The 139,875-nt window shown below is 43.2% G+C and overlaps 15 protein-coding genes, 2 long non-coding RNA genes and 3 pseudogenes across 19 annotated transcripts in view; 1 reads left to right on the top strand and 19 right to left on the bottom strand.

Moving 5' to 3' along the window:
• Positions 1 to 241, bottom strand: part of slc10a7 (solute carrier family 10 member 7) — a 7,648-nt gene extending 7,407 nt beyond the window's left edge. The window contains exon 1 of one of the 2 annotated variants that reach the window (XM_060894487.1): positions 1 to 241. This exon is cut by the window's left edge and continues 45 nt beyond it. In XM_060894487.1, the coding sequence (XP_060750470.1) occupies positions 1 to 55 (55 nt within the window). In that variant the 5' untranslated portion in view covers positions 56 to 241. The other variant, XM_060894486.1, reaches the window with a different exon arrangement.
• A 758-nt stretch (positions 242 to 999) lies between these two features.
• On the bottom strand, positions 1,000 to 2,666 carry LOC132862099 (epidermal differentiation-specific protein-like). Its single transcript, XM_060893955.1, has one exon. The coding sequence runs from the start codon at positions 2,289 to 2,291 to the stop codon at positions 1,287 to 1,289; it is 1,005 nt and encodes a 334-aa protein (XP_060749938.1). The 5' UTR covers positions 2,292 to 2,666; the 3' UTR covers positions 1,000 to 1,286.
• A 312-nt stretch (positions 2,667 to 2,978) lies between these two features.
• On the bottom strand, positions 2,979 to 4,574 carry LOC132862080 (epidermal differentiation-specific protein-like). Its single transcript, XM_060893926.1, has one exon. It carries the CDS (start codon positions 4,195 to 4,197, stop codon positions 3,193 to 3,195), a length of 1,005 nt encoding a protein of 334 aa, XP_060749909.1. The 5' UTR covers positions 4,198 to 4,574; the 3' UTR covers positions 2,979 to 3,192.
• A 2,779-nt stretch (positions 4,575 to 7,353) lies between these two features.
• On the bottom strand, positions 7,354 to 8,740 carry LOC132862726 (epidermal differentiation-specific protein-like). Its single transcript, XM_060894928.1, has one exon. It carries the CDS (start codon positions 8,658 to 8,660, stop codon positions 7,656 to 7,658), a length of 1,005 nt encoding a protein of 334 aa, XP_060750911.1. The 5' UTR covers positions 8,661 to 8,740; the 3' UTR covers positions 7,354 to 7,655.
• Positions 8,741 to 11,572: 2,832 nt separating this feature from the next.
• LOC132862238 (epidermal differentiation-specific protein-like) lies at positions 11,573 to 12,993 on the bottom strand (annotated as a pseudogene).
• An 11,243-nt stretch (positions 12,994 to 24,236) lies between these two features.
• Positions 24,237 to 25,592, bottom strand: LOC132862105 (epidermal differentiation-specific protein-like). Its single transcript, XM_060893962.1, has one exon. The coding sequence runs from the start codon at positions 25,505 to 25,507 to the stop codon at positions 24,503 to 24,505; it is 1,005 nt and encodes a 334-aa protein (XP_060749945.1). The 5' UTR covers positions 25,508 to 25,592; the 3' UTR covers positions 24,237 to 24,502.
• A 2,759-nt stretch (positions 25,593 to 28,351) lies between these two features.
• LOC132862398 (epidermal differentiation-specific protein-like) lies at positions 28,352 to 29,388 on the bottom strand. Its single transcript, XM_060894398.1, has 2 exons — positions 29,089 to 29,388; positions 28,352 to 28,989 (listed from the first exon to the last, which is right to left on the bottom strand). Exons 1-2 carry the CDS (start codon positions 29,221 to 29,223, stop codon positions 28,756 to 28,758), a joined length of 369 nt encoding a protein of 122 aa, XP_060750381.1. The 5' UTR covers positions 29,224 to 29,388; the 3' UTR covers positions 28,352 to 28,755.
• Positions 29,389 to 37,432: 8,044 nt separating this feature from the next.
• On the bottom strand, positions 37,433 to 38,696 carry LOC132862256 (erythroid membrane-associated protein-like). The gene is made up of 2 exons (XM_060894192.1): positions 38,644 to 38,696; positions 37,433 to 38,218 (listed from the first exon to the last, which is right to left on the bottom strand). Exons 1-2 carry the CDS (start codon positions 38,663 to 38,665, stop codon positions 37,677 to 37,679), a joined length of 564 nt encoding a protein of 187 aa, XP_060750175.1. The 5' UTR covers positions 38,666 to 38,696; the 3' UTR covers positions 37,433 to 37,676.
• A 907-nt stretch (positions 38,697 to 39,603) lies between these two features.
• LOC132862436 (epidermal differentiation-specific protein-like) lies at positions 39,604 to 40,848 on the bottom strand (annotated as a pseudogene).
• An 8,628-nt stretch (positions 40,849 to 49,476) lies between these two features.
• LOC132862550 (uncharacterized) lies at positions 49,477 to 51,562 on the bottom strand. The gene has a single exon (XM_060894610.1). The coding sequence runs from the start codon at positions 51,556 to 51,558 to the stop codon at positions 49,477 to 49,479; it is 2,082 nt and encodes a 693-aa protein (XP_060750593.1). The 5' UTR covers positions 51,559 to 51,562.
• A 2,297-nt stretch (positions 51,563 to 53,859) lies between these two features.
• LOC132862407 (uncharacterized) lies at positions 53,860 to 58,268 on the bottom strand. Its single transcript, XR_009650025.1, has 7 exons — positions 58,088 to 58,268; positions 57,533 to 57,611; positions 57,074 to 57,250; positions 56,571 to 56,848; positions 55,752 to 55,944; positions 55,563 to 55,653; positions 53,860 to 53,891 (listed from the first exon to the last, which is right to left on the bottom strand). It is a non-coding gene; the product is annotated as an uncharacterized LOC132862407 (long non-coding RNA).
• A 2,804-nt stretch (positions 58,269 to 61,072) lies between these two features.
• On the bottom strand, positions 61,073 to 62,415 carry LOC132862165 (epidermal differentiation-specific protein-like). The gene has a single exon (XM_060894053.1). The coding sequence runs from the start codon at positions 62,361 to 62,363 to the stop codon at positions 61,359 to 61,361; it is 1,005 nt and encodes a 334-aa protein (XP_060750036.1). The 5' UTR covers positions 62,364 to 62,415; the 3' UTR covers positions 61,073 to 61,358.
• Positions 62,416 to 67,756: 5,341 nt separating this feature from the next.
• On the bottom strand, positions 67,757 to 69,214 carry LOC132862247 (erythroid membrane-associated protein-like). Its single transcript, XM_060894182.1, has 2 exons — positions 69,161 to 69,214; positions 67,757 to 68,735 (listed from the first exon to the last, which is right to left on the bottom strand). The coding sequence occupies exons 1-2, from the start codon at positions 69,180 to 69,182 to the stop codon at positions 68,194 to 68,196; spliced, it is 564 nt and encodes a 187-aa protein (XP_060750165.1). The 5' UTR covers positions 69,183 to 69,214; the 3' UTR covers positions 67,757 to 68,193.
• Positions 69,215 to 70,120: 906 nt separating this feature from the next.
• LOC132862440 (epidermal differentiation-specific protein-like) lies at positions 70,121 to 71,365 on the bottom strand (annotated as a pseudogene).
• Positions 71,366 to 78,226: 6,861 nt separating this feature from the next.
• LOC132862559 (uncharacterized) lies at positions 78,227 to 82,906 on the bottom strand. Its single transcript, XR_009650035.1, has 7 exons — positions 82,812 to 82,906; positions 82,257 to 82,335; positions 81,792 to 81,968; positions 81,292 to 81,568; positions 80,485 to 80,677; positions 80,296 to 80,386; positions 78,227 to 78,633 (listed from the first exon to the last, which is right to left on the bottom strand). It is a non-coding gene; the product is annotated as an uncharacterized LOC132862559 (long non-coding RNA).
• A 16,800-nt stretch (positions 82,907 to 99,706) lies between these two features.
• LOC132862212 (epidermal differentiation-specific protein-like) lies at positions 99,707 to 101,129 on the bottom strand. Its single transcript, XM_060894130.1, has one exon. It carries the CDS (start codon positions 100,978 to 100,980, stop codon positions 99,976 to 99,978), a length of 1,005 nt encoding a protein of 334 aa, XP_060750113.1. The 5' UTR covers positions 100,981 to 101,129; the 3' UTR covers positions 99,707 to 99,975.
• Positions 101,130 to 112,486: 11,357 nt separating this feature from the next.
• On the bottom strand, positions 112,487 to 113,872 carry LOC132862025 (epidermal differentiation-specific protein-like). Its single transcript, XM_060893842.1, has one exon. The coding sequence runs from the start codon at positions 113,799 to 113,801 to the stop codon at positions 112,797 to 112,799; it is 1,005 nt and encodes a 334-aa protein (XP_060749825.1). The 5' UTR covers positions 113,802 to 113,872; the 3' UTR covers positions 112,487 to 112,796.
• Positions 113,873 to 118,349: 4,477 nt separating this feature from the next.
• Positions 118,350 to 124,357, bottom strand: LOC132862024 (zinc-binding protein A33-like). Its single transcript, XM_060893841.1, has 6 exons — positions 123,751 to 124,357; positions 123,171 to 123,266; positions 122,846 to 123,076; positions 121,735 to 121,757; positions 121,504 to 121,622; positions 118,350 to 119,275 (listed from the first exon to the last, which is right to left on the bottom strand). Exons 1-6 carry the CDS (start codon positions 124,147 to 124,149, stop codon positions 118,734 to 118,736), a joined length of 1,410 nt encoding a protein of 469 aa, XP_060749824.1. The 5' UTR covers positions 124,150 to 124,357; the 3' UTR covers positions 118,350 to 118,733.
• A 332-nt stretch (positions 124,358 to 124,689) lies between these two features.
• The window catches only part of LOC132862026 (phospholipase A2 inhibitor and Ly6/PLAUR domain-containing protein-like), a 30,684-nt gene continuing 15,498 nt past the window's right edge, over positions 124,690 to 139,875 (bottom strand). Inside the window, exon 7 of the mRNA XM_060893843.1 lies at positions 124,690 to 124,751. The gene's annotated coding sequence lies outside the window, so the exon portion shown is untranslated. The remainder of the gene's footprint in view (positions 124,752 to 139,875) is intronic.
• On the top strand, positions 126,271 to 132,279 carry LOC132862740 (urokinase plasminogen activator surface receptor-like). Of its 2 annotated transcripts, XM_060894943.1 has the most exons (6): positions 126,271 to 126,765; positions 126,993 to 127,090; positions 128,987 to 129,082; positions 129,213 to 129,356; positions 131,466 to 131,576; positions 131,845 to 132,279. In XM_060894943.1, the coding sequence occupies exons 2-6, from the start codon at positions 127,042 to 127,044 to the stop codon at positions 132,045 to 132,047; spliced, it is 603 nt and encodes a 200-aa protein (XP_060750926.1). In that variant the 5' UTR covers positions 126,271 to 126,765; positions 126,993 to 127,041; the 3' UTR covers positions 132,048 to 132,279. The 2 variants fall into 2 exon arrangements, with proteins under 2 accessions (XP_060750926.1, XP_060750925.1); XM_060894942.1 differs by having other exon boundaries at positions 126,271 to 127,090.

The following is a 139,875-nucleotide window of genomic DNA, read 5'->3' as shown; positions in this document are numbered from 1 at the left end:
CGAGCGCGATACCGACAATGAACCATTCCTTCCGCACGCGCGCTAACAGGCCCATACCGGAGGAAGTCCCGTTAAATCGCCGCCGGTTCTCACCGAACTCTCCACCAGTCCCCCCTGTAACCAACTGTGGCGCGTCACTTCTATAACGACTCGATCCGAATTCACTCCCTTTCCGACACCTAGAGCACTTCTGAACCTCAACACGTCATTCTCTCAAACACTACCTAGTGTCCCTAAGAAGGGGACAAGGGAGGGATTTGGGATTGGTCCGAGCTTTCGAACACACTTCCGGACACATAAGCGAAGCGCCATCATTACCGTAATGACTGGATTTACAGAGCAGTTACTCAAATCAAATCAACTCTACTTTTATATTTCTTATATTTGTTTTTATTTATATTTGACTGTTGTTTATTTGCTTATTTGATGTTTGGTGAGTCTTTAAGTAAATTATATTATTAATAAAAGTTCCACAAAATAAAAGTTCATTATTATAAAAATCTAACTTCAAGTATTAACGATGTGTTTGTTATTCTTGTGGTTTTACTTTCAGCCACTAGGTGTCGCTAGAATCTAACAAACTATCTTAGATGTGGCTTCATCGAAATGTAAAGGCTCAGTCTTAGTGTAGTTTAATTAAAGTGGGTATGTTTTATATATATATATATATATATATATATATATATATATATATATATATATATATATATATATATATATATATATATATTCGTATTTCTTCACTGTTTCAGATTTCAATTAAAAAAAAAAAAATTACCTTCTTGTTTTGTCATGCAGTACGATAGCTTGTTGCTAATTTACATTAATGGTTATCAAAAACACAGCAATGATAAAAATCACACTGATTCATTATCAGTCTGTAAAGTTCTGTCTATCCATCAATCTCAACTGCCTTGTATTAAGTGCTGGTGCAGTGGTTTTGCAGTCTTTCCCCATAAACACTGGACACAATGCAGCATTAAACACCTGATACATCACTGAGATGAAGAAATGTTTGAGTTTTATTTATTCATTAAGTTTTAATGTTAGAATAAAAATCATTGTGTTATTGGATGTTCAATAACCAGGGCAGTAACATCACATTATATACTAATAAACCAAAACATTAACTGAATCATAATACAGTGATACATACAGTATATTCATTACTTATACTAAATGAAAGATCACTTCTGCTTTGTGTAGTTCCGTGGTATAGAAAAAAAAACTCTAAACACAGTTTTAGGTTGATGGTATCCTAAGTCTGTAGTTCTAACACGGCTGTATTAGACCGTCTCCTCCTTGAATTCAGTGCTAATAGAGTTCCCCTGCTCGCACTGGTACTCTCCATACTCAACATTAGTGTGAAAGCCATTGGTGATGGTCAGCTTGACGGGGATCACAACAGTCATCTCCTTCCTCACCACGTTCACTGTTAGTTTGGTGCGAGGAGGAATGCTGGCTGGCATGGAGACTTTGATACTGTCAGATGTAGTTTTGGTGTTGCTGCTGCCCTTCTCCACTAAAAAGGTGTTACTGACATTTAAGGTGCGCTCACCTTTAAAACCAAACAGTGATAATTCAAATTTGGTTCCTAAACCAATCAGGGTGGAATTGCTGAACTTGAAGCTCTCAGTGACAGATCCTGAAAACCCTCGAGTCAGATCAGTGGTGAAGGTTTGTTTCTCAGATCCATAATTCACACCAGAGATGGAGTCGATAATGACTGTTTTTAAAGTTTCTTTCTTTTTGTCCCATTCCAATTCAGCTTTAATGGTGGTTTTGCCAGCTTTAAGAGGACGGACGTGACTCAGACGGTTATCAAACCAGTTGTACTTAGGAACATCATGACCAGCTCTGGCCACCAGGATATACCCACCTCTCTGTTTATGTTGATACAGAACCCAGGCTCCACTCTGCACCGTGTGAGATGATGTTTTGTCATTAAAATTGCCATAATGCAAGTTGGTCTCACAGTCGAGGACGAGGCTCCGGCCCTGATAGTTCTCCTCTTCATACAGTGTGATCTGAGGATTGTCCAGGTCTTCTGTCACCAGCTGTAGTGAAGAAATATCATCGTTGTAGTACACGCTGGCATATTCTCCTTCCTCATAGACAGTCGGTTCACCAGTGTAATTAGCACCTGTGTACCCCACCCATGGATTCCCGATGACTTTCAGAGAGGAGATGCAGTCATTAAAATTTAGTTGAATTAAATCCGGGATATCAGAAGTGAACTCTCTGCTGAGGCCCTCAAAGTTACAATGTTCATAAACGATGATCTTGTTCATGGCTGAAGGAGTTGACTCAGAGAAACACAGACAGAGCAGAAAGCGACTCACAATTCAGCAAAACTATAAGTCCGTCTGCCTCAACGGAGGCGTGTCACACATTTAAAATACCAAGGCGGTTTTCTGATGAAGTCAAGAGTAAAAATTGCCGAGATCTCTGAGGCGTGGGATTGTAACCTTTTAAAAGATCTATTTTGTTGTAGAACATGAAGAACCCACCCTGTCCACACAGTCTTCCGTCCTGGGAAGAGAAAAGTAGTCTGGTTTGTTACGCTTTTCATTTCACTGTAGTTCAAACAGAATCACAGGGAGAGGTGACAGGTTCTACTGCTCCTTTTTCACTGCTGTTTTCTTCAGTTAGAATGAAAGCACATTTAATGAGTTTACAGTCGTCTAACATGCCTGGTCATGCTCAAATACTTCAGATGGGTGTGTAAGTAAGTTGTGCATATAGCAAAAACCTACATGTTGTGGAACACAAAGAACCCACCCTGTTCAAATGGAGTTCATTTGTTCAGTGAACCATAGACTAGACTGTTTTTACAATCTCTCTGTTAAAACCAAGATCATACTTTGTTTTGTTTTATGTAGAGATTTTTCAGACACAACACAGCATCACACCCTGAAATGAAGTTCCTTACAAATGCAGACTTCATATAGATCGATGAGATGAACACACATTTGAGCTTTATTTATACATTTATTTTTAATGCACATTGTTCCATCATTAGGTACTAAAACTAGTACATGCATGGTACAAATAAAACAAAACATTAACTGAATCATAATACAGTGATACATACGGCATATTAATTACTTATACTAAATGGAAAAGAATTTCTGATTTGTGTTGGTCCATGTCAGAGCAAATCGAGGGTCTTTTCATCCTAACATGGCTGTATTAGAGCTTCTCCTCATTGAATTCAGTGGTAATAGAGTTCCCCCGCTCGCACTGGTACTCTCCATACTCAACCTTACTGTGAAAGCCGTTAGTGATGGTCAGTTTGACCGGGATCACAACAGTCATTTCCTTCCTCAACACGTTCACTGTGAGTTTGGTGCGAGGAGGAATGCTGGCTGGCAAGGAGACTTTGATACTTTCAGATGTAGTTTTGGTGTTGCTGCTGCCCTTCTCCACTGTAAACATGTTACTGACATTTAAGATGAACTCATTTCTGGAACCAAACAGTGATAATTCAAATTTGGTTCCTAAACCAATCTGGGTGGAATTGCTGAACCGGAAGCTCTCAGTGACAGACCCTGAAAACTCTCGAGTCAGATCAGTGGTGAAGGTTTGTCTCTCAGATCCATAATTCACACCAGTGATGGAGTCGATGACGACCGTTTTTAAACTTTCTTTCTTTTTGTCCCATTCCAATTCAGCTTTAATGGTGGTTTTGCCAGCTTTCAGAGGACGGACGTGACTCATACGGTTGTCAAACCATTCGTACTTAGGAACATCATGACCAGCTCTGGCCACCCGGATATACCCACCTCTCTGTTCATATTGATACAGAACCCAGGCTCCTCTCTGCACCTTGTGAGAAGATGCTTTGTCATTAAAATTGCCATAACGCAAATTGGTCTCACAGTCGAGGACGAGGCTCCGGCCCTGATAGTTCTCCTCTTCATACAGTGTGATCTGAGGATTGTCCAGGTTTTCTGTCACCAGCTGTAGTGAAGAAATGTCATTGTTGTAGTACACGCTGGCATATTCTCCTTCCTCATAGACAGCCGGTTCACCAGTGTAATTAGCACCTGTGTACGCCACCCATGGATTCCCGATGACTTTCAGAGAGGAGATGCAGTCATCAAAATTTAGTTGAATTAAATCCGGGACATCAGAAGTGAACTCTCTGCTGAGGCCCTTAAAGCCACTATTTTCATAGACGATGATCTTGTTCATGGCTGAAGGAGTTGACTCAGAGAAACACAGACAGTGCAGAAAGCGACTCACTATTCAGCACGGCTACAAGTCCGTCTGCCTCACTGGAGGCGAGTCACACATTTAAAATACCAAGATGGTATTCTGATTAAGTCAAGAGTAAAAAATGCCGAGATCTCCGAGGCTTGGGATTGTAAACGTACCTGTCTGTAACCTTTTAAAAGATCTATTTTGCTGTAGAACATGAAGAACCCACCCTGTCCATACAGTCTTCCGTCCTGGGAAGAGGAAAGTTGTCTGGTTTGTTACGCTGTTCATTTCACTGTAGTCCAAACCTAATCACAGGGAGAGGTGACAGGTTCTACTGCTGTCAGCTTCTGCTGCTTTTTTTAACTGCTGTGTTCATCAGTTAAAATGAAAGCACATTTACTGAGTTCACAGTCGTCTAACATGCCCCGCCATGCTCAAATACTTCAGATGGGTGTGTAAGTAAGAAAGTTGTACAATGTGCATAAAGCTGAAACCAAATGAGTTCCATGTTGAAGGAAAACAAACAGTTAATTGTGTTGCGCTCACACAACCGCATTCCATTCTGATAATTAAAGTTACCTCAAGACCATAATTTATATTTTGCTGTGAGATTGTTAGTGTCCTACTGATTTATTGACTGTTATATATGTGTTGTTTCTCTGAATTAGATTCTCTTCTTTTTCCAATTCTCCTGACTACACTAACACCTATTTTACTGAGACAGTAGCATCTGGATGAACTGGCTAAATTTTGTAGAAGTGGCTGTAACCACATCTACTGCCTACTTTGCTAACACAGTAGTTGCAACAATAACAAAAGACATTTTGTCATGCTTCCTCATCTGTGAATTTTGGCTTTTCATCAAATTAGCTTGCACCAGTTAACTTCATGTCCTCATTTAACACATCCATATACCTCCTCTTTGTCCTTCCTCTTGACCTCTTACCTGCAGCTCCATCTCCAACAACCTTCTACCAATATAACCATCTCCCTCCTCTGTACATGTCCAAACCATCATAATCTATCCTCTCTGTCCTTGTCCTCAAAACAGCCAACCTGAGCTGTCCCTCTGATGTGCTCGTTCCTAATCCTGTCCATCCTCGTCACTCCTAAAGAGAACCTCAACATCCTCATCTCTGCTACCTCCATCTCTGCCTCATGTCTTTTCCTCACTGCTACAGTCTCTAACCCATACAGCAGAGCTGCTCTCACTACTGTCTTGAATACTTTTCCTTTGATTCTTGCTGACACTCTTCTGTTACACAACACTCCTGACACTTTTCTCCGCCCACTCCGACCCACCTGCACTCACCTCTTTTCCATACTACCAGGCCCACTGGACGATTGACCCCAAATACTTACTTAAATGCCTGCAGCTTCTTGACCTCAGCCCCCTGTAACCTCACTGTTCTACTTCCCTCACTCTCATTCATACACAAGTATTCTGACTTACTACCTCTGACTTTTATTTCTCTTCTTTCCAGAGAAGACCTCCATTTCCAGGTGTTCCTCCACCTGCTCCACCTGCTCTCACTACAGATCACAATGTCATTCAAAAACATCATTGTCCACAGAGATTCCTGTCTGACTTCATCCTTCAATCTGTCCATCACCATAACAAACAAAAAGGAACTCAAAGCACACTCTTATATGTAACTCTATGTTCCTCTCTCTTCTGGAAATAAGTGTTAAATACAGCTATTTCCATCCACTTAGCAAAGTCCACCACTATCTGTCTTTCCAGGCTCCTTTCCTTAACACCAAACCTGCCCATCATCTCATCACCTCTGTTCCCCTTACCAACATACCAGTTGAAGTCTGCTCCAATCACTACTTGACACTCTTTAACCTCTAAAACATTCCTCTTAAACTCATCCTTCAGGATCACCCCTACCCCATTTCTCTTCCTATCCACACCATAATAAAACTAGAAGGAGACAGAGAGCAACCAGTGATGTTGCTGAAATGGATTCGACCACCAGAGGGCGCAAGAGCACAACATATGCCCGGATCTCTTTAAATAGAGCTTTGTTTAAGGCTCTGCTGGTTATGCTGGTTATATTCATTGCTATGCTAGTTTCTCAGGCAAAAATATGTAATCAAAATCAGGCTTTTAGTAAATGTTTGAGCCTTTAGTCAGTCTTTGTATATTACTGACTTTGTGAGATGAGCTCTCATCTCTGATTCAAAAATCATAGATTCCTAGTTCAAATTACACGAGATGAATTTGGCTCAGTGTTTTAAACTGTGAACAATCATTTGTATGCTTTTTTTTATTCAGTGCTTAAGTTTTAATTTGGATCTAAATAAGTAGATCATATACTGTATTTGGAATAAGAAGATATCGCATCTCTGAGACCCAGGAAACCTTTGAAAAGTGCAAGTAGGAGAAAAATGAATAACTTCCATGAAGTTTCCTCCAAATTGTGATGTTGTTATTATCTCACTGGTACTATTAGTTTATAGGCTGAGTGTATATTTATATATATGACTTAATGCTGCTGTTGTCCAATTCAAGACCATGACCAAATGGAGTCAAAATAAAAACATAAAAAAATAAAAAGTCTGTAAGCTATAAAATATAATATCTCCCTTTTTTAAAGCCTACAGAGTTCAACTAGTTTCCGATCATTTGTGCACTGAACCTGTATTAACAAGGTCGCTGTTAAAACCAAGATCATTCATTCATTCATTCATCTTCTACCGCTTATCCGAACTACCTCGGGTCACGGGGAGCCTGTGCCTATCTCAGGCGTCATCGGGCATCAAGACAGGATACACCCTGGACGGAGTGCCAACCCATCGCAGGGCACACACACACTCTCATTCACTCACGCAATCACACACTAGGGACAATTTTCCAGAGATGCCAATCAACCTACCATGCATGTCTTTGGACTGAGGGAGGAAACCGGAGTACCCGGAGGAAACCCCGGAGGCACGGGGAGAACATGCAAACTCCACACACACACAAGGTGGAGGCGGGAATCGAACCCCGACCCTGGAGGTGTGAGGCGAACGTGCTAACCACTAAGCCACCGTGCCCCCCTTAAACCAAGATCATACTTAATGTTATTTTGTGCAGTGGATTTACAGAAACTTCTTTATTTACAAATGCAGCCTTCATAAATATCACTGAGACAAACACACTTTTTTTTAGTTTTATTTCATTTTAATGTTAGAATAAAAATCATTGTATAATTGGATGTACAATAACCAGGCCAGTAAGATCACATTACATGGCTGCACATTGTTCCATCATTAGGTACTAAAACTAGTACATGCAAGGTACTAATAAACCAAAACATTAACTGAATCATAATACAGTGATACATACAGTATATTAATTACTTTACTTAATTACTTAATTACTAAATGAAAGAAAGATTCTGCTTTGTGTTGGTCCATGTCACAACACAGCATCAATGTTTTGTTCTAACATGGCTGTATTAGATCTTCTCCTCATTGAATTCAGTGGTAATACAGTTCCCCTGCTCGCACCGGTACTTTCCATGCTCAATCTTACTGTTAGAGCCGCTGGTGATGGTCAGCTTGACCGGGACCACAACAGTCATCTCCTTCCTCACCACGTTCACTGTGAGTTTGGTGCGAGGAGGAATGGTGACTGGCAAGGAGACTCTGATAGTTTCAGATGTAGATCTGGTGTTGCTGCTGCCCTTCTCCACTGTAAAGGTGTTACTGACATTTAAGGTGAACTCTTTTTTTAAACCAAACAGTGATAATTCAAATTTGGTTCCGAAATCAATCAGGGTGGAATTGCTGAACTTGAAGCTCTCAGTGACAGATCCTGAAAACACTCGAGTCAGATCAGTGGTGAAGGTTTGTTTCTCAGATCCATAATTCACACCAGAGATGGAGTCGATGATGACATTTTTTGAACTTTCTTCCTTTTTCTCCCATTCCACTTCAGCTTCAACGGTGGTTTTGCCAGCTTTAAGAGGACGGATGTGTGTTAGCTGTTTGTCAAACCATTCGTACTTAGGAACATCACGACCAGCTCTGGCCACCAGGATATATCCACCTCTCTGTACATATTGATACAGAACCCAGGCTCCTCTCTGCACCTTGTGAGAAGATGTTTTGTCATTAAAATTGCCATAACACAAGTTGGTCTCACAGTCGAGGACGAGGCTCTGGCCCTGATAGTTCTCCTCTTCATACAGTGTGATCTGAGGATTGTCCAGGTCTTCTGTCACCAGCTCTAGTGACGAAATGTCATTGTTGTAGTACACGTTATCATATTCTCCTTCCTCATAGACAGTCGGTTCACCAGTGTAATTAGCACCTGTGTACGCCACCCATGGATTCCCGATGACTTTCAGAGAGGAGATGCAGTCATCAAAACTCAGTTGAATTAAATCAGGGACATCAGAAGTGAACTCTCTGCTGAGGCCCTCAAAGTCACGAAGTTCATAGATGATGATCTTGTTCATGGCTGAAGCTTGCAGTTTGCCCAGAGACTTACAGACAGTGCAGAACACGATGAGAGCGAGAATCTGTGAAGATTATTCAAGCATGTATTTCTATATATACTGTAGCTGCTTGGTGGTTTAAAACGTACGAACACACATTTTACAGTAACTGTCATACTGTTACAGCTCCTCCCTAAAAACGTAACAACAAAACCAGATTAAACAAAACAAACGTGTCAGCCAAAAACAAACAAAAAAGTCTCAGCCAATCTTTTAAGACGATCTTCCCAGATCATTGAATAGATCATAGTGTCATCAAGGTATACTTCACTTTGCAATTCTGCGCCCCAACAAGACTCTCTGCCTCAATGGTGGACATGTCATGCATGACGGTATATATATATATATATATATATATATATATATATATATACATATACACACATATATATCAGGAGTAACAAATGCAGAGATCCCAGAGACATATGATGTAAATGTAATTGCATGTAAACTTTTAAAAGATCTATTTTGGTGTAGAACATGAAGAACCCACTCTGTCCACACAGTCTTCCATCCTGGGAAAAGGACAGGAGACCGGTTTGTTATGCTGTTACCGTGGTCCAAACAGAATCACAGGTATGTGTTAGGTTTTACTGCTGTCAGGTTCTACTGTCCTCACAGCAAACATTTTCTGTCCTTACCACCCTCTACACAGTAGGTGTGCATCATAGTGGCTGTACACATAATCATTAAATTGTACTGATGGTCAGACTTGGATTTAGGCAATGATCAGGGATTGGAATGAAATAAAGAGGAGTTTGTAGACCGATCAGATTGGACAGACTCTTTACATTATAACAAGCCTGTATATGTTTTTTGGTCCAGGATCCCTGGGCCAACCTGTTCAATGTCTGGTTGTTCAGCACAGCAGAGGCATCTTTTTCTATCACAGGACATTTCAAGCTGTATTGACTCTGCTCAGTGTTTATTCAATGCCTCTTATAGATTTTTCCTCTTTACTCAATTCCAAAATGGTTGGTTTTCTCCCATAGATCGCTCTCTGATCTTATCTCTCTGGTTTACCTTTTAACAGCAAACACAGTCTTCACACTTCTCACTTAACCAAAGGGTAAATATTAAAAGCTGTTATCCGTTTATCAGGATTACCAGAACCCATGCAGGTCGGGAAAATGGGTATTAACTTAGGAACATCATCTGCATCTTTGTCGCTCTGAATGAGGGTGTCTGCCAAATGCTGTAAATGTAAATGTCCTGTGGCAGCTTCGCCTTTACTGTGGCCAAGCCTGATGGTGCTGTGCATCCTGCCCAGAAAAATCTGGACAGAGTTCGGCCAAGGTGAGCTGCACCCTTTTAGGTTACAATTGCTGTGCAATTGCATTTCGCAAATGAGACCAGTCACATCTTTGCTCTAGTTGACTCCAGATCGGCCGTGAACTTAATCCATCAACAACTGGTGGAGGATCTTCATCTGCCCACAGTGCTGCATGTTGCCCCCTAAAAGTCACAGCCTTAGATAACCAGCCCATCAGGAACGGCTTCATAACTCATCAGACCGAACCAATGGTGCTTCAAATCAGCTTCTTTCATGTTGAGAAGCTCATCCTCTTCATCATGTCATCTCACGCTAACCCAGTAATACTGGGATTTCCATTGCTACAGATTCACAACCCCCAGATTTCCTGGATTGACAAGGAATTAACTCGCTGTTAATTCACTGTTTGAAAACCACTCTTAGCCTTCCATGCTGTACCACCACTGTCGAAAGTCTGAAACCCAGAGACATGATTACAATCCCTGAGGAACACCATGACATACTGGTGTGGACCCTGAGACCGTGCTCACTAACACCTCTGCACCCAAGGGCAGAGTTTACCCCCTCACTCTGATACCTAGGCTATAGACCAGTATATCAAGGCAGCAGTATCAGCAGGATATATTCGCCTCTCTACCTCAACAGAAGGTTGAGGGTCTGATGCCATGAATAATTTACCACGGATCAAATGCTATCAACATTCTCTTAAATTTTTAATAAAATCAATAATTCACATTCACCTCCAGCAGGTCATACAAAGACGGCAATTTGATTGTATGCGTTGTCTTTATATGACCCCCTGGAGGTGTCCCAGATACATCAGACCTTTCAAAGCCTTGAGACAAATAAATCCAGTCACACATCACTGTTGTTTTGATCTTGTTCTGTTTTCTGGAATCTTTGCTATTTGTATTGTGTTTTTGTACCTTATTGATATTTTGCCTCTTTATATTCACTGTGAGATTATTATTGTTCTACTGATTGTTATATAATTTGTTTCTCTGAATTAGATTCTCTTCTTTTTTCAGTAATCCTGACTACACTAACACCTATTACGCTGAGACAGTAGCATCTGGGTAAACTGCCTACATTTTGCAGAAGTGACTGTACTCACATGTACTGCCTTCTTTGCTGATACAGTAACATCCAAATTGACTAGTTGCACAATAACAAAATACATTTTTCTGAAACATTAAAACTACAGTATGTTTTTCTGTGTTCTGTTTTCTGAAACACGGATGACTTCCATGAAGTTTCCTGCAGATTGTAATTTTTCTGATGTTGTTATTATCTCACTGATACTATTAATTGTGTATATATATGACTTAATGCTGCTGTTGTCCAATTCAAGACCATGACCAAATGTAGTCGAAATAAAAACATAAAAAAATAAAAAGTCTGTAAGCTATGAAATATAAAATCTCCCTTTTTTAAAGCCTACTTAGTTCAACTAGTTGCCGATCATTTGTGCACTGAACCTGTATTAACAAGGTCGCTGTTAAAACCAAGATCATACTTAATGTTATTTTGTGCAGTGGATTTACAGAAACTTCTTTATTTACAAATGCAGCCTTCATAAATATCACTGAGACAAACACACTTTTTTTTTAGTTTTATTTCATTTTAATGTTAGAATAAAAATCATTGTATAATTGGATGTACAATAACCAGGCCAGTAAGATCACATTACATGGCTGCACATTGTTCCATCATTAGGTACTAAAACTAGTACATGCAGGGTACTAATAAACCAAAACATTAACTGAATCATAATACAGTGATACATACAGTATATTAATTACTTATACTAAATGAAAGATAATTTCTGCTTTGTGTTGGTCCATGTCACAACACAGCATCAATATTTTGTTCTAACATGGCTGTATTAGATCTTCTTCTCATTGAATTCAGTGGTAATAGAGTTCTCCTGCATGCACCGGTACTCTCCATACTAACCTCAGTGTGATAGCCGTTGGTGATGGTCAGCTTGACCGGGACCACAACAGTCATCTCCTTCCTCAACACGTTCACTGTGAATTTGGTGTGAGGAGGAATGCTGGCTGGCAAGGAGACTCTGATACTTTCAGATGTAGTTTTGGTGTTGCTGCTGCCCTTCTCCACTGTAAAGGTCTCACTGGCATTTAAGATGAACTCATTTCTGAAACCAAACAGTGATAATTCAAATTTGGTTCCTAAACCAATCTGGGTGGAATTGCTAGACCGGAAGCTCTCAGTGACAGATCCTGAAAACTCTCGAGTCAGATCAGTGGTGAAGGTTTGTTTCTCAGATCCATAATTCACACCAGTGATGGAGTCGATGATGACTGTTTTTAAACTTTATTTCTTTTTGTTCCATTCCAATTCAGCTTTAATGGTGGTTTTGCCAGCTTTAAGAGTCGTACTTAGGAACATCACGACCAGCGCTGGCCAACCGGTTACAACCACCTCTCTGTCCATGCATACAGAACCCAGGCTCCTCTCTGCACCTTGTGAGATGATGTTTTGTCATTAAAATCGCCATAACACAAGTTGGTCTCACAGTCGAGGACGAGGCTCCGGCGCTGATAGTTCTCCTCTTCATACAGTGTGATCTGAGGATTGTCCAGGTCTTCTGTCACCAGCTGTAGTGAAGAAATGTCATTGTTGTAGTACACGTTATCATATTCTCCTTCTTCATAGACAGTCGGTTCACCAGTGTAATTAGCATCTGTGTACGCCACCCATGGATTCCCGATGACTTTCAGAGAGGAGATGCAATTTAAATATAATTTAAATATTTAAACTAGAGACATCAGAAGTGAACTCTCTGCTGAGGCCCTTAACGTAACGTTGTTCATAAACGATGATCTTGTTCATGGCTGAAGCTTGCAGTTTGCCCAGAGACTTACAGACAGTGCAGAACACGATGAGAGCGAGAATCTGTGAAGATTATTCAAGCGTGTATTTCTATATATACTGTAGCTGTTGGTGGTGTGAAAAGTAGAAACACACATTTTACAGTAACTGGCATAATGTTACAGCTCCTCCCTAAAAAGTAACAACAACAACATATTAAACAAACAAACAAAAAAGTCTCAGCCAATCTTTTAAGACGATCTTCCCAGATCATTGAATAGATCATAGTGTCATCAAGGTATACTTCACTTTGCAATTCTGCGCCCCAACAAGACTCTCTGCCTCAATGGTGGACATGACATACATGACGGAATATATACTGTATATTTATATATATATATCAGGAGTAACAAATGCAGAGATCCCAGAGACATATGATGTAAATGTAATTGCATGTAAACTTTTAAAAGATCTATTTTGGTGTAGAACATGAAGAACCCACTCTGTCCACACAGTCTTCCATCCTGGGAAAAGGACAGGACACCGGTTTGTTATGCTGTTACCGTGGTCCAAACAGAATCACAGGTATGTGTTAGGTTTTACTGCTGTCAGGTTCTACTGTCCTCACAGCAAACATTTCCAGTCCTTACCACCCTCTACACAGTAGGTGTGCATCAGTGCCTTAGAGCTCCCTGTGACTGTATACTGGATGGAATGCACATGACACCTTCTGTTCCACATCCATAACTCCTTTACTATCTGCTCAAACAATTGAGAGATGAAATTTGACCCTTGGTTACTCTGACTGACCTTAGATAAACTGAAAGTTTAGCAGAACTTGATGAGCATTTTCACTGCTGTTTTGGATTTGATGTTTTGTTTTGGTTTTTGACTTCACTGTAATGGGTGGCTGTACACATAATAGCTAAATTGTACTGATGGTCAGACTTGGATTTAGGCAATGATCAGGGATTGGGATGGAATAAAGAGGAGTTTGTAGACCGATCAGCCACCGTGCCCCCCATTGGACAGACTCTTTACATTATAACAAGCCTGTATATGTTTTTTGGTCCAGGATCCCTGGGCCAACCTGTTCAATGTCTGGTTGTTCAGCACAGAAGAGGCATCTTTTTCTATCACAGGACATTTCTAGCTGTATTGACTATGCCCAGTGTTTATTCAATGCCTCTTATAGATTTTTCCTCTTTACTCAATTTCAAAACGGTTGGTTTTCTCCCATAGATCGCTCTCTGATCTTATCTCTCTGGTTTACCTTTTAACAGCAAATGCAGTCTTCACACTTCTCACTTAACCAAAGGGTAAATATTAAATGCTGTTATCTGTTTATCAGGATTACCAGAACCCATGCAGGTTGGGAAAATGGGTATTCATGGAGGAACATCGTCTGCATCTTTGTCGCTCTGAATGTCGCTCAGAGTTTACCCCTCACTCTGAAACTTAGTTTATGGACCAGTATATCAAAGCATCAGAAGCAGGATATATTCGCCTCTCTACCTCACCAGAATGTTGAGGGTCTGATGCCATGAATAATTTACCAGGGATTAAATGCTATCAACATTCTCTTAATTTTTTAATAAAATCAATGATTCACGTTCACCTCCAGCAGGTCATACAAAGGCGGCGATTCGCTTGTATGCGTTGTCTTTATATGACCTGCTGGAGGTGACAAGACAAATCAAATTAATCCAGTCACACATCACTGTTGTTTTGATCTTATGCTGCTTTCTGGAATCTTTGCTATTTGTATTGTGTTTTTGTACCTTATTGATATTTTGCCTCTTTATATTCACTGTGAGATTATTATTGTTCTACTGATTGTTATATAATTTGTTTCTCTGAATTAGATTCTCTTCTTTTTTCAGTAATCCTGACTACACTAACACCTATTACGCTGAGACAGTAGCATCTGGGTAAACTGCCTACATTTTGCAGAAGTGACTGTACTCACATGTACTGCCTTCTTTGCTGATACAGAAACATCCAAATTGACTTTAATGCTTTTACAGATGAGCTAAAAGTGAATTCTTGCCGTGGCCAGATTCTTTTTTATGGAGAAGAATATGGGGTCTGATGCATTTACATTTACATTTACATTTACAGCATTTGGCAGACGCCCTTATCCAGAGCGACGTACATAAGTGCTTAAATCTCTAACATTGAATACATTAATGCTGGCTCACTAAGTTACATACTTAAGATACCATGAGTTTAAAACATTTGTTCAAAGTTACAATGAAAGTGTCAAAGGTGTTTTTTTTTTTTTTTTAAATGCAAAAGATAATGAAGAAGTGCTAGTTGAAGTGTTTCCTGAATAAGTAGGTCTTCAACCGCCGCTTGAAAATAGCCAGTGACTCAGCTGTCCAGACCTCTAGGGGAAGTTCGTTCCACCACCTTGGTGCCAGTACAGAGAAGAGTCTTGTAGTATACTTGCCTCTTACCCTGAGAGATGGTGGAACCAGTCGAGCAGTGCTGGTAGATCGGAGGGTGCGGGGTGCAGTGCGAGGAGTTATGAGGGCTTTGAGGTAAGAGGGAGCTGGTCCATTTTTGGCTTTGTAGGCCAGCATCAGTGTTTTGAATCTGATGCGTGCAGCTACCGGAAGCCAGTGGAGGGATCGCAGCAGCGGGGTGGTATGCGAGAACTTTGGCAGGTTGAAAACAAGCCGGGCAGCTGCATTTTGGATCATTTGCAGAGGACGGATTGCGTTCATATGTAGACCTGCCAGCAGTGCATTGCAGTAATCCAGTCTAGAAATGACAAGAGACTGAACAAGTACCTGAGCAGCCTGTGTGGACAGAAATGGTCGAATCCTTCTAATGTTGTAGAGAAGAAACCGACATGAGCGAGTCACATTAGCAACATGGGAGGAAAAGGACAGTTGATTGTCCATGGTTACCCCAAGGTTGCGAGCTGTGGCTGAAGGGGAGATCAGATCGTTGTGCAAGGATACAGCAAGATCATGACCTGGGGATGAATCACCTGGGATGAAGAGCAGCTCAGTTTTGCTAGGATTAAGCTTTAACTGATGAGCAGTCATCCATGATGAAATTTCTGCCAGACATGCAGAGATCCGGTCAGAAGCTGTGGCATCTGCGGGTGGAAAAGAGAAGATAAGTTGTGTATCATCAGCATAGCAGTGGTAAGAGAACCCATGTGAGGAAATAACTTCACCAAGAGAGTGAGTATACAGGGAGAAAAGAAGAGGACCAAGTACTGAGCCTTGTGGGACGCCAGTGGAGAGTCTACGTGGAGCAGATGTCACTCCCCTCCATGTTACCTGATATGAGCGTCCTTCCAGGTAGGAAGCGAACCATTCCCAAGCTGATCCGCAAATCCCAAGACTCCTGAGGGTGGCTAAGAGAGTCTTATGGTTGACCGTATCAAACGCTGCTGATGCCATGTATAAGTTATCGGGGGTTAAAAGCTATCAATGTTCGTGACCCATATGTTCTGCCACCTTTTCCTTCTGTCCTACACCATATCCGGGAGACTTACGTCTTCTCAAAGCTAGACCTTCGGAGTACATACAACCTGATCCAAATCAGGGAGGGAGAATTGTGGTGAACGGATTTCCTCACTACAAAGTTATGTATTAAGTGTCTAGTCATGCCATATGGATTAACAAATGTACCCGCCGTATTCCAGTCCTTTGTGAATGAAGTCTTCTGAGACATAATATATCACTATGTTACTGAGTACATAGACAACAGTCTGGTATTCTCCGTGACCTCTGAGACTCATGTAACCCATGTACAAACTGTTCTCATCTGCTTACAGCAACAGCAGCTATCTATACATCAAAACAGTAAAATGTGAGTTCCACCACACCTCCAACTCATTCCTCAGTTAGGTCCTCAACCACCAGGGATAGAGATGGATGCAGCCAAAGTACGAGCTGTCATGGTATAGACGCACCAATCAACATCAAAGACTGTACAGATATATTCGAGACTATAGCGCAGGATCTGCTCCTCTGACGTCACAGATATAAGGACAGCCCAAAAAGCTCTGCTGGTCTGAATCCACACAACCTACCTTTAACCTGCTGAAATGCTGCTTCACCAGATCTCCTATCTTATGACACTCAGATCCCAGCATTTCCTTCATAGTAGAAGTGCACAGGTCCAGCTGTAAATGTCCTCCCACAAACCTGAAGGCCGTCACCTCCTTAAGCCAAAGAACAATTTGTTTTCTAATAAAATCAATGATTTACTTTCACCTCCATCAGGTCATAAAAAGACAACACATACAAGCCAATCGCCATAGAAACCCACATCCACTGTATCAACCTGGACAACTTGTCTGGTCATCGAACTTTATCTCAAAACATAATTACCATGCAGAATCTCAATCCCAGATACATCGGACCTTTCAAAACCTTGAGACAAATTAATCCAGTCACACATCACTGTTGTTTTGATCTTGTGCTCTGTTTTCTGGAATCTTTGCTATTTGTATTGTGTTTTTGTACCTTATTGATATTTTACCTCTTTATATTCACTGTGAGATTATTATTGTTCTACTGATTGTTATATAATTTGTTTCTCTGAATTAGATTCTCTTCTTTTTTCAGTAATCCTGACTACACTAACACCTATTACGCTGAGACAGTAGCATCTGGGTAAACACTGAGTACATTTTGCAGAAGTGACTGTACTCACATGTACTGCCTTCTTTGCTGATACAGTAACATCCAAATTGACTAGTTGCACAATAACAAAAGACAGACATCATTTTTCTGAAACATTAAAAACTACAGTATGTTTTTCTTTGTTTTGTTTTACTGATAGAGTTTGGGATTTGGGGCATTGGGACAGTTCCCTGATAAACGGAGAGTTAGTCATGAAAAGGGCCATTTTAACATGATGTCCTTATCAATGATGCTTTTTAGTCCTTATTATTATTATTGTCTAATTAAATCAGACGTGTGTCCCTAAAATGTCAAACAAACATTTTCTCAGAGAAAACTTCACCCTTTATTAATGATTACCAACTTTTGTTTAAAATCCATATTTGTGGAGCGTCTGCTGTCCCTCTTTGTGTTGTTACCATACAAATTAATCAACACTTTAATCAAGTCCTGACCAATCAGAATTAAGAGCTGAACAGTGTTGTGGTGTATTTGCTCAAACTCGATACTTAATGAGTGTCATGATACAGAACAACACACTTTAATGCTTTTATAGATGAGCTAAAGGTGGATCTTTGTTGTTCAGGTTTTCAGAGATGGTGATGATGTTTTTGTTCTGTGCTGTTAAAGGTAAGTGTTTAATGTCACTTCCTGTTCCCATTCGAGGGAACTCGATGCTGCGTCAGTGCTGATGCTATGGGAACACTTCTGTGAGGAAGTGTTGACGCTGCATCAGTGCTGACGCTATGGGAACACTTCTGTGAGGAAGTTGTGTCTGAAGCTCTGTGTGCACACACGCCATTTTAATGGCTCGGGAAGGACACGTTACGGAGTGATTACATGCCAGCAAGTACATATAAGGGCATCTACGTCACACTACTCCAGCTTCTATTTGTCTTCAGGAAGCACTCTGTGTACAGTATGTGTGTCAATTGTTTGTCCTGTCTGTCTAGTACAGGGAGAGAAAAATATATACAGTATTTTAGGGAAAGCTAGGCGAGGAAAATAATGTTGCAAACTAAGCATTTTAAGAGATGCGTGCATCCATGACCCCGCTTTATCACGGGGGACGACACGCACTCTCTTTGCATTGTTTGTTTGGGAGAGGAACATGCGCGGTCGGCTCTCGAGGGAGCCGGCTGCGTGCATTGTGAGGGTTTCCCTCGGCGTATTCTCCGATCCCGCCTAGCTGAGTTAGCCGGAATTGGAGCAAGAGACTGGTTCCCTTTCTCTTTCCCTCTCCCCTAACTCCCTTCGCTTGGTTTCGGTTTCGGGAGCTCGCGCTGCGATTTCTCCCAACCCAGAAGGCGTGGAGGAGCTTTCCCCCTCCGAACAGCCGACAAAATCAGCGGCGTTCGAGGAGCTCCCCGAGGCGGTGATGCACGCTGTGTCTAAATTAAAATTAGATTGGCCGGAAGAGGAAGTTAGTGTCATCCGTTCTAAGCTAGACGACCACTTTCTGAATTCAGGCCACAGGCCACCTTCACGCAGGCGGCTGCCATTTTTCACAGACCTCCATGCTGAGGTGTCGAGGTCGTGGAAAAGTCCATTTTCAGTGCGTGTTTTTTCCCCTGCCATGTCTGACTTTTCGGCCATTATAGGGCTTGAAAGCCATGGGTATGGGGCGATGCCTAGGATTGAAGAGACGCTTGCAGGCTATCTCTCACCTACATCAACCGCATGGAGGAAGCCTGCCCTTCCATCCAAGCCATGTAGAACCACTTCAGCCCTTGTGGGTAAGGCCTACGCGGCAGCAGGCCAAGCATGTGCGGCCCTGCACACCATGGCGGTTTTGCAGGCCTACCAAGCTGACCTGCTTACAGACCTCGACGGTGGCGAGGGATTGGAACCTCAGGTGGTGTCTGAGCTCCGCCGAGCCACTGACATTGCGCTCCGTGCCACAAAGCAGACGGCCCGCATCATAGGCCGTTCAATGGCTGTGCTGGTTGCCACGGAGAGGCACCTGTGGCTCACTTTAACTGACATCAAAGATGAGGATAAGTCCTCTCTCCTGGATGCCCCGGTTTCACCTCAGGGCTTGTTCGGCGACGCAGTGAGTACTTTCTTCGACAGGCATCAGGAGGACAAACGCCAGTCGGCAGCGTTCAGAGAGTTTCTCCCCCACCGCGGAGAGCATCCTGGGCCATCTTCCAGCCGCACCCAACCCCCTCCTAGCTCACTCAGGGCAGAAAAAAGGGTTAGTGTGGGTGCCCGTGCCCCCCCGTTTAAGACTAGGGAGGCCGGTCCGCATACCCGGGCCCAGTCCCGTCAGGTGAGAGGCGACCTTAGGTCCGTCATCTCTGCCAGTCGGGCTACAAAGGAGCCCTGATGCTCGAGGGCTGGGGTTCCTAGGAGCATCCGATTCAGGAAGGCCCCCTCTACTGCCTGCCTCGCTGCCTCTGGCGTTTCGGGGAGCAGTAGGGTCTGTGCCCGCTCCTCTTCCTTGCATGGAGCTCCCTGAGTTGGCACCTGCCAGTTTCAGGGCACTCGGGAGGTCTGCACGAGGTTGACACCACTATCAGACAGCCAGGCAGCGTGGAAACTTCTGCCAGGTGTGTCTCAGTGGGTTCTGGATACCGTAGGAAAAGGCTACAGCATCCGGTTCTCCTCCCGTCCTCTGTGCTTCCAAGGTGTGCTGCCCACGATTGTTGGCAGGCACCAGGCGGTGGTCCTCCAAGAGGAACGTCTCTCACTCCTGAGGAAAGGGGCCTTAGGGCTTTTTCCCCTCCCAGAGCGGGACTCCGGCTTCTGCAGCCGATATTTTGTTGTCCCCAAGAAGGACGGGGAGGCTGTGTCCAATTTTGGACCCCTGGGCTCTGAACTGTACTCTGAAGACATACAAGTTCGGGATGCTCACGCTCAAGGTTATCGTGTCCCAGATCAGGTCCAAGGACTGATTGGTGACGATCAACCTTGTGGACGCTTATTTTCACATAGGTGTCCTGCCAGAGCTCAGGAAGTTCCTCAGGTTCACTTTTGGGGGGCAAAGTGTGCCAGTATTGTGTTCTTCCTTTTGGCCTAGCCCTTTTCACCACGCACGTTAACAAGGTGCATGGACACTGCCCGGGCACTGTTTTGTCTCCGGGGCATCCATGTACTGAATTACCTGGACGACTGGCTCATTCTGGCCCAGTCGAAGGCTATGGCGGCCAGTCATCGAGATGCTGTGCTTGCCCATATGAGGTCTCTAGGCCTCAGGTTGGACCCAGATTACCTTTCTGGGGCTAGTTTGGGACTCCCCCACGATGCGGGCACATCTGTCTCCCGCTTGGGTGGCTTCCATCTTGCCAGCGGTGAAAGCTATTTGGCTAGGCCAAGGCCTCTCTGTCTCCAAGGCCTCATGTTGGAAGCAGCCAACGTTATCCCTTTGTGTCTGCTTCACATGAGGCCACTCCAGCTATGGCTCAGGGGTGTGGGCTTTCATCCTCGCAGACATCCCCTGGGGGTTATAAGGGTTACGCGCTGTGGGCTTCGTACCCTTCTTATGTGGTAAGACCCCGGTTTCTGGCCTTGGGACCCACTCTAGGGGCGTGTCACCATCGCAGGACTCTTTCGATGGATGCCTCGCTTTCGGGCTGGGGAGCGGCCTAGGATGGCCGTCCTGCCCAGAGTCTATGGGAGGGCCCTTATCTCTCGTGGCACATAAACTGTCTGGAGATGAGGGCTGTTTCTCTAACACTTCCTTCCACACTTCAGGGGCTGCCATGTCTTAGTACGGACAGACAGCACTGCGGTGGTTCCCCATGTCAATCATCAGGGCGGTCCGCTGTTACGTATGTAACCCGGTTCCCTGAGAAGGGAACGAGACGCTGCATCGCTGGCCACGCCCCGGGGATCCTCTCGCGCTTCCTTCAGACAAATAGAAGCTGGAGTAGTGTGACATAGATGCCCTTATATGGACTTGCTGGCACGTAATCACTCCGTCACGTGTCCTTCCCGAGTCATTAAAATGGCGTGTGTGCACACAGAGCTTCAGACACAACTTCCTCACAGAAGCGTTCCCATAGCGTCAACACTGACGCAGCGTCTCGTTCCCTTCTCAGGGAACCTGGTTACATATGTAAGCTGGTGTAGTTTTATTGGTAAAATCAGAGGACGAGATTGAGAGCCGTTATAGAAAAATGGGAAGAGCGTCTCAGTAAAAGTGTGTGATATAGTGTGTAAGTGTGAATTGGACAGAAGATCAGTAAATGTCACTTTCCCCTTTTTCCAGTCTAGATGCACTCTGATCTTCTGTGGTTTGTCTTTAGCTCTGAAAATGCCACCTGCCTGTCCTGGGCAGAGCGTGTGGTAACTTCCTTTACTGTAGCTCATGCTGCACACTGCATTACAAAAGGAGTTCCTCTTTCTCAGAGCAGACTCTCTGATCACTCCCAGCTCCCAGATTGTACTGTCCCCAACCTCGATGTCCCAGAAGTGCGAACCTCCATTAAAGCCCTCACAGCCCAGAACACATGTAACGCTGTCGAATCTCTCTGGATTATCAGGAAGCAGCACTTCCTGTTTTCTGTCTTCCACAACAGTGAGATCTTCGGACACACGGAGCTGAGCGTGTGCAGTGTTGGGGTCCAGAGTAACAGAAGCTAAGAGAAGATGAAAAGTCTTGAAAATTCAATCAAACACAAATGCGAGACTAATTACTAATGAATAAATAGCTCTAAAAGAGAAGAACAAATACACAGACATCAAGTTTACTGAGTAGAAAATCCTGGCAGGAAGTGAGAAATGCATTTCCAAACTCCAGTCATTATCCTACTGTAATGACTAACAGTTTTTTTTTTGGTGTTTTATATATTAGTGTGATCTGATTCACTAAATTACACATAAATCTAATCTAATTACACATAAACACATAAAGCCCTGCATGTTGCCCCCTAAAAGTCCAATGGTGCTGCAAAATGATTTTATACACCTGTGGCCATGCAGGTGATTGGAACGCTTGAATTCAATGATTTGGTGGATTGTCCCAAAACATGGCAATATAGTGCATCTAATATGGATCGTATCAATTAAAAGTAAATATGATTGTAATGACATAAAAAACACTTTTACTATTTTTTTTTACACCTTTGCAGATTTACTTATTGTTTCAACTTGACAAGAACTCGACATCCTAAAGAGGAAAGTATTACACATGATTATGATTTTTTTGTCAACGCTTTACTTATCGCAGATATGAGAAAAATCAGAACAAGTAGTAATAAACTAATATTTGGGAAAAACGTGAAGCAGCTCATCCTCGTCCCTCCACTAGAAGGAGAAATCACAGCAGCGTCTCTACTTCCTCCACAAACTGAGAAGAGCCAGAGCCACGCCCCCATCATGCACAGCTTCTACAGAGGCACCATCGAGAGCATTCTATCGAGCTGCATCACTGTGTGGTATGGTGCTTGCAACGCATCCTGCCGGAATACGCTACAGTGCATAGTGATAGCAGCTGAGAAGATTATTGGTGTCTCTCTCCCCTCCCTCCAGGACATTTACGAGATCCATCTCAACCGCAAAGCCCACCCATCACACAGCTTCTTCAGTCTGCTGCCATCAGGAAGGAGACTGCAGAGTCTCCGGGCCAGGAACAACAGTTCATTCATCAGGCTGTCAGGAAGCTGAACTCCCTCCTGAACTTGCCCCCCTTCCCTTTTCTGCCAAAGGCACCATAGATCTATGAACCCACCCCACCCCTCCAGATCCCACATCCACAGGTCCTTCCACTCCCCCCTCCCACTAACCTATGATGACATGCACCAGACACTTTCTATAACATTGGTCTGCTCATTTGTTTATCTGCCATATGCCTTGCGCTGCTTTATTTAACTTCTATTGTTAATATTATCTGTATGCACCTTGGGACTAAGAGTAACACAATTTCAGTTCTCTGTATGTACTGTACATGTAGAAGACTGATAATAAAGCAAAACTTGAACTTGAGACGGAGAGCAACCAGTGATGTTGCTGAAATAGATTCGACCACCAGAGGGCGCAAGAGCACAACATATGCCTGGATCTTTTTAAATAGAGCTTTGTTTAAGGCTCTGCTGGTTATTTTGGTTATATTCTATGCTATGCTAGTTTCTCAGGCAAAAATATATAATAACAAAACAGGGCTTTTAGTAAATGTTTGAGCCTTTAGTCAGTCTTTGTATATTACTGACTTTGTGAGATGAGCTCTCATCTCTGATTCAAAAATATCATAGATTCCTAGTTCAAATTACACGAGATGAATTTGGCTCAGTGTTTTAAATTGTGAACAATCATTTGTATGCTGTTATTTTTGAGTGCTTAAGTTTTAATTTGGATCTAAATAAGTAGGTCATATACTGTATTTGGAATAAGAAGATATCGCACCTCTGAGACCCAGGAAACCTTTGAAAAGTGCAAGTAGGAGAAAAACGAATAACTTCCATGAAGTTTCCTGCAAATTGTGATGTTGTTATTATCTCACTGATACTATTAGTTTATAGGCTGAGTGTATATTTATATATATGACTTAATGCTGCTGTTGTCCAATTCAAGACCATGACCAAATGGAGTCAAAATAAAAACATAAAAAAATAAAAAGTCTGTAAGCTATAAAATATAATACCTCCTTTTTTTTAAAGCCTACTTAGTTCAACTAGTTGCCGATCATTTGTGCACTGAACCTGTATTAACAAGGTCGCTGTTAAAACCAAGATCATACTTAATGTTATTTTGTGCAGTGGATTTACAGAAACTTCTTTATGTACAAATGCAGCCTTCATAAATATCACTGAGACAAACACACTTTTTTTAGTCTTATTTCATTTTAATGTTAGAATAAAAATCATTGTATAATTGGATGTACAATAACCAGGCCAGTAAGATCACATTACATGGCTGCACATTGTTCCATCATTAGGTAATAAAACTAGTACATGCAAGGTACTAATAAACCAAAACATTAACTGAATCATAATACAGTGATACATACAGTATATTAATTACTTATACTAAATGAAAGATAATTTCTGCTTTGTGTTGGTCCATGTCACAACACAGCATCAATATTTTGTTCTAACATGGCTGTATTAGATCTTCTCCTCATTGAATTCAGTGGTAATAGAGTTCCCCTGCTCGCACCAGTACTTTCCATACTCGACCTTATTGTAAAAGCCATTGGTGATGGTCAGCTTGACCGGGATCACAACAGTCATCTCCTTCCTCACCACGTTCACTGTGAGTTTGGTGTGAGGAGGAATGCTGGCAGGCAAGGAGACTCTGATACTGTCAAATGTAGTTTTGGTGTTGCTGCTGCCCTTCTCCACTGTAAAGGTGTTACTGACATTTAAGGTGCGCTCACCTTTAAAAGAAGACATTGTAAATTCAAATCTGGCTCCAAAACAAATCTGGGTGGAATTGCTGAACCGGAAGCTCTCAGTGACAGATCCTGAAAACTCTCGAGTCAGCTCAGTGGTGAAGGTTTGTCTCTCAGATCCATAATTCACACCAGAGATGGAGTCGATGATGACTGTTTTTAAAGTTTCTTTCTTTTTGTCCCATTCCACTTCAGCTTTAATGATGGTTTTGCCAGCTTTAAGAGGACGGACGTGACTCAGACGGTCGTCAAACCAGTCGTACTTAGGAACATCACGACCAGCTCTGGCCACTCGGATATACCCACCTCTCTGTTTATGTTGATACAGAACCCAGGCTCCTCTCTGCACCTTGTGAGAAGATGCTTTGTCATTAAAATCGCCATAAAGCAAATTGGTCTCACAGTCGAGGACGAGGCTCCGGCCCTGATAGTTCTCCTCTTCATACAGTGTGATCTGAGGATTGTCCAGGTCTTCTGTCACCAGCTGTAGTGAAGAAATGTCGTCGTTGTAGTACACGTTATCATATTCTCCTTCCTCATAGACAGTCGGTTCACCAGTGTAATTAGCATCTGTGTAGGCCACCCATGGATTCCCGATGACTTTCAGAGAGGAGATGCAGTCATCAAAATTTTTTTTAATTAAATCAGGTACATCAGAAGTGAACTCTCTGCTGAGGCCCTTAAAGTAACGATGTTCATAGACGATGATCTTGTTCATGGCTGAAGCTTGCAGTTTGCCCAGAGACCTACAGACAGTGCAGAACACGATGAAAGCGAGAATCTGTGAAGATTATTCAAGCGTGTATTTCTATATATACTGTAGCTGTTGGTGGTGTGAAAAGTAGAAACACACATTTTACAGTAACTGTCATAATGTTACAGCTCCTCCCTAAAAAGTAACAACAACAACATATTAAACAAACAAACAAAAAAGTCTCAGCCAATCTTTTAAGATGATCTTCCCAGATCATTGAATAGATCATAGTGTCATCAAGGTATACTTCACTTTGCAATTCTGTGCCCCAACAAGACTCTCTGCCTCAATGGTGGACATGTCATGCATGACGGAATATATATATATATATATATATATATATATATATATATATATATATATATATATATATATATATATACTGTATATAAGACAGGAGTAACAAATGCAGAGATCCCAGAGACATATGATGTAAATGTAATTGCATGTAACCTTTTAAAAGATCTATTTTGGTGTAGAACATGAAGAACCCACTCTGTCCACACAGTCTTCCATCCTGGGAAAAGGACAGGAGACCGGTTTGTTATGCTGTTACCGTGGATCAGAATCACAGGTATGTGTTAGGTTTTACTGCTGTCAGGTTCTACTGTCCTCACAGCAAACATTTCCAGTCCTTACCACCCTCTACACAGTAGGTGTGCATCAGTGCCTTAGAGCTCCCTGTGACTGTATACTGGATGGAATGCACATGACACCTTCTGTTCCACATCCATAACTCCTTTACTATCTGCTCAAACAATTGAGAGATGAAATTTGACCCTTGGTTACTCTGACTGACCTTAGATAAACCGAAAATTTAGCAGAACTTGATGAGCATTTTCACTGCTGTTTTGGATTTGATAGAATGGATTATTTTGACTTCACTGTAATGGGTGGCTGTACACATAATAGCTAAATTGTACTGATGGTCAGACTTGGATTTAAGCAATGATCAGGGATTGGAATGGACTAAAGAGGAGTTTGTAGACCGATCAGATTGGACAGACTCTTTACATTATAACAAGCCTATTTATGTTTTTTGGTCCAGGATCCCTGGGCCAACCTGTTCAATGTCTGGTTGTTCAGCACAGCAGAGGCATCTTTTTCTATCACAGGACATTTCTAGCTGTATTGACTCTGCTCAGTGTTTATTCAATGCCTCTTATAGATTTTTCCTCTTTACTCAATTCCAAAATGGTTGGTTTTCTCCCATAGATCGCTCTCTGATCTTATCTCTCTGGTTTACCTTTTAACAGCAAACACAGTCTTCACACTTCTCACTTAACCAAAGGGTAAATATTAAAAGCTGTTATCTGTTTATCAGGATTACCAGAACTCATGCAGGTCGGGAAAATGGGTATTAACTTAGGAACATCATCTGCATCTTTGTCGCTCTGAATGAGGGTGTCTGCCAAATGCTGTAAATGTAAATGTCCTGTGGCAGCTTCGCCTTTACTGTGGCCAAGCCTGAGGTGAGCTGCACCCTTTTAGGTTACAATTGTCGTGCAATTGCATTTCACAAATGAGACCAGTCACATCTTTGCTCTAGTTGACTCCAGATCGGCTGTGAACTTAATCCATCAACAACTTGTGGAAGATCTTCATCTGCCCACAGTGCTGCATGTTGCCCCCTAAAAGTCACAGCCTTAGATAACCAGCCCATCAGGAACGGCTTCATAACTCATCAGCCCGAACCAATGGTGCTGCAAATCAGCCTCTTTCATGTTGAGAAACTCATCCTCTTCATCATGTCATCTCACGCTAACCCAGTAATACCGGGATTTCCATTGCTACAGATTCACAACCCCCAGATTTCCTGGATTGACAAGGAATTAACTCGCTGTTAATTCACTGTTTGAAAACCACTCTTAGCCTTCCATGCTGTACCACCACTGTCGAAAGTCTGAAACCCAGAGACATGATTACAATCCCTGAGGAACACCATGACATACTGGTGGACCCTCAGACCGTGCTCACTAACACCTCTGCACCCAAGGGCAGAGTTTACCCCCTCGCCCTGAAACCTAGGCTATAGACCAGTATATCAAGGCAGCAGTATCAGCAGGATATATTCGCCTCTCTACCTCACCAGAAGGTTGAGGGTCTGATGCCATGAATAATTTACCACAGATTAAATGCTATCAACATTCTCTTAATTTTTTAATAAAATCAATGATTCACGTTCACCTCCAGCAGGTCATACAAAGACGGCGATTCGCTTGTATGCATTGGCTTTATATTTCCCGCTGGAGGTGTCCCAGATACATCAGACCTTTCAAAGCCTTGAGAGAAATTAATCCAGTCACACATCACTGTTGTTTTGATCTTGTGCTGTTTTCTGGAATCTTTGCTATTTGTATTGTGTTTTTGTACCTTATTGATATTTTGCCTCTTTATATTCACTGTGAGATTATTATTGTTCTACTGATTGTTATATAATTTGTTTCTCTGAATTAGATTCTCTTCTTTTTTCAGTAATCCTGACTACACTAACACCTATTACGCTGAGACAGTAGCATCTGGGTAAACTGCCTACATTTTGCAGAAGTGACTGTACTCACATGTACTGCCTTCTTTGCTGATACAGTAACATCCAAATTGACTAGTTGCACAATAACAAGAGACATAAAAGACATTTTTCTGAAACATTAAAAACTACAGTATGTTTTTCTGTGTTCTGTTTTCTGAAACACAGATGACTTCCATGAGGTTTCCTGCAGATTTTAATGGTTCTGATGTTGTTATTATCTCACTGATACTATTAATTGTGTATATAGATGACTACTTAGAATAAAAATCATTGTGTAATTGGATGTACAATAACCAGGCCAGTAAGATCACATTACATGGCTGCACATTGTTCCATCATTAGGTACTAAAACTAGTACATGCAGGGTACTAATAAACCAAAACATTAACTGAATCATAATACAGTGATACATACTGTATATTAATTACTTATACTAAATGAAAGATAATTTCTGCTTTGTGTTGGTCCATGTCACAACACAGCATCAATGTTTTGTACTAACATGGCTGTATTAGATCTTCTCCTCATTGAATTCAATGGGTCTCACTGGCATTTAAGATGAACTCATTTCTGGAACCAAACAGTGATAATTCAAAATTTGGTTCCGAAAAACCAATCTGGGTGGAATTGCTGGGTGGAATTGTTCCATTCCAATTCAGCTTTAATGGTGGTTTTGCCAGCTTTAAGAGTCGTACTTAGGAACATCACGACCAGCTCTGGCCACCAGGATATATCCACCTCTCTGTCCATGCTGATACAGAACCCAGGCTCCTCTCTGCACCTTATGAGAAGATGTTTTGTCATTAAAATCGCCATAACACAAGTTGGTCTCACAGTCGAGGACGAGGCTCCGGCCCTGATAGTTCTCCTCTTCATACAGTGTGATCTGAGGATTGTCCAGGTCTTCTGTCACCATCTGTAGTGAAGAAATGTCATTGTTGTAGTACACGTTATCATATTCTCCTTCCTCATAGACAGTCGGTTCACCAGTGTAATTAACACCATTGTACCTCACCCATGGATTCCCGATGACTTTCAGAGAGGAGATGCAGTAATTAAAATTTAGTTTAGTTAAATCAGGGACATCAGAAGTGAACTCTTTGCTGAGGCCCTTAAAGTCAGGATGTTCATAGACGATGATCTTGTTCATGGCTGAAGCTTGCAGTTTGCCCAGAGACTTACAGACAGTGCAGAACACGATGAGAGCGAGAATCTGTGAAGATTATTCAAGGGTGTATTTCTATATATACTGTAGCTGTTGGTGGTGTGAAAAGTAGAAACACACATTTTACAGTAACTGGCATAATGTTACAGCTCCTCCCTAAAAAAGTAACAACAACAACATATTAAACAAACAAACAAAAAAGTCTCAGCCAATCTTTTAAGATGATCTTCACAGATCATTGAATAGATCATAGTGTCATCAAGGTATACTTCACTTTGCAATTCTGCACCCCAACAAGACTCTCTGCCTCAATGGTGGACATGTCATGCATGACGGTATATATATATATATATATATATACATATATATATATACAGTTGAGGCCAAAATTATTAGCCCCCCAGGAATTTTGGAACATTTTCCTAAAGATCTTTCCAATGTTTGCAGCATTGATAAAACTTGATATAATCAAACATTCGCCAGTGCTATTTAGTAGCTTTTGGTACATTTTGGAATATAAAATACATTTTTAGGCTTGCTTTATAATCAAATATAGTGAAAATGGGGTGGTCAAAAATATTAGCCCCTTGTGAATATTTGCTTTCAAAACTCACCCAATTAATCAATCAGCTTTCAAAACACACCTAATTAATCAATCAGCTTTCAAACCACACCTGTGCAGTCAATTGGCTTCCTAACAACACCTGGGCATTCAATCAGCATTAAAGGACTCCAAGGAACAGGGCACTTGAACACATTATTGGGAGAGACTACTTTTACTCACCATGCCAAAGACAAAGGAAATCAGTCTTGAGCTCAGAAAGAAGATAGTGGAGGCTCATGATAAGGGGGAAGGCTATACTGCCATTTCCAAGCTTTTCACAGTGTCTAGAACCGCCGTACGTTGCATCATTGCCAAGTACAAGGAGACAAATTCTGTAAGAAACAAACCTGGGCGTGGTCGTAAGCGCAAGATTTCAAGAACCCTGGAGAGGAAAATAGTCAGAGATATCAGCAAGATGCCCCAGACATCTGCCAAGATGATTGTTGCTGACCTGGCCTCTTCTGGAGTTGATGTTTCAAGGAACACAGTTGTGAGGGCTCTTCATCGTGGTGGGCTTCAGGGCCATCGTCCCAGAAGAACCCCTTTACTCAAACAGCGGCACATCACAGCTAGACTGAGGTTTGCCCGTGAACATTTGAAAGGTAAAGATGAGTTTTGGGAGTCTGTGCTTTGGTCTGATGAGACTAAACTGGAACTGTTTGGGCACATGGATGTTGCTTATGTTTGGCGAAGAAAGGGTGAGGCCTTCAACCCTAAGAACACAGTTCCCACAGTTAAACATGGTGGTGGGAGCATCATGCTGTGGGGCTGTTTTGCAGCTTCAGGCACAGGGAGCCTTGTTCGGGTGCATGGCATCATGAAAAAAGAAAATTATGTTGACATTTTGAGGGATAATATGCAGAAATCTGCTCGTAGTCTAGCCTTAGGTCGTCGCTGGGTCTTCCAACAAGACAATGACCCAAAGCATACATCGAAATTGGTCCAACAGTTCCTGAAGGATACCAAAACAAAGGTCCTGGAGTGGCCCGCACAGAGCCCAGACCTCAATCCTATTGAGAATCTGTGGCGAGTGCTCAAAGTGTGAATGTCCATGCTCGGAAGCCATGTAATTTGGACCAGCTGGAGCAATTTGCAATGGAAGAATGGGCTAAAATCCCTCAGGAAACCTGTGCCAACCTAGTAAAGAACTACTCTAAGAGGTTGTTGTCAGTTGTGGCTCAGAAAGGGTTCACTATTGACTATTAATGACCGGGGGCTAATAATTTTGGACGTTTCATTTTTGCCCTTTCTTGTTTCAACTCACTATTTCAATTAAATATCCTAATCAAACTTAGTGGAGATTTTGTCTTTGTTATTTTGGAAACAAACACACTATAAAACACTTGTTGTTAATGGTCATTTCCATGGAGAAATCAAGAGTTTTGTCTAATTTCATAAGGGGGCTAATAATTTTGGCCTCAACTGTATATATACATATATATATATATATATATGTATATATATATATATATATATTGTGACGACGGAGCATGCACCGCCGTCCCACACAGCCAAGATACCGCTCCTCGCCCCCAAAAAGCGCTAAAAAAGGCGGCGATTAAGCACCGTGGACAGCACCGCTGAGAAAGCGCTAAAAAGGATTCAGCGTGCAAGGCGGGGCGGCAGAATTCCCGCCGAAAAGCTGAGAGCCAATCAGGAGCGCCGCTGTAGCACTCACCCTCTGGCTGGGCAACACACGGGAGAGCCAGGCTCAGCGGCTACAGGGAGGTAAGGGGGGCGTGCCTAATGGAACGAGTAGACGTTATCCCTTTGGCATTCTTTTCAGGGACTTCCCGCGGATCCAGAGCTTCAGATCGCTGATCCAGCCCATGTCACACTCCTGGAGAAGAACTGTTTCCTCTGGTCACAGCGCCCCCCCCTTCTGCTGTCTGGAATTGGAGCCGGGATCGCTTTCCAAGCGCCTCAAAGGAAGGAACTGATTATTATATTCTTTCTCATTGACCTTTTGCTGCATTAAAATTGCACCAACCTGGGAGGAATAATAAAATCACGACCTTGCTTGCCTTAATCCCGTCTCTATGCTTGTTCCTTTGTGTCCCAATCCCTCTAAGTGCGCTACACTGGTGGAGAATGCGGGCACAGGACACAGAGGAAGCTCCCAGACCTACAATGGAGCAGGTCTTACAATGTGTTTTGCAGACCAGACTCCATCAGCAGGAGGTGACCAAGATGGCCGCCACCCCAGAGCCCGCTCGCAAGATGGCCGCCGACCCAGAGCCCGCTCGCAAGATGGCCGCCGCCACAGAGGCCGCTCGCAAGATGGCCGCCGCCCCAGAGCCCGCTCGCAAGATGGCCGCCGCCCCAGAGCCCGCTCGCAAGATGGCCGCCGCCCCAGAGCCTGCTCGTAAGATGGCCGCCGCCCCAGAGTGGCAGAGATTTTCCCCACCCTCCCTCCCATTCTGGGTTTTGGATGCGCGGACCAGGCCGCGGTTTGTCGGGGGTTGCACTCGGCCCCTCTGCTCGGCCGTGGACGTCGCGTGGCCCTTCAGCTCGGCTCTGGACGCCGCGCGGCCCTTCTGCTCGGCCGTGGACGTCGCCCGGCCCTTCTGCTCGGCCGCAGACGTCGCTCGGCCCTCTCTGGCTGCGCCGCCGTGTGCCTTGCTCCCCCCCGCCGGCCTCGCCGTGTGCCTTGCTCCACCCCGTTGGCCTCGCCGTATGCCTTGCTCCCCCCCGCCGACCTCGCCGTGTGCCTTGCTCCCCCCCCCGCCGACCTCGCCGTGTGCCTTGCTTTCCTCCGCCGACCTTGCCGTGTGCCTTGCTCCTCCCGTCTGCCAGCCGGGGGCTCAGAGCTAAGGGGGGGGCATTGTAACGACGGAGCATGCACCGCCGTCCCACACAGCCAAGATACCGCTCCTCGCCCCCAAAAAGCGCTAAAAAAGGCGGCGATTAAGCACCGTGGACAGCACCGCTGAGAAAGCGCTAAAAAGGATTCAGCGTGCAAGGCGGGGCGGCAGAATTCCCGCCGAAAAGCTGAGAGCCAATCAGGAGCGCCGCTGTAGCACTCACCCTCTGGCTGGGCAACACACGGGAGAGCCAGGCTCAGCGGCTACAGGGAGGTAAGGGGGGCGTGCCTAATGGAACGAGTAGACGTTATCCCTTTGGCATTCTTTTCAGGGACTTCCCGTGGATCCAGAGCTTCAGATCGCCGATCCAGCCCATGTCACACTCCTGGAGAAGAACTGTTTCCTCTGGTCACAGCGCCCCCCCTTCTGCTGTCTGGAATTGGAGCCGGGATCGCTTTCCAAGCGCCTCAAAGGAAGGAACTGATTATTATATTCTTTCTCATTGACCTTTTGCTGCATTAAAATTGCACCAACCTAGGAGGAATAATAAAATCACGACCTTGCTTGCCTTAATCCCGTCTCTATGCTTGTTCCTTTGTGTCCCAATCCCTCTAAGTGCGCTACAATATACACATATACATCAGGAGTAACAAATGCAGAGATCCCAGAGACATATGATGTAAATGTAATTGCATGTAAACTTTTAAAAGATCTATTTTGGTGTAGAACATGAAGAACCCACTCTGTCCACACAGTCTTCCATCCTGGGAAAAGGACAGGAGACTGGTTTGTTATGCTGTTACCGTGGTCCAAACAGAATCACAGGTATGTGTTAGGTTTTACTGCTGTCAGGTTCTACTGTCCTCACAGCAAACATTTCCAGTCCTTACCACCCTCTACACAGTAGGTGTGCATCAGTGCCTTAGAGCTCCATGTGACTGTATACTGGATGGAATGCACATGACACCTTCTGTTCCACATCCATAACTCCTTTACTATCTGCTCAAACAATTGAGAGATGAAATTTGACCCTTGGTTACTCTGACTGACCTTAGATAAACCGAAGGTTTAGCAGAACTTGATGAGCATTTTCACTGCTGTTTTGGATTTGATAGAATGGATTATTTTGACTTCACTGTAATGGGTGGCTGTTCACCTGTTCAATGTCTGGTTGTTCAGCACAGCAGAGGCATCTTTTTCTATCACAGGACATTTCTAGCTGTATTGCCTCTGCTCAGTGTTTATTCAATGCCTCTTATAGATTTTTCCTCTTTACTCAATTCCAAAATGGTTGGTTTTCTCCCATAGATCGCTCTCTGATCTTATCTCTCTGGTTTACCTTTTAACAGCAAACACAGTCTTCACACTTCTCACATAACCAAAGGGTAAATATTAAAAGCTGTTATCTGTTTATCAGGATTACCAGAACTCATGCAGGTCGGGAAAATGGGTATTAACTTAGGAACATCATCTGCATCTTTGTCGCTCTGAATGAGGGTGTCTGCCAAATGCTGTAAATGTAAATGTCCTGTGGCAGCTTCGCCTTTACTGTGGCCAAGCCTGATGCTGCTGTGCATCTTGCCCAGAAAAATCTGAACAGAGTTCGGCCAAGGTGAGCTGCACCCTTTTAGGTTACAATTGCCGTGCAATTGCATTTCACAAATGAGACCAGTCACATCTTTGCTCTAGTTGACTCCAGATCGGCTGTGAACTTAATCCATCAACAACTTGTGGAAGATCTTCATCTGCCCACAGTGCTGCATGTTGCCCCCTAAAAGTCACAGCCTTAGATAACCAGCCCATCAGGAACGGCTTCATAACTCATCAGACCGAACCAATGGTGCTTCAAATCAGCTTCTTTCATGTTGAGAAGCTCATCCTCTTCATCATGTCATCTCACGCTAACCCAGTAATACCGGGATTTCCATTGCTACAGATTCACAACCCCCAGATTTCCTGGACTGACAAGGAATTAACTCGCTGTTAATTCACTGTTTGAAAACCACTCTTAGCCTTCCATGCTGTACCACCACTGTCGAAAGTCTGAAACCCAGAGACATGATTACAATCCCTGAGGAACACCATGACATACTGGTGGACCCTCAGACCGTGCTCACTAACACCTCTGCACCCAAGGGCAGAGTTTACCCCCTCGCTCTGAAACCTAGGCTATAGACCAGTATATCAAGGCAGCAGTATCAGCAGGATATATTCGCCTCTCTACCTCACCAGAAGGTTGAGGGTCTGATGCCATGAATAATTTACCACGGATCAAATGCTATCAAATTTCTCTTAAATTTTTAATAAAATCAATGATTCACGTTCACCTCCAGCAGGTCATACAAAGACGGCAATTTGATTGTATGCGTTGTCTTTATATGACCCCCTGGAGGTGTCCCAGATACATGAGACCTTTCAAAGCCTTGAGACAAATTAATCCAGTCACACATCACTGTTGTTTTGATCTTGTTCTGTTTTCTGGAATCTTTGCTATTTGTATTGTGTTTTTGTACCTTATTGATATTTTGCCTCTTTATATTCACTGTGAGATTATTATTGTTCTACTGATTGTTATATAATTTGTTTCTCTGGATTAGATTCTCTTCTTTTTTCAGTAATCCTGACTACACTAACACCTATTACGCTGAGACAGTAGCATCTGGGTAAACTGCCTACATTTTGCAGAAGTGACTGTACTCACATGTACTGCCTTCTTTGCTGATACAGTAACATCCAAATTGACTAGTTGCACAATAACAAAAGACATTTTTCTGAAACATTAAAACTACAGTATGTTTTTCTGTGTTCTGTTTTACTGATAGAGTTTGGGATTGGGAACGATCACATATCTGAACAATGCATTTATATAAATTTGAGATTCACAGCTGCACTACTGTCAGAACTGATTTCTGGAAAATTAATCAACACTTTAAACAAGCCCTGACAATCAGAATTAAAAACTGAACAGTGTTGTGGTGTATTTACACTTGCCTTGCTCAAACTCAATACTGAACGAGTGTCATGATACAGAACAACACACTTTAATGCTTTTACAGATGACCTAAAAGTGAATTCTTGCCGTGGCCAGATTCATTTTTATGGAGAAGAATATGGGGTCTGATGCCATGTATAAGTTATCGGGGGTTAAAAGCTATCAATGTTCGTGACCCATATGTTCTACCACCTTTTCCTTCTGTCCTACACCATACCCGGGAGACTTACGTCTTCTCAAAGCTAGACCTTCGGAGTACATACAACCTGATCCAAATCAGGGAGGGAGAATTGTGGTGAACGGATTTCCTCACTACAAAGTTATGCATTAAGTGTCTAGTTATGCCATATGGATTAACAAATGTACCCGCCGTATTCCAGTCCTTTGTGAATGAAGTCTTCTGAGACATAATATATCACTATGTTACTGAGTACATAGACAACAGTCTGGTATTCTCCTTGACCTCTGAGACTCATGTAACCCATGTACAAACTGTTCTCATCTGCTTACAGCAACAGCAGCTATCTATACATCAAAACAGTAAAATGTGAGTTCCACCACACCTCCAACTCATTCCTCAGTTAGGTCCTCAACCGCCAGGGATAGAGATGGATGCAGCCAAAGTACGAGCTGTCATGGTATAGACGCACCAGTCAACATCAAAGACTGTACAGATATATTCGAGACTATAGCGCAGGATCTGCTCCTCTGACGTCACAGATATAAGGACAGCCCAAAAAGCTCTGCTGGTCTGAATCCACACAACCTACCTTTAACCTGCTGAAACGCTGCTTCACCAGATCTCCTATCTTATGACACTCAGATCCCAGCATTTCCTTCATAGTAGAAGTGCACAGGTCCAGCTGTAAATGTCCTCCCACAAACCTGAAGGCTGTCACCTCCTTAAGACAAAGAACAATTTGTTTTCTAATAAAATCAATGATTTACTTTCACCTCCATCAGGTCATACAAAGACAACACATACAAGCCAATCGCCATAGAAACCCACATCCACTGTATCAACCTGGACAACTCGTCTGGTCATTGAACTTTATCTCAAAACATAATTACCATGCAGAAAACTCAATCCCAGATACATCGGACCTTTCAAAACCTTGAGACAAATTAATTGAGTCACACATCACTGTTGTTTTGATCTTGTGCTCTGTTTTCTGGAATCTTTGCTATTTGTATTGTGTTTTTGTACCTTATTGATATTTTGCCTCTTTATATTCACTGTGAGATTATTATTGTTCTACTGATTGTTATATAATTTGTTTCTCTGAATTAGATTCTCTTCTTTTTTCAGTAATCCTGACTACACAAACAACTATTATGCTGAGACAGTAGCATCTGAGTAAACGCCCTACATTTTGCAGAAGTGACTGTACTCACATGTACTGCCTTCTTTGCTGATACAGTAACATCCAAATTGACTAGTTGCACAATAACAAAATACATTTTTATGAAACATTAAAAACTACAGTATGTTTTTCTGTGTTCTGTTTTACTGATAGAGTTTGGGATTTGGGGCATTGGGACAGTTCTGTGATAAACGGAGAGTTAGTCATGAAGTCTTGATCAATGATGCTTTTTGGTCCTTATTAATATTGTCTAATTAAATCAGATGTGAGTGTGGCCATAAAATGTCAAACAAACATTTTCTTAGAGAAAAATTCACCCTTTATTAATGATTACCAACTTTCTTTAAAAGTCCATTTTTTTTTTCTGCTGTCCCTCTTTGTGTTGTTACCATAGAAACAATCACGTATCTGAACAATGCAGTTATATAAATTTGAGATTCGCAGCTGCACTACTGTCAGAACTGATGTTCTGGAAAATGAATCAACACTTTAATCAAGTCCTGACCAATCAGAATTAAGAGCTGAACAGTGTTGTGGTATATTTGCTCAAACTCGATACTGAATGAGTGTCATGATACAGAACAACACACTTTAATGCTTTTATAGATGAGCTAAAGGTGGATTTTTGTTGTTCAGGTTTTCAGAGATGGTGATGATGTTTTTGTTCTGTGGTGTTAAAGGTAAGTGTTTAATGTCACTGTCTGTTTTATTGGTAAGATCTTCAGAGGTCGAGATTGAGAGCCGTTATAGAAAAATGGAAAGAGTGTCTCAGTAAAAGTGTGTGTTATAGTGTGTAAGTGTGAATTGGTCAGAAGATCAGTAAATGTCACTTTCCCCTTCGTCCAGTCCAGATGCACTCTGATCTTCTGTGGTTTGTCTTTAGCTCTGAAGATGTCACCTGCCTGTCCTGGGCAGAGCGTGTGGTAACTTCCTTTACTGTAGCTCATGCTGCACACTGCATTACAAAAGGAGTTCCTCTTTCTCAGAGCAGACTCTCTGATGACTCCCAGCTCCCAGACTGCACTGTCCCCAACCTCGACGTCCCAGAAGTGCGAGCCTCCATTAAAGCCCTCACAGCCCAGGACACACGTAACGCTGTCGAATCTCTCTGGATTATCAGGAAGCAGCACTTCCTGTTTTCTGTGTTCCACAACAGTGAGATCTTCGGACACACGGAGCTGAGCGTGTGCAGTGTTGGGGTCCAGAGTAACAGAAGCTAAGAGAAGATGAAAAGTCTTGAAAATTCAATCAAACACAAATGTGAGACTAATTACTAATGAATAAATAGCTCCAAAAGGGAAGAACAAATACACAGACATCAAGATTACTGAGTAGAAAATCCTGGCAGGAAGTGAGAAAACTTACTACTGTAATGACTAGCAGTTTTTTTTTTATTGTTTTATATATTAGTGTGATCTGATTCACTAAATTACACATAAATCTGGAGGAATGTCTTGTAATGCTATTTATCATTTAAATATAATCCATGTATTGTTGTAGAATAACTTTTTAATTACATGAAGCTTTAAAGCAGTTTTTTTCTATAATATATCTTTTATAATTTCCAGATTATGCTCTGATTTTTATGATGACTGAAGTCTGTAACTGTATTTGAGTAAAAACAACAATAATAACACTCACTGTACTGGATGATGTCCTGCATTTTCACCCAGACTCTAAACTTCAGGTTAGAAATGTGTTACTATTTTTTATTTTTTTTTACAACTTTACAGATTTACTTTTTGTTTCACCAAGAACTGGACATCCTAAAGAGGAAAGTATTATACATGATTATGATTTTTTTTTTGTCAACGCTTTACTTATCGCAGAAATGAGAAAAATCAGAACAAGTAATAATAAACTAATATTTGGGAAAAATGTGAAGCAGCTCAGCCTTGTCCCTCCACTAGAAAGAGATGGAGAGCAACCAGCGATGTTGCTGAAATAGATCCGACCACCAGAGGGCGGAAGAGCACAACATATGCCTGGATCTCTTTAAATAGAGCTTTGTTTAAGGCTCTGCTGGTTCTTCTGGTTATATTCATTGCTATGCTAGTTTCTCAGGCAAAAATATATAATAACAAAACAGGGCTTTTAGTAAATGTTTGAGCCTTTAGTCAGTCTTTGTATATTACTGACTTTGTGAGATGAGCTCTCATCTCTGATTCAAAAATATCATAGATTCCTAGTTCAAATTACACGAGATGAATTTGGCTCAGTGTTTTAAATTGTGAACAATCATTTGAATGCTTTTATTTTTGAGTGCTTAAGTTTTATTTTGGATCTAAATAAGTAGGTCATATACTGTATTTGGAATAAGAAGATATCGCACCTCTGAGACCCAGGAAACCTTTGAAAAGTGCAAGTAGGAGAAAAACGAATGACTTCCATGAAGTTTCCCGCAGATTGTGAAGTTGTTATTATCTCACTGATACTATTAGTTTATAGGCTGAGTGTATATTTATATATTTGTGCACTGAAGCTGTTTTTACAAGCTCGCTGTTAAAACCAAGATCATACTTAATGTTATTTTGTGCAGTGGATTTACAGAAACTTCTTTATTTACAAATGCAGCCTTCATAAATATCACTGAGACAAACACACTTTTTTTAGTTTTATTTCATTTTAATGTTAGAATAAAAATCATTGTATAATTGGATGTACAATAACCAGGCCAGTAAGATCACATTACATGGCTGCACATTGTTCCATCATTAGGTACTAAAACTAGTACATGCAAGGTACTAATAAACCAAAACATTAACTGAATCATAATACAGTGATACATGCAGTATATTAATTACTTATACTAAATTAAAGACAATTTCTGCTTTGTGTTGGTCCATGTCACAACACAGCATCAATGTTTTGTTCTAACATGGCTGTATTAGATCTTCTCCTCATTGAATTCAGTGGTAATAGAGTTCCCCTGCTCGCACCGGTACTCTCCATACTCAACCTTACTGTTAGAGCCGTTGGTGATGGTCAGCTTGACCGGGACCACAACAGTCATCTCCTTCATGGAGACTCTGATACTTTCAGGTGTAGATCTGGTGTTGCTGCTGCCCTTCTCCACTGTAAAGGTGTTACTGACATTTAAGGTGCTCTCAGTATTGGAACCAAACAGTGATAATTCAAATTTGGTTCCGAAACCAATCTGGGTGGAATCGCTGAACCGGAAGCTCTCAGTGACAGATCCTGAAAACTCTCGAGTCAGATCAGTGGTGAAGATTTGTGTCTCAAATCCATAATTCACACCAGCGATGGAGTCGATGATGACTGTTTTTAAACTTTCTTCCTTATTGTCCCATTCCACCTCAGCTTTAATGGTGGTTTTGCCAGCTTTAAGAGGACGGAAGTGACTCAGACGGTTGTTAAACTAGCCGTACGTAGGAACATCACGACCAGCTCTGGCCACCCGGATACGCCCAGCTCTCTGTATATGTTGATACAGAACCCAGGCTCCTCTCTGCACCTTGTGAGAAGATGGTCTGTCATCAAAATCGCCAGAAAGCAAGCTGGTCTCACAGTCGAGGACGAGGCTCCGGCCCTGATAGTTCTCCTCTTCATACACTGTGATCTGTGGATTGTCCAGGTCTTCTGTCACCAGCTGTAGTGAAGAAATGTTATGCACATTGTAGTGCATGTTAGCATATTCTCCTTCCTCATAGACAGTCGGTTTACCAGTGTAATTAACATCTGTGTACGCCACCCATGGATTCCCGATGACTTTCAGAGAGGAGATGCAGTTATTAAAATTTAGTTGAATTAAATCAGGGACATCAGAAGTAACTCTCTGCTGAGGCCCTCAAAGCCACAAAGTTTATAGACGATGATCTTGTTCATGGCTGAAGCTTGCAGTTTTCTCAGAGACTTGCAGAACACGATGAGCGCGAGAATCTGTGAAGATTATTCAAGCTTCTCTTTCTATATGTGACTGTGTGTGTTGGATGTAATAATTTCACTCAGAGATCAGGTGGATGGTTTTCCTGTATATTTTGGCAGCAATCGGCATAGCAAACTGTAGCACACGCTGTTTACCAACACGCGATGGGTTAGTCGCAAAGCACAATGTTCCTTCTGTTTAAAAGTATGAGGCTCCAGATGTAAGAGGCCAGGCAACAGTTACAAAATTTCAAAGTTAAAGTTCATGCAAACATATATTAATAGACAGGTTTCAGTCAAATATTTATGGTTTATTTAGCAAAATTCAGTGTTATAATCATGCATCCTCTTATATGTTAAATATTCTCATCAAAGTGAGCATCGTGAATTTAGGAATCAAAATAATAAAAGATTGGCTACTACACCAAGTTGTCAGAGGAAATGTAACTTAACCAAGTTTTGAAGAAAAAACAGAAAACAATTAACCATTAGTTTTTATTTATTTATTTATTTATTTTATTTATCCTTTATTTAACCAGGTAGAACTCACTGAGATTAAAATTCACAGGAGTGACCTGGCCAAGATGAGAAGCAGTACAAGTAATTCAATAACAGACTTACACAATACAAACAAAGTTTTTATGTTATATAGTTATTACGAGATCTATCCTTGAAAGGTTATCCTATGCTTCTCAGTCTTTAATTGTGAATCAATTAAAAAACTAACTATTTGGAACATAGTACATACTAATCCAGTTAATTATTAAGAATTCAACAAATAGGACAGTGGCAACAACCCCACCAAAGCATAGCCTCCATTTTGTAATAAAATTATATATTATTTTATGTAATAAAAGTCCATTAATGTGGATTTTAACCTAGTTGTGTCAGGGAGCTACCTGACTCTTCTCCCATGCGTGCCCCGCCCGCACGGAGCGGCTCGCCGGCGTACTAATGACACACACCTGACTCTCGTTTCTACCTCATCACCAACCCTATAAGATCCCCTCTCTCACGCTAACCAGCGTCCGTTATTACCAATGGTTCGGCGTGCTTCCAACACGCCGTTAGCATTCTCTTTCGGACTTCGTGGGCCGCGCTCTCTAGCGCACCACCGGATATTTATCTCTGCTAACCAGTTGTTTGTGGAATTAAAACAGTTTGCCTTCACTTCGGCTTTCATGTGGCGTAACAGAATAACGGACCTAACAAAAAAAAAAAAAAAAAAAAAAAAAAGGAAAAGGGAAATTATTTTTTCCTACCGGAATATGGAGAACCTGCCCAGCACACTCCCCGATCCGGTTCGGGATCTGGTCGCCGCGCTTCGAGCCGCCTTTCCCCCCACCGCTGCTCGTCCGGAAACCCCCACTGTCACCGGCAGTCCCATGGCACTCCCGGGAACTTTTTCGGGAGAAGCGTCAGCGTGCCGCGGCTTCCTACTCCAGGTAAATCTCTACATGGAGATGCAGCCTCAGCGCTTCCCTTCCGAGCGCTCCAAGGTGGCGTTCCTCATTTCGCTCCTGTCCGGAAGAGCGCTAGCTTGGGCTCAGGCCTTGTGGGACTCTGACAGCCCCATGATGGAGGTATACGATCATTTCGCGGCACACCTTCGCGAGGTTTTCAGTGCCGCTTCTGGGTCCTATCCACAGCGGACCAGCTGCTTAGCTTGCGCCAGGGGAAGGATGACATCACGGCATACAGCTTGCGTTTCCGCACCTTGGCGGCATCTAGTGGCTGGAACGAGGCGGCGCTACTGGGAGTATATCGGCGGGGTCTCTCTCCCGAGATTAAACAGGCCATGGCGGTGTTTGATGACGCTACGGGCCTGGAGGACTTCATTAGGAGATCCTTAGGACTTTCCCAGCGACTGTCCGCATGCCTCCCCAGGTCGCCCACCTCGGGGGAACAGCCTGGATTGTCAGCCACAGCTGACGCCGAACCCATGCAGCTGGGTTCTCAGAGGCTTCCCCGGTGGGGGGGAAATAGCCGCCGGGCTTTGGGCAAGGACCGGTATGGTGGGAGCCCGGGCTACTCCAGCGGCTGTTGCTCCGTGTCATGCTCCGGCAGCGGTGAGTACGGTAGAGTTTCCGTCGGACATTTCTACTCTGTCCACACTCCCGGTGACGCTTCTAACTCCCTCTCTCTCTCTCTCTCTGTGGATGCGCTGGTGGACTCAGGTTCGGCAGGGAACTTCATATCCCAAGCCTGCCTCAACAGCTTGCAGCTCCCCCGGGAGAGAGGTTCCCAGGACTTAGCCGTCCAGACCATCCAGGGACGCCCACTAGGTCGGGGCTGGGTGAAGTACTGTGCACCCATAGTGACTCTATGCGTGGGGCTGTTCCATAGAGAGGAGATAAGGTTCATGGTGCTTGACGAGTCCACTGTCAGCGTGATCCTGGGTAGGCCCTGGCTGAAACAACACGCCCCTGCATGCTCCTGGGACCCCTGCGATATCCTGCAATGGAGTAGCCACTGCCGGGAACACTGCCTCTCTCCGCTTCCATCCAGGGTCCCCAAAGCCCTGGTAGGCGCCACCAGGGTGGAGGAAGCCACGACATCCCAGCAGGCAGAGATCCCCACGGAGTACCAGGCCTTCAAGGACGTGTTCAGTGCCCAGGCAGCTACTCGTCTCCCCCCTCACCGGCGCGGGGACTGCTGCATCGACCTGCTTCCCGGGGCTAAGCTGCCGAAGGGCCGAGTCTATCCCCTTTCTGCTCCAGAACATCAGGCCATGGAGGAGTACATCCAGCAGGCACTCCGGCAGGGGTTTATCACGAACTCATCCTCCCCGGCTGCGTCGAGCTTCTTCTTTGTGGGAAAGAAGGACGGGGGGCTACGTCCCTGCATCGATTACCGACAGCTCAACGCCCAGATCTCCCCTCTCCCTTACCCTCTCCCGCTGGTCCCAGCAGCTCTGGTGGCCCTGCGAGAGGCACGGGTGTTTTCTAAACCGGATCTCCGGAGCGCGTATAACCTGGTTCGTATCAGGAAGGGGGACGAGTGGAATGGACGAATACCGGGTCATGCCGTACGGCCTATCTATCACCCCAGCTGTGTTCCAGGGGTTCATGAACGAGGTGCTCCGACCCTTCTTACAAAGGTTCGTCATGGTTTACATCGATGACATTCTGATATATTCAAGGAACCTAGAGGAACACCATCACCACGTCCGTGAGGTCCTAGGGGCACTTCGTTCCCAACAGCTCTACCTCAACCTCTCCAAGTGCGAGTTTCACTGTAAGGAGGTACAGTTTCTGGGCTACGTCATCAGCGCACGGGGTATACAGATGAACGACAGGAAAGTTAAAGCAGTGAAGAGCTGGCCCGTTCCGGAGACTATTAAGGAACTCCAACGCTTCTTGGGCTTCGCTAACTTTTACCGTCGGTTCATTCAGGGGTACAGCCTGATCACCGCTCCCCTCACTTCTCTCCTCAGGGGTAAGACGCGGACCCTGAGGTGGACCAAGGAGGCCCAGGGGGCGTTTGAGGAGCTCCGCCAGCGCTTTTGCTCTGCTCCCGTGTTGCGTCATCCAGACCCCCGGAAGCCCTTTGTCGTGGAGGTGGACGCCTCCTCGACGGGGGTGGGGGCTGCTCTCTCTCAGCAATCAGGCACCCCACCACAGCTCCACCCGTGCGCTTTCTTCTCCCACAAGCTCTCGGCCGCAGAGCAGAACTACGACATCGGCAACCGGGAGCTTCTGGCTATCAAGCTCGCCCTGGACGAGTGGAGGCACTGGTTGGAGGGAGCAGAGCACCCATTCACTGTGATCACAGACCACAAGAATCTTCAGTACCTGCGGGAGGCCCGGAGACTCAATGCCCGGCAGGCTCGTTGGGCCCTCTTCTTCACTCGGTTCCAGTTTCAAGTCACCTACCGAGCTTGTGCGCTCAACGGAAAGGCCGACGCCCTGTCCCGGATATTCGGGCCTGAGGAACCCAGACATCCGGACCCCATTCTCCCTCCTTCGATCGTCGTGGGGCCTATTGTCTGGGACATGGACAGCGAGATCCGTGCGGCCTCCGTCAGGGAGCACGCCCCCAGAGGGTGCCCTGAGGGAAGGGTTTTTGTTCCCACATCCTGCCGCGGGGAGCTAATCCAGTCGGTCCATGAGGGACCGGGCACGGGTCACCCAGGAGAGAGGAGGACGGTCCAGCTCCTTCAGGCTCGCTACTGGTGGCCAAGGATGGCAGAAGAGGTTACCCGCTACGTCCAGGAGTATTCCACCTGCGCCATGGCCAAGGTACCTCGCCACCTGCCCGTCGGCAAGTTGGTGCCGCTCCCCGTCCCTCAGCGCCCCTGGTCACACCTAGGCATCGACTTTGTGACCGACTTGCCACGGTCGGGGGGAAACACGTGTATCCTGGTAGCGGTGGATCGCTTCTCTAAGGCCTGCCGACTTGTGCCTCTAAAGGGGTTGCCCACGGCCCTCGAGACGGCCGAGGCCTTGTTTCATCACGTATTCAGGAACTTTGATCTCCCGGAGGAGATAGTTTCGGACCGTGGGCCCCAATTCTCCTCTCGGGTTTGGCGTGCCTTCTTCCGGCTCCTGGGGGTGTCAGTAAATCTGACGTCGGGTTACCACCCTCAGTCCAACGGCCAGGCGGAACGCAAGATACAGGAGCTGAACAGGTACTTGAGGACTTACTGCAGCCAAGATCAGGGAGATTGGGCACGGTTCTTACCCTGGGCGGAGTATGCTCAGAACTCGCTTCGCCAGGACTCCACGGGCCTCACCCCTTTCCAATGCTTGCTGGGGTTCCAACCGCCCTTGTTCCCCTGGTCGGATCAGCCCAGCGACGTGCCTTCGGTGGATGCCTGGTTCCGGGAGAGCAACCGGGTCTGGGAATCGGCGCACACCCAGTTGTGTCGGGCCCTCCGCACCACCCGCCGGCACGCCGACGCGAGACGTCTGGAGTCTCCAGGTTACCGCCCCGGGGATCGAGTGTGGCTCTCTACGAAGGACCTGAAGATGAAACTGCCGTGCCGCAAGCTCAGCCCCCGGTTCATTGGGCCGTTCAGGATCGCCAGGAGGATTAGTGACGTGTCCTACCGGCTGGAGCTGCCACCGGGGTACCGCATACACCCAACCTTTCACGTGTCCCTGCTGAAGCCGTGTGTCTCGCCCATTTCTCGCCCTCCAGGTGGCCCCGTGGAGCCTGTCCAGCCGGAGGTCGTAGCTCAGCCGGGCGTCTATGCAGTGCGGGAGGTCCTTGACTCCAGGAGGCGTGGGGGTCGCCTCGAATACCTGGTGGACTGGGAGGGGTACGGCGCGGAGGATCAATCTTGGGTAGCACGACAGGACGTGCTGGACCCGGGCCTGCTGGCAGATTTCCATACTGCCCACCCGCACCGCCCGGCGCCCAGGGCTAGGGGTCGTCCTTGTCGTAGGGTCAGGGCGTCCGGTGCCGCCCCTGGAGGGGGGGGTGGTGTCAGGGAGCTACCTGACTCTTCTCCCATGCGTGCCCCGCCCGCACGGAGCGGCCCGCCGGCGTACTAATGACACACACCTGACTCTCGTTTCTACCTCATCACCAACCCTATAAGATCCCCTCTCTCACGCTAACCAGCGTCCGTTATTACCAATGGTTCGGCGTGCTTCCAACACGCCGTTAGCATTCTCTTCCGGACTTCGTGGGCCGCGCTCTCTAGCGCACCACCGGATATTTATCTCTGCTAACCAGTTGTTTGTGGAATTAAAACAGTTTGCCTTCACTTCGGCTTTCACCTCTGTGTTTGGCGTAACAAGTTGTTCCCAAACGGATAGTCATCATGCCTCCTGCGGAGTTGCCAGATGGCACAGAGGGCAAGCCACACTTTTGACATTTTATGAGCTATGCCTATAGAAGTTATAGAATGTAATCATCAGAGAAAAAAGACTACCAACAAACATAACTTATCAAATCATTGCATAAAGCATTCTTTTGTATTATTTCATATGTATGGTTTGTAAGTTTGAAATTGTTTAGTGTCATTCATTTTCTGTGGAAGGGGACACAAACTAGGACGCACATTGCATACTGCCAGGGGGTCTCATGCTGACATAGCTTTAGAACCACCTACTGTAATGTCTACCACATTCTGAAATAGTGATGGTGACCACTGATGTGGACATTCAGACTGCAATTAAAATCATCTACAGCTTAATCTTTTTTCTTACTGTACATTAGAGATGCTGGAACCATAAACGTCACCCGAATCAGCAGCTTCGATAGCATTTAATCCTTTTTTAACGAATGCTGTTTTAAATGAACTCTCATTTATAAAGAAAGAAAAGTGAATTATCATATCTATCATATCCGCCTCCGACCCACCCGTGATTTATTAAAATGCACGTTATTTCTTATTATGCTACCCATCCCGTGAGTTACCCGCAGCGCACGCGATAGGCTTTAACCGCGATCCAAATGAAATGTGTAATGGTGTAACTTTTATTTTGCATTATTGTCAAATCTGTAATTGTTTTCTGCAACAAAATATGAATAGATAAATATTGTGCAATGATGATAATATTGTTTTTATTTTATTATGATTGTGTGTGAAAATTAGGGCAGAGACAGAGTTTAATGAACTGTATTTTGACCTTGATAATGTACTGAACAACACTGTAAATGAGTATTACAGACCATACCAAGACTGTCTGTCTGAACTAATTAACATCACCAGAAGATGTGCATAGAGATGCTTTATATCGCACCACTGACAGACAAAACTTATCTGATGGTGTTTTTTTTTATTTTTTATTGTAAACTGTAGCATGCGATGTGTAAAAGAACTAGAAGAAATTATAAAAGAACAATACAGTTTTATTAAGTTTTCTTCTGGACGTAAATGAACATTTGAACATTCATTATAGCATATAACAATACTGCATATACTACAGCTCTTCTGTGGGCCTAATTAGATTTAAAACTTTAGAGTGGCCAACTACAGCCACCAAAAAATAAATAACAGGACTATTTAAACTTGTCTTATTGTGCATGAACTTTTTTAACATTTGAAACATGCATCTTTTACATGCATATACACTTTTATACAGAAGTGTACTGCTCTTCTATGGCCCTAATTACATTCAAAACTTCAGAGAGGCCAGCTACAGCCACCAGGGATTCCTCTGTAATTGGAGACCGACACTTAACACATCCTTGACCCTCCTGGAGTATAGCGTTGACACACTCTCGACAACCAACCAAACGTTGGGTTACTTAACGTAATCCCCGGTTCTTTGATAACAGAGTGAGGTGTTTCACTATGGGAATCGCTTTGGGCGTGACCAACTACGGAAGCTCTTATGACACCACGTCTGTCTTTGACAGACAGGTCGACCTGCGACCAGACTCCGCCTTGCCTATATCAGCCAGGTCGACCCCTGTCTTCGTCATTAACGAGATTTCTTCCCGTCCAAGTGCAAGGAGGGAAGTGCTGGTGAAACACCTCACTCTGTTATCAAAGAACCGGGGATTACGTTAAGTAACCCAACGTTCTTTTTCTAACTTCGCTCGGTGTTTCACTATGGGAGATATAGACAGCTCCCGGATTGCACCCATATTACTGTTTCCAAACGGGTACAGCAGTACCGGCCCCCAGCACCGCGTGTGCTAAGGACGGTCCCGAAACGTCCAGCCTATAGAATCGTACAAACGTATGCGGCGTTGCCCAACTCGCCGCCGAGCAAATGTCCAGAACGGAAACTCCCCTGAGTAAAGCCCACGACGTGGCCATACCCCTAGTGGAGTGGGCTCTCAAGCCCGCAGGGGGCTGAAGACCTCTGCAACCATACGCCACAGATATCGCCTCCACAATCCAGTGGGACAGCCGCTGCCGAGATAACGGCTTCCCTGTGTGGGGAGTAGCCCAAGACACAAACAGCTGGTCACAAGTTCTGAAACCAGCTGTCCTGCCCACATACGCCCGAAGAGCCCGCACCGGGCATAATGCATTGAGTTTCCGCTCCTCCGGAGAAGAAAACGGTGGAGGATGAAAAGCCGCCAGTTCAGTAGACGGGCACCTATATGTCGACTCCAAAACCTTGGGCACAAACGCAGGGTTAGGACGGAAAGAAACTTTAGTGAGCCCCGGAGCGAACTGTAAGCAAGACGGGCTAACCGACAAAGCATGTAAATCACTCACACGCTTGGCTGTCACCAAAGCCAGGAGCAGTGCCGTCTTAAGAGAGAGATACTTAAGACTCACCGCCTCTATCGGCTCAAAAGGATGTTGGGACAGGGCTTCTAAGACGATGGGCAGATCCCATAAAGGAACCATCTGCCTAGACACCGGCCGTATGCGGCGCGCCCCCTTCATAAAACGACTTATTAAAGGGTGCTGGCCTGCCGACCTGTCACCAAAACCTACATGGCAGGCTGAAATAGCCGCCAGGTACACCTTAATGGTGGAGAAAGCCTTCCTTTTATCAAGCAGATCCTGGAGGAAGCATAATATATCCCTAACAGAGCACTGAAAAGGGATAATCACTCTCCGCCCACACCATTCCTCAAAAACACGCCATTTATTGCTATAAAGAGCGCGGGTAGAAGAGGCCCTCGCACTCTGAATAGTCTGTATAACTGACGAGGGCAAGCCAGCCGCATTCAGATTCCACCTCTCACGGGCCAGGCCCAGAGGGCTAACATGTCCGGATGAGGATGGTAAATCTCCCCCCCCGCCTGAGACAGGAGGTCCCTCCGTGGGGGGAGGGGCCACGGCTGCCCCGACAATAGCTGGACAATCTCCGCCACCCAATGTCGGGATGGCCAGCGCGGGGCTACCAGAATCAATGACAGACACCGCTCCCTCACTCTGGCTAAAGTGGGGGAGATTAAGCTCAGAGGGGGAAACGCATACAGAAGCACGTCCGGCCATCGATGGGCCAAAGCATCCACACCCAACGGTGCATTTGCGTCCACCAGGGAGAAATACAGAGGGCAATGAGCGTTTTCTCGCGAGGCGAAGAGATCGACGGCAGCCTGACCGTACCTCTGCCATATCTGGCTGACCACCTGAGGATGGAGTTTCCACTCTCCGTACAGGGGATTTCCCCTGGACAGTAAATCCGCCCCTCTGTTCAAGATCCCCGGAACGTGAGTCGCCCGGAGGGACAGAAGCCGTGTGTCGCACCACACGATCAGCTTCGTCGCCAACCGATGCAGCTGAAGGGAGCGTGTGCCCCCCTGACGGTTGATGTAAGCAACCACCGTGGTGTTGTCCGTTTTCACTAAAACATGCCGACCTCTGAGGAAACTCAGAAAATGTTTCAGTGCCAGCCACACCGCCAACAGCTCCAAATAGTTTATATGTTCGTGCACCAACTGTGGTGGCCACGCGCCGTTCACAGTCCTGCCCATTAGGGTTGCACCCCAACCCTTCAATGACGCGTCCGTTGTCAAAGTTATTCTCGATGACACCGCCCCTAAGGGAATCCCCGATCTGAACGTCACAGGGCCTTTCCAGTGTCTGAGCGCTTCGACGCACGCATGAGTGACTCTCACCGGTCGGTTGAGATGCCGGCGAGAGCACAGACGCAAGCGCGCGATCCAGCGCTGAAAATCCCTCATTTTGAGTAGCCCCAAACGCACTACCGCGATCACCGAAGCCATCAGCCCCAGCATTCGCAAGCACAGCCTGTACGGGACTACTCGTCCCCTCTGAAAACGAGCGAGACATTGTGTGAAAGACGCTATTCTCTCTTCCGTCAACGTGACTCGATACGAAAGGGAGTCCAAGCCGAGCCCTAAATACTCCGTATGTTGAGAGGGCACCAGCCGGCTCTTCATCATGTTTATCCTGAAACCCAGGTCTCTGAGGTGATACAGGACAATCTCTGCGTCTCTTATGGCTCGCTCCCTTGACGACGAGCATATCAGATAATCGTCTATGTAAGACAATATCCTTATGCCCTTGTCCCTCAACGGGAACAGGGCTGCCTCCACACACTTGGTAAAAACCCTCGGAGCTAATGATAGCCCGAACGGTATAGTTTGAAATTCGTATGCTGTGCCCCGGTATGCAAACCTGAGGAATTTCCTGTGAGAGGGATAAATATCTATGTGGAAGTACGCGTCCGCCAGATCTATCGTAACAAACCAATCGCCTGGACGAATCGATCGACACAGCACCTTGTGTGTCAGCATTTTGAATGAATACTTTCTGAGGTGCTTGTTCAATACTCGTAGATCCAAAATGGGACGGAGGGCTGAACCGCCTTTCTTTGGAACTACGAAATAACGGGAATAGAAGCCCTGACAGCTTTCCTCCCCGTGTACCACTCTGATTGCCTGCTTGTGCAGGAGGGTTTCGATTTCGGCCGTCAACACACGAGCCGATTCTCCCTCGGCCACTGACATGATCAGCCCGTTGAAACGAGGCGGTTTCATGGCAAATTGGAGCCTGTATCCCCGTGACACTGTTGCTAAAACCCACGGATGAGCCACGCATGCGCGCCAGCTGGCTATGCGGGTCGAGAGAAGGCCCCCGTACACTTCCGCCCCGCCATCGTCGCGCAGTGATGACGTCATCACACGCGCCGTGCGGGCCCCCGCTGACGGGGAAGCGAGCACTGCCCCCAGCGGAGGGACTGGGGGAGCGCATTCCATGCCTTTGCATTTTTCGGGATTTTTTAGACATATCGCCCTCGGCTGTTTGCCTGGCTGCGATAGTGCAACATTTATTCCCATGTGTCTCGAACCCGGGGAGCATATCGCCCTCAGCCCGTGGCTTGGCTGCGATAATGCATGCTTTATTATGAATTCCCCTGTGTGTGTGAGTGCTTGGTGACACCGCACATGGCTCTGACCTCCCTCTCTTCGTTGAACTGGAGGAGAGCGAACATAATGAGCCCCTAACAAACTCAGAACAGAAGGGCTGAACTCCCGCCTTCTTCTCTTCGCCGGCGGAGAGAGAAGGACCGGGGAAAACCTGTGCGTCAGGTCGCACGCTTTTTCTTCCTTTCCTCGGGGTGGGGCGGACGGTTCCTAGCCGCCGCGGCCGCAAAAGAATGCTTACCCCAAGGTCCGGAGCCATCTGGACGCGGTCGCTGACCGACCTGTCCGCTGTGAGCTGGTCTCACAGCTCTCGCGGCCATCGGCCTCCCCCTCGATGCTGCGGCTGCTGCGAAGCCCTGCCGCGTCGGCTGAGGGGGTGGTCGCGCCGCCTGCTTGCGCGGCAAACAGAGGTGAAAAGCCTCATCCTCCTGTTTTCTGAGGGTGCTGGTTTCTCTCATTTTCTCGAGAGCGGGCCCGAATAAGCCCTTAGCCGGGTCGTAAGGGGCATCCATCACCTCCGCTTTCTGAGCGTCGCCCAGGCCTGACAGGTTTAACCACAGCGCTCTCTCACCTGACACGGCCAAGCCCATTATGTGGCCACAGCCCTGAACCGCGCCGCGTGAGGAGCGCAAAATCAGGTCGTTCACCACACAGATCTCGTCCCAGAGCGCCGGGTTCGGTACACCCGAGTCCAACTGGCGCCCCATCTCCTCCAAAATCTCCGCTTGATATGCTGACAGCAAAGTCACAGCATTCAGCGAACATACGGACTGCCCCGCGTATTTGTACATCCTCTGAAAGGTCGCGGCGGTCAAGCGGTCCGTCTTACTTGGCAGTGAAAACTGCGATGAGGAGGAAACAGATTGCCGATTCGGATGGAGGTGGAACGCCACCGAAGGCTCCACCGCTGGGGGTCCGGCCAACCCCAGCTCCTCCATCCCCTGAATCTCCAACATCGAGTGTCCCTTGGTGGGGAGCTTACTCTTAAAGGGGCTAGACCAATACCGAGACATCTCCGTCATGCACGCAGGCACGGCAGGCAAGAGCTGTCTCGCTGCCGAGTGGGTCGGCGGCAGCCTTTTCCCATCGTAAAGGTCTCTCACGGCACCTTCGGCAGCTTTGGCGGCTGGCCAGGCTAGGCCCAACTTCGCCGCGGCTCGTTTGCACACTTCGTGCAGGCTGCTGTCAGCCGGGGGAGCCGAATCGGTCGTGCTAGGTGGTCTAGACTGTTGGACTGGGAAGGGGGAATTGTCCTCCTCCTCTTCGTCGTCCATACCCAGATCGAGGAGGTCAGAGTTAGCATCGCCATCTGCGTCCTCGTCCCCCAGTTCATCATCCACCTGCATGAGCAGGCCATCGAACCGCGGAGGCATGTCCGGGGACTCGGCTTCCATCATGTCCGCCCAGCTCTTGCTAGCTCGCGGCAGATGGGCCATATCTGTCGAGGCAGCTTCAGACAGGCAAGGGTCCTGCTGGTTAGCCACCGACACTTTCAGCCTCCTTTCCAAGATTTTCACCGGCAATGACGCACAGTGAGCGCATGTCTGCGGGTCCGCTAGCGACGTCTGAGCGTGCTTCGGGCCCATACACACTATGCACATAGGATGAGGGTCCCTGCCCGAGATGGTAGCTCCACATGATGATGGACAAGGGCGGGATACAGCCTCCTTAGTCTTCGACTCATGCCCTTTGGCGGGGGTAATTGCCGTCGACATAGCGTAGTCTAAAGACTCGTCACAACACGTTAGCCTGTTAGACTGTGGATTAAACCTCCGGTAGGTCCGCCTTGACGCGTAGACCGAAGCAAATTAGATGCTATCTACCGCTGTAACTAAACACGCAGCAGGAGGTAAGAATAGCTCGCCACGACGCGGACGCTACTCCAAGTGTAGGGTTGTCACTCACCACAATCCCTCTACTGATGTCGCGTTCGGCGACGGAGTCCAATAACGGTCCGTCTATTGAACAGTTAAGCAAGATCAGCAGGTCGGGATGCGCTGAGAGAGCTTGCTGCAGTCTCCCACGGGAAGAAAGCGCGAATGACGAAGACAGGGGTCGACCTGGCTGATATAGGCAAGGCGGAGTCTGGTCGCAGGTCGACCTGTCTGTCAAAGACAGACGTGGTGTCATAAGAGCTTCCGTAGTTGGTCACGCCCAAAGCGATTCCCATAGTGAAACACCGAGCGAAGTTAGAAAAAGAACTGCGACAGCAGTGCGCCAGCATACTGTAGGTCTGTTCATCACTCCTGGAAAAAACATTACAGAAATGTGCTAATAATAATACTATATGTGATAACACTAAGGGTCAGTTTCCCATACAGTGTTTAAAGGAGTAGTCCACCCTTAAAATGGGGCCCATTGACTTTTCATAGTAGGAAAAAAATTACTATGGTCAAGTCAATGTGGACCATTTTTGGGTGAACTACACCTTTAAGTAGTCCTAGACTAAAATATCTGTCTCAACTGTAAACAATTTGCACTTGAAATTTAAAATATATCAGTGTCATGTGTCTTAAGATATACAACCAGTAATGGTTTTTGTAAGGTATGTTTGTAAAAACACTTTAAAATCCTAATATAACAACTAGTCCTGGCTTAAACACTTTCAGGAAAATAATCCCTAAGTGTCAGACTAATGATCCAGGTAATGAAAGGACAAAGTTGTCCTAAGAAAACAACAGGTACACATTTTATTACACAAACTTTCATAAAATGTTTTTGATACACTTCAAATTTTTAACAATTAACAGATGTAAGAATCCATAACCATATTTAGACATTGTTTTCTAAGCAATATTCGAGTTGCAATTCTTATCACCTGAGATCAGTGATTTTGCATTAGTGAGTTTTACAAAAAGTATTTGAGATTAAAATTAGAAAGTATGTCTGTAAAACTAATTTCTATAACTACCTTCAGAAAAACTAGTCGCATACATAGTAATTTCTAACAGTTTTGTGTCAAACTTTATTGTCCTCTGAGAAATCCAATCTAATCTGAAAGTTAATGTCTGTCACTGCAGATAACAAACACTTTTTCTTAAAGGTTTTGGTCAATGTGAACCACTATAGATCTTCTTAACTAGCACATATTCTGCTGGCTATCTGTTTTTTCCATCTGACAACAAAATCAACAGCAAAATCCTGTAACTGTGAAAAACTGGCCACTGTAATATCTGAAACGTGGTTTCTCCATGTTTACATGGGCTTATACAGTATGTAGAACATGGCAACAGGACAGATCATATAGTTCACAATAGGACTGTCTCTGTGCATCAAAGTAGTTTTTACTTTGTAAATAGGTTTTAAGAGAAAACTTGTAGCTAAAAACTTTTACTGCGATTTAGGAGAACTCTTAGTGGCAAGAAAAATGTTTCACGAACACAGGCCCTGAAACTAGATGTCCACATGTGGAGATTTTCAAAGTTAATCTATAGCTTAACAAATCAGAATAATCAGAATAAATAATAAACTTGAAGTAATGGTGTAACCTACTGAACTCTGTTCAAGTACAATTATTGCTGTATTGAGTGTAGGATCAGAGCAGCCTAGGAATTCCTTGCAGATCGTTGAAGTTGACTTCTACTGAGTGAACTGCAAAGAAATCTCTTCAGTAACAATTCATTTATATTAAACTGCATCTCTGACTTCTGATTGTGTTTCATTATCATCAATCTATGGACCTTAACTTGAAAGAGACACTCCCACCTCTGTAAAATACACAAAGTGGGAGTGTTTGGTTTGTACATCTAGTCCCATCCGAACTTGTACATAAAATCACAGATGTCGAGTGATAAGAATTGACAGCCTACTGTATGGACTAGGCTAATCGCTAAAGCACTTAAGATTTTTGTTTGCAGGAATATATGAAATGTTCAAAGATGAATACATGTTTCTGGTGAAAGCAATTTTGATTGTACCCTAGTTTTCTTCTTTTTCTTCTTCCCATTTCTGCAAAAACATCTTTGATGGCAAAAAGGTGCCTGGACCTCTGCTTCCAATAAGCAGAACCTGTGACAGACAGGATAAATAGAATAGTGAAATTCAGAATGGTACTGTCATGGTAATACACTAAGTAGTAACTTGCATGTTGATGAGCTGCGGTGAACCTTTTGTGCCAGGGGCATCAAGGAGCAGGTTTCCTTGACTATCAGTTAAAATGATGTTTTCATCAGCACCCACAGCAAGGGCTTCTTTAACTTTGTGATGGTAGACAAACAGGCCTCAGACTCTTCAAAAGGGATTACCAAGGCCTTGTCCTGTACTATTTTGTCACCCTCAAGTTGACCAAGGAAAATGGTTCTGTGGAAGAACACACACAAGCACATTGTGTCTAACAGATGTTTTGAATATTCTAAACACAGACATTTGGAGTGCATTAAAATTGCAACAGGAATGAACGATATCAGCTAACTTCATTTCTGCAACCTAGAAACCAGACTCGTACATTCTTGTAATGTGTTTTTTTTTACAAACACAACACGTTATTGAAAAATTGTGTGTGTGTGTGTGTGTGTGTGTGTGTGTGTGTGTCATACCTACCAGTTTTGTTGAACTTATTTTAAAGTTGGGTTCCTGTTTCTCAACACCTCATAGTTCTCATCTGCGTCTTATTTTAATTAGTCCATTAATGTGCATTTGTCTTATATATTGTCTTATATAAATATTTTTGTCAGTTTTTACCATCTTAGGTTAATTGTTTGTTTCTGGCTTTGTAGCTTCTGTCATTTTCTATTATTTTGTATTAATAAATATGTATGGTATACTATTACCGGTTATAGAAGATTCAGAGCCATCATCTTGTCAAACAGAGGTTCCACAAAGTATTAAATGAAGAATGTCAGTAAAAAGAGATTGGATTTTTGTGAAAACATTAAATGAAAAAAATAAAACTAGAGAAACAGACTCAAAAACGCAACTTACTGTACCTTTGGTAGATTTTTTGATTAGTTGCAGGATGGGGTGTGCGAGCAGCAGCAGTAGTAGCAGTGGATGATCTTGAAAAACTAAAACGAGGTCGACTCTGACCAGGGTTTGGGTGAAATGGCTTTGTGACTGGGCTTGGTAATGCCCCGCACATTTCATCCCCATCACCTGGAAGGTTCCTCCACCAGTCATGAGATCCAAACAACTAAAGAATCTAGATGTGGATGGAAAAAACTGAAACTCCCTGGTCACTGGTCAAGTAAACACTTGATTGTGTTACCTAAAGAGAAATCAAGAGAACAAATCAATCACAATACAATTTTTTTTCACAGTCACAAACATGTAAATAGATTTATGGCTGAGAATATATGTAATTTATTTAATGAATTTGTATAAATCAATTTGCATAAGTGAAATTTATGCTGATTGCTACACATTTCATTAGCAACAGGGAGGGGGACGTTTATAGGTTATCGATGATTAAAACAGTTTAACTAAAACAAACCTTAAAAATCCTCGGCAAGTTGTCCACTGTTATATCATCCTCTCGAAGTACAGCTGACAACGTGCCCCTCCTCAATGTGTAAGTTGTTCCCAAAGACATCTTGTACAAGTTGCGAGACCGCGCCAAGAAACCGCCAATTTAAGTGCTAGCATACGCCATACGTCACATCCGTTTGACCTGTGATAGGGCCAGTAACGTTACGCCTCATAGAGGTCATTTCATGTAAAAATACTTTGATAAAGCATTTCACTGAAATAATATTCATTCATTCATTCATTCATCTTCTACCGCTTATCCGAACTACCTCGGGTCACGGGGAGCCTGTGCCATCTCAGGCGTCATCAGGCATCAAGGCAGGATACACCCTGGACGGAGTGCCAACCCATCGCAGGGCACACACTCATTCACTCACGCAATCACACACTACGGACAATTTTCCAGAGATGCCAAAAAACCTACCATGCATGTCTTTGGACCAGGGGAGGAAACCGGAGTACCCGGAGGAAACCCCCGAGGCACGGGGAGAACATGCAAACTCCTGAAATAATATATGTTTGTTTATTATTACCATCCAGCCCATGTACTGGATTATTTATCAAATAATGGTATTGACAGACACATTTACAATAATTATGTTTGCAAATGTATTTTTCCCAATTTTCCCATTTACAGAAGTTTTAAAATGTCCTTTAACATGTACTGTATAAAAGGTTTGACCTACAAATGAAATGAGCAGAAATTCTGCACCACCTGTATTTATATATTTATAAGAAAATAAAATATAAAACACTAATAAAGACAATTCACATTAATACAGTGAAGATATAAACTCAAGTAACCATCATTTTACATATTTTGTATAAATGAAATGAGGAGAGAAGAACGCAGCTCTAAAATGGCGCAGTTACACATGAGAGCACGTGTGAGATTAGAGCACACATGTGCTAATTGCTAACACTCAGCTGGGGCTAATATTTTAACACAGAACATGAAAAAACTCAATAAAACACATACCTGGGAAAAACAGCACCAAAAGGCTTATCAGCATACAGTGCATCAATGTCGCAGTGGAAGTCAGCAGGTGTGAGACTCTGATTATATAGCGCCGCCCCGCAATATCATGTCCACAACAGCCAATGGCGAGTTTCCCAATTTTTGCTGAATTTAACAAAAATATTTTTAAACTCTGTTACATATATATATATGTTCACCCAGATGAGGATGAGGTTCCCCTTTGAGTCTGGTTCCTCTCAAAGTTTCTTCCTTTACCGTCTAAGGGGGTTTTTCCTCACCACTGCTGCCTGAGTCACCTCAGACTTGCTCTTTGGGGATAAATACATACACATTGTGAACTAAATATATCTAATATTAATCTTGAATTTTGTATTATATTAATCTTTATATTATTCTTTATATTAACCTTTTGTTCTATGTTTATGTTCTGTAAAGCTGCTTTGAGACAATGTCAATTGTAAAAAGCGCTATACAAATAAACTTGAATTGAATTGAATATAATGTAGCTGCTTGTTGGTGTAAAATGTAGCTCCTCCCTAAAAAATAACAACACCAGATTAAACAAACAAACAAAAAAGTCTCAGTCAAACTTAAGACGATCTTCCCAGATCACTGAGTAGACCATAGTGTCATCGAGGTATACTTCACTTTGCAATTCTGCGCTGCTAACAAGACTCTCAATGGTGGATGTGTCATGCACGACGGAATATATATATATATATATATATATATATATATATATATATATATATATATATATATCTGTAAATGTAAATGTAAATGTTCTGTGGCAGCTTCGCCTTTACTTTGGCCAAGCCTGATGCTGCTGCGAATCCTGCCCAAAAAATCAGAGTTCGGCCAAGGTGAGCTGCACCCTTTTAGGTTACAATTGCAGTACAATTGCATTTCGCAAATGAGACCAGTCACATCTTTGTTCTAGTTGACTCCAGATCGGCTGTGAACTTAATACATCAACAACTTTTTTATAGGATCTTCATCTGCCCACAGTGCTGCATGTTGCCCCCTAAAAGTCACAGCCTTAGATAACCAGCCCATCAGGAACGGCTTCATAACTCATCAGACTGAACTAATGGTGCTGCAAAATGATTTTATACACCTGTGGCCATGTAAGTGATTGGAACACTTGAATTCAATGATTTGGTGGATTGTCCCAAAACATGGCAATATAGTGCATCTATTATGGATTGTACCAATTAAAAGTAAATATGATTGTAATGACATAAAAAACACTTTTACTTTTTTTTTTTTTTACACCTTTACAGATTTATTTATTGTTTCACCAAGAACTGGACATCCTAAAGAGGAAGGTATTACACATGATTATGATTTTTTTGTCAATGCTTTACTTATCGCAGATATGAGAAAAATCAGAACAGTAATAATAAACTAATATTTGGGAAAAACGTGAAGCAGCTCATCCTCGTCCCTCCACTAGAAGGAGAAATCATAGCAGCGTCTCTACTTCCTCCACAAACTGAGAAGAGCCAGAGCCACGCCCCCATCATGCACAGCTTCTACAGAGGCATCATCGAGAGCATTCTATCGAGCTGCATCACTGTGTGGTATGGTGCTTGCAACGCATCCTGCCGGAATATGCATAGTAAGAGCAGCAGAGAAAATTATTGGTGTCTCTCTCCCCTCCCTCCAGGACATTTATGAGATCCGTCTCAACCGCAAAGCCCTCTGCATTGCAGGTGAACCCACCCACCCATCACACAGCTTCTTCAGTCTGCTGCCATCAGGGAGGAGACTGCAGAGTCTCCGGGCCAGGAACAACAATTCATTCATCAGGCTGTCAGGAAGCTGAACTCGCTCCCGAACTTGCCCACCCTTCCCTTTTCTGCCCCAGGCACCATAGATCTATGAACCCACCCCACCCCTCCAGATCCCACATCCACGGGTCCTTCCACTCCCCCCTCCCACTAACTTATGATGACATGCACCAGGCACTTTGTATAACATTGGTCTGCTCATTTGCACTTGCACTTTATCTGCCATATGCCTTGCGCTGCTTTATGTAACTTCTATTGTTAATATTATCGGTATGCACCTTGGGACTAAGAGTAACACAATTTCAGTTCTCTGTATGTACTGTACATGTAGAAGATTGATAATAAAGCAAAACTTGAACTTGAGACAGGAGAGCAACCAGTGATGTTGCTGAAATAGATTCGACCACCAGAGGGCGCAAGAGCACAACATATGCCTGGATCTTTTTAAATAGAGCTTTGTTTAAGGCTCTGCTGGTTATTCTGGTTATATTCATTGCTATGCTAGTTTCTCAGGCAAAAATATATAATAACAAATCAGGCTTTTAGTAAATGTTTGAGCCTTTAGTCAGTCTTTGTATATTACTGACTTTGTGAGATGAGCTCTCATCTCTGATTCAAAAATCATAGATTCCTAGTTCAAATTACACGAGATGAATTTGGCTCAGTGTTTTAAACTGTGAACAATCATTTGTATGCTTTTTTTTATTCAGTGCTTAAGTTTTAATTTGGATCTAAATAAGTAGATCATATACTGTATTTGGAATAAGAAGATATCGCACCTCTGAGACCCAGGAAACCTTTGAAAAGTGCAAGTAGGAGAAAAATGAATAACTTCCATGAAGTTTCCTGCAGATTGTGATGTTGTTATTATCTCACTGGTACTATTAGTTTATAGGCTGAGTGTATATTTATATATATGGCTTAATTCTGCTGTTGTCCAATTCAAGACCATGACCAAATGGAGTCAAAATAAAAACATAAAAAAATAAAAAGTCTGTAAGCTATAAAATATAATATCTCCTTTTTTAAAGCCTACAGAGTTCAACTAGTTGCCGATCATTTGTGCACTGAACCTGTATTAACAAGGTCGCTGTTAAAACCAAGATCATACTTAATGTTATTTTGTGCAGTGGATTTACAGAAACTATTTTATTTACAAATGCAGCCTTCATAAATATCACTGAGACAAACACACTTTTTTTAGTTTTATTTCATTTTAATGTAAGAATAAAAATCATTGTATAATTGGATGTACAATAACCAGGCCAGTAAGATCACATTACATGGCTGCACATTGTTCCATCATTAGGTACTAAAACTAGTACATGCAGGGTACTAATAAACCAAAACATTAACTGAATCATAATACAGTGATACATACAGTATATTAATTACTTATACTAAATGAAAGAAAGATTCTGCTTTGTGTTGGTCCATGTCACAACACAGCATCAATGTTTTGTTCTAACTTGGCTGTATTAGATCTTCTCCTCCTTGAATTCAGTGGTAATAGAGTTCCCCTGCTCGCACCAGTACTCTCCATACTCGACCTTACTGTTAGAGCCGCTGGTGATGGTCAGCTTGACCGGGATCACAACAGTCATTTCCTTCCTCACCACGTTCACTGTGAGTTTGGTGTGAGGAGGAATGTTGACTGGCAAGGAGACTTTGATACTTTGAGGTGTAGATCTGGTGTTGCTGCTGCCCTTCTCCACTGTAAAGGTGTTACTGACATTTAAGGTGCTCTCAGTATTGGAACCAAACAGTGATAATTCAAATTTGGTTCCGAAACCAATCTGGGTGGAATCGCTGAACCGGAAGCTCTCAGTGACAGATCCTGAATAAACTTGAGTCGGATCAGTGGTGAAGGTTTGTTTCTCAGATCCATAATTAACACCAGTGATGGAGTCGATGATGACTTTTTTTAAACTTTCTTTCTTTTTGTCCCATTCCAATTCAGCTTTAATGGTGGTTTTGCCAGCTTTAAGAGGACGGATGTGACTCAGACGGTTGTCAAACCATTCGTACTTAGGAACATCACGACCAGCTCTGGCCACCCGGATATATCCACCTCTCTGTCCATGCTGATACAGAACCCAGGCTCCTCTCTGCACCTTGTGAGAAGATGCTTTGTCATTAAAATCGCCATAATGCAAGTTGGTCTCACAGTCGAGGACGAGGCTCTGGCCCTTATAGTTCTCGTGTTCATACAGTGTGATCTGAGGATTGTCCAGGTCTTCTGTCACCATCTGTAGTGAAGAAATGTCGTTGTAGTAGTACACATTAGCATATTCTCCTTCCTCACAGACAGTCAGTTCACCAGTGTAATTAACACCATTGTACCCCACCCATGGATTCCCGATGACTTTCAGAGAGGAGATGCAGTCATTAAAATTTAGTTTAGTTAAATCAGGGACATCAGAAGTGAACTCTTTGCTGAGGCCCTTAAAGTCAGGATGTTCATAGACGATGATCTTGTTCATGGCTGAAGCTTGCAGTTTGCCCAGAGACCTACAGACAGTGCAGAACACGATGAGAGCGAGAATCTGTGAAGATTATTCAAGCGTGTATTTCTATATATACTGTAGCTGTTGGTGGTGTGAAAAGTAGAAACACACATTTTACAGTAACTGGTATAATGTTACAGCTCCTCCCTAAAAAGTAACAACAACAACATATTAAACAAACAAACAAAAAAGTCTCAGCCAATCTTTTAAGACGATCTTCCCAGATCATTGAATAGATCATAGTGTCATCAAGGTATACTTCACTTTGCAATTCTGTTAGGTTTTACTGCTGTCAGGTTCTACTGTCCTCACAGCAAACATTTCCAGTCCTTACCACCCTCTACACAGTAGGTGTGCATCATAGTGGCTGTACACATAATCATTAAATTGTACTGATGGTCAGACTTGGATTTAGGCAATGATCAGGGATTGGAATGGACTAAAGAGGAGTTTGTAGACCGATCAGATTGGACAGACTCTTTACATTATAACAAGCCTGTATATGTTTTTTGGTCCAGGATCCCTGGGCCAACCTGTTCAATGTCTGGTTGTTCAGCACAGCAGAGGCATCTTTTTCTATCACAGGACATTTCTAGCTGTATTGACTCTGCTCAGTGTTTATTCAATGCCTCTTATAGATTTTTCCTCTTTACTCAATTCTAAAATGGTTGGTTTTCTCCCATAGATCGCTCTCTGATCTTATCTCTCTGGTTTACCTTTTAACAGCAAATGCAGTCTTCACACTTCTCACTTAACCAAAGGGTAAATATTACAAGCTGTTATCTGTTTATCAGGATTACCAGAACCCATTGCTACAGATTCACAACCCCCAGATTTCCTGTATTGACAAGGAATTAACTCGCTGTTAATTCACTGTTTGAAAACCACTCTTAGCCTTCCATGCTTTACCACCACTGTCGAAAGTCTGAAACCCAGAGACATGATTACAATCCCTGAGGAACACCATGACATACTGGTGGACCCTGAGACTGTGCTTACTAACACCTCTGCACCGAAGGGCAGAGTTTACCCCCTCGCTCTGAAACCTAGGCTATAGACCAGTATATCAAGGCAGCAGTATCAGGAGGATATATTCGCCTCTATACCTCAACAGAAGGTTGAGGGTCTGATGCCATGAATAATTTACCACGGATTAAATGCTATCAACATTCTTTTAACTTTTTTAATAAAATCAATGATTCACGTTCACCTCCAGCAGGTCATACAAAGACGGCAATTTGATTGTATGCGTTGTCTTTATATGACCCCCTGGAGACAGATACATCAGACCTTTCAAAGTCTTGAGACAAATTAATCCAGTCACACATCACTGTTGTTTTGATCTTGTTCTGTTTTCTGGAATCTTTGCTATTTGTATTGTGTTTTTGTACCTTATTGATATTTTGCCTCTTTATATTCACTGTGAGATTAATATTGTTCTACTGATTGTTATAGAATTTGTTTCTCTGAATTAGATTCTCTTCTTTTTTCAGTAATCCTGACTACACTAACACCTATTACGCTGAGACAGTAGCATCTGGGTAAACTGCCTACATTTTGCAGAAGTGACTGTACTCACATGTACTGCCTTCTTTGCTGATACAGTAACATCCAAATTGACTAGTTGCACAATAACAAAATACATTTTTCTGAAACATTAAAACTACAGTATGTTTTTCTGTGTTCTGTTTTCTGAAACACAGATGACTTCCATGAGGTTTCCTGCAGATTGTAATGGTTCTGATGTTGTTATTATCTCACTGATACTATTAATTGTGTATATATATGACTTAATGCTGGATGTATAATTGAAATGCTGGATGTATATACTAAATGAAAGATAATTTCTGCTTTGTGTTGGTCCATGTCACAACACAGCATCAATGTTTTGTACTAACATGGCTGTATTAGATCTTCTCCTCATTGAATTCAATGGGTCTCACTGGCATTTAAGATGTACTCATTTCTGGAACCAAACAGTGATAATTCAAAATTTGGTTCCGAAACCAATCTGGGTGGAATTGCTGAACCGAAAGCTCTCAGTGACAGATCCTGAAAACTCTCAAGTCAGATCAGTGGTGAAGGTTTGTTCATAGACAATGATCTTGTTCATGGCTGAAGCTTGCAGTTTGCCCAGAGACCTACAGACAGTGCAGAACACGATGAAAGCGAGAATCTGTTAAGATTATTCAAGCGTGTATTTCTATATATACTGTAGCTGTTGGTGGTGTGAGGATTACCAGAACCCATGCAGGTCGGGAAAATGGGTATTCATGGAGGAGCATCGTCTGCATCTTTGTCGCTCTGAATGAGGGTGTCTGCCAAATGCTGTAAATGTAAATGTCCTGTGGCAGCTTCGCCTTTACTGTGGCCAAGCCTGAGGTGAGCTGCACCCTTTTAGGTTACAATTGCCGTGCAATTGCATTTCACAAATGAGACCAGTCACATCTTTGTTCTAGTTTACTCCAGATCGGCCGTGAGCTTAATCCATCAACAACTTGTGGAAGATCTTCATCTGCCCACAGTGCTGCATGTTGCCCCCTAAAAGTCACAGCCTTAGATAACCAGCCCATCAGGAACGGCTTCATAACTCATCAGACCGAACCAATGGTGCTGCAAATCAGCCTCTTTCATGTTGAGAAGCTCATCCTCTTCATCATGTCATCTCACACTAACCCAGTAATACTGGGATTTCCATTGCTACAGATTCACAACCCCCAGATTTCCTGGATTGACAAGGAATTAACTCGCTGTTAATTCACTGTTTGAAAACCACTCTTAGCCTTCCATGCTGTACCACCACTGTCGAAAGTCTGAAACCCAGAGACATGATTACAATCCCTGAGGAACACCATGACATACTGGTGGACCCTCAGACCGTGCTCACTAACACCTCTGCACCCAAGGGCAGAGTTTACCCCCTCACTCTGAAACCTAGGCTATAGACCAGTATATCAAGGCAGCAGTATCAGCAGGATATATTCGCCTCTCTACCTCACCAGAAGGTTGAGGGTCTGATGCCATGAATAATTTACCACGGATCAAATGCTATCAACATTCTCTTAAATTTTTTAATAAAATCAATAATTCACGTTCACCTCCAGCAGGTCATACAAAGATGCCAATTTGATTGTATGTGTTGTCTTTATATGACCCCCTGGAGGTGTCCCAGATACATCAGACCTTTCAAAGTCTTGAGACAAATTAATCCAGTCACACATCACTGTTGTTTTGATCTTGTGCTGTTTTCTGGAATCTTTGCTATTTGTATTGTGTTTTTGTACCTTATTGATATTTTGCCTCTTTATATTCACTGTGAGATTATTATTGTTCTACTGATTGTTATATAATTTGTTTCTCTGAATTAGATTCTCTTCTTTTTTCAGTAATCCTGACTACACTAACACCTATTACGCTGAGACAGTAGCATCTGAGTAAACGCCCTACATTTTGCAGAATTGACTGTACTCACATGTACTGCCTTCTTTGCTGATACAGTAACATCCAAATTGACTAGTTGCACAATAACAAAAGACATTTTTCTGAAACATTAAAACTACAGTATGTTTTTCTGTGTTCTGTTTTACTGATAGAGTTTGGGATTGGGAACGATCACATATCTGAACAATGCATTTATATAAATTTGAGATTCACAGCTGCACTACTGTCAGAACTGATTTCTGGAAAATTAATCAACACTTTAAACAAGCCCTGACAATCAGAATTAAAAACTGAACAGTGTTGTGGTGTATTTACACTTGCCTTGCTCAAACTCAATACTGAACGAGTGTCATGATACAGAACAACACACTTTAATGCTTTTACAGATGACCTAAAAGTGAATTCTTGCCGTGGCCAGATTAATTTTTATGGAGAAGAATATGGGGTCTGATGCCATGTATAAGTTATCGGGGGTTAAAAGCTATCAATGTTCGTGACCCATATGTTCTACCACCTTTTCCTTCTGTCCTACACCATACCCGGGAGACTTACGTCTTCTCAAAGCTAGACCTTCGGAGTACATACAACCTGATCCAAATCAGGGAGGGAGAATTGTGGTGAACGGATTTCCTCACTACAAAGTTATGCATTAAGTGTCTAGTCATGCCATATGGATTAACAAATGTACCCGCCGTATTCCAGTCCTTTGTGAATGAAGTCTTCTGAGACATAATATATCACTATGTTACTGAGTACATAGACAACAGTCTGGTATTCTCCTTGACCTCTGAGACTCATGTAACCCATGTACAAACTGTTCTCATCTGCTTACAGCAACAGCAGCTATCTATACATCAAAACAGTAAAATGTGAGTTCCACCACACCTCCAACTCATTCCTCAGTTAGGTCCTCAACCGCCAGGGATAGAGATGGATGCAGCCAAAGTACGAGCTGTCATGGTATAGACGCACCAGTCAACATCAAAGACTGTACAGATATATTCGAGACTATAGCGCAGGATCTGCTCCTCTGACGTCACAGATATAAGGACAGCCCAAAAAGCTCTGCTGGTCTGAATCCACACAACCTACCTTTAACCTGCTGAAACGCTGCTTCACCAGATCTCCTATCTTATGACACTCAGATCCCAGCATTTCCTTCATAGTAGAAGTGCACAGGTCCAGCTGTAAATGTCCTCCCACAAACCTGAAGGCCGTCACCTCCTTAAGACAAAGAACAATTTGTTTTCTAATAAAATCAATGATTTACTTTCACCTCCATCAGGTCATACAAAGACAACACATACAAGCCAATCGCCATAGAAACCCACATCCACTGTATCAACCTGGACAACTCGTCTGGTCATTGAACTTTATCTCAAAACATAATTACCATGCAGAAAACTCAATCCCAGATACATCGGACCTTTCAAAACCTTGAGACAAATTAATTGAGTCACACATCACTGTTGTTTTGATCTTGTGCTCTGTTTTCTGGAATCTTTGCTATTTGTATTGTGTTTTTGTACCTTATTGATATTTTGCCTCTTTATATTCACTGTGAGATTAATATTGTTCTACTGATTGTTATATAATTTGTTTCTCTGAATTAGATTCTCTTCTTTTTTCAGTAATCCTGACTACACAAACAACTATTATGCTGAGACAGTAGCATCTGAGTAAACGCCCTACATTTTGCAGAAGTGACTGTACTCACATGTACTGCCTTCTTTGCTGATACAGTAACATCCAAATTGACTAGTTGCACAATAACAAAATACATTTTTATGAAACATTAAAAACTACAGTATGTTTTTCTGTGTTCTGTTTTACTGATAGAGTTTGGGATTTGGGGCATTGGGACAGTTCTGTGATAAACGGAGAGTTAGTCATGAAGTCTTGATCAATGATGCTTTTTGGTCCTTATTAATATTGTCTAATTAAATCAGATGTGAGTGTGGCCATAAAATGTCAAACAAACATTTTCTTAGAGAAAAATTCACCCTTTATTAATGATTACCAACTTTCTTTAAAAGTCCATTTTTTTTGGAGCATCTGCTGTCCCTCTTTGTGTTGTTACCATAGAAACAATCACGTATCTGAACAATGCAGTTATATAAATTTGAGATTCGCAGCTGCACTACTGTCAGAACTGATGTTCTGGAAAATGAATCAACACTTTAATCAAGTCCTGACCAATCAGAATTAAGAGCTGAACAGTGTTGTGGTATATTTGCTCAAACTCGATACTGAATGAGTGTCATGATACAGAACAACACACTTTAATGCTTTTATAGATGAGCTAAAGGTGGATTTTTGTTGTTCAGGTTTTCAGAGATGGTGATGATGTTTTTGTTCTGTGGTGTTAAAGGTAAGTGTTTAATGTCACTGTCTGTTTTATTGGTAAGATCTTCAGAGGTCGAGATTGAGAGCCGTTATAGAAAAATGGAAAGAGTGTCTCAGTAAAAGTGTGTGTTATAGTGTGTAAGTGTGAATTGGTCAGAAGATCAGTAAATGTCACTTTCCCCTTCGTCCAGTCCAGATGCACTCTGATCTTCTGTGGTTTGTCTTTAGCTCTGAAGATGTCACCTGCCTGTCCTGGGCAGAGCGTGTGGTAACTTCCTTTACTGTAGCTCATGCTGCACACTGCATTACAGAAGGAGTTCCTCTTTCTCAGAGCAGACTCTCTGATGACTCCCAGCTCCCAGACTGCACTGTCCCCAACCTCGACGTCCCAGAAGTGCGAGCCTCCATTAAAGCCCTCACAGCCCAGGACACATGTAACGCTGTCAAATCTCTCTGGATTATCAGGAAGCAGCACTTCCTGTTTTCTGTGTTCCACAACAGTGAGATCTTCGGACACACGGAGCTGAGCGTGTGCAGTGTTGGGGTCCAGAGTAACAGAAGCTAAGAGAAGATGAAAAGTCTTGAAAATTCAATCAAACACAAATGTGAGACTAATTACTAATGAATAAATAGCTCCAAAAGGGAAGAACAAATACACAGACATCAAGATTACTGAGTAGAAAATCCTGGCAGGAAGTGAGAAAACTTACTACTGTAATGACTAGCAGTTTTTTTTTTATTGTTTTATATATTAGTGTGATCTGATTCACTAAATTACACATAAATCTGGAGGAATGTCTTGTAATGCTATTTATCATTTAAATATAATCCATGTATTGTTGTAGAATAACTTTTTAATTACATGAAGCTTTAAAGCAGTTTTTTTCTATAATATATCTTTTATAATTTCCAGATTATGCTCTGATTTTTATGATGACTGAAGTCTGTAACTGTATTTGAGTAAAAACAACAATAATAACACTCACTGTACTGGATGATGTCCTGCATTTTCACCCAGACTCTAAACTTCAGGTTAGAAATGTGTTACTATTTTTTATTTTTTTTTACAACTTTACAGATTTACTTTTTGTTTCACCAAGAACTGGACATCCTAAAGAGGAAAGTATTATACATGATTATGATTTTTTTTTTGTCAACGCTTTACTTATCGCAGAAATGAGAAAAATCAGAACAAGTAATAATAAACTAATATTTGGGAAAAATGTGAAGCAGCTCAGCCTTGTCCCTCCACTAGAAAGAGATGGAGAGCAACCAGCGATGTTGCTGAAATAGATCCGACCACCAGAGGGCGGAAGAGCACAACATATGCCTGGATCTCTTTAAATAGAGCTTTGTTTAAGGCTCTGCTGGTTCTTCTGGTTATATTCATTGCTATGCTAGTTTCTCAGGCAAAAATATATAATAACAAAACAGGGCTTTTAGTAAATGTTTGAGCCTTTAGTCAGTCTTTGTATATTACTGACTTTGTGAGATGAGCTCTCATCTCTGATTCAAAAATATCATAGATTCCTAGTTCAAATTACACGAGATGAATTTGGCTCAGTGTTTTAAATTGTGAACAATCATTTGAATGCTTTTATTTTTGAGTGCTTAAGTTTTATTTTGGATCTAAATAAGTAGGTCATATACTGTATTTGGAATAAGAAGATATCGCACCTCTGAGACCCAGGAAACCTTTGAAAAGTGCAAGTAGGAGAAAAACGAATGACTTCCATGAAGTTTCCCGCAGATTGTGAAGTTGTTATTATCTCACTGATACTATTAGTTTATAGGCTGAGTGTATATTTATATATTTGTGCACTGAAGCTGTTTTTACAAGCTCGCTGTTAAAACCAAGATCATACTTAATGTTATTTTGTGCAGTGGATTTACAGAAACTTCTTTATTTACAAATGCAGCCTTCATAAATATCACTGAGACAAACACACTTTTTTTAGTTTTATTTCATTTTAATGTTAGAATAAAAATCATTGTATAATTGGATGTACAATAACCAGGCCAGTAAGATCACATTACATGGCTGCACATTGTTCCATCATTAGGTACTAAAACTAGTACATGCAAGGTACTAATAAACCAAAACATTAACTGAATCATAATACAGTGATACATGCAGTATATTAATTACTTATACTAAATTAAAGACAATTTCTGCTTTGTGTTGGTCCATGTCACAACACAGCATCAATGTTTTGTTCTAACATGGCTGTATTAGATCTTCTCCTCATTGAATTCAGTGGTAATAGAGTTCCCCTGCTCGCACCGGTACTCTCCATACTCAACCTTACTGTTAGAGCCGTTGGTGATGGTCAGCTTGACCGGGACCACAACAGTCATCTCCTTCATGGAGACTCTGATACTTTCAGGTGTAGATCTGGTGTTGCTGCTGCCCTTCTCCACTGTAAAGGTGTTACTGACATTTAAGGTGCTCTCAGTATTAGAACCAAACAGTGATAATTCAAATTTGGTTCCGAAACCAATCTGGGTGGAATCGCTGAACCGGAAGCTCTCAGTGACAGATCCTGAAAACTCTCGAGTCAGATCAGTGGTGAAGATTTGTGTCTCAAATCCATAATTCACACCAGCGATGGAGTCGATGATGACTGTTTTTAAACTTTCTTCCTTATTGTCCCATTCCACCTCAGCTTTAATGGTGGTTTTGCCAGCTTTAAGAGGACGGAAGTGACTCAGACGGTTGTTAAACCAGCCGTACGTAGGAACATCACGACCAGCTCTGGCCACCCGGATACGCCCAGCTCTCTGTATATGTTGATACAGAACCCAGGCTCCTCTCTGCACCTTGTGAGAAGATGGTCTGTCATCAAAATCGCCAGAAAGCAAGCTGGTCTCACAGTCGAGGACGAGGCTCCGGCCCTGATAGTTCTCCTCTTCATACACTGTGATCTGTGGATTGTCCAGGTCTTCTGTCACCAGCTGTAGTGAAGAAATGTTATGCACATTGTAGTGCATGTTAGCATATTCTCCTTCCTCATAGACAGTCGGTTTACCAGTGTAATTAACATCTGTGTACGCCACCCATGGATTCCCGATGACTTTCAGAGAGGAGATGCAGTTATTAAAATTTAGTTGAATTAAATCAGGGACATCAGAAGTAACTCTCTGCTGAGGCCCTCAAAGCCACAAAGTTTATAGACGATGATCTTGTTCATGGCTGAAGCTTGCAGTTTTCTCAGAGACTTGCAGAACACGATGAGCGCGAGAATCTGTGAAGATTATTCAAGCTTCTCTTTCTATATGTGACTGTGTGTGTTGGATGTAATAATTTCACTCAGAGATCAGGTGGATGGTTTTCCTGTATATTTTGGCAGCAATCGGCATAGCAAACTGTAGCACACGCTGTTTACCAACACGCGATGGGTTAGTCGCAAAGCACAATGTTCCTTCTGTTTAAAAGTATGAGGCTCCAGATGTAAGAGGCCAGGCAACAGTTACAAAATTTCAAAGTTAAAGTTCATGCAAACATATATTAATAGACAGGTTTCAGTCAAATATTTATGGTTTATTTAGCAAAATTCAGTGTTATAATCATGCATCCTCTTATATGTTAAATATTCTCATCAAAGTGAGCATCGTGAATTTAGGAATCAAAATAATAAAAGATTGGCTACTACACCAAGTTGTCAGAGGAAATGTAACTTAACCAAGTTTTGAAGAAAAAACAGAAAACAATTAACCATTAGTTTTTATTTATTTATTTATTTTATTTAACCTTTATTTAACCAGGTAGAACTCACTGAGATTAAAATTCACAGGAGTGACCTGGCCAAGATGAGAAGCAGTACAAGTAATTCAATAACAGACTTACACAATACAAAGTTTTTATGTTATATAGTTATTACGAGATCTATCCTTGAAAGGTTATCCTATGCTTCTCAGTCTTTAATTGTGAATCAATTAAAAAACTAACTATTTGGAACATAGTACATACTAATCCAGTTAATTATTAAGAATTCAACAAATAGGACAGTGGCAACAACCCCACCAAAGCATAGCCTCCATTTTGTAATAAAATTATATATTATTTTATGTAATAAAAGTCCATTAATGTTGATTTTAACCTAGTTGTGTCAGGGAGCTACCTGACTCTTCTCCCATGCGTGCCCCGCCCGCACGGAGCGGCTCGCCGGCGTACTAATGACACACACCTGACTCTCGTTTCTACCTCATCACCAACCCTATAAGATCCCCTCTCTCACGCTAACCAGCGTCCGTTATTACCAATGGTTCGGCGTGCTTCCAACACGCCGTTAGCATTCTCTTTCGGACTTCGTGGGCCGCGCTCTCTAGCGCACCACCGGATATTTATCTCTGCTAACCAGTTGTTTGTGGAATTAAAACAGTTTGCCTTCACTTCGGCTTTCACGTGGCGTAACAGAATAACGGACCTAACAAAAAAAAAAAAAAAAAAAAAAAAAAAGGAAAAGGGAAATTATTTTTTCCTACCGGAATATGGAGAACCTGCCCAGCACACTCCCCGATCCGGTTCGGGATCTGGTCGCCGCGCTTCGAGCCGCCTTTCCCCCCACCGCTGCTCGTCCGGAAACCCCCACTGTCACCGGCAGTCCCATGGCACTCCCGGGAACTTTTTCGGGAGAAGCGTCAGCGTGCCGCGGCTTCCTACTCCAGGTAAATCTCTACATGGAGATGCAGCCTCAGCGCTTCCCTTCCGAGCGCTCCAAGGTGGCGTTCCTCATTTCGCTCCTGTCCGGAAGAGCGCTAGCTTGGGCTCAGGCCTTGTGGGACTCTGACAGCCCCATGATGGAGGTATACGATCATTTCGCGGCACACCTTCGCGAGGTTTTCAGTGCCGCTTCTGGGTCCTATCCACAGCGGACCAGCTGCTTAGCTTGCGCCAGGGGAAGGATGACATCACGGCGTACAGCTTGCGTTTCCGCACCTTGGCGGCATCTAGTGGCTGGAACGAGGCGGCGCTACTGGGAGTATATCGGCGGGGTCTCTCTCCCGAGATTAAACAGGCCATGGCGGTGTTTGATGACGCTACGGGCCTGGAGGACTTCATTAGGAGATCCTTAGGACTTTCCCAGCGACTGTCCGCATGCCTCCCCAGGTCGCCCACCTCGGGGGAACAGCCTGGACTGTCAGCCACAGCTGACGCCGAACCCATGCAGCTGGGTTCTCAGAGGCTTCCCCGGTGGGGGGGAAATAGCCGCCGGGCTTTGGGCAAGGACCGGTATGGTGGGAGCCCGGGCTACTCCAGCGGCTGTTGCTCCGTGTCATGCTCCGGCAGCGGTGAGTACGGTAGAGTTTCCGTCGGACATTTCTACTCTGTCCACACTCCCGGTGACGCTTCTAACTCCCTCTCTCTCTCTCTCTCTGTGGATGCGCTGGTGGACTCAGGTTCGGCAGGGAACTTCATATCCCAAGCCTGCCTCAACAGCTTGCAGCTCCCCCGGGATAGAGGTTCCCAGGACTTAGCCGTCCAGACCATCCAGGGACGCCCACTAGGTCGGGGCTGGGTGAAGTACTGTGCACCCATAGTGACTCTATGCGTGGGGCTGTTCCATAGAGAGGAGCTAAGGTTCATGGTGCTTGACGAGTCCACTGTCAGCGTGATCCTGGGTAGGCCCTGGCTGAAACAACACGCCCCTGCATGCTCCTGGGACCCCTGCGATATCCTGCAATGGAGTAGCCACTGCCGGGAACACTGCCTCTCTCCGCTTCCATCCAGGGTCCCCAAAGCCCTGGTAGGCGCCACCAGGGTGGAGGAAGCCACGACATCCCAGCAGGCAGAGATCCCCACGGAGTACCAGGCCTTCAAGGACGTGTTCAGTGCCCAGGCAGCTACTCGTCTCCCCCCTCACCGGCGCGGGGACTGCTGCATCGACCTGCTTCCCGGGGCTAAGCTGCCGAAGGGCCGAGTCTATCCCCTTTCTGCTCCAGAACATCAGGCCATGGAGGAGTACATCCAGCAGGCACTCCGGCAGGGGTTTATCACGAACTCATCCTCCCCGGCTGCGTCGAGCTTCTTCTTTGTGGGAAAGAAGGACGGGGGGCTACGTCCCTGCATCGATTACCGACAGCTCAACGCCCAGATCTCCCCTCTCCCTTACCCTCTCCCGCTGGTCCCAGCAGCTCTGGTGGCCCTGCGAGAGGCACGGGTGTTTTTCTAAACCGGATCTCCGGAGCGCGTATAACCTGGTTCGTATCAGGAAGGGGGACGAGTGGAATGGACGAATACCGGGTCATGCCGTACGGCCTATCTATCACCCCAGCTGTGTTCCAGGGGTTCATGAACGAGGTGCTCCGACCCTTCTTACAAAGGTTCGTCATGGTTTACATCGATGACATTCTGATATATTCAAGGAACCTAGAGGAACACCATCACCACGTCCGTGAGGTCCTAGGGGCACTTCGTTCCCAACAGCTCTACCTCAACCTCTCCAAGTGCGAGTTTCACTGTAAGGAGGTACAGTTTCTGGGCTACGTCATCAGCGCACGGGGTATACAGATGAACGACAGGAAAGTTAAAGCAGTGAAGAGCTGGCCCGTTCCGGAGACTATTAAGAAACTCCAACGCTTCTTGGGCTTCGCTAACTTTTACCGTCGGTTCATTCAGGGGTACAGCCTGATCACCGCTCCCCTCACTTCTCTCCTCAGGGGTAAGACGCGGACCCTGAGGTGGACCAAGGAGGCCCAGGGGGCGTTTGAGGAGCTCCGCCAGCGCTTTTGCTCTGCTCCCGTGTTGCGTCATCCAGACCCCCGGAAGCCCTTTGTCGTGGAGGTGGACGCCTCCTCGACGGGGGTGGGGGCTGCTCTCTCTCAGCAATCAGGCACCCCACCACAGCTCCACCCGTGCGCTTTCTTCTCCCACAAGCTCTCGGCCGCAGAGCAGAACTAAGACATCGGCAACCGGGAGCTTCTGGCTATCAAGCTCGCCCTGGACGAGTGGAGGCACTGGTTGGAGGGAGCAGAGCACCCATTCACTGTGATCACAGACCACAAGAATCTTCAGTACCTGCGGGAGGCCCGGAGACTCAATGCCCGGCAGGCTCGTTGGGCCCTCTTCTTCACTCGGTTCCAGTTTCAAGTCACCTACCGAGCTTGTGCGCTCAACGGAAAGGCCGACGCCCTGTCCCGGATATTCGGGCCTGAGGAACCCAGACATCCGGACCCCATTCTCCCTCCTTCGATCGTCGTGGGGCCTATTGTCTGGGACATGGACAGCGAGATCCGTGCGGCCTCCGTCAGGGAGCCCGCCCCCAGAGGGTGCCCTGAGGGAAGGGTTTTTGTTCCCACATCCTGCCGCGGGGAGCTAATCCAGTCGGTCCATGAGGGACCGGGCACGGGTCACCCAGGAGAGAGGAGGACGGTCCAGCTCCTTCAGGCTCGCTACTGGTGGCCAAGGATGGCAGAAGAGGTTACCCGCTACGTCCAGGAGTATTCCACCTGCGCCATGGCCAAGGTACCTCGCCACCTGCCCGTCGGCAAGTTGGTGCCGCTCCCCGTCCCTCAGCGCCCCTGGTCACACCTAGGCATCGACTTTGTGACCGACTTGCCACGGTCGGGGGGAAACACGTGTATCCTGGTAGCGGTGGATCGCTTCTCTAAGGCCTGCCGACTTGTGCCTCTAAAGGGGTTGCCCACGGCCCTCGAGACGGCCGAGGCCTTGTTTCATCACGTATTCAGGAACTTTGGTCTCCCGGAGGAGATAGTTTCGGACCGTGGGCCCCAATTCTCCTCTCGGGTTTGGCGTGCCTTCTTCCGGCTCCTGGGGGTGTCAGTAAATCTGACGTCGGGTTACCACCCTCAGTCCAACGGCCAGGCGGAACGCAAGATACAGGAGCTGAACAGGTACTTGAGGACTTACTGCAGCCAAGATCAGGGAGATTGGGCACGGTTCTTACCCTGGGCGGAGTATGCTCAGAACTCGCTTCGCCAGGACTCCACGGGCCTCACCCCTTTCCAATGCGTGCTGGGGTTCCAACCGCCCTTGTTCCCCTGGTCGGATCAGCCCAGCGACGTGCCTTCGGTGGACGCCTGGTTCCGGGAGAGCAACCGGGTCTGGGAATCGGCGCACACCCAGTTGTGTCGGGCCCTACGCACCACCCGCCGGCACGCCGACGCGAGACGTCTGGAGTCTCCAGGTTACCGCCCCGGGGATCGAGTGTGGCTCTCTACGAAGGACCTGAAGATGAAACTGCCGTGCCGCAAGCTCAGCCCCCGGTTCATTGGGCCGTTCAGGATCGCCAGGAGGATTAGTGACGTGTCCTACCGGCTGGAGCTGCCACCGGGGTACCGCATACACCCAACCTTTCACGTGTCCCTGCTGAAGCCGTGTGTCTCGCCCATTTCTCGCCCTCCAGGTGGCCCCGTGGAGCCCGTCCAGCCGGAGGTCGTAGCTCAGCCGGGCATCTATGCAGTGCGGGAGGTCCTTGACTCCAGGAGACGTGGGGGTCGCCTCGAATACCTGGTGGACTGGGAGGGGTACGGTGCGGAGGATCAATCTTGGGTAGCACGACAGGACGTGCTGGACCCGGGCCTGCTGGCAGATTTCCATACTGCCCACCCGCACCGCCCGGCGCCCAGGGCTAGGGGTCGTCCTCGTCGTAGGGTCAGGGCGTCCGGTGCCGCCCCTGGAGGGGGGGGTGGTGTCAGGGAGCTACCTGACTCTTCTCCCATGCGTGCCCCGCCCGCACGGAGCGGCTCGCCGGCGTACTAATGACACACACCTGACTCTCGTTTCTACCTCATCACCAACCCTATAAGATCCCCTCTCTCACGCTAACCAGCGTCCGTTATTACCAATGGTTCGACGTGCTTCCAACACGCCGTTAGCATTCTCTTCCGGACTTCGTGGGCCGCGCTCTCTAGCGCACCACCGGATATTTATCTCTGCTAACCAATTGTTTGTGGAATTAAACCAGTTTGCCTTCACTTCGGCTTTCACCTCTGAGTTTGGCGTAACAAGTTGTTCCCAAACGGATAGTCATCATGCCTCCTGCGGAGTTGCCAGATGGCACAGAGGGCAAGCCACACTTTGACATTTTATGAGCTATGCCTATAGAAGTTATAGAATGTAATCATCAGAGAAAAAAGACTACCAACAAACATAACTTATCAAATCATTGCATAAAGCATTCTTTTGTATTATTTCATATGTATGGTTTGTAAGTTTGAAATTGTTTAGTGTCATTCATTTTCTGTGGAAGGGGACACAAACTAGGACGCACATTGCATACTGCCAGGGGGTCTCATGCTGACATAGCTTTAGAACCACCTACTGTAATGTCTACCACATTCTGAAATAGTGATGGTGACCACTGATGTGGACATTCAGACTGCAATTAAAATCATCTACAGCTTAATCTTTTTTCTTACTGTACATTAGAGATGCTGGAACCATAAACGTCACCCGAATCAGCAGCTTCGATAGCATTTAATCCTTTTTTAACGAATGCTGTTTTAAATGAACTTTCATTTATAAAGAAAGAAAAGTGAATTATCATATCTCTCATATCCGCCTCCGACCCACCCGTGATTTATTAAAATGCACGTTATTTCTTATTATGCTACCCATCCCGTGAGTTACCCACAGCGCACGCGATAGTCTTTAACCGCGATCCAAATGAAATGTGTAATGGTGTAACTTTTATTTTGCATTATTGTCAAATCTGTAATTGTTTTCTGCAACAAAATATGAATAGATAAATATTGTGCAATGATGATAATATTGTTTTTATTTTATTATGATTGTGTGTGAAAATTAGGGCAGAGACAGAGTTTAATGAACTGTATTTTGACCTTGATAATGTACTGAACAACACTGTAAATGAGTATTACAGACCATACCAAGACTGTCTGTCTGAACTAATTAACATCACCAGAAGATGTGCATAGAGATGCTTTATATCGCACCACTGACAGACAAAACTTATCTGATGGTGTTTTTTTTATTTTTTATTGTAAACTGTAGCATGCAATGTGTAAAAGAACTAGAAGAAATTATAAAAGAACAATACAGTTTTATTAAGTTTTCTTCTGGACGTAAATGAACATTTGAACATTCATTATAGCATATAACAATACTGCATATACTACAGCTCTTCTGTGGGCCTAATTAGATTTAAAACTTTAGAGTGGCCAACTACAGCCACCAAAAAATAAATAACAGGACTATTTAAACTTGTCTTATTGTGCATGAACTTTTTTAACATTTGAAACATGCATCTTTTACATGCATATACACTTTTATACAGAAGTGTACTGCTCTTCTATGGCCCTAATTACATTCAAAACTTCAGAGAGGCCAGCTACAGCCACCAGGGATTCCTCTGTAATTGGAGACCGACACTTAACACATCCTTGACCCTCCTGGAGTATAGCGTTGACACACTCTCGACAACCAACCAAACTGCGACAGCAGTGCGCCAGCATACTGTAGGTCTGTTCATCACTCCTGGAAAAAACATTACAGAAATGTGCTAATAATAATACTATATGTGATAACACTAAGGGTCAGTTTCCCATACAGTGTTTAAAGTAGTAGTCCACCCTTAAAATGGGGCCCATTGACTTTTCATAGTAGGAAAAAAATTACTATGGTCAAGTCAATGTGGACCATTTTTGGGTGAACTACACCTTTAAGTAGTCCTAGACTAAAATATCTGTCTCAACTGTAAACAATTTGCACTTGAAATTTAAAATATATCAGTGTCATGTGTCTTAAGATATACAACTAGTAATGGTTTTTGTAATGTATGTTTGTAAAAACACTTTAAAATCCTAATATAACAACTAGTCCTGGCTTAAACACTTTCAGGAAAATAATCCCTAAGTGTCAGACTAATGATCCAGGTAATGAAAGGACAAAGTTGTCCTAAGAAAACAACAGGTACACATTTTATTACACAAACTTTCATAAAATGTTTTTGATACACTTCAAATTTTTAACAATTAACAGATGTAAGAATCCATAACCATATTTAGACATTGTTTTCTAAGCAATATTCGAGTTGCAACCTGAGATCAGTGATTTTGCATTAGTGAGTTTTACAAAAAGTATTTGAGATTAAAATTAGAAAGTATGTCTGTAAAACTAATTTCTATAACTACCTTCAGAAAAACTAGTCGCATACATAGTAATTTCTAACAGTTTTGTGTCAAACTTTATTGTCCTCTGAGAAATCCAATCTAATCTGAAAGTTAATGTCTGTCACTACAGATAACAAACACTTTTTCTTAAAGGTTTTGGTCAATGTGAACCACTATAGATCTTCTTAACTAGCACATATTCTGCTGGCTATCTGTTTTTTCCATCTGACAACAAAATCAACAGCAAAATCCTGTAACTGTGAAAAACTGGCCACTGTAATATCTGAAACGTGGTTTCTCCATGTTTACATGGGCTTATACAGTATGTAGAACATGGCAACAGGACAGATCATATAGTTCACAATAGGACTGTCTCTGTGCATCAAAGTAGTTTTTACTTTGTAAATAGGTTTTAAGAGAAAACTTGTAGCTAAAAACTTTTACTGCGATTTAGGAGAACTCTTAGTGGCAAGAAAAATGTTTCACGAACACAGGCCCTGAAACTAGATGTCCACATGTGGAGATTTTCAAAGTTAATCTATAGCTTAACAAATCAGAATAATCAGAATAAATAATAAACTTGAAGTAATGATGTAACCTACTGAACTCTGTTCAAGTACAATTATTGCTGTATTGAGTGTAGGATCAGAGCAGCCTAGGAATTCCTTGCAGATCGTTGAAGTTGACTTCTACTGAGTGAACTGCAAAGAAATCTCTTCAGTAACAATTCATTTATATTAAACTGCATCTCTGACTTCTGATTGTGTTTCATTATCATCAATCTATGGACCTTAACTTGAAAGAGACACTCCCACCTCTGTAAAATACACAAAGTGGGAGTGTTTGGTTTGTACATCTAGTCCCACCCGAACTTGTACATAAAATCACAGATGTCGAGTGATAAGAATTGACAGCCTACTGTATGGACTAGGCTAATCGCTAAAGCACTTAAGATTTTTGTTTGCAGGAATATATGAAATGTTCAAAGATGAATACATGTTTCTGGTGAAAGCAATTTTGATTGTACCCTAGTTTTCTTCTTTTTCTTCTTCCCATTTCTGCAAAAACATCTTGGATGGCAAAAAGGCGCCTGGACCTCTGCTTCCAATAAGCAGAACCTGTGACAGACAGGATAAATAGAATAGTGAAATTCAGAATGGTACTGTCATGGTAATACACTAAGTAGTAACTTGCATGTTGATGAGCTGCGGTGAACCTTTTGTGCCAGGGGCATCAAGGAGCAGGTTTCCTTGACTATCAGTTAAAATGATGTTTTCATCAGCACCCACAGCAAGGGCTTCTTTAACTTTGTGATGGTAGACAAACAGGCCTCAGACTCTTCAAAAGGGATTACCAAGGCCTTGTCCTGTACTATTTTGTCACCCTCAAGTTGACCAAGGAAAATGGTTCTGTGGAAGAACACACACAAGCACATTGTGTCTAACAGATGTTTTGAATATTCTAAACACAGACATTTGGAGTGCATTAAAATTGCAACAGGAATGAACGATATCAGCTAACTTCATTTCTGCAACCTAGAAACCAGACTCGTACATTCTTGTAATGTGTTTTTTTTACAAACACAACACGTTATTGAAAAATTGTGTGTGTGTGTGTGTGTGTGTGTGTCATACCTACCAGTTTTGTTGAACTTATTTTAAAGTTGGGTTCCTGTTTCTCAACACCTCATAGTTCTCATCTGCGTCTTATTTTAATTAGTCCATTAATGTGCATTTGTCTTATATATTGTCTTATATAAATATTTTTGTCAGTTTTTACCATCTTAGGTTAATTGTTTATTTCTGGCTTTGTAGCTTCTGTCATTTTCTATTATTTTGTATTAATAAATATGTATGGTATACTATTACCGGTTATAGAAGATTCAGAGCCATCATCTTGTCAAACAGAGGTTCCACAAAGTATTAAATGAAGAATGTCAGTAAAAAGAGATTGGATTTTTGTGAAAACATTAAATGAAAAAATAAAACTAGAGAAACAGACTCAAAAACGCAACTTACTGTACCTTTGGTAGATTTTTTGATTAGTTGCAGGATGGGGTGTGCGAGCAGCAGCAGTAGTAGCAGTGGATGATCTTGAAAAACTAAAACGAGGTCGACTCTGACCAGGGTTTGGGTGAAATGGGTTTGTGACTGGGCTTGGTAATGCCCCGCACATTTCATCCCCATCACCTGGAAGGTTCCTCCACCAGTCATGAGATCCAAACAACTAAAGAATCTAGATGTGGATGGAAAAACTGAAACTCCCTGGTCACTGGTCAAGTAAACACTTGATTGTGTTACCTAAAGAGAAATCAAGAGAACAAATCAATCACAATACAATTTTCTTTCAGTCACAAACATGTAAATAGATTTATGGCTGAGAATATATGTAATTTATTTAATGTATTTGTATAAATCAATTTGCATAAGTGAAATTTATGCTGATTGCTACACATTTCATTAGCAACAGGGAGGGGGACGTTTATAGGTTATCGATGATTAAAACAGTTTAACTAAAACAAACCTTAAAAATCCTCGGCAAGTTGTCCACTGTTATATCATCCTCTCGAAGTACAGCTGACAACGTGCCCCTCCTCAATGTGTAAGTTGTTCCCAAAGACATCTTGTACAAGTTGCGAGACCGCGCCAAGAAACCGCCAATTTAAGTGCTAGCATACGCCATACGCCACATCCGTTTGACCTGTGATAGGGCCAGTAACGTTACGCCTCATAGAGGTCATTTCATGTAAAAATACTTTGATAAAGCATTTCACTGAAATAATATTCATTCATTCATTCATTCATCTTCTACCGCTTATCCGAACTACCTCGGGTCACGGGGAGCCTGTGCCATCTCTGGCGTCATCGGGCATCAAGGCAGGATACACCCTGGACGGACTGCCAACCCATCGCAGGGCACACACACACACTCATTCACTCACGCAATCACACACTACGGACAATTTTCCAGAGATGCCAAAAAACCTACCATGCATGTCTTTGGACCAGGGGAGGAAACCGGAGTACCCGGAGGAAACCCCCGAGGCACGGGGAGAACATGCAAACTCCTGAAATAATATATGTTTGTTTATTATTACCATCCAGCCCATGTACTGGATTATTTATCAAATAATGGTATTGACAGACACATTTACAATAATTATGTTTGCAAATGTATTTTTCCCAATTTTCCCATTTACAGAAGTTTTAAAATGTCCTTTAACATGTACTGTATAAAAGGTTTGACCTACAAATGAAATGAGCAGAAATTCTGCACCACCTGTATTTATATATTTATAAGAAAATAAAATATAAAACACTAATACAGACAATTCACATTAATACAGTGAAGATATAAACTCAAGTAACCATCATTTTACATATTTTGTATAAATGAAATGAGGAGAGAAGAACACAGCTCTAAAATGGCGCAGTTACACATGAGAGCACGTGTGAGATTAGAGCACACATGTGCTAATTGCTAACACTCAGCTGGGGCTAATATTTTAACACAGAACATGAAAAAACTCAATAAAACACATACCTGGGAAAAACAGCACCAAAAGGCTTATCAGCATACAGTGCATCAATGTCGCAGTGGAAGTCAGCAGGTGTGAGACTCTGATTATATAGCGCCGCCCCGCAATATCATCTCCACAACAGCCAATGGCGAGTTTCCCAATTTTTGCTGAATTTAACAAAAATATTTTTAAACTCTGTTACATATATATATATGTTCACCCAGATGAGGATGAGGTTCCCCTTTGAGTCTGGTTCCTCTCAAAGTTTCTTCCTTTACCGTCTAAGGGGGTTTTTCCTCACCACTGCTGCCTGAGTCACCTCAGACTTGCTCTTTGGGGATAAATACATACACATTGTGAACTAAATATATCTAATATTAATCTTGAATTTTGTATTATATTAATCTTTATATTATTCTTTATATTAACCTTTTGTTCTATGTTTATGTTCTGTAAAGCTGCTTTGAGACAATGTCAATTGTAAAAAGCGCTATACAAATAAACTTGAATTGAATTGAATATAATGTAGCTGCTTGTTGGTGTAAAATGTAGCTCCTCCCTAAAAAATAACAACACCAGATTAAACAAACAAACACAAAAGTCTCAGTCAAACTTAAGACGATCTTCCCAGATCACTGAGTAGACCATAGTGTCATCGAGGTATACTTCACTTTGCAATTCTGCGCTGCTAACAAGACTCTCAATGGTGGATGTGTCATGCACGACGGAATATATATATATATATCTGTAAATGTAAATGTAAATGTTCTGTGGCAGCTTCGCCTTTACTGTGGCCAAGCCTGATGCTGCTGCGAATCCTGCCCAAAAAATCAGAGTTCGGCCAAGGTGAGCTGCACCCTTTTAGGTTACAATTGTAGTACAATTGCATTTCGCAAATGAGACCAGTCACATCTTTGTTCTAGTTGACTCCAGATCGGCTGTGAACTTAATACATCAACAACTTTTTTATAGGATCTTCATCTGCCCACAGTACTGCATGTTGCCCCCTAAAAGTCACAGCCTTAGATAACCAGCCCATCAGGAACGGCTTCATAACTCATCAGACTGAACTAATGGTGCTGCAAAATGATTTTATACACCTGTGGCCATGTAAGTGATTGGAACACTTGAATTCAATGATTTGGTGGATTGTCCCAAAACATGGCAATATAGTGCATCTATTATGGATCGTACCAATTAAAAGTAAATATGATTGTAATGACATAAAAAACACTTTTACTTTTTTTTTTTTTTTTTTTACACCTTTACAGATTTATTTATTGTTTCACCAAGAACTGGACATCCTAAAGAGGAAAGTATTACACATGATTATGATTTTTTTGTCAATGCTTTACTTATCGCAGATATGAGACAAATCCGAACAAGTAATAATAAACTAATATTTGGGGAAAACGTGAAGCAGCTCATCCTCGTCCCTCCACTAGAAGGAGAAATCACAGCAGCGTCTCTACTTCCTCCACAAACTGAGAAGAGCCAGAGCCACGCCCCCATCATGCACAGCTTCTACAGAGGCATCATCGAGAGCATTCTATCGAGCTGCATCACTGTGTGGTATGGTGCTTGCAACGCATCCTGCCGGAATATGCATAGTAAGAGCAGCAGAGAAAATTATTGGTGTCTCTCTCCCCTCCCTCCAGGACATTTATGAGATCCGTCTCAACCGCAAAGCCCTCTGCATTGCAGGTGAACCCACCCACCCATCACACAGCTTCTTCAGTCTGCTGCCATCAGGGAGGAGACTGCAGAGTCTCCGGGCCAGGAACAACAGTTCATTCATCAGGCTGTCAGGAGGCTGAACTCGCTCCCGAACTTGCCCACCCTTCCCTTTTCTGCCCCAGGCACCATAGATCTATGAACCCACCCCACCCCTCCAGATCCCACATCCACGGGTCCTTCCACTCCCCCCTCCCACTAACTTATGATGACATGCACCAGGCACTTTGTATAACATTGGTCTGCTCATTTGCACTTGCACTTTATCTGCCATATGCCTTGCGCTGCTTTATTTAACTTCTATTGTTAATATTATCTGTATGCACTGTCGGAACTTAGAGCTCGTCTCCAAGTCGGCACATATCAGGGTGAATTATACTGATATACTTTATAATACTTTTATACTATATAATTGTTACTTAAACTTAATTTACTGATAGCACTAACATTAATACGAATTAAACCAATGGGAATGCTCCTCAGACCTGGATGAGAATGAGCAAACTTCTTTAATTGTGGTCAATCAGCCAACAATTCTCTAAGAGAAATTGCCAATTTGAAAGTAACAAAAGAAATCCCAAAAACCCAAAAAGAAAAAGCATCTTCATGAAGAGCATCGGCATGCAAAAACAAAAACCCTCAGGACGGTCCTGCAAAGTGACGGGATTTTTTACGCATACACCTTTGGTCCCAAAAATTCTCCTCTATATATACGCTTCCAAGCGCCTCCTTATCGGTTCCCCTCCTTACAGACCCGTTTTCATATCACCTTATCATTATGTCACCTTATTTACTGGAATCATCTCATATGTTTTTGTAACGTCCTGTTCCTTACAATCCCCTTGTTTTTCCTTCACCTTTTGCCCATATGCCCATTTATGGATTTTCCTCCCCTTAGTTCCCCGGGGCCCAGGTCCGGAAGCCCAGGCCTGTGACCCTGGGTCTTCTTCGTTCGACATAACAATTATATCTAAACAATAATTTTGTTATTAAAAGTGTGCTCAAAAAAGAGCCTTACCCCCTGGTTGAAGTTACATTTGCCTCTAAGTTATTTTCCATGCCAGACGTCCTGAAGATTAATCCTTCATTCAACTGCAATGGGTAAGTTTCTCCTTTGTTATTTTCTTCTATACATTCATTCATTCATTCATTCATCTTCTACCGCTTATCCGAACTTCTCGGGTCACGGGGAGCCTGTGCCTATCTCAGGCGTCATCGGGCATCAAGGCAGGATACACCCTGGACGGAGTGCCAACCCATCACAGGGCACATACACACACACTTCTTCTATACATGATTTTTAATAATCATAAGCCACTCTATGAGTCTGATTTTATGTTAAAAGTTATTATGTTAAAAGAAAGCTCTTATCTATTTGTCATCTTATATTGCCACTATTGCCAAACTATTGTTGCTATACTGTTATCACTATTGTTAAGCTATTGCTACTATAATGTTGCTTGTGTACATAAAAGTAAACAATGGAGTTCTTTGATGACTCCTCTAAACTGCTAAAAGCTTCAACTTCGTTTTGATCGCATGTTTCATGTTATGATCTCAGCCTGTCCTTGCTCAGGCTGGAATTGTTTACCCTTATCTCAAGCTCCCGTTCCTCTATCTCCTCTAACTCCCCTTATCTCTCCTCAGACCCTACGCCTCAGCCAGCTCATCCTGGTCGCCCCATCATGTCCTCACCTCACCATCCTCGTCCGTCTCCCTACCCAAGGCCAGTGCCCGCAGAGCTATCGCCGCTTCCAGCTACTTCATATCACCCATGAGCTCATTACGTGTCTGGAACAGTTCTATTCTATGGCCCTGAGTCCCCTGTTTACACTCTTTCTTCTCCTGTCTGCTGAGTTACTATAATAAAGAGTGCCTCTTTTATTCACCCTCTGACTTCTGGTTAATAATATATAATATAATAATAATATAATATAATAATATAAATATATTCTCTTAAGGCTCCAGGATTTTTCACAACATCTCTCCCCCTCTGAGACTGCAAAGTCTCAACAAAACCCAAGTACCTAACCACGATGACCACCCTAGCACAAACGAGAAACAGAACTAAAACAGACGTAAAACACATAGAACATAAAACAAAAACACAAATCCAAAAACGTACCAAAAACATACAACATCTCAGAACATAAAAACATACAACATCTCTCCCCCAACAACAACAACGAGCACAGTAGACCACAACACACACGTGCCCCTTCTCAAAAAGGTGAGCCAGGAGTGAGCGAAAAACCCTCTGGATGCCAAATTGAGGGAAAATTCTCACTCTGCCCGCAAATATAGCGCGACAGTGAAATCAGTGTCACCAGGGTCACCGAAACATACATGAAAATCAAACAGTTCTCGCATGGCATGGGAGTCGTCCTTATGACCACCACCAATAATGATTACAATGCATGGTTTGAATCCACCGTGGCAAGGGGGCCCAAATGCGTCGGCCTGCGCGTCGGCCTGTTTCTGTTGCAATAAGCGTGAAAGTCTCGAGTCACAGGAACAACCGCATCTGAATCACCTCCTGTCCATGAGGATATGAACGTGGGTGGTTCTTTCATATCCTGTAGTCCTTGTTGCACATCTTTGGTGTGAGATGTCCAGAGTTTATATCCACAAAAGAATAGAGTACAGTACTGTCGTATGGCGGCCTGCCGTATATGGCGGGAAATAATATACGCATGTTTATGTCTACGTCCATACGTTGAGGCCACACAAAGGGAAGGACGTATCTCATATGTGTGCACCTGCAAAAGCAGTCCTTTGTCAAGAATATAATCATTCTGGTGGCACGAATGAACCCACAGTCCGTCAGGGCGGACTAGATCTGCGTTTGCAAGGATCAGTGTCCTTCAGCAACGTGAACCACGTGTCAGCCGTCGGCGGGGAAGGGTATGTCAGCCAGGTGCGATGTGGCGCTGCACCCAGGTCGAAGTCCCTCCAGATGAAGTTAGACTGGTCCACCTTGGTGTCCAGTTGCATGCATGTGTAGCAGAACCAGGAGTCGCCGAGGCGTCAAGCGACACCCCGTGGGCTTGCCTCCAACCGTGCACAGGTGAGGGGTTGCTGGACTCGTCGCCGGCCCCTCCGTGGGCGCTACATGGCCTGCACACAAAGCTCTTTGACCTTGACTGCAGTGGGGGTAGCTAACCTGAGAACACAAGAGTCTGTAGATATGGGTTAAATGCTTCACATAGCTTGACATTTCGCCTTCCATCTGTTCAAGCGATGGGCCCTTATAGGGTTCTCGTGTGAAAGCCACGGGCATTGGCCTGCCTGTCACCATTTCATGAGGTGTCAAGTGTGTTGTACGATTCGTCTGCGAACGCATTTTCATCAGAGCCAAAGGCAAAGCCTGTACCCAATTCAGACTGGTGCTAGTGCATATTTTTGCAATTTTCTCTTTCAACACGCCGTTGGCTTTTTTCTACTCTTCCTTGTGAACTTGGGTGATAGACACATCCCATCTTATGGCTAATGCACAATGCTTGCGCAAGGGACTCAATTACTTTATTTACAAAATGAGGTCCATTATCTGAACTCAACTGATCTGGAATACCAAACCTCGGGATTACTTCCCTACACAAGAATTTTGCCACTGTTTTAGCATCATTCTTGGCACTGGCCACTGCTTCAACCCATCTACTGAATATGTCAATCACTACCAAAATGTATCGCTTCCCTTCTGCTTTTTCTGCCATATCCACAAAATCCATCATTAAGTGTCGAAACGGCCCTCTGGGTTCTGGAATGTGTCCTATTGGGGCTGTGAAATGCTTCCTGACATTTCTTTTAGCACATAGCTCACATGTTCTCAGTATTTTTTCTACGAAGCTGGCTAGATACGGAGACCACCAATTTTTCCTGATAGTGTCTATTATCACCCTTTTGTTACAGTGGTCTATCCTGTGGGCTTCCTTTATCAACATTGGTAATAGGGCTGTGGGTGCTACCCACAACCCCTCTCCCCCTCTCCATACTTTAGACTCCTTGTCCTGAAATGCACCTCGCTTTTTCCACTGTTCTACTTCTTCCGGATTGGCTGTGTTTTGTGCATCCCTGACATCTTCTATTGACATCTCTCCTGGACCTGCATCTGGCTCTTCTCCCTGCATAACTGCCATTATGCATCTATCCCCTAATGCTGCCTTTTTGGCTGCTTCATCTGCTGCAGCGTTTCCTTTAGTTATTGTTGTTCCATCTGTTTTGTGAGCTTTACACTTCACAATAGCTAATTTCTTAGGTAGCTGTATAGCTGCTAACAGTTCAAATATGGCTGGTCCATGGGTAAAAGCAGAACCATCAGCCCTCTGGTAACCTCGCTATGCCCAGATTGGTCCAAAAACATGACATACCCCATATGCATAGGCTGAGTCAGTGTAAATTGTACACGCTTTTCCTGCTCCTAGCTTACACGCTGCTATCAATGCTTTTATCTCTGCCAATTGAGCTGAGCATGGTTGTGGGACAGTCCCCTCGCTAATTGTTTGATATACATTCTCAATGAAGTCGTATTCAATTACTGCATAACCTGCTTTGTTTCCCTCACTGGTGCGATAACAGGATCCATCCACAAAGAAGATTCGTTGTGCCCCTAAAAGAGGTTGGGACTCTAAATCTGGTCGCGCTTTCAGGAACTTTTCAGATTCCTCTGTACAATTGTGTGGAGTCCCACTCGGCAGCACCATTCTTTCGGCTGGGTTTACTGTGTTGCACCTTTCGATTGTCAACTCCGGTGCCGACAGTATTACATCATATCCTGTGCGCCTTGCATTGGTTATTACAAACGTTTGATTTGTCAATAATGCATGCAGTGCATGTGCTGTGTACAGGGTCACGGGGTGACCCATCGTAATTGTAGAAGCTTTTTGATATGCAAATGCTGCTGCTGATATAGCACGATAACATGGCGGTATGCCCTTCTCAACATTATCTAACGCTGTGCTGAAGTAGGCAATGGGCTGCTTTCCTACCCCTTGCTGTTGCTGCATTAGTACTGCCGATACAAAACCTTGTCTTTCTGACACGTATAGGTGAAATGGTTTGCTGTAATCTGGACTAGCCAGCGCTGGGGCTGAAGCTAGTGTGCACTTCAACATCTCGAATGCTGCCAGTGCCTCTGGTGTCCATGTCAGCTGTGCATTGGGTTTAGCCTGATCTGTAGCTTTTATTATGTCTCTAAGTGGTTGTACTTATAAGGCAAAGTCGCATATCCATGGTCTACTAAACCCTGCCAAATGTGTTACGATCCCAGAAGGTATCTAGGAGTATGGATGGGATGCAACAACATGAAAGGATAAGGTTGGATTTTCTTTGGTGTGTACTGTATGTGGCAATCAATACGGGGGGGGAGAGGGACACGAGCTGTGCCAAAACAAAGAAATAAGCAAAACAAAACCACTCTACCTTGAAATTAACCCTCTAACCTAAACTACAAAAGGAAAAGTAATGAGACAGAGCTTCAGCGTCGAATGACACCCTAACTAACCTATACTACCTACCCCAAACAAAACGTACAGAGGGTGGCACACGCTCCTAACCTAATGTGTCTAATACAGGAATGCGTACCTACGTGTTGCACAATGTATGTCACTTGATGTACATACCTGTCCACTTTCCCCAATATACACAATGTAATACACAGGGCGAATGACCACTAAAATACATATGCACGGTTTGAGGTCATGGTGCATCACGTATAGCTTGTAAATGAGCCGGTAATATCTTTCGTGTTGTTCCTTCTAGAACTCGTCCTAAATATTCCACCTTTCTCTGGCAGAATTGTAGCTTCTCTTTACTAACCTTGTGCCCATTGTTTGCTAGGGCCTTCAGTACTGTTATTGAATCCTGTACACATTATTCCTTTGTTTGGCTACAGATCAGTAAGTCATCAAAATACTGGACTATGAGGCTATCCATTTGTAAATTCACCAGATCTCTGGTCAGTACTTGGTTGACTATCGATGGACTTTTGCAATATCCTTGGGGCAGCCTCGTATAAGTATACTGTTGCCCACGATAAGTGACCGCAAACAAGTGCTGAGAGTCAGGGTGCAATGGAACACTGAAAAAGGCTGAACATAGACCAATTACTGTGTACCATTTTGTTCCCCCTGGAATATTTGATAACAAAGTGTGTGGATCTGGGAGTACTGGAGTCTCGGCCACCACTATCTGATTGACTGGTCTCAAATCGTGGATCAGTCTCCATTTGTCTGAATTAGGCTTTCTGACCGGAAAAATTGGAGTATTGCACTGACTCCTAGTGAGGATTAAAACCCCTGTTTCCACTAACCCTTTAATAGTTGGCCCTATTCCTTCTTCCGCTTGTTTGGATAACTGGTATTGTCTCTGATAGGGTATTGGAGCGTTGGGTCTGATTTGTATTTTTGCTAGCCCTGCTGATCTGACTAGTCCTACATCTGATGCGTGCTTAGTTCATAGTTGTTCCAGAACTTCACCTAGTGTTTTAACTACATCTTTTTCTGTTAACTCTTCCTCATCTGCTATTTGTGGCATTTGTACCTCTACTCCTACTCTTACTTGTATCTTTGTTTGCTGACTTACTAACATAGTGGTAGCTACTACCTGCTCTGTCCCTTTATAATCTATCTTTAGAAATGTTTTGTCTTCTGACATATATACCCTAGAATTTCTTGTCGTGTTCTATTTCTCTACCCTTCCCTCTTCTCTCATCATAGGCCCAAAATCTTTTGATTCAAAACCTTGCCCAATCATCAGGGAGATGTGGGAGACTCCAACTTGATACCATTCGTGAATCTGTTCAGGGAGTACGGCATATGTAGCTACTCCTTGCCGACCAAGTATTATGCTGTCTGTGCTGATGACGCCTTCTAGTTGTTCTTCCCATAACGATGCGTATTCTTCATCATTATCCCCCTTCATCATATTTCAGTGTACAATGCCATGGTCCTCTAGCCTCACGGCAATCTGGGCGTATGTAGTTTAACCATGGTTTCCATTCTGAATATTCTTTCCATATATTTGATGTATCTTTGTCTTTGGCTTCCATCCAATACACTTTGTCCAGTTCTGTCATTACCTCTTCTTGGCTTACTACTAAGTGTTGTCGAGCTAACATTTCTGGAAGTGTTATCCACACTCCTGTTGGCCCACAGTGTATTTTGGCTCCTAGTTTGCAGAGCACATCTCTTCCTAGAAGATTAGCTGGAGTGTCTGGGGAATAAAGTAGAGGTGCTTGCATGTAGAACTATTCCTTCTACAGTAATCCATTGTGGCTCAGTAAATCGTAGAGTCTGAGTTTTTCCTGAGAAGCCCACTGTCTTTATTGCTCTACGTGTGAGGGGAAGCTTTGCACCTTCTTTTCCAATGCTTGTAAATGTTGCTCCTGTATCAATCAGGAATGGGGCCTGTACTTCATTTCCAATTCCCACCATAATTGTTGGTTCTTGTGCAGGGTGCAGTGAGGTGGTACACTGCACCAGCTCCCCCTCTGGCTTCTCTAGGCCTCTTCACATTCCTCCTGGAGCTGGGCCCAGTGGGCTCCCTCCAGAAGGTACTGGGGCTTGTCTTTGAAACCCTGGGCCCATCCATTGGCCTGCCCAATTTTCAGCTCCTTGTGGTGTTGCTGCAGATGCTTGCTGCATTCCTGACTGCCCTGCTCCTTGTTGAAACATTGGAGCAGGCATCTGTCCAGGCATCTGTTGTCTTCCTTGGTTTCCCACGACCCCTCCTAGTGCTCCATACTGTAAGTAGGGACAATCATATCTTATGTGACCTGGGTTATTGCAATTCCAGCAGGTTTTTCCCTGTCCCCCTGCTCCCCAGGCCGGTCTCTGTGGAGGTTGTCTTCTTTGTCATCCTCTTCCTTGACCTCTGGTTGGTCCCCATCCGCGTTGTAGAGGTGCATACTGAGGATTCACAGGATAACTTGTTGGGTATCCTATGGGATACTGCATCATAGTTGGGGCAAAGGCTGTGTCTGTGTCACCACCACCTGTGGCACTCCTCCATCTTGGGGTGGTGCTACCTGAACTGCAGCTGGGGCGACCATGACTGCCGCCTGTTTGGTGTATTCTTTGTCCTCCTTCTTCTTCTTGTCGTGGCTTTCTTACTTGTTTCTCGTCAGTTCCCCCAGTTGTGCCTTGTGCAGTTGCACCAACAAGTTCTCTTCAGCCTTCTTTGCCTCCCTTTTCCTTTTCCTGTGAAGTTCTGTATGGTGTATCACATTTGCCTCGAAGGTGGCCCATGGCATAGTGTTCAAACCCACTACCGTCTCCAGCTGGTCTTGAACTTCTGCTGGAAGTGCCCTTTTCAACATGAGCTTGAACAGAGTCATACTTGCGGGCGTTTCATCCCACGAGGCTCCCATTTCCTCCCTCCAAGACTCCTGGAGTTTCAATATAAACTGGGCAACTCCCTCTTCTTCATCCAGCTTTAGTTTCTCCACTTTGCCCGGATCGGCTTTAGTTGGGTATGCTTCCCTTAGCTGATTCCATAGGATATTCTCTTTCTCCTTCTCTTTCTCCTATTCTTTACTCTGTTCTCCCTTTGACCCTGTAAAACCTACTGTTGCAGAATTACAACATCACCTTTAACAATCTTAAGAAAGGCCTGTACATTTTTTTTTCCTCTTTTTTGTACACACATAGTTAATGGGTTCTATTGTTTGTCCTCATAATGCTACTGGATAAAAGAAGTGTTTATTCGTCCGGTCACCTGACCATGAACTCACCCTACCTGCAAACTTCGCGTTAAGCTTATCATGACTGGATTTGTCATGGATTTGACTGGATTCAAACAAATAAAATTCCTCCCATACTTTTTCCTGTATTTATTACAATGTCTAGAACACATACATGTTTAGTTGTTTTGTAAATTTAGAGATTTAGAGCTTGTTATGTCCATGTTTTAATTCTACAACTTTGGGCCAGAGTGGTAGTCAAAATAGCCTGTGCCCCTTTACACATTACATAAGGACACTGCATAATCACAAATTGAACTTTAAATTGTTAGATGATTAATTGTAACTCATCTCCAAAGAGCCCAAAGTTGCAATATTATAACATTTCCCTATAAACTTACTAGAATGTGAAAAAATAAAGAAAAAATCTTTATTTTCTACATCAGAGGCTTCCTAAAACAATATATGAGTGGCTAAAAATATCTTGCTTATTATTTTCCAATATCTTCAATATTCTCTCATCAAATGTTCCTTGTTTAGGCCACTGCAACTCTCCCTTTGTCCGGTCTTGCCACTTTTTCATGTACTTCATGATTTCTTTTTTTTTTTTTTTTCAGCATCCTTGTGCTTTATTATTATAATTGCAGCTGGAGTGATCAGACTTTTTCCCTTCTCCATCATGCACCCCTATCTCGCCCTTGTGGCACTGTCACGTGGTACTGGATTTCTGTGTACTATTGACTACTTCAGCTGAACGTTTACTCTTTTTCTGGTAAACGTGGTTGTGCAGGAGTCCTTCTAGTATGGCTCTCAAGAGAAACAAGGCAGATATTAGGATCTCAAAGTATAAGTACAAAAAAAATACAACTTTTAATTCAATAGTTATACTTAAAAATGGATTAAAATCAATCAACTACATAATCAACCAAGTATTGACCCATCCCATAATTTAATTCACTAATCAATCAGATAAATACCAGTTATTCAATTAATTAATTAATCCAATCCAGATTAAAATTAAATTGTTTCAGTCACTCGGTAATTTCTCCCAACTGGTTTATTATTCCTCATCTAACGCCTCATTTATAACATCATGTAATAGTGTGTCCTCTAGTCGGTTAGAGAATGCCCCAGATCTGAAAGAAAACAATCTCTTGTTTTGGTTACACGTATCAGGGCGATTCAAGGCCTTACTGGCACAGAGTTACAGAGGCTAGAATGGAGGTTTCATTTCCACCAAAATAATTTTGCTGTAATAAAACACTACAGTAAACACAAGCCATGAGCTAATGAAGAACTCAAGATCATAGCCACAGGTCTTAGCTTTCAAAAAACATTTTTCCTAAAGTCAAAGAGACCCAAGAGTGGATTTTATATGAATATTTTACACTAAGCAGTAGTATTTGCTCAAGAAAAACACGGGAAAGCTATTCTGTGTGTGTGTTCTAGGATTGCGCAATCCACCTTAAGAATTGTTATCACTGGCAGCCCCCCCTGCCAGATGGCCCTTATCGCACCTCAACTGCCACACACACACAAGTGCCAAACAAACAGAAGGTGTTCTGAATACAATGGAGAACCGTCATTGGCCTTTAAGCTGTCTATCTCTACTCTACGGTCACCTATTGGCTCATGTGGGGCCTTGTTTGATTCCTAGGAGTCTGGACTACAAATCTAACACCGAATTGTAGTTTGCTGATCCTCCAATGAGAAGTGAGAGATGAACTTCTACTTACGGTTTTCGGTCAGAACCGTGATGATTGTGAGGCGAGCAAAGTGATGTGGATAATACGGTGGAGATATTCCAACTCCCATGGATTCTTGGGAATCTAAGAATATGTAAATCTATAATATTTGTTATGAAAGAAATCACTCCAGTGAGGAAAAAAAGGAAGAGCTTAAAGGCAAGTAAACCAACTGAACTAGCGCCGCCTAGTTCAGGTAACGATCAACTTCATCACACTTGTACGACCACTATAAATCATATTATGCTTTGTGTGTGGGCTTAATAAATAAAACATGACCGTGTATTTAGAGGATCTAATGCACAAAAGTTACAATGAAGTTAATGTAGCCTCATCCCCTAGCGGTGCTCGTAATACTGGGCGAAGCTGTGCGTGTCCGTGACGTTGTTACTAAGAGGAATTATAACTCAAACGCAGGATGATGATGACTGTTCTTGAATATAAAATGCAACAAAATAATTCTCTTTTCTCGTTTTACTCAGGATATTAACTTCTCTTCATGCAATCCTTTGTGTGTGTAGCCGGATGCGCTGAATTGTGCGTATCGTGCCGTGTTCTACTGTAACAGAGTACAAGAACTTCTTTACATACGTCCGAATTTTTGAACTTACCCTTTCCACTTTTATTCCGTTATATTTCCACTAAGCATCTTCGTTACTTCTTACTACAGACTAAAACCAGACAAATGCATTAAGGGAGATTACACTGCTCCTAGACTGGATTGCGTTACGCACGTCCGCACGCTGCATGGAAAAGCACAAGCGCACGCAGCGTGCACGCGCTGTCAAAGCTGGAAAGAGCGCAAAAACACCCAACCGCGGTGAAATGTCACAATTCTTGTTCCTACAGTTACAGCACAAACAAAACATTAATGAAAACACTCCATGCAATACTTCATAAACATAATAATCATTACTCTGGTCTTTGTCTTGTCGATATTATTATTTGTTCATTTTATTTATTTATTCATTCATTTATTTATTTATTTATTTATTTGATGACTACATACTGGACACACTGTGGAGACTGCACACATACATGAACTGATCTATTCAAATTTGTCTATTCTGCCCTTTTACATAATACCATAATTTTTCTGACTATGTAGTCATATAATATAAACCTCTTGCTTTAATTTCACACTGAGGCCTAAACTCTGCTCCTAGCTTGCCTAAAATCACTCTCAATCACAATCAAATTCACAATCACTGAATTTTACTTCTTATTTCTACTTCAGCTTTTTAAGTACAGTATATATCAGATACTTTGAGACGTTTTGCTTAATTATCATTATAAAAGGTGTTATATTATAATATATGGTAAAATATTCTACCAAAATCTTTTTCTAGTATGATACTTGCACTTTTATTCAAGTATTGTTTTCTACTACTTTATACAATACTGGTGTCATGCTTACTTACCTCTGTTCTTTACTTACCCACACACCACACTTTTACTACATCAAACAGCAATCTGAATCATCATTCGGTTCAGCAATGTCCATGACTGATCCATACACAGTTTGCACATTACCGTGCACTTATCACGTGTGTGCTTGTGTTGTGTACTTATCTATGTACACACGTACACTTATCACCGTGTACTTATATTGTGTACTTATATTGTGTACTTATATTGTGTACTTATCTATGTACACACGTACACTTATTATCCACTTATTATCATACACTTATTATCATTCTCAGATTATCATATACAGATTATCATACACATAATACCGGGGGCCCCCCTTTTTCACCGTTCCTACCAAGCAGACCTGTCTCAACCAACAGCGGTATCTAGGAACTAACGCGTTTTTACCACCTGCCGTCCTGCCCCGGTCCGTGAGTTTAATAGCACTCACACCGGAGGATACGCTCCAGGAATTTTATCATGCGCTTTACCGCCTGCCGTCCTGCCCCGGTCCGTGAGTTTAATAGCACTCACACCGGAGGATACGCTCCAGTCCTAACCACTACATAGTACACTCATGAGATTTTTTCCACACACACACACACAGTCACACATCAAAACCTTACACATCAAAACCTTATCTAGTTATGGGGCTTTCCCTTCGTTATTTCTCATCCAGCTCTTTATCTCACCCTTAGGGGTTCTTATCTCGAGGGTGTCTGTCCGCTCTCTTTCCCGGGGCCAATCCCCCCGCTCAGGCCACAGATTCACTATACACAGACATTTGAGTTTAACAGGCGTCTGCTCACCTTGTTATTTATGGCCGGCCTCTGTAGCCTGTCAGAGAGAGCGGTCCCGGTTCTGGAGGCAGTTCACACCGTCCCTGCAGAGGTCCCTTCGTGGTCGCCATTAAATATGTCGGAACTTAGAGCCCGTCTCCAAGTCGGCACATATCAGGGTGAATTATACTGATATACTTTATAATACTTTTATACTATATAATTGTTACTTAAACTTAATTTACTGATAGCACTAACATTAATACGAATTAAACCAATGGGAAAGCTCCTCAGACCTGGATGAGAATGAGCAAACTTCTTTAATTGTGGTCAATCAGCCAACAATTCTCTAAGAGAAATTGCCAATTTGAAAGTAACAAAAGAAATCCCAAAAACCCAAAAAGAAAAAGCATCTTCATGAAGAGCATCGGCATGCAAAAACAAAAACCCTCAGGACGGTCCTGCAAAGTGACGGGATTTTTTACGCATACACCTTTGGTCCCAAAAATTCTCCTCTATATATACGCTTCCAAGTGCCTCCTTATCGGTTCCCCTCCTTACAGACCCGTTTTCATATCACCTTATCATTATGTCACCTTATTTACTGGAATCATCTCATATGTTTTTGTAACGTCCTGTTCCTTACAATCCCCTTGTTTTTCCTTCACCTTTTGCCCATATGCCCATTTATGGATTTTCCTCCCCTTAGTTCCCCGGGGCCCAGGTCCGGAAGCCCAGGCCTGTGACCCTGGGTCTTCTTCGTTCGACATAACAATTATATCTAAACAATAATTTTGTTATTAAAAGTGTGCTCAAAAAAGAGCCTTACCCCCTGGTTGAAGTTACATTTGCCTCTAAGTTATTTTCCATGCCAGACGTCCTGAAGATTAATCCTTCATTCAACTGCAATGGGTAAGTTTCTCCTTTGTTATTTTCTTCTATACATGATTTTTAATAATCATAAGCCACTCTATGAGTCTGATTTTATGTTAAAAGTTATTATGTTAAAAGAAAGCTCTTATCTATTTGTCATCTTATATTGCCACTATTGCCAAACTATTGTTGCTATACTGTTATCACTATTGTTAAGCTATTGCTACTATAATGTTGCTTGTGTACATAAAAGTAAACAATGGAGTTCTTTGATGACTCCTCTAAACTGCTAAAAGCTTCAACTTTGTTTTGATCGCATGTTTCATGTTATGATCTCAGCCTGTCCTTGCTCAGGCTGGAATTGTTTACCCTTATCTCAAGCTCCCGTTCCTCTATCTCCTCTAACTCCCCTTATCTCTCCTCAGACCCTACACCTCAGCCAGCTCATCCTGGTCGCCCCATCATGTCCTCACCTCACCATCCTCGTCCGTCTCCCTACCCAAGGCCAGTGCCCGCAGAGCTATCGCCACTTCCAGCTACTTCATATCACCCATGAGCTCATTACGTGTCTGGAACAGTTCTATTCTATGGCCCTGAGTCCCCTGTTTACACTCTTTCTTCTCCTGTCTGCTGAGTTACTATAATAAAGAGTGCCTCTTTTATTCACCCTCTGACTTCTGGTTAATAATATATAATATAATAATAATATAATATAATAATATAAATATATTCTCTTAAGGCTCCAGGATTTTTCACAACAGCACCTTGGGACTAAGAGTAACACAATTTCAGTTCTCTGTATGTACTGTACATGTAGAAGATTGATAATAAAGCAAAACTTGAACTTGAGACAGGAGAGCAACTAGTGATGTTGCTGAAATAGATTCGACCACCAGAGGGCGCAAGAGCACAACATATGCCTGGATCTCTTTAAATAGAGCTTTGTTTAAGGCTCTGCTGGTTCTTCTGGTTATATTCTATGCTATGCTAGTTTCTCAGGCAAAAATATATAATAACAAAACAGGGCTTTTAGTAAATGTTTGAGCCTTTAGTCAGTCTTTGTATATTACTGACTTTGTGAGATGAGCTCTCATCTCTGATTCAAAAATCATAGATTCCTAGTTCAAATTACACGAGATGAATTTGGCTCAGTGTTTTAAACTGTGAACAATCATTTGTATGCTTTTTTTTATTCAGTGCTTAAGTTTTAATTTGGATCTAAATAAGTAGGTCATATACTGTATTTGGAATAAGAAGATATCGCACCTCTGAGACCCAGGAAACCTTTGAAAAGTGCAAGTAGGAGAAAAATGAATAACTTCCATGAAGTTTCCTGCAAATTGTGATGTTGTTATTATCTCACTGGTACTATTAGTTTATAGGCTGAGTGTATATTTATATATATGACTTAATTCTGCTGTTGTCCAATTCAAGACCATGACCAAATGGAGTCAAAATAAAAACATAAAAAAATAAAAAGTCTGTAAGCTATAAAATATAATATCTCCTTTTTTAAAGCCTACAGAGTTCAACTAGTTGCCGATCATTTGTGCACTGAACCTGTATTAACAAGGTCGCTGTTAAAACCAAGATCATACTTAATGTTATTTTGTGCAGTGGATTTACAGAAACTTCTTTATTTACAAATGCAGCCTTCATAAATATCACTGAGACAAACACACGTTTTTTAAGTTTTATTTCATTTTAATGTTAGAATAAAAATCATTGTATAATTGGATGTACAATAACCAGGCCAGTAAGATCACATTACATGGCTGCACATTGTTCCATCATTAGGTACTAAAACTAGTACATGCAAGGTACTAATAAACCAAAACATTAACTGAATCATAATACAGTGATACATACAGTATATTAATTACTTATACTAAATGAAAGAAAGATTCTGCTTTGTGTTGGTCCATGTCACAACACAGCATCAATGTTTTGTTCTAACTTGGCTGTATTAGATCTTCTTCTCCTTGAATTCAGTGGTAATAGAGTTCCCCTGCTCGCACCAGTACTCTCCATACTCAACCTTACTGTTAGAGCCGCTGGTGATGGTCAGCTTGACCGGGATCACAACAGTCATTTCCTTCCTCACCACGTTCACTGTGAGTTTGGTGTGAGGAGGAATGTTGGCTGGCAAGGAGACTTTGATACTTTGAGGTGTAGATCTGGTGTTGCTGCTGCCCTTCTCCACTGTAAAGGCGTTACTGTCATTTAAGGTGCTCTCAGTATTGGAACCAAACAGTGATAATTCAAATTTGGTTCCGAAACCAATCTGGGTGGAATCGCTGAACCGGAAGCTCTCAGTGACAGATCCTGAATAAACTTGAGTCGGAACAGTGGTGAAGGTTTGTTTCTCAGATCCATAATTAACACCAGTGATGGAGTCGATGATGACTTTTTTTAAACTTTCTTTCTTTTTGTCCCATTCCAATTCAGCTTTAATGGTGGTTTTGCCAGCTTTAAGAGGACGGATGTGACTCAGCTGGTTGTCAAACCATTCGTACTTAGGAACATCACGACCAGCTCTGGCCACCTGGATATATCCACCTCTCTGTCCATGCTGATACAGAACCCAGGCTCCTCTCTGCACCTTGTGAGAAGATGCTTTGTCATTAAAATCGCCATAATGCAAGTTGGTCTCACAGTCGAGGACGAGGCTCTGGCCCTTATAGTTCTCGTGTTCATACAGTGTGATCTGAGGATTGTCCAGGTCTTCTGTCACCATCTGTAGTGAAGAAATGTCGTTGTAGTAGTACACATTAGCATATTCTCCTTCCTCACAGACAGTCAGTTCACCAGTGTAATTAACACCATTGTACCCCACCCATGGATTCCCGATGACTTTCAGAGAGGAGATGCAGTCATTAAAATTTAGTTTAGTTAAATCAGGGACATCAGAAGTGAACTCTTTGCTGAGGCCCTTAAAGTCAGGATGTTCATAGACGATGATCTTGTTCATGGCTGAAGCTTGCAGTTTGCCCAGAGACTTACAGACAGTGCAGAACACGATGAGAGCGAGAATCTGTGAAGATTATTCAAGCGTGTATTTCTATATATACTGTAGCTGTTGGTGGTGTGAAAAGTAGAAACACACATTTTACAGTAACTGGCATAATGTTACAGCTCCTCCCTAAAAAAGTAACAACAACAACATATTAAACAAACAAACAAAAAAGTCTCAGCCAATCTTTTAAGACGATCTTCCCAGATCATTGAATAGATCATAGTGTCATCAAGGTATACTTCACTTTGCAATTCTGCGCCCCAACAAGACTCTCTGCCTCAATGGTGGACATGACATACATGACGGAATATATACTGTATATATATATATATATATATATATATATATATATATATATATATATATATATATATATATATATATATATACATACACATATACATCAGGAGTAACAAATGCAGAGATCCCAGAGACATATGATGTAAATGTAATTGCATGTAAACTTTTAAAAGATCTATTTTGGTGTAGAACATGAAGAACCCACTCTGTCCACACAGTCTTCCATCCTGGGAAAAGGACAGGAGACCGGTTTGTTATGCTGTTACCGTGGTCCAAACAGAATCACAGGTATGTGTTAGGTTTTACTGCTGTCAGGTTCTACTGTCCTCACAGCAAACATTTCCAGTCCTTACCACCCTCTACACAGTAGGTGTGCATCAGTGCCTTAGAGCTCCCTGTGACTGTATACAGATGGAATGCACATGACACCTTCTGTTCCACATCCATAACTCCTTTACTATCTGCTCAAACAATTGAGAGATGAAATTTGACCCTTGGTTACTCTGACTGACCTTAGATAAACTGAAAGTTTAGCAGAACTTGATGAGCATTTTCACTGCTGTTTTGGATTTGATAGAATGGATTATTTTGACTTCACTGTAATGGGTGGCTGTACACATAATAGCTAAATTGTACTGATGGTCAGACTTGGATTTAGGCAATGATCAGGGATTGGAATGGAATAAAGAGGAGTTTGTAGACCGATCAGATTGGACAGACTCTCACTCTCACTCATTTTCTACCACTTATCCGAACTACCTTGGGTCACGTGGAGCCTCAGGCGTCACCGGGCATCAAGGCAGGATACACCCTGGACGGAGTGCCAACCCATCGCAGGGCACACACACACTCTCATTCACTCACGCAATCACACACTACGGACAATTTTCCAGAGATGCCAATCAACCTACCATGCATGTCTTTGGACCAGGGGAGGAAACCGGAGTACCCGGAGGAAACCCCCGAGGCACGGGGAGAACATGCAAACTCCACACACACAAGGTGGAGGTGGAAATCGAACCCCCAACCCTGGAGGTGTGAGGAGAACGTGCTAACCACTAAGCCACCGTGCCCCCCATTGGACAGACTCTTTACATTATAACAAGCCTGTATATGTTTTTTGGTCCAGGGTCCCTGGGCCAACCTGTTCAATGTCTGGTTGTTCAGCACAGCAGAGGCATCTTTTTCTATCACAGGACATTTCTAGCTGTATTGACTCTGTTCAGTGTTTATTCAATGCCTCTTATAGATTTTTCCTCTTTACTCAATTTCAAAACGGTTGGTTTTCTCCCATAGATCGCTCTCTGATCTTATCTCTCTGGTTTACCTTTTAACAGCAAATGCAGTCTTCACACTTCTCACTTAACCAAAGGGTAAATATTAAATGCTGTTATCTGTTTATCAGGATTACCAGAACCCATGCAGGTTGGGAAAATGGGTATTCATGGAGGAACATCGTCTGCATCTTTGTCGCTCTGAATGTCGCTCAGAGTTTACCCCCTCACTCTGAAACTTAGTTTATGGACCAATATATCAAGGCAGCATCAGAAGCAGGATATATTCGCTTCTCTACCTCACCAGAAGGTTGAGGGTCTGATGCCATGAATAATTTACCACGGATTAAATGCTATCTACATTCTCTTAATTTTTTAATAAAATCAATGATTCACGTTCACCTCCAGCAGGTCATACAAAGGCGGCGATTCGCTTGTATGCGTTGTCTTTATATGACCTGCTGGAGGTGACAAGACAAATTAATCCAGTCACACATCACTGTTGTTTTGATCTTATGCTGTTTTCTGGAATCTTTGCTATTTGTATTGTGTTTTTGTACATTTTGCAGAAGTGACTGTACTCACATGTACTGCCTTCTTTGCTGATACAGAAACTTTAATGCTTTTACAGATGAGCTAAAAGTGAATTCTTGCCGTGGCCAGATTCTTTTTTATGGAGAAGAATATGGGGTCTGATGCCATGTATAAGTTATCGGGGGTTAAAAGCTATCAATGTTCGTGACCCATACGTTCTGCCACCTTTTCCTTCTGTCCTACACCATATCCGGGAGACTTACGTCTTCTCAAAGCTAGACCTTCGGAGTACATACAACCTGATCCAAATCAGGGAGGGAGAATTGGATTTAACATCCAAATTGACTAGTTGCAACAATAACAAAAGACAGACATCATTTTTCTGAAACATTAAAAACTACACCAGGTTTCGTATGTAACCCGGTTCCCTGAGAAGGGAACGAGACGCTGCGTCAGTGCTGACGCTATGGGAATGCTTCTTTGAGGAAGTTGTGTCTGAAGCTCTGTGTGCACACACGCCATTTAATGGCTCGGAAAGGACACGTGACGGAGTAATTACTCGCCAGTAAGTCCATATAAGGGCATCTACGTCACACTGCTCCAGCTTCTATTTGTCGGAAGGAAGCGCGAACGGACGCCCGGGGCGTGGCCAGCAACGCAGCGTCTCGTTCCCTTCTCAGGGAACCGGGTTACATACGTAACCTGGTGTAGTTCCCTTTCGAGGGAACTCGACGCTGCGTCAGTGCTGACGCTATGGGAACGCCAATACCCACGCCGCCACGCACCGGTCGATGACTGTGCCAGAGGCCGTGAAAGAGCACGAGCAAACTGCCAACAGCACATCACAGGCCCCGCAGTACCTGGGACCCTGGAGTGGGGTCCAAGTCCAGGTCATAGAATCTGATAAAGGTGTGCGGAGAGGACCATCCTGCCGCAGCACAAATATCTTCAATGGGGACACCCCTGGCCAAAGCACTGGATGAGGCGATACCCCTAGTGGAGTGGGCCCTGATGCCGAGAGGTGAGGCCTGACCGCGCACCTCATAGGCCTGAGTAATGGCCTCCACCACCCAGTGGGCCAGGCGCTGTTTGGAAACCGGATTACCCCTATTCCGGCCCCCAAAACAGACGAAAAGGGTGGAGGAGTTACGCCACGAGCTAGAGCGGTGGACGTAAGTCCTCAGGGCCCTTAACGGGCAAAGCAAATGCAGCCTCCCCTGTTCCGCCGACTCATGGGGCGGGGGACAGTAGGCCTGCAGGATGATTGGACAACCCACCATCCTTGGCACCTTAGGGACATAACCCGGCCTGGGGTGCAGGATAGCCTTGGACATGCCGGGGGAAAATTCCAGGCTGGTGGGGGCAATCGACAAAGCCTGCAAATCACCGACTCTCCTGAGAGAGGCCAAGGCTAGAAGCAGAGCCGACTTCAGGGTCAGAAACTTCTCGGAGGCTGACTCCATGGGCTCAAAGGGGGCTTCCACCAACCCCTCCAGGACCACAGAGAGGTCCCAGGAAGGAAGGCGTGGTCTAGAGGAAGGCCTCAGCCGCCTGACACCACGCAAAAAGCGAGAGACCAAAGGGTGCCTAAAGGGTTCGCAGTGACCGCGGCCACGTACACCTTTAGAGTAGACGGGGACAGGCCCCGAGAAAAGCAAGACTGCAGGAACTCCAGCACTGTACCAACCGGGCAGTGAACTGGATCCTGAGAGTGCTCGTCACACCAGAGGCGAAAAAGCCTCCACTTCAGAGCATACAGCCTCCTAGTGGAGGGAGCCCTAGCATTCAGCAGAGTCTCTGTCACCTCAGTCGAGAGGCCTGCGTCTAGGAGCTGGTCCCCCTCAGGGGCCAGACCCAAAGCTTCCACATCTCGGGGCGGGGGTGAAGAATTGCCCCCTGCGCCTGAGAGAGGAGATCCCTCCTGACGGGAACCTCCCATGGAGTGCCGTTCAGGAGGGAGACTAGGTCCGCCCGCCCACATCGAGCTTCTCAGAGCCGGACGCAGAAAGCAGCATGCTCTCTTCTGGGTTGTGAGAAATCGCAGTGCGAGCTCCTGAAACCGAAACCGAGCGAATGGAGTCAGGGGAGAGTGCAAGAGAAAGGGAAACACCCGTCTCTTGCTCCACCTCTGCCAATTCAACATGCGAACCCCATGATTGAAGACGCCGCACCGCCTCGGCGGACGCAGGACCCGAACCACGAGGCGCAGCTGATTGCTTGGAAAACACAGCCAGGCAGGATCGGAGAGTGCGCAGAGGGAAATCCTCACAATGCACGCAGCCGGCTCCCTCGAGAGCCGACCGCGCATGCTCCTCTCCCAAACACACAACACAAAGAGAATGCGAGTCGTTCCCCGTGATAAAGCGGGGGCACGGATGCACGCATTGCTTAAAGTGCTTGGACTGTAACATAATTATGTCCTCGCCTAGCTTTCCCTATTTTTTTTCTTTCCCTGCACTTGACAGACAGTGACAAACGACACACATACACAGAGCGCTTCCTGAAGACAAAGAAAGCTGGAGCAGTGTGACGTAGATGCCCTTATATGGACTTACTGGCGAGTAATTACTCCGTCACGTGTCCTTTCCGAGCCATTAAATGGCGTGTGTGCACACAGAGCTTCAGACACAACTTCCTCAAAGAAGCATTCCCATAGCGTCAGCACTGACGCAGCGTCGAGTTCCCTCGAAAGGGAACTACAGTATGTTTTTCTTTGTTCTGTTTTACTGATAGAGTTTGGGATTTGGGGCATTGGGACAGTTCCCTGATAAACGGAGAGTTAGTCATGAAAAGGGCCATTTTAACATGATGTCCTTATCAATGATGCTTTTTAGTCCTTATTATTATTGTCTAATTAAATCAGACGTGTGTCCCTAAAATGTCAAACAAACATTTTCTCAGAGAAAACTTCACCCTTTATTAATGATTACCAACTTTTGTTTAATATCCATATTTGTGGAGCGTCTGCTGTCCCTCTTTGTGTTGTTACCATACAAATTAATCAACACTTTAATCAAGTCCTGACCAATCAGAATTAAGAGCTGAACAGTGTTGTGGTGTATTTGCTCAAACTCGATACTTAATGAGTGTCATGATACAGAACAACACACTTTAATGCTTTTATAGATGAGCTAAAGGTGGATCTTTGTTGTTCAGGTTTTCAGAGATGGTGATGATGTTTTTGTTCTGTGCTGTTAAAGGTAAGTGTTTAATGTCACTTCCTGTTCCCTTTCGAGGTTACTCGATGCTGCGTCAGTGCTGATGCTATGGGAACACTTCTGTGAGGAAGTGTTGATGCTGCATCAGTGCTGACGCTATGGGAACACTTCTGTGAGGATGTTGTGTCTGAAGCTCTGTGTGCACACACGCCATTTTAATGGCTCGGGAAGGACACGTTACGGAGTGATTACATGCCAGCAAGTCCATATAAGGGCATCTACGTCACACTACTCCAGCTTCTATTTGTCTTCAGGAAGCGCTATGTGTACAGTATGTGTGTCAATTGTTTGTCCTGTCTGTCTAGTACAGGGAGAGAAAAATATATACAGTATTTTAGGGAAAGCTAGGCGAGGAAAATAATGTTGCAAACTAAGCATTTTAAGAGATGCGTGCATCCATGACCCCGCTTTATCACGGGGGACGACACGCACTCTCTTTGCATTGTTTGTTTGGGAGAGGAACATGCGCGGTCGGCTCTCGAGGGAGCCGGCTGCGTGCATTGTGAGGGTTTCCCTCGGCGTATTCTCCGATCCCGCCTAGCTGAGTTAGCCGGAAATGGAGCAAGAGACTGGTTCACTTTCTCTTTCCCTCTCCCCTAACTCCCTTTGCTCGGTTTCGGTTTCGGGAGCTCGCGCTGCGATTTCTCCCAACCCAGAAGGCGTGGAGGAGCTTTCCCCCTCCGAACAGCCGACAAAATCAGCGGCGTTCGAGGAGCTCCCCGAGGCGGTGACGCACGCTGTGTCTAGATTAAAATTAGATTGGCCGGAAGAGGAAGTTAGTGTCGTCCGTTCTAAGCTAGACGACCACTTTCTGAGTTCAGGCCACAGGCCACCTTCACGCAGGCGGCTGCCATTTTTCACAGACCTCCATGCTGAGGTGTCGAGGTCGTGGAAAAGTCCATTTTCAGTGCGTGTTTTTTCCCCTGCCATGTCTGACTTTTCGGCCATTATAGGGCTTGAAAGCCATGGGTATGGGGCGATGCCTAGGATTGAAGAGACGCTTGCAGGCTATCTCTCACCTACATCAACCGCATGGAGGAAGCCTGCCCTTCCATCCAAGCCATGTAGAACCACTTCAGCCCTTGTGGGTAAGGCCTACGCGGCAGCAGGCCAAGCATGTGCGGCCCTGCACACCATGGCGGTTTTGCAGGCCTACCAAGCTGACCTGCTTACAGACATCGACGGTGGCGAGGGATTGGAACCTCAGGTGGTGTCTGAGCTCCGCCGAGCCACTGACATTGCGCTCCGTGCCACAAAGCAGACGGCATCGTAGGCCGTTCAATGGCTGTGCTGGTTGCCACGGAGAGGCACCTGTGGCTCACTTTAACTGACATCAAAGATGAGGATAAGTCCTCTCTCCTGGATGCCCCGGTTTCACCTCAGGGCTTGTTCGGCGACGCAGTGAGTACTTTCTTCGACAGGCATCAGGAGGACAAACGCCAGTCGGCAGCATTCAGAGAGCATCCTGGGCCATCTTCCAGCCGCACCCAACCCCCTCCTAGCTCACTCAGGGCAGAAAAAAGGGTTAGTGTGGGTGCCCGTGCCCCCCCGTCTAAGACTAGGGAGGCCGGTCCGCATACCCGGGCCCAGTCCCGTCAGGTGAGAGGGGACCTTAGGTCCGTCATCTCTGCCAGTCGGGCTACAAAGGAGCCCTGATGCTCGAGGGCTGGGGTTCCTAGGAGCATCCGATTCAGGAAGGCCCCCTCTACTGCCTGCCTCGCTGCCTCTGGCGTTTCGGGGAGCAGTAGGGTCTGTGCCCGCTCCTCTTCCTTGCATGGAGCTCCCTGAGTTGGCACCTGCCAGTTTCAGGGCACTCGGGAGGTCTGCACGAGGTTGACACCACTATCAGACAGCCAGGCAGCGTGGAAACTTCTGCCAGGTGTGTCTCAGTGGGTTCTGGATACCGTAGGAAAAGGCTACAGCATCCGGTTCTCCTCCCGTCCTCCATGCTTCCAAGGTGTGCTGCCCACGATTGTTGGCAGGCACCAGGCGGTGGTCCTCCAAGAGGAACGTCTCTCACTCCTGAGGAAAGGGGCCTTAGGGCTTTTTCCCCTCCCAGAGCGGGACTCCGGCTTCTACAGCCGATATTTTGTTTTCCCCAAGAAGGACAGGGAGGCTGTGTCCAATTTTGGACCTCTGGGCTCTGAACTGTACTCTGAAGACATACAAGTTCGGGATGATCACGCTCAAGGTTATCGTGTCCCAGATCAGGTCCAAGGACTGATTGGTGACGATCAACCTTGTGGACGCTTATTTTCACATAGGTGTCCTGCCAGAGCTCAGGAAGTTCCTAAGGTTCACTTTTGGGGGGCGAAGTGTGCCAGTATTGTGTTCTTCCTTTTGGCCTAGCCCTTTTCACCACGCACGTTAACAAGGTGCATGGACACTGCCCGGGCACTGTTTTGTCTCCGGGGCATCCATGTACTGAATTACCTGGATGACTGGCTCATTCTGGCCCAGTCGAAGGCTATGGCGGCCAGTCATCGAGATGCTGTGCTTGCCCATATGAGGTCTCTAGGCCTCAGGTTGGACCCAGATTACCTTTCTGGGGCTAGTTTGGGTATCCCCCAAGATGCGGGCACATCTGTCTCCCGCTTGGGTGGCTTCCATCTTGCCAGCGGTGAAAGCTATTTGGCTAGGCCAAGGCCTCTCTGTCTCCAAGGCCTCATGTTGGAAGCAGCCAACGTTATCCCTTTGTGTCTGCTTCACATGAGGCCACTCCAGCTATGGCTCAGGGGTGTGGGCTTTCATCCTCGCAGACATCCCCTGGGGGTTATAAGGGTTACGCGCTGTGGGCTTCGTACCCTTCTTATGTGGTAAGACCCCGGTTTCTGGCCTTGGGACCCACTCTAGGGGCGTGTCACCATCGCAGGACTCTTTCGATGGATGCCTCGCTTTCGGGCTGGGGAGCGGCCTAGGATGGCCGTCCTGCCCAGGGTCTATGGGAGGGCCCTTATCTCTCGTGGCACATAAACTGTCTGGAGATGAGGGCTGTTTCTCTAACACTTCCTTCCACACTTCAGGGGCTGCCATGTCTTAGTACGGACAGACAGCACTGCGGTGGTTCCCCATGTCAATCATCAGGGCGGTCCGCTGTTACGTATGTAACCCGGTTCCCTGAGAAGGGAACGAGACGCTGCATCGCTGGCCACGCCCCGGGGATCCTCTCGCGCTTCCTTCAGACAAATAGAAGCTGGAGTAGTGTGACATAGATGCCCTTATATGGACTTGCTGGCACGTAATCACTCCGTCACGTGTCCTTCCCGAGTCATTAAAATGGCGTGTGTGCACACAGAGCTTCAGACACAACTTCCTCACAGAAGCGTTCCCATAGCGTCAACACTGACGCAGCGTCTCGTTCCCTTCTCAGGGAACCTGGTTACATACGTAAGCTGGTGTAGTTTTATTGGTAAAATCAGAGGACGAGATTGAGAGCCGTTATAGAAAAATGGGAAGAGCATCTCAGTAAAAGTGTGTGATATAGTGTGTAAGTGTGAATTGGTCAGAAGATCAGTAAATGTCACTTTCCCCTTTTTCCAGTCTAGATGCACTCTGATCTTCTGTGGTTTGTCTTTAGCTCTGAAAATGCCACCTGCCTGTCCTGGGCAGAGCGTGTGGTAACTTCCTTTACTGTAGCTCATGCTGCACACTGCATTACAAAAGGAGTTCCTCTTTCTCAGAGCAGACTCTCTGATCACTCCCAGCTCCCAGATTGTACTGTCCCCAACCTCGACGTCCCAGAAGTGCGAACCTCCATTAAAGCCCTCACAGCCCAGAACACATGTAACGCTGTCGAATCTCTCTGGATTATCAGGAAGCAGCACTTCCTGTTTTCTGTCTTCCACAACAGTGAGATCTTCGGACACACGGAGCTGAGCGTGCGCAGTGTTGGGGTCCAGAGTAACAGAAGCTAAGAGAAGATGAAAAGTCTTGAAAATTCAATCAAACACAAATGCGAGACTAATTACTAATGAATAAATAGCTCTAAAAGGGAAGAACAAATACACAGACATCAAGATTACTGAGTAGAAAATCCTGGCAGGAAGTGAGAAATACATTTCCAAACTCCAGTCATTATCCTACTGTAATGACTAACAGTTTTTTTTGGTGTTTTATATATTAGTGTGATCTGATTCACTAAATTACACATAAATCTAATCTAATTACACATAAACACATAAAGCCCTGCATGTTGCCCCCTAAAAGTCCAATGGTGCTGCAAAATGATTTTATACACCTGTGGCCATGCAGGTGATTGGAACGCTTGAATTCAATGATTTGGTGGATTGTCCCAAAACATGGCAATATAGTGCATCTAATATGGATCGTATCAATTAAAAGTAAATATGATTGTAATGACATAAAAAACACTTTTACTATTTTTTTTTACACCTTTGCAGTTTTACTTATTGTTTCAACTTGACAAGAACTCGACATCCTAAAGAGGAAAGTATTACACATGATCATGATTTTTTTGTCAACGCTTTACTTATCGCAGATATGAGAAAAATCAGAACAAATAATAATAAACTAATATTTGGGAAAAACGTGAAGCAGCTCATCCTCGTCCCTCCACTAGAAGGAGAAATCACAGCAGCGTCTCTACTTCCTCCACAAACTGAGAAGAGCCAGAGCCACGCCCCCATCATGCACAGCTTCTACAGAGGCACCATCGAGAGCATTCTATCGAGCTGCATCACTGTGTGGTATGGTGCTTGCAACGCATCCTGCCGGAATACGCTACAGTGCATAGTGAGAGCAGCTGAGAAGATTATTGGTGTCTCTCTCCCCTCCCTCCAGGACATTTACGAGATCCGTCTCAACCGCAAAGCCGTCTGCATTGCAGGTGAACCCACCCACCCATCACACAGCTTCTTCAGTCTGCTGCCATCAGGAAGGAGACTGCAGAGTCTCCGGGCGAGGAACAACAGTTCATTCATCAGGCTGTCAGGAAGCTGAACTCCCTCCTGAACTTGCCCCCCTTCCCTTTTCTGCCAAAGGCACCATAGATCTATGAACCCACCCCACCCCTCCAGATCCCACATCCACAGGTCCTTCCACTCCCCCCTCCCACTAACTTATGATGACATGCACCAGACACTTTCTATAACATTGGTCTGCTCATTTGCACTTGCACTTTATCTGCCATATGCCTTGCGCTGCTTTATTTAACTTCTATTGTTAATATTATCTGTATGCACCTTGGGACTAAGAGTAACACAATTTCAGTTCTCTGTATGTACTGTACATGTAGAAGATTGATAATAAAGCAAAACTTGAACTTGAGACGGAGAGCAACCAGTGATGTTGCTGAAATAGATTCGACCACCAGAGGGCGCAAGAGCACAACATATGCCTGGATCTTTTTAAATAGAGCTTTGTTTAAGGCTCTGCTGGTTCTTCTGGTTATATTCTATGCTATGCTAGTTTCTCAGGCAAACATATATAATAACAAAACAGGGCTTTTAGTAAATGTTTGAGCCTTTAGTCAGTCTTTGTATATTACTGACTTTGTGAGATGAGCTCTCATCTCTGATTCAAAAATATCATAGATTCCTAGTTCAAATTACACAAGATGAATTTGGCTCAGTGTTTTAAATTGTGAACAATCATTTGAATGCTTTTATTTTTGAGTGCTTAAGTTTCAATTTGGATCTAAATAAGTAGGTCATATACTGTATTTGGAATAAGAAGATATCGCACCTCTGAGACCCAGGAAACCTTTGAAAAGTGCAAGTAGGAGAAAAACGAATAACTTCCATGAAGTTTCCTGCAAATTGTGATGTTGTTATTATCTCACTGATACTATTAGTTTATAGGCTGAGTGTATATTTATATATATGACTTAATGCTGCTGTTGTCCAATTCAAGACCATGACCAAATGGAGTCAAAATAAAAACATAAAAAAATAAAAAGTCTGTAAGCTATAAAATATAATACCTCCTTTTTTTTAAAGCCTACTTAGTTAAACTAGTTGCCGATCATTTGTGCACTGAACCTGTATTAACAAGGTCGCTGTTAAAACCAAGATCATACTTAATGTTATTTTGTGCAGTGGATTTACAGAAACTTCTTTATGTACAAATGCAGCCTTCATAAATATCACTGAGACAAACACACTTTTTTTAGTTTTATTTCATTTTAATGTTAGAATAAAAATCATTGTATAATTGGATGTACAATAACCAGGCCAGTAAGATCACATTACATGGCTGCACATTGTTCCATCATTAGGTAATAAAAGTACATGCAGGGTACTAATATATACTAATAAAAGTACATGCATAGTACATGCAGGGTACTAATAAACCAAAACATTAACTGAATCATAATACAGTGATACATACAGTATATAAATTACTTATACTAAATGAAAGATAATTTCTGCTTTGTGTTGGTCCATGTCACAACACAGCATCAATGTTTTGTTCTAACCTGGCTGTATTAGATCTTCTCCTCATTGAATTCAGTGGTAATAGAGTTCCCCTGCTCGCACCAGTACTTTCCATACTCGACCTTATTGTAAAAGCCATTGGTGATGGTCAGCTTGACCGGGATCACAACAGTCATCTCCTTCCTCACCACGTTCACTGTGAGTTTGGTGTGAGGAGGAATGCTGGCAGGCAAGGAGACTCTGATACTGTCAAATGTAGTTTTGGTGTTGCTGCTGCCCTTCTCCACTGTAAAGGTGTTACTGACATTTAAGGTGCGCTCACCTTTAAAAGAAGACATTGTAAATTCAAATTTGGTTCCGAAACCAATCTGGGTGGAATCGCTGAACTGAAAGCTCTCAGTGACAGATCCTTTAAACTCTCGAGTCAGATCAGTGGTGAAGGTTTGTCTCTCAGATCCATAATTCACACCAGAGATGGAGTCGATGATGACTGTTTTTAAAGTTTCTTTCTTTTTGTCCCATTCCAATTCAGCTTTAATGGTGGTTTTGCCAGCTTTAAGAGGACGGACGTGACTCAGACGGTCGTCAAACCAGTCGTACTTAGGAACATCACGACCAGCTCTGGCCACTCGGATATACCCACCTCTCTGTTTATGTTGATACAGAACCCAGGCTCCTCTCTGCACCTTGTGAGAAGATGCTTTGTCATTAAAATCGCCATAAAGCAAATTGGTCTCACAGTCGAGGACGAGGCTCCGGCCCTGATAGTTCTCCTCTTCATACAGTGTGATCTGAGGATTGTCCAGGTCTTCTGTCACCAGCTGTAGTGAAGAAATGTCGTCGTTGTAGTACACGTTATCATATTCTCCTTCCTCATAGACAGCCGGTTCACCAGTGTAATTAGCATCTGTGTACGCCACCCATGGATTCCCGATGACTTTCAGAGAGGAGATGCAGTCATTAAAATTTTTTTTAATTAAATCAGGTACATCAGAAGTGAACTCTCTGCTGAGGCCCTTAAAGTAACGATGTTCATAGACGATGATCTTGTTCATGGCTGAAGCTTGCAGTTTGCCCAGAGACCTACAGACAGTGCAGAACACGATGAAAGCGAGAATCTGTGAAGATTATTCAAGCGTGTATTTCTATATATACTGTAGCTGTTGGTGTGAAAAGTAGAAACACACATTTTACAGTAACTGGCATAATGTTACAGCTCCTCCCTAAAAAGTAACAACAACAACATATTAAACAAACAAACAAAAAAGTCTCAGCCAATCTTTTAAGATGATCTTCCCAGATCATTGAATAGATCATAGTGTCATCAAGGTATACTTCACTTTGCAATTCTGCGCCCCAACAAGACTCTCTGCCTCAATGGTGGACATGTCATGCATGACGGTATATATATATATATATATATATATATATATATATATATATATATATATATACATACATATATACACATATACATCAGGAGTAACAAATGCAGAGATCCCAGAGACATATGATGTAAATGTAATTGCATGTAAACTTTTAAAAGATCTATTTTGGTGTAGAACATGAAGAACCCACTCTGTCCACACAGTCTTCCATCCTGGGAAAAGGACAGGAGACCGGTTTGTTATGCTGTTACCGTGGTCCAAACAGAATCACAGGTATGTGTTAGGTTTTACTGCTGTCAGATTCTACTGTCCTCACAGCAAACATTTCCAGTCCTTACCACCCTCTACACAGTAGGTGTGCATCAGTGCCTTAGAGCTCCATGTGACTGTATACTGGATGGAATGCACATGACACCTTCTGTTCCACATCCATAACTCCTTTACTATCTGCGCAAACAAATGAGAGATGAAATTTGACCCTTGGTTACTCTGACCGACCTTAGATAAACCGAAGGTTTAGCAGAACTTGATGAGCATTTTCACTGCTGTTTTGGATTTGATAGAATGGATTATTTTGACTTCACTGTAATGGGTGGCTGTACACATAATAGCTAAATTGTACTGATAGTCAGACTTGGATTTAGGCAATGATCAGGGATTGGAATGGACTAAAGAGGAGTTTGTAGACCGATCAGATTGGACAGACTCTTTACATTATAACAAGCCTGTATATGTTTTTTGGTCCAGGATCCCTGGGCCAACCTGTTCAATGTCTGGTTGTTCAGCACAGCAGAGGCATCTTTTTCTATCACAGGACATTTCTAGCTGTATTGACTCTGCTCAGTGTTTATTCAATGCCTCTTATAGATTTTTCCTCTTTACTCAATTCCAAAACAGTTGGTTTTCTCCCATAGATCGCTCTCTGATCTTATCTCTCTGGTTTACCTTTTAACAGCTAACACAGTCTTCACACGTCTCACTTAACCAAAGGGTAAATATTAAAAGCTGTTATCTGTTTATCAGGATTACCAGAACCCATGCAGGTCGGGAAAATGGGTATTAACTTAGGAACATCATCTGCATCTTTGTCGCTCTGAATGAGGGTGTCTGCCAAATGCTGTAAATGTAAATGTCCTGTGGCAGCTTCGCCTTTACTGTGGCCAAGCCTGATGCTGCTGTGCATCTTGCCCAGAAAAATCTGGACAGAGTTCGGCAAAGGTGAGCTGCACCCTTTTAGGTTACAATTGCCGTGCAATTGCATTTCACAAATGAGACCAGTCACATCTTTGTTCTAGTTGACTCCAGATCGGCTGTGAACTTAATCCATCAACAACTTGTGGAAGATCTTCATCTGCCCACAGTGCTGCATGTTGCCCCCTAAAAGTCACAGCCTTAGATAACCAGCCCATCAGGAATGGCTTCATAACTCAGACTGAACCAATGGTGCTGCAAATCAGCCTCTTTCATGTTGAGAAGCTCATCCTCTTCATCATGTCATCTCACGCTAACCCAGTAATACTGGGATTTCCATTGCTACAGATTCACAACCCCCAGATTTCCTGGATTGACAAGGAATTAACTCGCTGTTAATTCACTGTTTGAAAACCACTCTTAGCCTTCCATGCTGTACCACCACTGTCGAAAGTCTGAAACCCAGAGACATGATTACAATCCCTGAGGAACATCATGACATACTGGTGGACCCTGAGACCGTGCTCACTAACACCTCTGCACCCAAGGGCAGAGTTTACCCCCTCGCTCTGAAACCTAGGCTATAGACCAGTATATCAAGGCAGCAGTATCAGCAGGATATATTCGCCTCTCTACCTCACCAGAAGGTTGAGGGTCTGATGCCATGAATAATTTACCACGGATCAAATGCTATCAACATTCTCTTAAATTTTTAATAAAATCAATGATTCATGTTCACCTCCAGCAGGTCATACAAAGACGGCAATTTGATTGTATGCGTTGTCTTTATATGACCCCCTGGAGGTGTCCCAGATACATCAGACCTTTCAAAGCCTTGAGACAAATTAATCCAGTCACACATCACTGTTGTTTTGATCTTGTTCTGTTTTCTGGAATCTTTGCTATTTGTATTGTGTTTTTGTACCTTATTGATATTTTGCCTCTTTATATTCACTGTGAGATTATTATTGTTCTACTGATTGTTATATAATTTGTTTCTCTGAATTAGATTCTCTTCTTTTTTCAGTAATCCTGACTACACTAACACCTATTACGCTGAGACAGTAGCACCTGGGTAAACTGCCTACATTTTGCAGAAGTGACTGTACTCACATGTACTGCCTTCTTTGCTGATACAGTAACATCCAAATTGACTAGTTGCACAATAACAAAAGACATTTTTCTGAAACATTAAAAACTACAGTATGTTTTTCTGTGTTCTGTTTTACTGATAGAGTTTGGGATTGGGAACAATCACATATCTGAACAATGCATTTATATAAATTTGAGATTCACAGCTGCACTACTGTCAGAACTGATTTCTGGAAAATTAATCAACACTTTAAACAAGCCATGACAATCAGAATTAAAAACTGAACAGTGTTGTGGTGTATTTACACTTGCCTTGCTCAAACTCAATACTGAACGAGTGTCATGATACAGAACAACACACTTTAATGCTTTTACAGATGAGCTAAAAGTGAATTCTTGCCGTGGCCAGATTCATTTTTATGGAGAAGAATATGGGGTCTGATGCCATGTTATCGGGGGTTAAAAGCTATCAATGTTCGTGACCCATATGTTCTACCACCTTTTCCTTCTGTCCTATACCATATCCGGGAGACTTACGTCTTCTCAAAGCTAGACCTTCGGAGTACATACAACCTGATCCAAATCAGGGAGGGAGAATTGTGGTGAACGGATTTCCTCACTACAAAGTTATGCATTAAGTGTCTAGTCATGCCATATGGATTAACAAATGTACCTTCCTTATTCCAGTCCTTTGTGAATGAAATCTTCTGAGACATAATATATCACTATGTTACTGAGTACATAGACAACAGTCTAGTATTCTCCTTGACCTCTGAGACTCATGTAACCCATGTACAAACTGTTCTCATCTGCTTACAGCAACAGCAGCTATCTATACATCAAAACAGTAAAATGTGAGTTCCACCACACCTCCAACTCATTCCTCAGTTAGGTCCTCAACCGCCAGGGATAGAGATGGATGCAGCCAAAGTACGAGCTGTCATGGTATAGACGCACCAATCAACATCAAAGAACTGTACCGATATATTCGAGACTATAGCGCAGGATCTGCTCTTCTGACGTCACAGTTATAAGGACAGCCCAAAAAGCTCTGCTGGTCTGAATCCACACCAGATCTCCTATCTTATGACACTCAGATCCTAGCATTTCCTTCATAGTAGAAGTGCACAGGTCCAGCTGTAAATGTCCTCCCACAAACCTGAAGGCCGTCACCTCCTTATGACAAAGAACAATTTGTTTTCTAATAAAATCAATGATTTACTTTCACCTCCATCAGGTCATACAAAGACAACACATACAAGCCAATCGCCATAGAAACCCACATCCACTGTATCAACCTGGACAACTCGTCTGGTCATTGAACTTTATCTCAAAACATAATTACCATGTAGAAAACTCAATCCCAGATACATCGGACCTTTCAAAACCTTGAGACAAATTAATTGAGTCACACATCACTGTTGTTTTGATCTTGTGCTGTTTTCTGGAATCTTTGCTATTTGTATTGTGTTTTTGTACCTTATTGATATTTTGCCTCTTTATATTCACTGTGAGATTAATATTGTTCTACTGATTGTTATATAATTTGTTTCTCTGAATTAGATTCTCTTCTTTTTTCAGTAATCCTGACTACACAAACAACTATTACGCTGAGACAGTAGCATCTGAGTAAACGCCCTACATTTTGCAGAAGTGACTGTACTCACATGTACTGCCTTCTTTGCTGATACAGTAACATCCAAATTGACTAGTTGCACAATAACAAAATACATTTTTATGAAACATTAAAAACTACAGTATGTTTTTCTGTGTTCTGTTTTACTGATAGAGTTTGGGATTTGGGGCATTGGGACAGTTCTGTGATAAACGGAGAGTTAGTCATGAAGTCTTGATCAATGATGCTTTTTGGTCCTTATTAATATTGTCTAATTAAATCAGATGTGAGTGTGGCCATAAAATGTCAAACAAACATTTTCTTAGAGAAAAATTCACCCTTTATTAATGATTACCAACTTTCTTTAAAAGTCCATTTTTTTTTGAAGCATCTGCTGTCCCTCTTTGTGTTGTTACTATAGAAACAATCACGTATCTGAACAATGCAGTTATATAAATTTGAGATTCGCAGCTGCACTACTGTCAGAACTGATGTTCTGGAAAATGAATCAACATTTTAATCAAGTCCTGACCAATCAGAATTACGAGCTGAACAGTGTTGTGGTATATTTGCTCAAACTCGATACTGAATGAGTGTCATGATACAGAACAACACACTTTAATGCTTTTATAGATGAGCTAAAGGTGGATTTTTGTTGTTCAGGTTTTCAGAGATGGTGATGATGTTTTTGTTCTGTGGTGTTAAAGGTAAGTGTTTAATGTCACTGTCTGTTTTATTGGTAAGATCTTCAGAGGTCGAGATTGAGAGCCGTTATAGAAAAATGGAAAGAGTGTCTCAGTAAAAGTGTGTGTTATAGTGTGTAAGTGTGAATTGGTCAGAAGATCAGTAAATGTCACTTTCCCCTTCGTCCAGTCCAGATGCACTCTGATCTTCTGTGGTTTGTCTTTAGCTCTGAAGATGTCACCTGCCTGTCCTGGGCAGAGCGTGTGGTAACTTCCTTTACTGTAGCTCATGCTGCACACTGCATTACAAAAGGAGTTCCTCTTTCTCAGAGCAGACTCTCTGATGACTCCCAGCTCCCAGACTGCACTGTCCCCAACCTCGACGTCCCAGAAGTGCGAACCTCCATTAAAGCCCTCACAGCCCAGGACACACGTAACGCTGTCGAATCTCTCTGGATTATCAGGAAGCAGCACTTCCTGTTTTCTGTGTTCCACAACAGTGAGATCTTCGGACACACGGAGCTGAGCGTGTGCAGTGTTGGGGTCCAGAGTAACAGAAGCTAAGAGAAGATGAAAAGTCTTGAAAATTCAGTCAAACACAAATGTGAGACTAATTACTAATGAATAAATAGCTCCAAAAGGGAAGAACAAATACACAGACATCAAGATTACTGAGTAGAAAATCCTGGCAGGAAGTGAGAAATACATTTCCAAACTCCAGTCATTGTCCTACTGTAATGACTAACAGTTTTTTATTGTTTTATATATTACTGTGATCTGATTCACTAAATTACACATAAATCTGTCTCCCAGTTCATTTTTCCAAAGCAAAAATAAAAGTTCCTGCAATGCTCATTCTCATTTAACCTTCCTATTTTCCTCGGGCCTATCTGACCCAGCTGGAACGTTTAATGAAAGTTTAATGTGTCATAACTTGGGTTTTCTTCCACATATTTGCCTGAAATTTACCAGGATTATTCCAAATTCTGAACTTTGCAAGTAAAATTAATTTTGTCTATTTTCGTTGAACTATTTGTTCGGACCAATATATACTTTGCGTTTTGGATCCTCCAGGGTCAGTTGGACCCGGCTACATTTAGTGGGGCAATAGCTTTTCAGCGCAATGAACATACATACAGAAACAAAAATGCACACATAAAATGTCCACTAACACACACACATGCACACACACATAAACACACACATAAACACACACACAAATTGGACATTGCATTTCATTAGTCCTCCAGAAAAAAAAAGCCAAACATTTGTAAATATTTCACACTTTTGATATGCCTTTGCTTAGCAGAGTGCAAAATAATATCTAACGAAATGATGCTACACACACACACCACACACACACACACACACACACACACACACACACACACACACACACACAAGCACACACAAGCATAAGTAGCAAAACAAAAGCTACTTATTTGTAAATATTTCACACTTGTTATATGCATTTGTCCAGCTGGGGGCAAAATCTGATCTACCAAAAAGCTTCAACCACACACACACACACACCCACACACACACACACACACACCCACACAGTCAAACACTGTTCAAAGCATTGGGCATTGCATTTCAGTTGGCCTCTAGACAAAACAAAGGCTACACATTTGTAAACGTTTCACACACACACACACGCACACACACACACACACACACACACACACACACACACACACACACACACACACACACGTTCATATTTCTATAAAGAATTTAAAAAATAAAATACATGTGTTTTGCAAATCATATTAGTTTCCTCTCTTATTTATAAATTTAGTTGCATCAGTCAGCTTTGGCCTGGAGATATGCTGAGTAATGTTTGACATTTATCATTCAGTGGTTATCCAAAATAATATTTAATAATTTCTGCTTATTTTACTGCTTATTTTAAAAAACATAAGGAGTGTAAAAGAAGTTTTATTCACATGAAATTATGCCATGTTTTTGAGTTTGTGTGTGTGTGTGTGTGTGTGTGTGTGTGTAGTCTGTTGTTGGTTGATCAGATGACATCAGGTGGGCAAAATAGATATTACAAGTGTAAAATAGATATTACACACAGAATGGTGATCATTGTAGAATTTTTGACTTATAATTCAAGTCAATTTGACCTGGAAAAAAAACAGGTTTTATTATTTGCTGACAATAAAAATGGTCAAAATGGTTTCAAAATAATCTCCTGCCCTTGAAATATACCAGCCTGTAATTGTGCATTAACTTTCGTGCCTCTATAGTGAAAATAATTCAAGAAAATAATTCAAAAAATGTTTTTTTTTTTTTTTTTTTTTTTACAAAAAATGAGGCATTTTTGTATATTAAAGAGGTTTATTATACCATATATATATATATGTATATATATATGTATATATATATATACATATATATACATATATGTATATATATATACATATATATATATATATATATATATGTAAATATTTGTAAATATATCATATATGTTAATATGTTGGAAACAAGTTAGACTAAAAAGGTGAAAAAAAATGGCTATCATATATACTTCATTTTTTATGAGCAGTCAAAACAGACAAGGTCAAGTTGAGTCTGTACTCCTAATTTGTATCGGAGGAAAATAGGAGGGTTAAATATAATCCATGTATTGTTGTAGAATAGCTTTGTAATTACATGAGGCTTTAAAGCAGTTTTCTTCTATAATATATCTTTTATAATTTCCAGATTATGCTCTGATTTTTATGATGACTGAAGTCTGTAACTGTATTTGAGTAAAAACAACAATAATAACACTCACTGTACTGGATGATGTCCTGCATTTTCTCCCAGACTTTAAACTTCAGGTTAGAAATGTGTTTAGAAACATTAATCAGCAGATTTGTCTCTTGTTCTGGAGGATTTGTTGTGCACTGAACTCTGAAGAGGAGGATAATACATTTCTGTATCATTCTGTTCATCTATCATGGATTGTGTCAATTAAAAGTAAATATGATTGTAATGACATAAAAACACCCAAAGATTTACTTACTGTTTCACCATGAGCTTGACATCCTAAAGAGGAAATTATTAGTTATTATTTATTATTATTTATGACAACATTTTTGTCAGTGTTCTGTTCATCACAGTTATATAAAAAAACCTGAACATAATAATAATAATAATAATAATAATAATAATAATAATAATAATAATAAAGCAGGTCCTCCAAACACTTTACAGATAAATCAAGAAAGTTTATATGTTCAGAAAAAGAATGAATGAATAAAACAGTGAGCAGTAACCAGAAAAATAATAAACAGCAGTCTGGTGTGATGAAGCAATGTTACTGTGACGTTGATTATTTTCCTTGATCAGTATGTCATGGAGTTTAATTCTTCTTCTATCTCTAGTCTGTCACTAGAGGGTGCCAGAGTGTAACCTGTGACGTTGTTAGACTGGATTCGACCACCAGAGGGCGCCGTAAGGTACCGGCTTTATTATAATTAGTGAAAATCAGCACCACATGTGTCTGGATCTATTTAAATAGAGCTTTCCTTTTTCTGTGTTCAGTCTAAAGGTGGATCTGTGTGCTGGTGCTCAAGGCTCACATGGTGATTCTGGTGAAAGTGTTTCTGCTAGTGTCTCTGGCTTCTCTTGCAAAATAAATAAATAAATAAATACATAAAACTAATTCTCTAATTTCAATCCAGGCTTTTAGTGAATCTTGGAGTAAAACTTTGATTTACTCTTTACTTGTGTACATACCTGACTTTGTTGAGTTCTTATCTCTGATTAAAAATATTCCTCATTGTTTTTAGAACATTTATACCAATGCAGATCATTTGAAAGCTCATAATTTTTGAGCACTTAAATTTTTATTTTGGGTGTAAATAAGTAATCAGGTCATAAATTTGGAATAAGAAAATGTTGCACTTCTGAGACCTACGTAAGGAAGCCTTTGAAAAGTTCATGTAGGAAAAAAGTGGACGACCTTCATGAAGTTTCCTGCAGAGTGTAATGGTGTGTGTGTGTGTGTGCGTAGGACAGTACATTTGAAGTCAAAACTAATATTAAGTGACTTATATCTAAGTAAAAGAGGAGATGGATAGCTGATAAAGAGGATCTACAGCCATGTGAGTGACCTGTTTTAAGATTCTTACCTGTAAGAGCGTCACATCCTCTATGTTCATGTCCTCCTCTGTTTTTATTATGATGTCTTGAAGACGAGCTATTTCGTGAGTCGTCTCTTCGATCTTCTTATTTATCGTCTGAATCTTTTGCTCCTCTTCCTGCTTCAGATCAGCGATCCGTACTGCTTCTTCATCTCTTAGAAACTGATGAAGCTTCTCAAATTCCTTCTCTATCTGTCTTTTTGTGCTCTGGGCCTGACTCTGGAGCAGGACAGAGGGGGGGAATAATTATGAACTAAGTTTTTCTTAGAGCTAACACTGTATAAAAAAATTGAAATAAAATGAAGTGAATCACCTTGATGTGTGACGCAACTTTGATGTAATTTTGTTTAGCATTTTCCAACAGTGTCTGACTCTTTTGTAGAGGCTCCAAAGCACTCCTGAGATCTTCCTGAAAAGATTTTACACAAGCTCCATTTGAAGGTTTTTACAGTAAGACGTAATTCATTATAATGTTTGCAGATGTTTGCCGTCGCTGCTCTCGTAATCTAAACCTGCATTTCTCTCTATAATGAACTTCCTGGTGACGTTATTGTATGTACTTTGTCCCTGGGATGCGCTGACTGGGATACAGGACAGTAAATCTTTAATAAATGGCTACGTGTCTTTCTGTCATTAGAGAATCATTAATGCTGGTGTGACGTGATGATGGTTCTGTTCTGTCAGGACGTCTCGAAGCTTTTTATTCTTCTGGATTTGTTCAAACAATAAATCGATATAAAATAATACACAAGTTGTGTTACAGAGAAGCTAAAAATGACTGCTGATGTGGAGATGCTTTCTATAAATATATAAATGAAGAAAACTTTTTTAATTCATTCTAGGGATTAATTCAGACTCATTGGCATCAAAAAATAGCAGAATAAACTCCAAACCTTAACATCACACAGAACTTCATCTATAGGGCAGAACTTGTGATTTTTGTGTCTCCTTGAGGTCTGACACACCACACACACAGGCTGCTGATCTTCCAGACAGAAGAGTTTGAGCTTCTCGTTGTGCAGCTTGCAGACGACGTCAGACGCCGCAGAGGATTTTTGGCTCTTCGAGAACGTTTCGCACAGGTTCTTCAAGGCCAGGTTCAGAGGAGGCTCCTTTTTTGAGGATTTTCTCCTGCAAATTGGACATTCGAGGGATTCTTTGATTTTCCAGAACATCTGCAGACACGTCTTACACATGCTGTGACTGCATGAGAGCAGAACAGGATCTCTGAACATGTCACAGCAAACAGGACATAAAAAATCTTCTCCTGAAAGAGGTCCTGATGTCGCCATTTCCTCAACAGATGCCGGGTTTAGTTTTAACGTGAGTCCAAATCTTCTGTCTGAGCCTCACTGTGACTTTAATGATCCTTAAATGGTCCTTTAATGGTCCATTTAGAGAGTTTAGAGATGAGATATATTTAAAACCCAACAAATCACAGCACTGTGTTGTGGAGTGTCTGGAGTTGTGTTAGTGTCCGTCAGCAGACTTTACACAGAGTTTATCAGCTCAGAGTTACACTATAACTCAAGGGTCATAAAATAAAAAGAGGAGTCACGCAGATGTAGTTAACCGCTTCCTCCACCAGAGGCATTCAGTGCATTAATATCTATCTACTGTACACAAATACAGTATACGTGCATGGTGGTGGTAGCATTGTGTTTACTGAGCTTCATCACTTCTCTGACAAATTCCCAATTAACTTACTGTCCAAAAATGATTATTATTGTTGTTGTTTTTGTTGTTGTTATACACTGCAGTAATTAGAGCACATGAAGTAAATTGGTGTGAGAGTAGAGGATGCCAAGAATAGAGTTAAGTGGAAACAAATGAACTGGTAAATTAGGTAGAATTTATTTGAATCCGGCTGCCAGGAAATACCTCAAAGTCAAACCTAAAGGCGACGAGCTGATACAGTACGTCAGGTCTGAGATGTGGAGTGAGGCCGAAACACACAAACCTTTAATAACCTTTTATTTTCAGCCCACAGGAACTCAGGCGTGAATAAAATAATGTGCTTCCTGTATTTGTATGTGAAAGGCAGCTGTATAAAATGTATTGTTACCTGTTTACATGTTTCGTGCTGCCCAGATATATTATTTATATTGCTTCTAGTCAACCATTAATAATTTAATAGACCTCCATTATTTCACCTGGTGATTATTGTGATTATTTTTTCCTTGTCCAAATGTTCTTCCTGCATTTCCATTGCTGAAGGAGTCCTGAAGGTGAGAAAGTGATGGAGCCTGCTGATTAGATTGGATATAAACAAGTCGACAGGTTGATGAAGGCGTGGTGAAGGTGGTTTCCTCCTACGTTGTTAAACTTCTTCTGTAGCCATGGCAACGTTTTCAAATTTGGCCTTAAACTCATGGTACGAAGGCCTCAGTTAAAAAAAAAAAAAAAAAGTCTAACGAATAATAATGAAAGAATGATTTTGGTCTTTAGTGGCAAAACACAGACGATGTGAGGTAATAACAATAACTTCCCACTTCCTTGTTCGCAGATATTTAAAGGAAGCACGCACTAACATTAGACGTGAAGTATCAGCAGTTTCTGTTGCATGCTTTTTGACCGCATTTCCTGTTTGTTTCGACTTTTAGGACTTTACATTCCGGCCTTATTAAAGTCTTTTTTTTTATTATTATAGATTCTCATTACATGTTCATTCTCAGCCATCTATACTGACCACACCTACAACTCATGAATATTCAAATTAAAATTGCTCACTCTCACTCATTTTCTACCTCTTATCCGAACTACCTCGGGTCACGGGGAGCCTGTGCCTATCTCAGGTGTCATCGGGCATCAAGGCAGGATACACCCTGGACGGAGTGCCAACCCATCGCAGGGCACACACACACACTCATTCACTCACGCAATCACACACTACAGACAATTTTCCAGAGATGCCAATCAAGCTACCATGCATGTCTTGGACCGGGGGAAGAAACCGGAGTACCCGGAGGAAACCCCGGAGGCACGGGGAGAACATGCAAACTCCACACACACAAGGCAGAGGCAGGAATCGAACCCCCAACCCTGGAGGTGTGAGGCAAACGTGCTAACCACTAAGCCACCGTGTCCCCCCGTTAAAATTGCTCCTTATTTTAATATTGAAAATAAATATTTTTTATTTAAATATTAACTTCTACATCTAGCATCTTCTGTGAAATATTAGTGAAATATGCGTATTAAATTTTATTGTTAAGAATAAAAAAGAAATGACTTTAAGATGTTAAATTCGAATATGTAGCACAAACATTTTATTTTTCCAAATGATTAACTTATTTTTGCATTTAAATTTTTTAGGATTAAATGATTCAATTATATTCAATTCATTTACATTAACACAGTTAAATTGCAGTTTTTACATGTAGGACTGCCCACTAGTCAAAAGCATACATTATCTTAAAAAGAGAGAGAGAGAGAGAGAGAGAGAGAGAGAGAGAGAGAGAGAGAAGGAAAGTCGGATGAGGGAGCGGCTGTTTATAGATGCAGTGATGTAAATGAGGACAACAACTAACTCACAACACGTCCAGGATGACATACAATCTGTCATTATTTAATAAACAGTAGCTCTTCTTTATCACATTTATCATTTTCTTTTAATTTGTTTTAATCACATTTACCATTTTCAACTTTCATGTGCTATAATCAGTTCCTTTCATAGTTCGCCACACTTTAATGTCTAGATGTTTGATGAAGGTATTTTAGGAAATAATTTACTTTCAGCAGAGATGATTATGTAGGAAATAACAATATTCTGGACATGAGAAGACATCACTCCACTCTTGGATTCATGACATCAGTTGTGCCCCCGCTAGTTCTGGTGCTCGTCTGAGGACAGAAATTAGCGCAAGACAATCCACTGCAACACGGACTAAACCCTGTGCACTTCAGATAAGGTACGGCATTTTTTTTATTTCCTGAAAAATAACGGTTTTGGAGATACGAGGATTCCGCCTGACAGCGACGATATAAAAAAGTCAAAATAGGAAAAAAGAAAGAAAAAAAGTCATTCTAGAGAAAAGGGCAGTCAGAATAATGACTATGAAGGAAGTGAATCTTGATTAGGGGAGTATGCACCAAATCTTCTTTTACCAGATTGATTTTAATCTTGCTTCACCTTCAGTTCCTATTTCAGTTCCTCCTTCACCTTCAGCTTCTCCAGTCCAACGACCATGAAGTTCCTACTGACACTGGTGCTCGTCTCTGCACTTTTCTCTGGAGGTAAGAACTCTCACATTCTCTCACAGAAACATACCTTTAAATCACGCTTGGTTTAAGAAGTTCCATGGTGTAATACAGGTGAAGTATTCTGCATTTATACACAATGTTGGCTGGAGGTGATGCATGGTGTGAGTGCTGCAATCTAATATCTAGCAACTGATGGAACTAATTAATATCTATCTATCTATCTATCTATCTATCTATCTATCTATCTATCTATCTATTTATTTTACAGTGAGCTACACATTATACCAGTTGTAAACACTCACACTGTCCTATTCACCCTTAAGTTGTTTTATGAACCAAACCTTGAATAGAAGACAACACACTTCCTTTAGCGTACATTTATACATCTGCTTGTTCTGCAAAAGACTGAAGACACATTGATGACTGATGATATATGTTGTGGGTATCAGGTAGCAGGAGTTTTATCTGGTGTCTCTTTGAATTACAGTTAACGCCTTCAAAATGTCAATTTCATGAAACACAATAACTTTACAGTACTACAGTACTTCAGTAGCCTACTTTAAGACAGTAAAACAGTACTTTAAAACAGTAACCTACTTTAATACAGTACTTTAAAACAGTAGCTAACTTAAAAACCATTTAGAAACAATTTCAATTTTAGAAAACTGTTTGATCAACAAATGATAGATATAATTACCTCTTGGCAACAAATGGTATTTTATGTGGGTTTACAGTACATGCCAAACATAAGAAATTAGGATTTGTAAGTCGGAGGCCAGCTCATCCACCCGACTAGCAATTTCGGGAAAGGCTGATGTTAGCAAAGGCTTGCTTTTTGTCGGGGCCAGTGTTGTAATGTAACGGAGTACAAATACTTCGTTACTGTACTTAAGTAGAAATGTCACGTATCTGTACTTTACTTCGCTATTTAAATTTATGTCAACTTTCACTTTTACTCCACTACATTTCCTAGATAAAATGTGTACTTTTACTCCGATATATTTCCATTAAGCGTCTTCGTTACTCGTTACTACAAAATAAAATCAGAAGAAATGTGTGCGACTGCAATAATTGAGGTTTGGTGAATCACTGCTCCTAGATTGCATTACGCAGCTCCGCACGCTCTATTTCAGCGTAATGTTGCAGTTTGTGTTTTATTTCTTTGACTTTAAGCAGCCGCTGATCCATATCCATGCTTCCATACTGATCATGTTTTGTTTCAAAATGCCTCCTAATATTATACTCTTTAAAAACCTGTGACATATGAGACACATTGGCTTTTCTTTGTACTCACAGAATAAATACTCTGTTTCCCATCTTGGTTGGAATTGCCGATATTCACTGTCCACTTTTCTGTTTTTAGACATTGTGCTAGTCACCTGGCCCACCTCAGATAGCATTTACGTTGTTTACAGTTATTCGTTTATTCTCTTAGTTGAGTGAAGCGCGGCAGCGCCACCTGTGTCTCAATGTTGTAATTGTCACAGATGTATATTTAAACAGAGCACGGACCACATTACTGTACAATGATGACCAGAATTTGTTGGCGGGCCTAATTAAAAGCCGTGGCGGGCCGTGGTTGGCCCGCGGGCCTTGTAATTGACACATGCTTTATGTGGTCAGGACGACTTCCTGTACAGTTGTGTAATTTCACTATGTTCTGTCAGCTCTACACAGCTGAAATGACAATAAAAGCTTCTGGACTGAATAGAGGTGTTCGTGATTTTATTTACAGTACAAGCTTCATGATTTCTGATATCTGTTGTTTATGTTACAGACAGACTCACTTATGTTACAGTTCTGTTTTACTCACTGTTTTGATGTTTTATTGTCAAAGGAGAAAAGGGACAGCTAACATTTTTATACCATTTACACAAGAGTGTATTTTATTTCATTCAATTCTGTTTTCAATTCTCTCTTTCCTTCTAGTGCTGTCGCTGATGTGTCTTAGCTGCTTTAATGAGCAATGTAGGGAGATTAACTGTCCAGACCAGTGTGCCAGTCTAACTGCGTTTGTAATGAACAGTAAGTGCATGTCTATATTTCATATTCAATGTACGTTTGTCAGAAATGTCCTGAACATTTACTATATTAATAATAAATCAGTTACAGAGTCATATTTTCTAATCACGTTGCTAAATTTCATGTTTTGTAGATGCCAACAATATGAGCGCTGTTTTAAAGACTTGTGCAGTACCGGGCATTTGTTCACCTATGACTGCAAACCTGGGAGAATTAGTAACAACCACCAATGCCATGTGCTGCAACACTACATTATGCAACAATGAAACACTGCCAGGTAAAAACAAAATGTGTTTGAAGGATTAAATGTAAAAATGTTAATTTCTACCAGTTTGGGTTTTTCTATAGCCACAGGCAGTAATCTCGATCAGCTTACAGTTAATGAGAAACTGCTGCTTAAATGCGGTCAATCCTGAAAAACCTCTGCTGATAATAAAGCTTACTGAGAGTTAAACTATTCTCAACTTTAACTGAATTTAAAACGACAATTTTACACAGACAGCAGACCTACATTCTAATTTATTTATTTAGTGTATCTAAAGCTTCTAAAGATTCATCCACTGGATTTTGATAGTAATAGCCAGAGGTGGGAGTAAGTCACACATGTGCAAGTCACAAGTAAGTCTCAAGTCTTAACCTTCAAGTCTCAAGCAAGTCCGAGTCATTTTTTGTGAGAGTCAAGTCAAGTCAAGTCAAGTCACTGCTTTATGTCAAGCAAGTCAAGTCAAGTCGTAGCTTGAGTCAAGCAAGTCACTGGCAAGTCATACAGATGTTTGATGATTTAACTAAATGTATATATTAAACAAAGTTAAATCTACAGTATTTATGGACTATGATAGTTTTATTTGCAACAAAAATGATTATATGCATTTATTTTTAAAAGGTGTCCACATACAGGTGAGTTGTAAATACAATAAAAATCTAAAAATGAATAAAAATCAAAACTACAAAGCCTAAATGTAAATGTAACTGAAATAAGGCCAACATAAAAGCATGAAAATATTCAATATGCCTCAAACATTGCAGAAGACCATGGAAAAGTATATATAAAAAAGTACAATGGTTACTTTGCAACCAAATGGCATTTTTGAACAAGTATTCCCTTTTAATGGGACATGAACACATCCTTAAATTAGATCCTTCCTTTTTAACAACAGAATAACAACAATCAATCACGTCAACCAAAAAACGTAAATTATTGAATCCCACAAACCTTGAAGTGAATTAACTATTGGAGAGAGAGAGAGAGAGAGAGAGAGAGAGAGAGAGAGATGATTGGAGTGAGGGTAATTTATTAATTAAAGGGATAGTTCACCTAAAAATGAAAATTCTGTCATCTTTTTCTCACCCTCATGATGTTACAAACCTGTATAAATTTCTTTGTTCTGATGAACACACATGTAGATATTTTGAGGACTGTTTGTAACCAAACCATTCCTGAGCCCCATTCACTTCCATAGTTGGAAAAAATAATACTATAGAAGTGAATGGGGCTCATGAATTCCTTAAAATATCTTCCTCCGTGTTCATCTAAACAAAGAAAATTATACAGGTTTGTACCATCATGAGGGTGAGAAAATTATAAAATATTTTTTTATTTTTGGGTGAACTATCCCTTTAAATTGAATGTGTGTGCGTGTGCATGCGAGACAAGAATTTTGCTGTGCTTGCAACTCTGAGGTTTTTTATTTTTATATTTATGTTTTTTATATATATGTACATCCCCATAAACGATCCATACGCTTTTCACTCAAAGCCTAACACTGAAGACCAATTATAAGTGCTATTGGAAAAAAGCTGACATTTCCACATAAACAGTGACCAACCATTTACACTACATGGCGCTTGCAAAAAAATTAATTTGATAGAACTTTGTCATTCAATTGTGAGCGATGTGGTCGCATACTGCTGTTCTTCTCTTCTCATCTTGCACAAACTCCCGGTATTATAATAACTTAATTATTTTTGGTGTAGCGCCTTCCATGTTTCGTCACGACTGTTAAGGTTTATTAGTTAGTGCGCGCGCTCCCTCTGCGTGCCTGCTGCGTCACGTGGTTATATTACGCGCTTGCGTGCGTTTAAAAACAGATTTAAAAACAAAATAGACAAAAAAGATAAAACAAAAACAAAAAAAACAAGTTATTTCGAGTCATTTAACTCAAGTCCGAGTCAAGTCTCAAGTCATGAATGTCAAGTCAAAGTCAAGTCGAGTCTTTTTTTAATATTTGTCAAGCAAGTCTCAAGTCTCAACTGTGCGACTTAAGTCCGACTCGAGTCAAGTCATATGACTCGAGTCCCCCATCTCTGGTAATAGCTGATAGCAGTGTATTTTTTTTTATAACTATATATTATTGGAGTAATTCTTGGTGATTTTATTTTATTTAAGTTCTTCCGCTTCCTTTGCCCAACGGGAGGATCTGTTACACCTGTATCAAAAATAACTGCACACAAACAGTGGACTGTGGAGGAAATGAAGACAGGTGCATTTCTGCTTCAGGTGAATAACTTTTTTTTTTTATCTCTGCATCTATTACATTTTATTTCCTCTGTGAATTTGGATATGTGTAGTGTTTTGTTCTTAATTTATTTACCTCTCTCTCTCTCTCTCTCTCTCTCTCTCTCTCTCTCTCTCTCTCTGTATCCCCCCTCTCTCTCTCTCTCTCTCTCTCTCTCTCTCTCTCTCTCTCTCTGTCTCTCTCTCTGTATCCCCTCTCTCTCTCTCTCTCTCTCTCTCTCTCTCTCTCTCTCTCTCTCACCTCTCACAGGTACTGTATTAGGCACTACAGTGACCGTGAAAGGATGTGTAAATAAATCTTCCTGCAATGATTCTCAATCAGTAATCTCAGTGGGAAATAGCAGTGTAAGTGTTCAGTGTTGTGATGGGAACCTGTGTAACAGTGCTGAGATCTTCACCACGAGTTTCCTCCTCATGATCATCTCTCTACACTCCTCCTTGTTCTTCTCGTGAACTCTGCTGATCGAGTAGCTCACTAAAAACAGCATGCAGAAGACAGATGGTTTTTATTTCATTTAAGCTTCATCTCTGCTGTATTGCATTATCACATATAACGTACAGTATTTGTCATATGTACATTACTGAGCTTTTCATTGTCTGTAGTCTCTTTATATCACTTTAGAGTTGGATATTGATCGTATTATCCCACTTGTGAATCTGCAAGAAATAAACTGATACATATTCATTTTGCCTTTCTTAATTTTTAACTGCAATTTTGTACTGAACTTTTTCAATCTTGACCAAATGCTGTTACTTTAATTATTGCTATAAGAAATAGAGTGATGAGTAATAAGTAATGGGTTAAAGTAACTGGCTACAAAGCTAATATTTGTCCAAGGAGGAATAATGTTTTACTTCCTTCATTGTTCATAAATCCATCAAACATCAGTAAGTGGTTATGAGTTTATAATACAGAACAATCATATGGCATATTGTTTTGTTAGAATTCTTTATGTAAGCACTGTTATTCGGTACCAAATTATTATTTCTTATATTTTAAGTTATTATTTTTTGTTATTTTCACATACAATCACCCTACATTCTCTGGGTCAAACTTGATTATTGCACCTTGTTCATAAGATCTCTTACTTTTACTATATGTTAAGATTAAACTGAATTTCAAATCAGTGCAAATCAATTCATTTTAATATGTAAATGTTGAAAAACGAAAGCAGTCGATGTACTTAAGGCAGATTAATCCAAGGAGTGTTCAAAGACCTGGCTGGTTTAACCTATTAACTTCTACAGAACGTAGGATACTAATATAAAATATAATAGTAAACAAAATATAAAACATTCTGTACAACAAAGAAATAAGGAAACAAACAACTGAACAACTAAGACGCTGCTGCTAAACAGCCGATTGGCTGATTGTAGGTGATGTAGTGTTAATTTCGTCACCTATTTTTAATTTAGTCTCTGTATTAGTCTTGTGCCAAATGTCCTTGTTAGTTTTAGTCGTATTTAGTCATTCACATATCTTTTTTATTAGTCTTAAAAGTCTTAAAAGTTATTAGTTAAAAGTCTCGTCATTTTAGTCTAGTTTTAGTCAAAAGAAAACTCAAGGTATCTTAGTCAAGTTTTAGTCGACTAAAAGTCTTTTAATTTTAGTCTAGCTTTAGTCAAAAAATTGTAGCTTGACCACATCTGGAACCTACTGTAAGAATACAAGAATACAATGAGGCCTCATTAAATGCAATAATATCAGGAACACAAGTGTTATAGTGGAAATAAATAACTTAATGAAAAGCCTAAGATCAAAACTGTATTTATATATATATATATATATATATATATATATATATATATATAAATTACCAACTTAATGCGTTATACATGGTATTGCACACATCATTATTGATGATATTTGGAGCAATATTACATGTAATTGTTAAACTTGATTCCCTTACATATACATTTGCTTTTAAGCCTAATTATTAATTTTGATTATGATGTGATTGTGACAGGGGGGTGGGAAGAGGTTTCAGGTTGGGGGTGCTGAGTTTTTTCTGTCACCACTTTTGAATAAGAAACAATATCAAGGCTATAAAACTTGTCAAAACTCTGCAAATCACAAAAGTATCAGTGAGAAGTTGAGAACACACGTTTAAACAGTGCATACACTCGAACTTGACTGCACATCACATTTTTTACTTTATTCATACTGCTTTTAATCGTAATGCAAAGACCGATCATTGGGACATAAGCTGTCATGTACAATAAAAGAGGCTGCGCAGCGACTGGAAATATAATTTAACACAAAAAGCCGCCTAGACCAGGGGTGGACTTGCGCTCAGGATTATTCATTTATTTATTTATTTATTTATTTGAGCAGCGTGTGGACGAATTCTTTCTACGCACACACTATTTTATTTCTTGATAACAGACCGCTGCGAACTATAACACACTATTGCCATGAAAAACAGAGCGTGGCCATGGACACACAGGATTCTAACCGTAGAGACGGAGCGCACTATTTTCATTATTCACATCATTTTGAGTCAAATTATCGATTTATTTGGTAGGTAGCAATATAATAAGCGGGATCCGCTTCACGGACCTGTAACTTGAGCAACAGCGCGAAGCCGCGAACTCGTTCAGAATATTTTAAAGGCGTAACAGCTGATGAAAAAGCAGACAATTGTAGACGAAAATGAAGAGAGATTTTATCTTAGTTTTTATTTTATACAAAACATTTTCGTCTCGTCTTTTTTCGTCAACAATAATGCATGTTAATTTAGTCTTAGTCAGCGTTTTTGGACAGTGGTGCAGTCTTGTCATCGTCTCGTCTTAGTCATGAAAAAAAAGATTGTTGACGAACGTCTCTAGGTTACGACCGTAACCCTAGTTCCCTGAGAAACGAGACGCTGCGTCGAAACACTATGGGAACGCCCCTATAATCTGACCAATAGGCGTTGAGAAGCGACGTCATCGGCGGGTGACGTCGCGTAAACAGGAAGCTACAAATGGCTGCGAGATGGACAAGACGCTAGCTCCTGCGAGAGAAGGTAAGCGCTGCAGGGATGCAGTGAGTGTGGCATGGAGACGCAGCGTCTCGTTCCTCAGGGAACTAGGGTTACGGTCGTAACCTAGAGACATTCCCTTTCGGAACTCGAGCTGCGTTTAAACGCTATGGGAACGAGTGTCCAATCACACCACACTGTCCAGACCCTGCTTAGAGAGTGAGGGCCTCGGCACCTGCACGTAGGACAGAGGAGCCCGGGGTGGCTCTGAGGTCAGGGTCATAAAACCTGACGAAGGTCAGCGGGGTGGACCAATCCGCAGCGTCACAAATGTCTTGGAGTGCCACTCCAGCGGACCAGGCCGTAGAGGCCGCCACACTCCGGGTGGAGTGAGCTCGGACCCCGAGCGGTGCGGGGAGGCCAGAGGACTCGTGAGCCGACACAATCGCATCCACTACCCATCTGCTCAACGTCTGCTTAGTGGCCAGGAAACCCTTCCTGTTAGGGCCATAGCAGACGAGCAGCTGCTCCGACTTTCTCCACGGACTTGTCCTGTGGAGGTAAGTGACCAGTGCTCACACTGGACACAGTCGGTTCTGTCACTCCTGTTCGGGGGCTGTAAACGGAGGAGGGCAGAATGCCTGCAACACGACAGGTCGTGAGGGGGCCGAAGGCACCTTAGGTACGTACCCAGGTTTCGGATAGAGAAACACTCTGGCCATGCCAGGGGCAAACTCCAGGCGAGACGGGGCCACGGACAGGGCCTGCAGATCCCCAATCCTCTTCAGGGAGGAAATCGCCAAGAGGAAGGTGGTCTTAATAGACAGAAACCTAAGGGCCACTTCGGTCAATGGCTCGAAGGGGGCTCCGATAGAGCCGCCAGCACAACTGCCAGATCCCAGACAGCCTCCGGGTGCCGCAGAGGAAACGTGTCACCAATGGGTGCCTACCCAGCAACTGCCCCGCCGACGGGGTGCTATATGCCGCGATTGCGGACACGTAAACCTTCAGGGTCGAGGGGGTTAACCCAGCGGCAAACTGTTCCTGTAAGAACTCCAGAACTGAGCCGATCGGGCAGTTAACTGGTTCCAGGCCATGGTGCTCGCACCATGACGTAAACAGTCGCCATCGTGCAGCGTACGACCTCCTCGTGGAGGAAGCTCTGGAGTGGAGAAGGGTCTCTACTACCTCGGTAGCGAGACCAGCCGCTATGAACTGTGCCCCCTCAGGGGCCACAGCCTCCACAGCTCTGGGCGGGGGTGCACCAGGGTTCCGCCCGCCTGTGAGAGGAGATCCCTCCTGGGGGGAATTTCCCACGGAGGGCCCTCGAGAAGGGACACCAGATCCGCAAACCACGGCTTGCCCGGTTATCGAGGTGCTACCAGGAGGAGACGGACTCCATCCCGGCGAACTCTCTCCAGAACTCCAGGGAGCAGTGCAATCGGGGGAAAAGCGTACAGGCGTAGCCTCGGCCATGACTGCACCATGGCATCCAGACCCAACGGGGCTGGGTGAGAGAGAGAGAACCAGAGGGGACAGTGCGAGGTCTCCCGGGTTGCAAACAGATCCACCTGGGCTCTGCAGAACCTCCGCCATATGAACTCCACCACCTCGGGGTGGAGACGCCAGTCCCCAGGCCTCGGCCCCTGCCTCGACAGGGCATCTGCTCTGACATTCAACCGGTGGTTGATGTAGGAGACCCTCGCAGTATTGTCCGTGCGGACCAATACATGGCAATCTTGCAGGTCCGGTAGGAAGTGTTTTAACCCCAAAAACACTGCCATCATCTCCAGGCAATGTATGTGCCATGAGAGACGTGGGCCACTCCACAGACCCTGGGTGGAGTGGCCACTCATGACCGCACCCCACCCCGTGAGGGAAGCGTCCGTCATTAGCGTCACGCGATGACATGGAGCTCCCAACACGGGTCCTTGGGACAGAAACGTTCCGTCCTTCCAAACATCCAAGGCTCGAAGGGCACGCCGTGAGACCTTCATGGAACGATATGGGTTTCCCCTGAGAGAAAACCCTCTGCCCCGGAGCCACCACTGGAGGGGCCTCATGTGCAGGAGGCCGAGCGGGATTACGCTGGACACTGCTGCCATGAGACCCAGCAGCCTCTGAAACTGCCTCACAGTGAGTGGCTGGCCTTCCCGCACTCTCCTGACCGAGGTGAGGATGACTTCGACCAGAGCAGGCGACAACCGTGCCTGCATCCCGGCCGAGTCCCATATCACGCCCAAAAAGGCGGTTCTCTGCGCTGGAGAGAGCACACTTTTGCTGGTGTTTAGTCAAAACCCAAGCGAGAGTGCTAGGCCAAACGGGAGGACCCGATATTGGTAAGCTTCGCCCCCGAAAGCAAACCCCAGGAACCTCCTGTGTGCAGAGAGGATGGAAACGTGAAAGTACGCGTCGTCCAGATCTATTGTGACGAACCAGTCCCCGGACCTGATCTGAGTCACGACCTCCCTGAGGGTGAGCATCCTGAACCTGAGCCTCCTGAGAGCGTGGCTCAAGGAGCGTAGATCTAGAATGGGACGCCACCCGCCATCCTTCTTCGGAATGACGAAGTACAGGCTGTAGAAGCCTGACTCTCGAACCGAGGGGGGAACCACCCCGATGGCCCCCTTCCTCAGAAGTGTGCACTCTTCTCGTTCCAGGACCAGAGTCTGCTCGGGTCCCACCAGGGTGGGACACATCCCATTGAAACAGGGGGAGAGGACGCAAACTGAACCATATAGCCGTCCTCTATGGTCCGCAGGACCCACCGGGAGACTCCTGGCAGCTCCTCCCAAGCTGTCAGAAAGTTCCACAGGGATACCAGTCCCTCGGGGCTGGCCTCTGACCCATTCAGAGCAGCTGTGGCAGGGCCGGCAGACCGGCCTCCATGACCCGAATGGCCGGAGCAACTTACTGTGGCCGTTGCCACCTCCTGAGAGGAGGCGGGTCTCCCCCATCCGTACCAAGGCTTTGGACGGAAGTGGAGGGAGGTGCCCGCTGGAGGGGGGCCGTGCTCTGGAGCACATCTTGTTGCAGAGCCAACGGCCTGGCACCCCGGTGGTGCAGGGGAGGGATGGTCACCGTAACGAGAGGTGTGCCCCATCCCCCCAACCGTACACCGGCAGGATCTACGCACCACTGTCCGTCTGTCGGAGGCGAGGAGGACCCCCAGGTCATCTTGCTCCTTTTTGGGCCTAGAGCGTCGCCCTGGGCCCCTAGGCCCCACCCACGGAGATCGGGTGGCAACACTCTGTTTCTGGGCTTTGCGGTGCCCGGAAGGACCAGGCTGGGGCTGCCGCCGACAGCTCCACGAGATCGCCGAGAGAGGTACTGCTGAAACGCAGCCGACTGCTTTTTAGACTCCTGGAACTTGTTCACTGCCACCGTCACAGCGTCGCCAAACAGTCCAGGAGGAGCCATCGGTGCGTCCAATAGCACAGCTCGATCCTTGTCTGGGAGGTCGGACAAGGTGAGCCACAGATGCCTTTCTGCGGCCACCAGGGCCGCCATGGACCAACCAACGGCCCGCGCCGTGTGTTTCATGGCCCGAAGGGTTAAGTCGGCAGTGCGACGCAACTCCTTAATATCAGCGGCCCCGGAGCTATGTCCCTCATCCAAATCACGTAGCAGGTCAGCCTGGTATGCCTGCAACATCCCCATGGTGTGGAGGCAGCCAGCGGCCCAACCTGCTGCCGCGTAAGCCTTCCCTACTAAGGCCGACGTAGCACGTAGCGGCTTAGTAGGAAACACCAGAGCTTTTAGCGATGATGCTATGCTAGGGAAGAGATAGCTAACCAGCATCTCTTCCACACGCGGCATTGCCCCGTAGCCGCACGCCATAGCCCCAACCACATTCACGTAGAGTGAGGAGTGACGAGGAGAAGTGCACCTCGGGAAAAAACGGCAGGCCCCGGCACCCAGGAAGTGACACAGGACGCAGGAAACGCTCATCCAGCTTACTGGGTGTGCGCTGCTCCTGCTGCCACACCGGCCAATCTAAGTCCAGCTTGGCTACGGCTCGTGTCACGACCTCGAGGAGATCCTCATACAGCACAGGCTGTGAGGAGCCCACGGGCTCGCTAGCATCCATCAGCTCTCCTTCCTCGGAGGGAGAGACATGTAATGCCGCGCTGCTCGCGCCGGGAGAAGAATCAGCCCTCGGGTCTGTCTCTCCGCCAGAGGTTGATTCAGCAGACGAGGCTGGAGAGCACTCATCCGACTCCAATCCCGTTGCTAAATCGACCTGCGAGCCCCACGAGCACCGGCGCCGCTTTGTCTCGGCAAGAGCGAAGCGTGCGCAGAGCCACGCTTCCGGGAGCGAAGTGTGCGCAGAGCCATGCGGCTGCAATGCGAGCAATCGGCTCCCTCGAGAGCAGATTGTGCATGCTCCACTCCCAAGCAAACAACGCACCGATCGTGCGAATCCTTCCCGGTGATAAAACGGGGACACGGATAAACACACTTACGGAATTCCTGTCTGCTAGCCATCACTCGATCAAAAAACCACAGTATCAGCAAAACACAGCGCTTACCTGAACGAGCAGAAGCTAGCGTCTTGTCCATCTCGCAGCCATTTGTAGCTTCCTGTTTACGCGATGTCACCCGCCGATGACGTCACGTCTCAACGCCTATTGGTCAGATTACACACGTGGTTCAGAGCGCGGTCACGCAGGGGCGTTCCCATAGCGTTTCGACGCAGCTCGAGTTCCGAAAGGGAACATATTTAATTAAATTAACACTAAGGTGATGTTTAGAAATGTAGATTCTATACACCAAATTTCAGCTTGATCATCTTACAGTTAACGAGAAACAGCTGTTTAAATGCAATCAACTCCTCATACAACATTCATTAATTTGGATGTAACGACCTTCAAACTGAAGCTGAGAGCCTTCAACTTTAACTATAATTCTATTATTCTAATTAGTACTCAGCTAAAATAAGAATTTTATCAATGTCCAAATAATTAGTACTGAATTTGATCAATGTCCAAATATTTATAAATCTGAATGTACATCTGAGGTCTTAATTTAACTTCTCAGGTCTGAATTTCTTTAACTTTTATATGTCTGCAAAGGCAACTCTTTAAGTTTTCAGTAGACTGAAGACATTTGTTTTTTGAGATTGTGTGGCAGCATTTTAAATAAATGCAAATGAACATGTGAATCACTGTAGAACATTTCTCTAATAATCCTGACTAGTGAGTTCCAGGAAACACAAACTTATCTCCCTCCATTTATAATGAAATGAAACTTATGGTAAAGGTTGTGGGTTGTGAAATAAATCCCTCCTTCTATAAAACTCACCTCACTGAGCATCA

The sequence above is a fragment of the Tachysurus vachellii genome, chromosome 19 (assembly GCF_030014155.1).
Source record: "Tachysurus vachellii isolate PV-2020 chromosome 19, HZAU_Pvac_v1, whole genome shotgun sequence".
NCBI classification, from domain to species: Eukaryota; Metazoa; Chordata; class Actinopteri; order Siluriformes; family Bagridae; genus Tachysurus; species Tachysurus vachellii.
The sequence above is the reverse complement of the archived record's forward strand: the minus strand, read 5'-3'. Positions and strand labels throughout refer to the sequence as shown.

Coding starts and splice junctions, on each gene's coding strand:
- LOC132862726 (XM_060894928.1), bottom strand. CDS start 8,660: ATGAACAAGATCATCATCTATGAACTTCGTGACTTTGAGGGCCTCAGC.
- LOC132862398 (XM_060894398.1), bottom strand. CDS start 29,223: ATGAACAAGATCATCGTCTATGAACATCCTGACTTTAAGGGCCTCAGC. Junction 28,990..29,088: donor AAGTCATCGGGAATCCATGG/GTGAGGTACAAT, acceptor TCTTCACTACAG/ATGGTGACAGAAGACCTGGA.
- LOC132862256 (XM_060894192.1), bottom strand. CDS start 38,665: ATGCAGGACATCATCCAGTACA. Junction 38,219..38,643: donor GCAGGACATCATCCAGTACA/GTGAGTGTTATT, acceptor ATCTTCTCTTAG/CTTCTGTTACTCTGGACCCC.
- LOC132862247 (XM_060894182.1), bottom strand. CDS start 69,182: ATGCAGGACATCATCCAGTACA. Junction 68,736..69,160: donor GCAGGACATCATCCAGTACA/GTGAGTGTTATT, acceptor ATCTTCTCTTAG/CTTCTGTTACTCTGGACCCC.
- LOC132862740 (XM_060894943.1), top strand. CDS start 127,042: ATGAAGTTCCTACTGACACTGGTGCTCGTCTCTGCACTTTTCTCTGGA. Junction 129,083..129,212: donor AACTGCGTTTGTAATGAACA/GTAAGTGCATGT, acceptor CATGTTTTGTAG/ATGCCAACAATATGAGCGCT. Junction 131,577..131,844: donor CAGGTGCATTTCTGCTTCAG/GTGAATAACTTT, acceptor CACCTCTCACAG/GTACTGTATTAGGCACTACA.
- LOC132862080 (XM_060893926.1), bottom strand. CDS start 4,197: ATGAACAAGATCATCGTCTATGAAAATAGTGGCTTTAAGGGCCTCAGC.
- LOC132862099 (XM_060893955.1), bottom strand. CDS start 2,291: ATGAACAAGATCATCGTTTATGAACATTGTAACTTTGAGGGCCTCAGC.
- LOC132862165 (XM_060894053.1), bottom strand. CDS start 62,363: ATGAACAAGATCATCGTCTATGAACATCCTGACTTTAAGGGCCTCAGC.
- LOC132862024 (XM_060893841.1), bottom strand. CDS start 124,149: ATGGCGACATCAGGACCTCTTTCAGGAGAAGATTTTTTATGTCCTGTT. Junction 121,623..121,734: donor GTCAAGCTCATGGTGAAACA/GTAAGTAAATCT, acceptor CCTCCTCTTCAG/AGTTCAGTGCACAACAAATC. Junction 119,276..121,503: donor GCAGGACATCATCCAGTACA/GTGAGTGTTATT, acceptor ATCTTCTCTTAG/CTTCTGTTACTCTGGACCCC.
- LOC132862550 (XM_060894610.1), bottom strand. CDS start 51,558: ATGGGAATAAATGTTGCACTATCGCAGCCAGGCAAACAGCCGAGGGCG.
- LOC132862025 (XM_060893842.1), bottom strand. CDS start 113,801: ATGAACAAGATCATCGTCTATGAACATCGTTACTTTAAGGGCCTCAGC.
- LOC132862212 (XM_060894130.1), bottom strand. CDS start 100,980: ATGAACAAGATCATCGTCTATGAACATCCTGACTTTAAGGGCCTCAGC.
- LOC132862105 (XM_060893962.1), bottom strand. CDS start 25,507: ATGAACAAGATCATCGTCTATGAACATCGTTACTTTAAGGGCCTCAGC.